Here is a 144,179-nt window from a genome sequence, read left to right on the forward strand (position 1 = left end):
TATTTCATGTGTATAGGAGCCCCCCCTCCTAAAACAGGGAGGGGTCCCAGTTCATCATAGAAAAAATTTTTGTCTCCAAAAACACCCACATGTCAAATTTGGTTCCATTTGCTTAATTACTTCTCGAGTTATGAGGAAAATTGTGTTTCTTTGGTACAGGAGCCCCCCCTCTTAAAGTGGGGAGGGGTCCTAATTTACTATAGAAAATATTCTTGCCCTCGAAAACCTTCACATGCCAAATTTGGTTCCATTTGCTTGATTAGTTCTCGAGTTATGAGGAAATTTGTATGGAAGCCCCCCTTTTAAAGAGGAGAGGAGTTATAATTCTCCTTATAAAGAGGGGAGGGGTCTCAATTTACCATAGAATAAATTCTTGTCACCGAAAACACCCACATGCCAAGTTTTGTTCTATTTGCTTGATTAGTTGTCGAGTTTTGCAGAAATTTGTGTTTCATTTGTATGGGAGCCCCCCCTCTTAGTGGGGGGAGGGGTTTCTAACCATCACTAAAACCTTTCCTGGCCCCAAAAAACCTCTACATGCATATTTTCATGCCGATTGGTTCAGTAGTTTTCGATTCTATAAGGAACATACGGACAGACAGACAGACAGACAGACAGACAGAAATCCTTCTTTATAGGTATAGATATATATCTAGAATCATATATATATATATATATCAACATGTATATAATTATAAGAACGGCATTTACTCGTTCATAAAAAAACAATTTTATTTTCACTTATCTTTAACCTGCCTTACGATGTACTCACACTTGCTATTCAAATCGAACTGCTCGCTCCTATCTAGAATTCTGATTGCCCTAACTTGTTATTAAATGTTAACGCTGCACAAAATCCGCTGACGGTGATCCGGTTACGGTGGCGTGACTGTTAGTATGGAGTGTGGAATGTGGGTCTCAGGTGCATAACTCCTCCGGGGGTAGAATAAAGGACGTCCTCGGACTTTTAATTAATTCCTATGGGATGGTTGTTCCTCGCAATTTCCGAATTTGATAACTACTCTCTTCCTAAAAAGACAGGTCATTGTTATGACAATTAAAATTACCGTGATTGTTGATAGTCCTCCGACTGTAGAAAGTAGAAGATTTCTGTGTTCGAATAACTTCAACTGCACGTGCTCCAGCTGAATTCTGTTGCTTATGGTCTCGTTGTGGATACGTGGAATGTCATGTTGCTTTGCGATATTCCATTCTATCGCTAGGCTTGGGAAGGCTCCTTGAAGTTCTTTCGCATTGTCAACTAATTCTTTTGACGTGAAAGTCTGTTCATCAATCTGTACGCTACAATTGTAGAATGATATGAAAAAATTTCCATTAAGCGTACGGTCATGTGGTCCACAAGTTGATTTCATGTGTAACCCTCTGGCATTATTTATCAAAATTTTGTTGTTTGATATTAATGCAATTCTTGTGCTATTATCAAAAATCGCACTGCAATTACTTCGTTTGCCTGAAATTATGTGAACTGAACAGTTATTCCTTAGCGGCTTCAGAAAGTTATCTCTTTGAATTTTATTATCGGGATTAGAAGTGCTGAAAAGTTCTTTTCCACTGCGAACGACGTATGGGGGCAGATTTATTATAACGGTGTTCTGTACCGTTAATGGTATAATCTGAATAATTTCGCATTTCTCTTTGACTTTTGGAATCTGCAAAATGTACATTAAAAGGTCGCCTTTGCTTACTATCTTAGGTTCGGCATAATTGAGGGCTTCTTCGGGGAATTGTGTTTCTATCCCTTGTTCGTTAAGTAGTGTTTCTATGGTAAGTATTTCGTTTAGCGAGAGTAACTTACTGTTTGCGAGTTTTATCCGGGTTCTCAGGATTGTATCTTCCAGGTTTTCTAAAATTTTATTCGTTGTGTCCATGTAAAGTAGAAGAGTTATTGCATCCATTTCCTCTAGTAAAATTTTGTTTTCCATGGTTTGCTGTTTAATGAGTTTATTGACGGTACTCGTCATCTCGTAGATCCTCTCGTTGATGATATTGTTGATTCTAGTTTGTTGATTGTTTTGAGTCACTAGCATGTTTAGTGTGGTGTTAATTATTCTCAGGTCGTCGGCGTCTGGAGATCCGGCGATCCACTTCCAGGTGGCTCCTAATGTGTCCCATCTTTTGGTTCTTCTAGATTTCATCGGCTTCAGCTGGTGCAGGTTGTTAACAAGTTCCCTACTCTTCTGTAAAATAAGATTTGAAGTTGGAATGCTCCTATCTATTTTCCTGGCTATGGTTGCAAAGAGGTAAACGTTGTTTTCTAAATTTGTAATGTTTATCGGGTGAATTATTTTGATATGACCTATCTGTAATTTGCAATCATTTGTTTTTAACAACAATATTGGGTCGTTCATTAAGTTGCGAATTTCTAATGATGTTGGCTCTATGAATGTAATCCTTGTTACCAGTACAAAAATCGCTATAAGTGAGTACATCTGCAATTAGAAGAAGAAAATGGTATAAGTATAACTCCTTATTAAGTATTTTTCCTTATTCTTTTAATTTTATTTTTGTCGTTTTATTCTTTTGTTATTTTTGAATGTTTTGTCTGTAATGTCATTCGCATTTGTTGGTTTAGCCCTTGGGTCTAATTTTTTCCTAATGTTAGGAATTAAAAATACTTCTTGTTTGTCGTCCAAATGGGGTGGTTCTTCTCTATTCTCATTACGTTTTTCTTGGTTGGATCTGGCTTTGTCAATGTTGGTCTTTACTTTGTCGTATAATTTTCGCGCATTTGCGTCGACTATGTTGGGGTTCAAAATATTGTTGTTGTTAAAAATAACTTCATTAGGTGAATATTTTGTAGCTGAATGAATTGATGTATTATAAAGAGATATGGCTAAGCAAACTAAGGCTGTAGTATCTAGATCTGGGAATTTGTGTTTGTTTGTATTTATAATTTCAATTATCGTTGAATGAGTTTTTTCTACTTGTCCATTTGATTCGGAGCAAGATGCATAGGCTAGTTCGACGTTTAAGTTATCTAAAAAGCCTTTTAGTTGTAATGACATAAATGTCGTTTCGTGATCTGTTACTATTTTCCTGGGCGTACCATACATACTGAAATACATGGCCAAAGCGTTTTTTACGTCGGTTAGATTTTTTGTCTCCATCAAGATCATTTGTGCGTGTTTCGAAAATGAGTCGACTAGTGACAAAAAATTATGTTTGTTGATTTGAAAAATGTCCATGTGTACTCGGTCAAACGGTTTCTCGGTTGTCGGTCTGGGTGATAACTTGATATTGTATGGTTTACGCTCGTATTTGTGCATATTGCATGTTTTACAGGTTTGATTTACCATTTTAATTTTAGCTACCATCTTAGGAAAAAAGTAGCATCGTTTTAATTGATTTTCGACTTCGGTAACACCACGGTGTGCCCTATTGTGTTCCTTGTTTATGATAGCGTCTTGTCGCTGTTCTGTCGTTACGTCTTCTACCTGTAGCTGGGTGATTACAAAATGTCCTCTTTGGTTAAAGTGTTTTCTGTAGACCTCTTGAATTATAGGGATAACTCTTTCTGGTGCCATTATTGCAGTCTGTTTGTTGTTATGGAATTTTCTTAGGGTGTCCGTTATTACGTCTTCGTCAAAACTATCTCTGCAAACTACTGTTCGTTAAAAGTTTGGAAAGGGTGTTTCTGAAACGTCTGTGTTGATCCGGGAAAGCCTGAAAATAATTTGATTGCGATAGTAATTAATGGGCCGCTCCCAGGGCTTGAAAAGGGATCGCAAGTTGAATGTGACTGCCGTGAATGCGAACTTTCCGCATTCAAACTCCGCTTTTTGAACAATCATTTGACTGTTTTTCTTATCCAGTCAATATGCCGCTTGCGCTGCTGCCGTCTTACAATTCATGCGGCATCTCAGCAAAAGCAAACAGTCAATCTCCCGTTTTGCTTTGCGCTTTGAGAATATAAACTGCAAACTGACTGGAAGCATACGGTGACGTATTTTTTCGTTTCTCTTTTTGTCTCCAAATCGGCTGCTCACAGTAATAGTTTGTCACCCGGACGTCGGTCCGACGCAAGCAAAATAGGGTGATTGATCGTGGTTCGGCCTATTCTCATTGTTTCACATAGCACCCTTGGACTAATGCACGTATATCTATCTAAATCACAATGTTTTTCGAAAAAAATTAGAATGTATGGCAAGTATAATTAAAGACGATTCTATTTCTTAATTTAGAAGAAACCTTAGAAGACCAGTTGATTTATAATTTGATTTTTAATGACAGTCAAATTATGATCCTGGTTCGGCCTACGTTGATCGTGGTTCGGCCCATCGATGATCTTGGTTCGGCCTATTCCGATATAAAGTTTCTAAAACGAATGTTTTTATATATTAAACAATCAGAAATGGTATAAGCTTATTTTTGGTGCCTAATATAGTATCTTACTTCAATTTATCTACCTAGCAGTGTTAAATGAGCTTGTACATGGTTAATATTCTAACTATTTCGAGTAATATAAATTCAGACAATTTTTTACTTTCTTCGGTCATATTCAATAGAATATTGAAGCATTACAAGTAGTACAGTTGTATTTTTGATGCTAAACTTAGTATCTTTTTTCACCTTATCTACCTAGTAGTGTTAAATAAACTTATACATAGACAATAATGTGGTTATTTCAAATAAGGTTAATTTAGATACAGTTATTAATTTTCTCCTCCCAGTTGGAGACGAGGTACAACGCTGATCTTACAAACCACACGTCAAGGAGTCAATAGGATCGAAGTACTAGCCTCGTAATTGTCCTGTATTCTAAAAGGTGCCTTCGAAGAAAGACAGAATTTACATTAAATTTCAGAATATTTTCCAGTGAATCAATGAAAATAGCTGCTATTGAAATAACAACTGTGTTAACTAATAACCCGTCATACACCAACGTTAGTCATTGGTTTTTGACCTAATTCAAGGACAAAAAATAATGCTAAATTTCTATCGTTAAATGAATAGAATTTGGCGAACCGAAAAACTTTTTTAAAAAAAATCAAAAGGTAACGCATACTTTTATAAAAAATTATTTACGAGCGTCTTAGTAGAACTCGCAAAATGTCGCGAACTAATTGAAAATGAATTCCTTTTAGTTCTACTATAATTTATGCAGAAATTTGCCACGCTGATGAAAATTGCCACGGTGATGAAATTTGCCTCGCTGAATAATCGAAAAACGCGTATAAGTGACGTAAGTCAAATTATAGTAGGACTGAAAGGAATTCATTTCCTTTCGTGATATTACTTTTATTGATTTTTCCTTGGAGTTCCCCCAATCATGAAATTTTATAGAAATTTTTTTCCAGATAGTATTTTTCTGGATCGGTGAGTAAATTTGCTTACATTACCATGAAAAAATATTTATTTTACAATACTTGGCAACAGCTATGAATTATTAAAATAGGGGAAATTGAAAATCGGAAAATTTCCATTTAAGTTTTCTAGGAAAACACGATACCATGATTTTTTTCAAATATCGTTTCATGCACAACCCCTGAAGCTGTGTACAAAGTTGCATAAAATTCTGACACATTACAACCCAGTTTGTACGCTACTTTGGGAAAAATATCCTCATATTTATTGTTAAAAGAAAAGCTCAATTTTAGGATGATAATAAATTTGTTTCTGAAGTGCATGAAATAATAAAATATGGAATAAAACCCAACATTTAGATTTAACACGAGTGGTACGTGCAGTCACAAATTGGTTAAAACGTGGGCGAAGCGCGGCGCCACTAGCGGCGATTCAGTGAAGCTGATAGGCCGAACCACGATCATTTGTAGGCCGAACTAAGATCAAAAAATTAAAATCTTATTTTCTCAATAAGTCGTAATCTCGCTTTTTGTTTGGAATAACTCTTTCCAATAATGGAAGAATATAGATGAAACTATGTTTTAAAATTGATTTTAACCTATAATTCACAGACTAAAACACTTTCTAGGTGTTTAAAAGGGCAGCTTTGATGACGACATTGGAAGCCGCTTTTACATGCGTTATAAATTTAATCATCTGAGCTAGTTACATTAATTTTTATGGCAAATAAATGAAGGCAATGCAAAGGAAAATAATATAAGCAGCTTATAAAGCTATTTTGCCTTTAAATCTTTAAATATTCAATAAATTATCGATGATTAAGCTGATGGGCCGAACCAGGATCAGTTTTTGCATAGGCCGAACCACGATCAATAACCCTATTCGTTTGTATTGGACGGAATCCGACCGACTTCTTCCATGCACATGTAGTGGTTGTTTTTTTGTAGTATTGAATCATACGATTGTGCGGTTGCTTTTCGTTAGCGTGGTGATTGCCAGTCATTTGACTGTTTTGCAGTCATTCGCTGCTCCAAACGGTAAAGGCAACTTGATCGAAACGAAAATGTCAAAAAGCATTAGAACGCATTCATACTGTTGCGTGCATTCGGCGTTTGACTGAGCAAACTGCCAGTTGTGTTATGCATAGCGTTCGTATTCCACCTCTAAACGGACGGTGTGAACTTGAATGCGCGTTGGTGTGACTGCGGTAGAAAAAAAGGATCGGTCGAAGCCCTGGCCGCTCCACGCAATGGATGTAGTAATCATCGGATGATTCGGCTGAATGTATTGTATCGACGTCCGATTCGTCTTCTTGGTTGGGTTCGTTTCCCATAGTTGGTCCATCCTCTTCCTCACCCGCTGATTCGTTTCCTGTATTACTTCCTGAAATGGATGATTCTGTATTATTCAGATTAATTTCATAGTTATCTTCAGTTTTCCTGCTTAGTGCGTCTGCAACTACATTTGTTTTGCCTTCTTTGTATACTATTGTATAGTCGTAATTTTCGAGTTCCATCCTCCAATTCAAAATCTTTTGGTTTTTATTGCAATTTTTTATGCACTGCAGTGGTTTATGATCAGTAAAAAGCATGAATTTATTACCGTATAGGTATGGTTTGAATTTATTTATACTCCACATTATAGCTAAAGCTTCTTTTTCTATGGTGCTATAATTTGTCTCACATTTAGTTAAGGTTCTGCTTGCAAATGCTATCGGTCTTTCAACTTTGTCTTGAATTTGGGATAGGACAGCGCCTAATGCGTAGTTGCTGGCATCTGTCGTGAGTATAAAAGGAAGATCGAAGTCGGGATAGGCGAGTATCTGGTCGGAAGCTATGATTTGTTTTAATTTCGAAAAAGCTGCTCTGTAACCTTCGTCATTTGTCTTTACCACTTCATCTTTTTTCAAAAACTTTGTCATTGGTTTCACGATTTTTGAATAATCTTTTATAAATCTTCGGTAGTATCCAGAAAGCCCGAGAAATTGTTTGATCTGTTTTTGGTTTTCTGGTAATTTCCAGTCTAAAATTTTCTGAATTTTTCCTGGGTCTGGTTTAACGCCTGTTTGCGTGATAATGTGTCCGAGAAATTCTGTTTCGCGTTTCATGAACTCGCATTTATCTAACTGAATTTTGAGGTTGAAGTCTACTAGTCTTTTGAGGATTTTTCCCAAATTTTGAATGTGCGTATTTAGGTCTTTTCCGATGATTATTATATCATCGAGATATACAAAACAAATTTTACCGATAAATTCGCTGAGTATATTATTCATGGCCCGCTGAAATGTTGCAGGTGCATTTTTTAAACCAAAAGGCATTCTGGTGAATTGAAAATGTCCCTGGGCTGTAGAAAAAGCTGTTTTGTGTTGGTGTTTGGGATCCATCTCTATTTGATGAAATCCTGATTTCAAGTCCAACGTGGTGAAGTAGAGTGATTTCCCTAAATTGTCTAAGATTTCTTCTATTTGGGGAATTGGAAATTTATCGCAAATCGTCTTCTCATTTATTTTCCGGTAATCGATAACGACTCTGACTTTGCGCTTCCCGGATGCATCGGGTTTTTTAGGAACTACCCAGATGGGAGATGAATATGGGCTAGTCGAATGGCGGATAATACCATTGTCTAGCAGTTCTTTAATTTGTTGCTCAACGTCGTTTTTAAACGCATGAGGATAACGGTACGATTTCGTGTAGACAGGTTGGTCATCTGTCGTAACAATTTTGTGTTTAATTGCTGATGTTGCCGTTAATTTTTCGTCAGGTTTCAGAAGTACAGCTTGGTTTTTTAAAATAGTTTGAAAGAGTTCTTTGACCTCGAACTTTGATAAATGGTCTGTTCTTATTATTTTGTTTAACGTTTCTTCAGAAATACTATTACTGTTTTCTATGGGGATGGGCGAAATTGTTTCGAAATTATTATTTTTAACAGAAAATTTCCTTTTATGGTGGGGGTATCTTTCTTGGTAGAAAGAACCTTAATAGATGATTTATTATCAAGTGAATTGTAGAGTCCTGGTTCTATGATTACTGATTTGCTGATTTTTTGGAAGGTCGGCACTAGCCAATCACCATTTTTGTTTGTTTTAATTTCTGTTACATGAGAAAAAAGTCGGCTGCCTGGGAAATATTTTTTGTACGGTATGTTTAAGTTATTGATGAATAATATTTCTTTTTCATAGTCAATTTTTGCTTTTGTTCTGGCGAGATATTCAGAGCCTTCAGTTCGTAGTAAACTTGTGTTGGCATTCCAGGACCAATAAGATTTCCTATTCCTTTTTTCTGTATTTCATGATTTCCGGAAATGTTTCTAATCTTAGTGTTTCGTGTATTTTTAATGTTTGTTAAGATACCTGGCTTGATAACATTTTTATTGGCGCCTGTATCTATTAGTAAGTTAATAATTTGTTTGGTTTTTGAATTTTCACTAGTTATATATGGCAGGTAGTTCAGGTATTCTTTGCTTGCGGTTGGACCCAGCAAAAATTTAAATCGATATTGTCCTCTTCTTCCTCGTTTCCGATTTCATTTTCCGAGTCCACTTCGTTGTTGTTTATTTGCCTTCTATTGAGTGTGAGTTTACTTTTTACGGAATCTATTTCCATTGGTTGTTCTTTAGTTTGAGGATTCTCTGTTGGTTTGGGGTTTTTGTAGTTTTCGTTAAATGGTTTTTTGAATTTGGTTTCTTGAAATTTCGATTCTTTGGGTAAATAGTTCTGTTTTTTCGAAGTTCCTTCCGGTTGTGCGTCTTTTGTTTTAAATTTGCACACGAAAGCGTACGCTGCCTCCATATCAACTGGTTTGGACGCTTGCGCATAACCGAAGTAGGGTGCGTTTAGTCCCTCTAGGAATGCGGCTAACGCATCCTCTTCTATGAAATCATTAATAGCATCCCAACTTTTATTATATTTTTCCTTTTGTTTCGATAACGTTTTGATGTTTTGTACGATTTCTTTTATTTTGTTGTAATATCTGTGTACCGACATGTTGTCGGTCATTTTTGTTTGCCATAATTGGCTTTTGTAGAATGTTAATTCCTGCCTATCTCCCAAGGCATTAATTAGAATTTGTTTAGCTTCATCGAATGTTTGAGGGTTTCCGGCGAGACATAAAATGTCTTTCGCCTTGCCTTCGATTTTGTTAAGTACTGCCGTGATAAAAATAGCATATTGGTTTTCGCTGACGAGCCCTTCGAAGACACTTAGTGTCTGCTCTGCTGTAGCGATCCATGCGCATAATTGTTTCCGATTGCCATCAAATTTTGGTATTGCTTTTATTGGGTCAGGAATTTTATAGAGACTTTCGACATTAGTCGTGTTCGGGGGACTTTGCGCACTCGCTTGACCTCGTGAGAGAGAATCTAGCGTTTGTTGCTGTAGTAGTTGTTGGGTTTGCATCAGTTCCAACATCTGTGAAAGACTGTTTATTTTGTCGACTAGCTGTTCCATATTGGACACTTCACTGTCGTCTAGGGAAAGATTTTCTATATTTGGGGTTTTTTCAATGGGGATATGGGAGTATTCCGCACTACCTTCGCTCGATGTCTCTGAATCCGAGCTATCGGCACTTTTTGTCTGTACTGATATAAGTAATTTCCTCGTTTCTCTCAGCGCATTCGCGATGCGTTTAACCTTTGGCATTAAGTATGCGCTAAGTTAATTGGAAATGAGGTAGTTGTTTTATATAGAATTTGTAGAAGCCCACAAAAATGTGTTGATTCGCTTCTTGGAAGCGCTTCTTGGGGACGGTGTTGATTCACTTCCCTACCTAATTCACTTAGGGACGTAAGCGGTTTTTAATCTCTCACTAGCGAGAAGCGAAAGGAGAAGTAAAACTACTTACGGTTTTTTTTTTGTTTGTTTGCTGTTGTCGTGTCGCGTAGGCCGGGCTGACGGTGCTGGTTCTCCAGGTGTTACTAGATGGGGGACCCTCAACTCTTTGACGACTTTTCAGTCTGCTTGTCTCCGATGCTCAGATTTGTAATGTTCCTCGCGGGGTCACTTTAGTTGCGGTTTTTAGTTCGCAACTGTTCCACTGTTTTTTCTTGTAACACTCAGCCGACTCCGGACGGCTGCGCCAATTATAAGAACGGCATTTACTCGTTCATAAAAAAACAATTTTATTTTCACTTATCTTTAACCTGCCTTACGATGTACTCACACTTGCTATTCAAATCGAACTGCTCGCTCCTATCTAGAATTCTGATTGCCCTAACTTGTTATTAAATGTTAACGCTGCACAAAATCCGCTGACGGTGATCCGGTTACGGTGGCGTGACTGTTAGTATGGAGTGTGGAATGTGGGTCTCAGGTGCATAACTATATATATATATACTAGCTGACCCGACAAACTTCGTATTGCCACAAATTAACCTGTGTTGTACATAAATCATGAATCTGGGATGATCTTTGTCACAATCTCGAGTTTTGCAAGCCCCCCAGTGGGCGGCGCTTCCGACGGCGGGTCACCGGCAACACTCGCGACCGTCTCGTCCTGAATGATCTAGTGTTACTATAGATAGTTTTTGTGGTCTTGTATTGACTAATGTTTTATGGAAGAGTCTCGAATTTCTCGAGTTCGAGTAGTTTTTGAGTTTCGCAAAAATTTCTGTTTTATTTGTATGAGAGTCCATATCCCCCTACCACAGGGGTGAGAGGTCTCTAACTATCGTAAAATAAATTCAAGACTCCAAAATCTCCCACATGCCAAATTTGGTTCCATTTGCTTGATTAGTTCTCAAGTTATAAGGAAATTTGAATTTCATTTGTAAGGGAGCTCCCTTCTTAAAAGGGGAAGGGGTCGTAATTCACCATAGAAAAAATTTCTGCCATCTAAAACTCCCACATGCCAAATTTGGTTCCATTTGATTGATTAGTTCTCGAGATAAGAGGAAATTTGCCTTTCATTTGTATGGAAGCCCACCCTCTTAAAGGGGAGATGGGCCATAACTCGCTTTCTAAAAAAGAGAGGGGTCTCAATTCACCATAGAAAAAAATCTTGCGTCCAAAACCACTTACATGTCAAATTTGGTTCCATTTGCTTGATTAGTTCTCGAGTTATGAGGAAATTTGTTTTTCATTTGTATAGGAGCCCCCCCCCCCCCTCTTAAAGTGGGGAAATCCATAGAAAATATACTATAGAAAATATTCTTGCCTACAAAAACACCCACATGATAAATTTGGTTCCATTTGCTTGATTAGTTCTAGAGTTATGAGGAAATTTGTATTTCGTTTGTATGAGAGCCCCCCCTCTTAAAAAGGTCCTAATTCATCATAGAAAAAATGGTTGCCTCCAAAAACACCCACATGCCAAATATGGTTCCACTTGCTTGATTAGTTCTCGAATTATGAGGAAATTTGTATTTCATGTGTGTAGAAGCACCCCCTCTTAAAGTTGGGAGGGGTCCTAATTCACCATAGAAAATATTTTTGCCTCCAGAAACCTCCACATGCCAAATTTGGTTCTATTTGCTTGATTAGTTCCCGAGTTATGAGGAAATTTGAATTTCATTTGTATAGGAGCCTCCCCTCCTAAAGTGGGTAGGGATCCCAATTCATAATAGAAAAAAATTATGTCTCCAGAAACACCCACGTGCCAAATTTGGTTCCATTTGCTTGATTAGTTTTCGAGTTATGAGGAAATTTGTATTTCGTTTGTATAGGAGCCCCCCCTCTTAAAGTGGGGAGGGGTTCTAATTCACCATAGAAAATATACATGCCCTAGTAAACTTTCACATGCCAAATTTGGTTCCATTTGCTTGATTATCTCTCGAGTTATGAGGAAATTTGCATTTCATTTGTATAGGAGCCCCCCTTCCTAAAGTGGGGAGGGGTCCCAATTCATCATAGAAAAAAATTTTGTCTCCTAAAACACCCACGTGCCAAATTTTGTTCCATTTGCTTGATTAGTTCTCGAGTTATGAGGAAATTTGTATTTCGTTTGTATAGGAGCCCCCCCTCTTAAAGTGGGGAGGGGTCCTCATTTACCATAGAAAATATTCTTGCCCTCGAAAACTTTCACATGCCAAATTTTGTTCCATTTGCTTGATTAGTTCTTCAGTTATGAGGAAATTTGTATTTCATGTGTATAGGATCCCCCCTCCTAAAACGGGGAGGGGTCCCAATTCATCATAGAAAAAAATTTTGTCTCCAAAAACATCCACATGCCAAATTTGGTTCCATTTGCTTAATTACTTCTCGAGTTATGAGGAAAATTGTGTTTCTTTGGTACAGGAGCCCCCCCTCTTAAAGTGGGGAGGGGTCCTAATTTACTATAGAAAATATTCTTGCCCTCGAAAACTTTCACATGCCAAATTTAGTTCCATTTGCTTGATTAGTTCTCGAGTTATGAGGAAATTTGTATGGAAGCCCCCCCTTTTAAAGAGGAGAGGAGTTATAATTCCCCTTATAAAGAGGGGAGGGGTCTCAATTTACCATAGAATAAATTCTTGTCACCGAAAACACCCACATGCCAAATTTTGTTCTATTTGCTTGATTAGTTGTCGAGTTATGCAGAAATTTGTGTTTCATTTGTATGGGAGCCCCCCCTCTTAGTGGGGGGAGGGGTTTCTAACCATCACTAAACCCTTTCCTGGCCCCAAAGGGGTTTCTAACCATCACTAAACCCTTTCCTGGCCCCAAAAAACCTCTACATGCATATTTTCATGCCGATTGGTTCAGTAGTTTTCGATTCTATAAGGAACATACGGACAGACAGACAGACAGACAGACAGACAGACAGACAGACAGACAGACAGACAGACAGACAGACAGACAGACAGACAGACAGACAGACAGACAGACAGACAGACAGACAGACAGACAGACAGACAGACAGACAGACAGACAGACAGACAGACAGACAGACAGACAGACAGACAGACAGACAGACAGACAGACAGACAGACAGACAGACAGACAGACAGACAGACAGACAGACAGACAGACAGACAGACAGACAGACAGACAGACAGACAGACAGACAGACAGACAGACAGACAGACAGACAGACAGACAGACAGACAGACAGACAGACAGACAGACAGACAGACAGACAGACAGACAGACAGACAGACAGACAGACAGACAGACAGACAGACAGACAGACAGACAGACAGACAGACAGACAGACAGACAGACAGACAGACAGACAGACAGACAGACAGACAGACAGACAGACAGACAGACAGACAGACAGACAGACAGACAGACAGACAGACAGACAGACAGACAGACAGACAGACAGACAGACAGACAGACAGACAGACAGACAGACAGACAGACAGACAGACAGACAGACAGACAGACAGACAGACAGACAGACAGACAGACAGACAGACAGACAGACAGACAGACAGACAGACAGACAGACAGACAGACAGACAGACAGACAGACAGACAGACAGACAGACAGACAGACAGACAGACAGACAGACAGACAGACAGACAGACAGACAGACAGACAGACAGACAGACAGACAGACAGACAGACAGACAGACAGACAGACAGACAGACAGACAGACAGACAGACAGACAGACAGACAGACAGACAGACAGACAGACAGACAGACAGACAGACAGACAGACAGACAGACAGACAGACAGACAGACAGACAGACAGACAGACAGACAGACAGACAGACAGACAGACAGACAGACAGACAGACAGACAGACAGACAGACAGACAGACAGACAGACAGACAGACAGACAGACAGACAGACAGACAGACAGACAGACAGACAGACAGACAGACAGACAGACAGACAGACAGACAGACAGACAGACAGACAGACAGACAGACAGACAGACAGACAGACAGACAGACAGACAGACAGACAGACAGACAGACAGACAGACAGACAGACAGACAGACAGACAGACAGACAGACAGACAGACAGACAGACAGACAGACAGACAGACAGACAGACAGACAGACAGACAGACAGACAGACAGACAGACAGACAGACAGACAGACAGACAGACAGACAGACAGACAGACAGACAGACAGACAGACAGACAGACAGACAGACAGACAGACAGACAGACAGACAGACAGACAGACAGACAGACAGACAGACAGACAGACAGACAGACAGACAGACAGACAGACAGACAGACAGACAGACAGACAGACAGACAGACAGACAGAAATCCTTCTTTATAGGTATAGATATATATATATATATATATATATATATATATATATATATATATATATATATATATATACTAGCTGACCCGACAAACTTCGTATTGCCACAAATTAACCTGTGTTGTACATAATCATGAATCTCGGATGATCTTTGTCACAATCTCGAGTTTTGCAAGCCCCCCAGTGGACGGCGCTTCCGACGGCGGGTCACCGGCAACACTCGCGACCGTCTCGTCCTGAATGATCTAGTGTTACTATAGATAGTTTTTGTGGTCTTGTATTGACTAATGTTTTATGGAAGAGTCTCGAATTTCTCGAGTTCGATTAGTTTTTGAGTTTCGCAAAAATTTCTGTTTTATTTGTATGAGAGTCCATATCCCTCTACCACAGGGGTGAGAGGTTTCTAACTATAGTAAAATGAATTCAAGACTCCAAAATCTCCCACATGCCAAATTTGGTTCCATTTGCTTGATTAGTTCTCAAGTTATGAGGAAATTTGAATTTCATTTGTATGGGAGCTCCCCTCTTAAAAGGGGAAGGGGTCGTAATTCACCATAGAAAAAAAATCTGCCATCTAAAACTCCCACATGCCAAATTTGGTTCCATTTGATTGATTAGTTCTCGAGATAAGAGGAATTTGCATTTCATTTGTATGGAAGCCCACCCTCTTAAAGGGGAGATGGGCCATAACTCGCTTTCTAAAGAAGAGAGGGGTCTCAATTCACCATAGAAAAAAATCTTGCGTCCAAAACCACTTACATGTCAAATTTGGTTCCATTTGCTTGATTAGTTCTCGAGTTATGAGGAAATTTGTTTTTCATTTGTATAGGAGCCCCCCCCTCTTAAAGTGGGGAAATCCATAGAAAATATACCATAGAAAATATTCTTGCCTACAAAAACACCCACATGATAAATTTGGTTCCATTTGCTTGATTAGTTCTAGAGTTATGAGGAAATTTGTATTTCGTTTGTATGAGAGCCCCCCCTCTTAAAAAGGTAAAGGGTCCTAATTCATCATAGAAAAAATGGTTGCCTCCATAAACACCCACATGCCAAATATGGTTCCATTTGCTTGATTAGTTCTCGAATTATGAGGAAATTTGTATTTCATTTGTGTAGAAGCACCCCCTCTTAAAGTTGGGAGGGGTCCTAATTCACCATAGAAAATATTTTTGCCTCCAGAATCCTCCACATGCCAAATTTGGTTCTATTTGCTTGATTAGTTCTCGAGTTATGAGGAAATTTGAATTTCATTTCAATAGGAGCCCCCCCTCCTAAAGTGGGTAGGGGTCCCAATTCATCATAGAAAAAATTTTTGTCTCCAAAAACACCCACGTGCCAAATTTGGTTCCATTTGTTTGATTAGTTCTCGAGTTATGAGGAAATTTGTATTTCGTTTGTATAGGAGCCCCCCCTCTTAAGGTTGGGAGGGGTCCTAATTCACCATAGAAAATATTCATGCCCTAGAAAACTTTCACATGCCAAATTTGGTTCCATTTGCTTGATTAATTCTCGAGTTATGAGGAAATTTGCATTTCATTTGTATAGGAGCCCCCCTTCCTAAAGTGGGGAGGGGTCCCAATTCATCATAGAAAAAAAATTTGTCTCCAAAAACACCCACGTGCCAAATTTTGTTCCATTTGCTTGATTAGTTCTCGAGTTATGAGGAAATTTGTATTGCGTTTGTATAGGAGCCCCCCCTCTTAAAGTGGGGAGGGGTCCTTATTTACCATAGAAAATATTCTTGCCCTCGAAAACTTTCACATGCCAAATTTTGTTCCATTTGCTTGAGTAGTTCTTCAGTTATGAGGAAATTTGTATTTCATGTGTATAGGATCCCCCCCTCCTAAAACGGGGAGGGGTCCCAATTCATCACAGAAAAAAATTTTGTCTCCAAAAACACCCACATGCCAAATTTGGTTCCATTTGCTTAATTACTTCTCGAGTTATGAGGAAAATTATGTTTCTTTGATACAGGAGCCCCCCCTCTTAAAGTGGGGAGGGGTCCTAATTTACTATAGAAAATATTCTTGCCCTCGAAAACCTTCACATGCCAAATTTGATTCCATTTGCTTGATTAGTTCTCGAGTTATGAGGAAATTTGTATGGAAGCCCCCCCTTTTAAAGAGGAGAGGAGTTATAATTTCCCTTATAAAGAGGGGACGGGTCTCAATTTACCATAGAATAAATTCTTGTCACCGAAAACACCCACATGCCAAATTGTGTTCTATTTGCTTGATTAGTTGTCGAGTTATGCAGAAATTTGTGTTTCATTTGTATGGGAGCCCCCCCTCTTAGTGGGGGGAGGGGTTTCTAACCATCACTAAAACCTTTCCTGGCCCCAAAAAACCTCTACATGCATATTTTCATGCCGATTGGTTCAGTAGTTTTCGATTCTATAAGGAACATACGGACAGACAGACAGACAGACAGACAGACAGACAGACAGACAGACAGACAGACAGACAGAAATCCTTCTTTATAGGTATAGATATATATATATATATATATATATATATATATATATATATATATATATATATATATATATATACCTATAAAGAAGGATTTCTGTCTGTCTGTCTGTCTGTCGGGATGTTCTTTATAGAATCAAAAACTACTGAACCAATCGGCGTGAAAATTTGCATGTAGAGGTTTTTGGGGCCAGGAAAGGTTTTAGTGATGGTTAGAGACCCCTCTCCCCACTAAGAGGGGGGGCTCCCATACAAATGAAACACAAATTTCTGCATAACTCGAGAACAAATCAAGCAAATAGAACAAAATTTGGCATGTGGGTGTGTTTGGTGACAAGAAATTATTCTATGGTAAATTGGGACCCCTCCCCTCTTTAGAAGGGGAATTAGGACTCCTCTCCCCTTTAAGAGGGGGGCTTCCATGCAAATGAAATACAAATTTCCTCATAACTCGAGAACTTATCAAGCAAATGGAACCAAATTTGGCATGTGGGTGTTTTTGGAGACAAAATTTTTTCTATGATGAATTGGGACTCCTCCCCAATTTAGGAGGGGGGGGGGGTCCTATACAAACGAAATACAAATTTTCTTATAACTCGAGATTTAATCAAGCAAATGGAACAAAATTTGGCATGTGGGTGTTTTCGAGGGCAAGAATATTTTTTATGGTGAATTAGGACCCCTCCCCACTTTAGGAGGGGGGGCTCCTGTACAAATGAAATCCAAATTTCCTCATAACTCGAAAACTAATCAAGCAAATAGAACCAAATTTGGCAAGCGGAGGTTTTTGGAGGCAAAAATATTTTCTATGATGAATTAGGACCCCTCCCCACTTTAGGAGGGGGGGCTCCTATGCAAATGAAAAACAAATTTCCTCATAACTCAAGAACTAATCAAGCAAATGAAACCATATTTGACATGTTTTGGAGGCAAGATTTTTTTCTATGGTGAATTACGACCCCTTCCCCTTTTAAGAGGGGGCTCCTATACAAATGAAATACAAATTTCTTTATAATTTGAGTACTAATCAAGCAAATGGAACCAAATTTGGCATGTGGGGCTTTTAGGGGCAGAAATTTTTTCTATGATGAATTAAGACCCCTCCCCTGTTTAGGAGAGGGGCGAAGGGGTCCCATACAAATGAAATTCAAATTTCCTTATAACTTGAGAACTAATCAAGCAAATAGAACCAAATTTGGCATGTGGGAGATTTTGGAGTCTTGAATTTATTTTATGATAGTTAGAGACCTCTCACCCCTGTGGTAGGGGGATATGGACTCTCATACAAATAAAACAGATTTTTTTGCGAAACTCAAAAACTAATCGAACTCTTGAAATTCGAGACTCTTCCATAAAACATTAGTCAATAACAAGACCACAAAAGCTATCTATAGTAACACTAGATCATTCAGGACGAGACGGCCGCGAGTGTTGCCGGTGACCCGTCGTCGGAAGCGCCGCCCACTGGGGGGAGGCAACTCCCCGCAGAAATATATATATATATATATATATATATATATATATATATATATATATATATATATATATATATATATATATATATATATATATATATATATATATATATATATATATATATATATATATAGTGGAATCTCGGAAAAGTTAATCGATTGGGGAATGGGTCGATTAACTTTTCCGAAAGATTAACTTTTCTGAGTAGTCCTACGAGCCATTCAAAGTGATAAATACAAAAGCGAAAAATATATTCTCGGTTACAGCATACACATTTTTAAGTATCTGGAAATTGTAATGTAAGGAAATATGTAGCAAGAGCTTTATGAAATAATACTTAGTTCCTTTCCGTAAAATTAAAATAATCGGTTATTCTAGTTTACTTTTGATTTTTCGTAGTCTACAACAACGTTTTCACAATGTTCGCACTTATTTTTTGTTCCCTACTGTTCCTTCTCTTGCATTTAAAATTCAATCTGAGTTTGCGTTTTCCCAGTATGTTATCAAAATCCTGAAGCAACTATGTGCCCGTATTGAACTATTGCTACAACCGTCCGGTACAAGAGTTTAATTTAATCCCAGTTAGGCTTATACAAATTTGAAAAAAAGTTTATGTCGCCCCCCCCCTTTCCAAAATTTTTGAAAATTGAAGGGGCAAAAAAATAAAGTGTAATACATATTATGTTGCATTCTTTAGTGATAAGCAAATTTTTTACAGTTCACCGAGTTTTCATCTCTAAATTACCCAATATGTGCAAAGTTAAAGTAATTATCCGCTTAGTCTCGATCAACTTTCCTTCAGCAACTAAGTTTTTTGATTCCTGCTACAGCTCGCAGGCGGTCTCAAAGTCGAAAATTGGATGTGCTTGAAATCACACTTTTGGCTCCATTTACTTTAAATCTTATTCCATTTTATTTTAACTTGTTTTAAAAGAACCGAATTAGATTGAGGCATCAATAAACTAAACAATATATTAGTGAAATTTGGTACCACTTTTGACGGATATATTCCGAATTGCAGGTGGGTTATTTTATGCTGTCATCGGTAGTAGATAGATTAAAATAGAAATACAACAAATTAGACACTCCGGAATATCAGCTTTCAGTGCTTTCGGGGCTCCAATTGGTCGTTTTATTCCGTAGTGTCCAAGAACTTACCCTAATTTGGGATGTTGGGGACATAAAGCTTACAATTTTACCTTACAAATACAATATTTTACCATGCATTGAATGCATGCAGAAAGGATGTTACTGAATTGTTCGAAACTTTTAGGACTATTGTCATGTTGTGATTATCATTGGGATTAATGGTGGCCCCGACATTAACATCAAATCAAGTCATGTTAAGTTATATTGCTTTTGTACTGTGCATCTTCTTTTGCTTTAAAAATGGAGTTTTAGTATGGATTTTGGCAATGTGCGAAACTGGAATTAAATTGGAATAACATTTTCATTGCTAGGCAGTCGTAACGGTTTCTCTCCAAATATTTCAATGATTGGTTCGGTTTGAACTAAAATTTAAGTACTGTACAACATTTTTGTATTAAATATGCATTAATATGGAAAAATAAACACTGGTTTCTACTCCTTTGTTTCGGTTTTGAAGGTTTGATGATTATTTCTTTCTTGCCCCCCCCCCCCCCCCCCTTGAACAATACTTCGAGACCAGGACATAAACTTTTTTCCAAATTTGTATAAGCCTTATGATGATGCTCTATATGAAGTTGTGAAAAGGCGATAATAAACCGAAAAATGAGAAATAAAGATAAGGTACGGGAGGGTATTCCCATCACGCTACTTATTTCGGCATACATTACCTTTTTAGGCTACACTTTCCCAAATAAAAACTTTGCCGCTATATAACAATACTGAAACGAATGTAGCACTCATAGGCTTTAATATGTTGTAACTATTTTCATAAAAATGTAAGTAGGTTGCTTAATTTTATTCAATAAACATCAAAACCAAAGAAGGAAAATACACGTGTGTGAATGAACGCTTTGGACAACCAATAAATTAAAACTCTCAGAAAAGTTAAGCCAAAAATTAACTTTTTAGAGTGTTGCATGAGAGCTAATATTCGCTTAACTTTTCTGAACAATTAACTTTTCAGAGAGTTAACTTTTCCAAGAGTCCACTGTATATATACTAGGTGAGCCCGAATCTTACGATCCGGAAAACATAAATGTGTATCAACAAACATAGCCTGAAACCGAAAATAAAGTTTTTTGCTCGCATTGGCTTTTATTCAATTAATAAAATAAAGACAACATAACATAAGAGATAACAATAAATTAAATAACATTTACAGCACGGCTTTAAGAACTATATTTCTGGTGAATACCCGCTCACTTCCTTCGATCAACTTGCCTTGACCTGGCGCATCTAAAACTTTAACTTTCACGTCACATTGACGCTTAGTACGTGAAAACGCAACGTACAATTGACCATGACCAAAAACAGGTTACGAAAAAGTCGGATGCCTAGCAGAAATCGAACAGAACCAGTCTTCATTTTTCGCTCGATTCTTTTTATGTCAGATGTGACACTTTGAGGCTGGAGAAAAGTGGTTCATCCTAGGGGCGTCTCACTTCGCAATTTTGCATTAGCTTTTCACATCATTTGCATTCACTGCAAAAATGCAAGCGAGATTTTTTTGCTGCAAGATTTTTTTATTATAGGATTCATCAGTTTTGCAGTTTCGGGCAAAAGGTAAATGAATAACATGGAACATGTTAAAGCAGGTATAATTTAATTGTTAACCTGTTTATTGCACGCTTCTTGCTGCTACAGTCCGCTGCTGCTACCCTCCAAAAAAGGAAGAAAAGCTTAATCGCGGTGCAAAACCGGTTTTTATTCGAAACCTCTGGCAGAAATCGAACAGAAATCCGGCAGAAAAACAGGGCGGAAATTTCTGCCCGAATCGGATGTTGCATTTCACCTAAGCGGGTATCAGGTTTTGCACGGGCGAGCATAACCTCACTTTTTTGACGTCTATCAGTGCAAGTATCAGTGGTTTGTTTTCATGGACTTGGAATATGGGTTAACATGTTGAAACTGAATATTGCTTAAGCCCTTAGATCAAAGAACTGGTCGCAGTGGTCCAAGGTCCCCAACAAGGAAAAAAAAGGCCTTAACGTAGTGACCAGATTTTTTTTGGATGAATGCAGGACATATTGAATGGAGTGGCTTATTTGCTAAATCGGTTCGGTAGTAAAGATGGGGTCATTTAAGAATTGGGCAATTCATTTTGGCGATAGCGGCGCTCCCAGTGGCCGCGAATGCTAGCTTTTGGTAGCGTTGTGTTATTTGTAAACAATTATGCTCGGTATCCAGCTTTTTACGCGCTATAATGGCGGACGCTATAAATTGTGTTCGTAATATTCGAACAATCTTTTTGACAACTCTGCATCCATCAAAACTGGGCACTCTTCTCATGTACGGCATGTTTTCGCCGCCAACATCTCGTGTGTGCGCAAATGAGATAGCATGTCAGCACTGCGTTTCACTCAACTGCCGCCAGTCTGATTTGAGCCCGCTGTCAAATTTTGAGCCCAGGACATGCTGTCGCTGACGTTCACTGCAGCTAGATCAGGGATACCAGATTTGCAGATTTGTCTGCAAATTGCAGATTTTTGGAACGGTCTTGCAGATCATTATAAATTTGCAGATATTTGCAGTTTTTTTTACTTTTATTGTTTTGTTGCAGATTTTTGTTCGAAGCTCTTTAAACTTTCACAGACTTCCGAGGGGCAAGACACTTCATAATATAATCATAATATTAATATATATATTAGGCTCTATTAAGACCCTATAAATGTATAAATAAATGTAACTTTATAGGGCTTTCGGTTATATTATGGGTGGGAAAGGTCAATATATTAAGGTTGGAAAAATATTTCCATAGGGAAAAGTAATATATTTTCGACAGTGTCTTGCCCCTCGCAGACTTCCTAAAAAAGTGTGCAGATTTTCGCAGATTATTTTCAAACCTGAAAATTCGAGTAGCCGGAAAACTGCTCGATTTTTCCGGTTTTCGAGCAGTTGCAGACATTTTTTTAGAAAATATGGCATCTCTGAGCTAGATATGCAGATATCGATGGGGTGATCGCATATTATGAACACAATTTATAGCGGCCATCATTATAGCGCGTAAAAAGCTGGATAGCGCGTAAAAAGCTGGATTGACAAATTTGAGTAAGAACTGCCGGCGTGTCGCTACCTGCTGCGATGGTGAGAAAAACGAAAACAAATGTCAGATGCGGTGTATTTCATAAAAAATTTTCAGTAAATTTAATTTTTAACTGGTTTTCGATTGAAAACTTTACTACATTTTTATCAGGTTCTGTAAGAAATTTGCTGTTTTACAAGTTACTTTAAAAACACTTTTAAAATAGTGAATTAAAAGAGCATAAATTTGAAGAATACTGCAAAAGTTAGTGTGGCGACTTAACTAATCGAACACAGCAGTTATCCTAAAGCGGTTTTTACATATTATTGGAATGTTTTTCTACTTTACAAGATCCTTATGCTTGTTTTGTATCGGTTCAAGTCAAAGTTCTGGAGATTCTAATATCTTTCAGTCTTATCGAACCATGTTGCTCCGGCACTACATGGAAATATAAATGTTCTCTTTAGTTATCCTGTATCTTGCTTGCAATAGCCTGGTTTATATCTGAGAGAGAGTCGCGGAGACGGTCTTCTTTTTCTTTTGCTTTGGCTGTTCTACTTCTTCCTATTACGTTTGCTTTCATTTTCGGGCAAATAAATGAAACTTGTGCGTGAACATCTCATTGGACGTGTGAAGTGTGCATTTTATAATAACATATTTTGGTGTTAATTGTCACACGGGCATTTCAGTTTTTGCAAAAATGTTAATTTACAATTGAGACAAACAAGACTAATTCAATTCCGAATGTGTTTTTCACAAAAACACCGGCAGAAAACTTATGAGAATTAACAATACTTTTCCATTTTGGGACAACGATAACGACTGGCTGCATTTGACAGATCGTACTGGCTGCATTTGACGTTAGAATTCTTCCTCTTCGCGAATCTCTCTCAGGTTTATATTAATTTCACAAAAAAACAAGTTTTTTACCACTCAAGCACGTGGATTTTTATAATTTAGCGTGATATGTAGACAATGTCAAAATTGGAATGATAATTATCTGTCAGTGTCATTCCAATCGAGCAGACGACCTATCCAACGCGTATGCAGGAAAGAGAAAGAAAAACTTTGGAAATACCGCATTGCATACATTTGGGATGACTTGTCGCCTCTCTGTATATAGTCACTCTAACTCTAGCATCCAGCTTTTTACGCGCTATAATGGCGGACGCTATAAATTGTGTTCGTAATATGCGAACAATCTTTTTGACAACTCTGCATCCATCAAAACTGGGCACTCTTCTCCTGTAGAGTGACTATATACAGAGTGGCGACAAGTCATCCCAAATGTATGCAATGCGGTTTTTCCAGGTTTTTCCAAGGGTTTTCTTTCTCTTTCCTGCATACGCGTTGGATAGGTCGTCTGCTCGATTGGAATGACACTGACAGATAATTCTAGACAGAATTAACAAAAGGGCGAATGTCGCAAATGTAAACAAACCGGGTGAGAGTTACTTTTTGCTGGACCAGCATAGGGAAATCGGTTTGTTTACGCTTGCGACATTCGCCCTTTTGTTAATTCCAGCCCATCGACATCTCTATATCGAGCTGCAGTGAACGTCAGCGACAGCATGTCCTGGGCTCAAAATTTGACAGCGGGCCCAAATCAGACTGCTGGCAGTTGAGTGAAACGCAATGCTGACATGCTATCTCATTTTCGCACACACGAGATGTTGGCGGCGAAAACATGGTTGCCTGCCGATGGGGTGGTTAATTCTATATCTTCAATTATTGTGCTTCCCGAGAAAATATTTCGTTTTTCAGCTTTATATAGTTGTGCGCAAAGGTAAATCATGTATTATTGACAGAGTAAGCACGTGTAAGTTTTCTATGTTTTGCTCTTATTCTTTACTTAGATAACATTTGTTTTGTTCAATTACGTACAGACTTACAAACAACACAGTTACAATGTCTTACGTTAACCGAAAATGATAAACTTTAAATGCTGATTGCGTTTGTAAAAAATTGGTCCATGTTTAAACGGACAAACACGAAGCAAGCTACCCTAGCATTCAGCTGATGAGCGAGAGAGAAATATTGTTGCTTTTCTCATCACTCTTGCGTTGACAGTTTCTTACGAGATTTCGTGTGAGTGTAAAAGAGATACTTTGACTGCGAGCAACCAGAACAAAGCTGCGCGCAACTGTTAGGCGCACAACTTAACCTACGAAAGAAAAATTTTAGATAATAATCGCAATATCATTCCAATTTTGACATTGTCGCCACTCTATATATAATCACTCTATTCTCCTGTACAGCAGTGTTGCTCCTTCTTTCGTTTACGCAAAAGAAGGAGGGCAATAATTTTGTTTACATTTCGCACATTTTTGCTTTCCTTCTTTGGCGTAAACGAAAGAAAGAGCACGGCAGTGTTGCAAGAGAAGAGTGCCAGATTTGATGTATGCAGAGTTGTCAAAAAGATTGATCGCATATTACGAACACAATTTATAGCGGCACCATTATAGCGCGTAAAAAGCTGGATAGAGTGGCGACAATGTCAAAATTGGAATGATACCCCATAAAAAGTTTGACAGATGGCATTTTACGCGTCTACCGACAAAATAGGGTGCCTACCCAAGCAACCAAAAGTTCGAATATTACTTGACACGCGAACTCGAAAGTTCATAATTAGTTCAAATTCAGTTCCGTGGAACTTTCACGCTGATTAGTAGTGTATATCAAGTATATGTGGAACTAAATGCTTTAAGAAGTGCTGCGAGTACTTCATAGATACTTCAAAGCTATTAGGATGCTATATGAAGTTCTGAAGTAACTTTAGTTGCTAACAAGTTCTGCGTGTTGCTTTTTTGTTTATATTTCTGGTGATCAAACCAGCAGAACCTGAAACTATTGGAGATTAATTTTTATTTCACTTGAATAAATTTAATCCTGGCACATTTCTAATTACAAATATAAATTAGAATGTAATGCTCTTCATTATTGTGTTGTGTAGCATATGCTGTCGGTATCTCACTACTACAGTTAATTGCCTGGTTCCAAACTTTATGTTCTATAATTAACTCGCGCTGCATAAAGCTGCTGCAAGTTCTAAATCGAACTTTTACTTAACAACTCATTGGCAAAATTCACATCGCTTGTATACGACAAAGGTGATGCAGTGGATCGGTATAGGTTTACAACGCGGAGCACCCGGGTTCAAACCCAACAGCAGGCAAATGCAACGAATATAGAAGTTAGGTAGAAGTATAAAAATAGAACATAGAAGTGCTGCTAAATTTGTTTTTTTCTTAGTTTTTGACAGTTTATTTCGAAGCTGCTTAGCGTTCTATGCAGTGAACCCAAGACAGCTTGAAAGTTCGGTTAATTACTTAAAAGTGACGCTGCTTAGCAAGTTATAGATTGATATACATAAAGCTGTTTAACCCTTGTTAGACACCATTATTCGAACTCTTGGTTACTTGGGGAGAGCCTTAGAGAGTCGCCATCTTAAACTGAAAATTCCAATCGAACAGAATCAGTTGTCAAAAGGTAGTCCAATCGAACAGGAGACTTGTCAAAACGCCGATTAGAGAGCCCTAAAAAAAATAACGACTAGAGAGCCTGTTAAAGATAGAGAGACGCCATCTCAAATCAAGAACATTTTTTGAGCAGATTTTTTGAATTTTTAGCAGCTTTTTATGTATTATTCAAAATAAAAGCTTCAGAGAATGATTCCTCTAGCATGTTGTTATTATATATAGCATCGAGAAACTCGAAATCTTTCATTTAAATCGCTGGTTCTCAAAAGAATTAGCAATTACAGACAACAGCAGCATTACTATTTACGGTACGACCAATAACTGTGGTAAAATTATCATGAAAAGGAATTACATATCCAGATTTTATAAAAGTAATTTATTTCAAATATCTGTTGATCACAGAATAATCTGTGCGTGCGGCAACACTGACAGATGCAGCTGCATTGTTGCTAGATAATTTGTTTCAGATGGCGACTCTCTAAGGCTCTCTAGAGTTGCAAATATCTAAACAATAGAAATTAATCTATTTGTATGGCAGCTCTGGACAAAAACACATCCTTCAATTAGAGTGACTATATACATATAGTCACTCTACCTTCAATATTTGGCGAGTCAGCATTGGACGATAATGTATAATGTATAGAGTGACTATATACATATAGTCACCAGGGATGCCACATATAATTCTGTGTTTTTTGTTGGAAAAATCTGGCTATTTGTACAGCGAGGAAAAATATCTGTGCAAAAATCTGTCCAATGTAAAACAATGAGAGTGAAAGAGACGGAGTCATTTTGCTGACTATTTCCGTCTCTTTCACTCTCATGTAAAAGCTCAGAAATCTGTTTAATCTGTGTAATTGGCGAAAATCTGTATTCTGTGCATACAGATTCTGTACAGGCGATTTCTTTCAAATATCTGTTAAACACAGAATAATCTATGCATGTGGCAACCCTGATAGTCACTCTACCTTCAATATTTGGCGAGTCAGCATTGGACGATAATGTATCGATATTCGTGGACGAAATCTCGATAGTTTTTTTCGAAATAGTTAATTTCGGCATGCATATAACAGCTTTATAAAATGTTAGCACATAGCACGTTGTACGGAGTCGGAGTGTTATAAAACAAATGTAAAATGCAGATCGTCACGTGATGCGAGCAATTTTGCTGATTATGCTTTCAGCTGATATTCTATACTTGTAACACAGACAAACAGACATAACTCTTGGAAGAAAAACCAACAAAAATTATCGTAACTCACATTTAGCCTGAACACTAGCGCCATCTATGATCGACATTCCCAAATATCAAATAGCAATATGGGTATCCCTTGAAGTAGCAAGTATTTTTTAAGGGAAATTCCCCTTCTCTCGTCAAAAAGCGCCACTTTGACCAAAACGGAGACATTCCCAACTAAGCCTAAATTTGAAATGACGGTTTAATCGGTACGATGAATGGAAAACGAGTGTTATGTCTGTTTGTCTGTGCTTGTAACGAATTGTACTTGTAACGAAATAATATAAGTGTACTGTAATATATATTTAACGGTTTATGGGGTTTTGTAAGCGAATTTCGGAATTTAAGCATCTTTTTACGCAAATTTTGGGGGTTGTCTGACTAAAACCCGTGCAATTTTTGTTATCAGTGTTTCGACAGCATATTAAAATTTAAATACTAAAAGTGACGCAAATAAAAATTGCACTTAAGTTTTCATTTAAAATTAATGGCTAAAATAAGTTTGTCTAAATTGTCTAAAGTTTTAGCCCAAATGTTTCTATGGGGTTCTAATTCTTTCCTATGAGAAGCAAGAAATTTTTCAACTGTTTCAAAAACTTAACGTTAATTTTTTTGGATATTGGTGGGAGTGCACACAACTAGAGATGGTCGGGTTTCATATTTTCCATGCCCGAACCCGACCCGAGCCCGAAAATTTTTTTGCTGTCAAACCCGAACCCGACCCGAACCCGAATTTTTATTTTCTGTCAAACCCGAGCCCGACCCGAACCCGAAATTTTATTTTCAGTCAAACCCGAACCCGACCCGAACCCGGATTTATTTTTTTCGCTAAGCCCGAACCCGACTTGAACCCGAATTTTTTTTTTCGGCTAAACCAAAACCCGATTCGAACCCGAATTTTTATATTATGTTAAATTTGATCCCGCCCTAAACTTGAAATTTATATTAATTTTTATAAAACTCACACCTCGATTTAAATCTCGGAAGTTTTCTTTTCGTATTTTATATAGCGTTCGAGCTCTAATATTCATTTGAAATTATAGGTTTTTATCACCCTTCTATTTCTTTTGGAACTGAATTGAAAATTCAAAAAAATTAAAGTATACACTAGAATCGTTTCTATTACTTTTCGCGGGAATATCTCTTAAGTTTTCTATGAAACCTGTAAAAAGCGAAAAGAAAAATTTACATGAAATATTATTTTGAAATACTTGGATCTTGTTTCATTATGTTACACCGGTATCTAATAGCCGAAAGCTAGTTCTTAGTCTAAAGCACTAGCACCTTAGTTTAAAGGTAGCAAACATAAAAGGGATTGATTTTAACACTAAACATATCGACTTCACTCTACAAATATTCGCGAGAAGACCGGAAATCCCGCAATCCCCCTTCCCGGCAGAGCTGCCATAAATACAGATATTTGTGCATGCATAAATTTGGGACTATCGTTTTCTCCGGAGTATTTTATTTTCTCGATCTAATTTTTAAAAAAACATAAATAGTTTCTAAAGTACTTTAAAATTCAGGAACATTAGTTAGAGCCAGAAATCACAGCTACTGAAATAATTGATGGGTCCCAAATTTATGCATGCACAAATATCTGTATTTGTGGCAGCTCTGCTTCATGATGGTATGTTCAGTGTTCCTGAACAGTTCAGACAACTAAACTTACAACTATTCCGCGGCACGAAACTTTTTTAAAATTGGAGTAGAAACCAATAATTTATGATAGCCGACAATTTTAGTCTTGTGTCAGTCCACCCTATCACTAGTTTGGGCGCAGTTATGACATGATCCAACTAACGAATTCTGGCGAATTCTGGAATATATAACTTTTGGTCTAAACTCGATCTAAAACCATTGGCGGAACTAGCGCTCATTCATAGGGGGGGGGCTATAGCCCTCGGAATTTTTTTCAACCATTTTATTTCGTCGGCATATTAAAATTTAATGCACATTAATGCCTGGAATCTTATAACAGTCATGCAAATAAACTTTACTCTGAAGTTTTTCGTACCTATAGTTATCTAACTATTGGTTTTTCAAAAATTAAAAAACTTAGTCAATTTTTCTAGGGGGGGCTAAATCTTTTCTAGGGAGGGCTTAGCCCCCCCCCTAGTTCCGCCAATGTCTAAAACTGAAAACACTAAACCGTCTAAAATGCAACCAGTCCAGTGTAGCTGATATCTGAGTCATGCTAAATATCATTAAAGTGGAGATGGTTCGGTTTCTCATTACCCAAACCCGAAACCCGGACTTATTTTTTCCGCTAAGCCCGAACCCGACCCGAACCCGAATATTTTTTTTTGGCCAAACCCGAACCCGACACCTGGTGAATGTGTCAAACCCGAACCCGACGGGTTTGGGTTTTTTTCGGGTTTCGGGTCTGAAAACCCGAGACCCGACCATCTCTACACACAACTGTCTAACTATGAATGGCAAATAATAACTGTAACAGAAGAATTTGCCTCAGAATTAATATTTATGTTAATAAAGCTGAAATATTTGGCAAAATCTGTAAAAAAATACGCTTCTTTTCAGTTTTATACAATTTTCAGCCTTATATAATATTCAGCCTATCATAGGAGACCCGCCGGGAACCACGCAGCATCGCACCTCCTAGCTTAGCTACTCAATAGAGGCGAATTACTGGCGAAAGATTGCAATATGTAAATTAATTGTTCTGAAAATAAATCCTCCATCCTTCGATTGCCTGATTATTTTTTCTGGTCATAACATGTTTTTGAAACGACAATGCCCGCCTTTTTTAGGTCTGGTACGCTAGTATTCATATCAGAAATTAATGATACGTGCTTAAAGTAGAATCAATATATATAGAATGCCAGTGTCGCTGTTTTTCTGCAGGACTCATTGTGGTAAACATGATGCTAACAATCTGAATCAAGTCTGTGAATCGGGAACTTCATAAAGCATTGCACGCAGATGTCAGTGCGTTTTTTTCCTCCCAGGTTTGACAGTGTTGTGGGGTTTGTTTTGATTACTTATTCGCAAGACCCAGAAGCAAAAAACTGCAAAAAGGACAAAAATATATGTTGTACAGAACTGTTATCATTTTCCTGCTTCGGAAAAGTCGGGTATATCCGGTTTCCGCAAACAAGCGGTACGAATTACAAGTAATAAACCCACTAGCAATAATATTAGGTTACAAAGGGAATCAAAACAAAACACACAAAAACGTCAAACCAGAGTTGAGGTTAGGCACCGTGCAAAGGTTTATTGTCAAAGTTGCTCATTGTTATTTATCTGTGCGCTGATTGGTGCTGTCATCAGTGCGCTCATCGCTGTGTTTTTATGCCAGTGAAATGTTTTTAAACGTTCTTTTTCTTTCCGTCCTAATAAATTGAATCTCACAACTGCGCCTTTTTGCACCGACTTTTTTTAGAAATTTGAAGCAAGCGAAGTTTCCAATCACATTACTTGGTAGCCATATTTGAAATTTTAAACTGGTTGTCAAAGTTTGACAATGAGATTCCCCTTTTGATGAATCTCAGGCACACACACATATGTATAGATATATAATGTAAATACATTATCTGAACATGTGTGATCTTTACCACGCGCACTGCAGCGACACTGGCATTCTATATATATTGATTATACTGTGCTTAACCCTTAAATCGAACAATTAGATTACAAAAAATTAGATCAAAAATTATGCTTTCAGCTGATATTCTATACTTGTAACACAGACAAACAGACATAACTCTTGGAAGAAAAACCAACAAAAATTATCGTAACTCACATTTAGCCTGAACACTAGCGCCATCTATGATCGACATTCCCAAATATCAAATAGCAATATGGGTATCCCTTGAAGTAGCAAGTATTTTTTATGGGAAATTCCCCTTCTCTCGTCAAAAAGCGCCACTTTGACCAAAACGGAGACATTCCCAACTAAGCCTAAATTTGAAATGACGGTTTAATCGGTACGATGAATGGAAAACGAGTGTTATGTCTGTTTGTCTGTGCTTGTAACGAATTGTACTTGTAACGAAATAATATAAGTGTACTGTAATATATATTTAACGGTTTATGGGGTTTTGTAAGCGAATTTCGGAATTTAAGCATCTTTTTACGCAAATTTTGGGGGTTGTCTGACTAAAACCCGTGCAATTTTTGTTATCAGTGTTTCGACAGCATATTAAAATTTAAATACTAAAAGTGACGCAAATAAAAATTGCACTTAAGTTTTCATTTAAAATTAATGGCTAAAATAAGTTTGTCTAAATTGTCTAAAGTTTTAGCCCAAATGTTTCTATGGGGTTCTAATTCTTTCCTATGAGAAGCAAGAAATTTTTCAACTGTTTCAAAAACTTAACGTTAATTTTTTTGGATATTGGTGGGAGTGCACACAACTAGAGATGGTCGGGTTTCATATTTTCCATGCCCGAACCCGACCCGAGCCCGAAAATTTTTTTGCTGTCAAACCCGAACCCGACCCGAACCCGAATTTTTATTTTCTGTCAAACCCGAGCCCGACCCGAACCCGAAATTTTATTTTCAGTCAAACCCGAACCCGACCCGAACCCGGATTTATTTTTTTCGCTAAGCCCGAACCCGACTTGAACCCGAATTTTTTTTTTCGGCTAAACCAAAACCCGATTCGAACCCGAATTTTTATATTATGTTAAATTTGATCCCGCCCTAAACTTGAAATTTATATTAATTTTTATAAAACTCACACCTCGATTTAAATCTCGGAAGTTTTCTTTTCGTATTTTATATAGCGTTCGAGCTCTAATATTCATTTGAAATTATAGGTTTTTATCACCCTTCTATTTCTTTTGGAACTGAATTGAAAATTCAAAAAAATTAAAGTATACACTAGAATCGTTTCTATTACTTTTCGCGGGAATATCTCTTAAGTTTTCTATGAAACCTGTAAAAAGCGAAAAGAAAAATTTACATGAAATATTATTTTGAAATACTTGGATCTTGTTTCATTATGTTACACCGGTATCTAATAGCCGAAAGCTAGTTCTTAGTCTAAAGCACTAGCACCTTAGTTTAAAGGTAGCAAACATAAAAGGGATTGATTTTAACACTAAACATATCGACTTCACTCTACAAATATTCGCGAGAAAACCGGAAATCCCGCAATCCCCCTTCCCGGCAGAGCTGCCATAAATACAGATATTTGTGCATGCATAAATTTGGGACTATCGTTTTCTCCGGAGTATTTTATTTTCTCGATCTAATTTTTAAAAAAACATAAATAGTTTCTAAAGTACTTTAAAATTCAGGAACATTAGTTAGAGCCAGAAATCACAGCTACTGAAATAATTGATGGGTCCCAAATTTATGCATGCACAAATATCTGTATTTGTGGCAGCTCTGCTTCATGATGGTATGTTCAGTGTTCCTGAACAGTTCAGACAACTAAACTTACAACTATTCCGCGGCACGAAACTTTTTTAAAATTGGAGTAGAAACCAATAATTTATGATAGCCGACAATTTTAGTCTTGTGTCAGTCCACCCTATCACTAGTTTGGGCGCAGTTATGACATGATCCAACTAACGAATTCTGGCGAATTCTGGAATATATAACTTTTGGTCTAAACTCGATCTAAAACCATTGGCGGAACTAGCGCTCATTCATAGGGGGGGGGCTATAGCCCTCGGAATTTTTTTCAACCATTTTATTTCGTCGGCATATTAAAATTTAATGCACATTAATGCCTGGAATCTTATAACAGTCATGCAAATAAACTTTACTCTGAAGTTTTTCGTACCTATAGTTATCTAACTATTGGTTTTTCAAAAATTAAAAAACTTAGTCAATTTTTCTAGGGGGGGCTAAATCTTTTCTAGGGAGGGCTTAGCCCCCCCCCCTAGTTCCGCCAATGTCTAAAACTGAAAACACTAAACCGTCTAAAATGCAACCAGTCCAGTGTAGCTGATATCTGAGTCATGCTAAATATCATTAAAGTGGAGATGGTTCGGTTTCTCATTACCCAAACCCGAAACCCGGACTTATTTTTTCCGCTAAGCCCGAACCCGACCCGAACCCGAATATTTTTTTTTGGCCAAACCCGAACCCGACACCTGGTGAATGTGTCAAACCCGAACCCGACGGGTTTGGGTTTTTTTCGGGTTTCGGGTCTGAAAACCCGAGACCCGACCATCTCTACACACAACTGTCTAACTATGAATGGCAAATAATAACTGTAACAGAAGAATTTGCCTCAGAATTAATATTTATGTTAATAAAGCTGAAATATTTGGCAAAATCTGTAAAAAAATACGCTTCTTTTCAGTTTTATACAATTTTCAGCCTTATATAATATTCAGCCTATCATAGGAGACCCGCCGGGAACCACGCAGCATCGCACCTCCTAGCTTAGCTACTCAATAGAGGCGAATTACTGGCGAAAGATTGCAATATGTAAATTAATTGTTCTGAAAATAAATCCTCCATCCTTCGATTGCCTGATTATTTTTTCTGGTCATAACATGTTTTTGAAACGACAATGCCCGCCTTTTTTAGGTCTGGTACGCTAGTATTCATATCAGAAATTAATGATACGTGCTTAAAGTAGAATCAATATATATAGAATGCCAGTGTCGCTGTTTTTCTGCAGGACTCATTGTGGTAAACATGATGCTAACAATCTGAATCAAGTCTGTGAATCGGGAACTTCATAAAGCATTGCACGCAGATGTCAGTGCGTTTTTTTCCTCCCAGGTTTGACAGTGTTGTGGGGTTTGTTTTGATTACTTATTCGCAAGACCCAGAAGCAAAAAACTGCAAAAAGGACAAAAATATATGTTGTACAGAACTGTTATCATTTTCCTGCTTCGGAAAAGTCGGGTATATCCGGTTTCCGCAAACAAGCGGTACGAATTACAAGTAATAAACCCACTAGCAATAATATTAGGTTACAAAGGGAATCAAAACAAAACACACAAAAACGTCAAACCAGAGTTGAGGTTAGGCACCGTGCAAAGGTTTATTGTCAAAGTTGCTCATTGTTATTTATCTGTGCGCTGATTGGTGCTGTCATCAGTGCGCTCATCGCTGTGTTTTTATGCCAGTGAAATGTTTTTAAACGTTCTTTTTCTTTCCGTCCTAATAAATTGAATCTCACAACTGCGCCTTTTTGCACCGACTTTTTTTAGAAATTTGAAGCAAGGGAAGTTTCCAATCACATTACTTGGTAGCCATATTTGAAATTTTAAACTGGTTGTCAAAGTTTGACAATGAGATTCCCCTTTTGATGAATCTCAGGCACACACACATATGTATAGATATATAATGTAAATACATTATCTGAACATGTGTGATCTTTACCACGCGCACTGCAGCGACACTGGCATTCTATATATATTGATTATACTGTGCTTAACCCTTAAATCGAACAATTAGATTACAAAAAATTAGATCAAAAATTTGTTTTTCGAAGGCATCTGGTTGCAAACAAAGAAACTGAAAAAAAAACATTTTCTTTCATCACATTTTTACTGAATTAAGATTGATTAAAAACAACAAGATGTTCAATTTTTTAGTTTTTATTCGTTTATACTTAGCCAATGAGTAGCTTGCCGTAAAAATAAAACATAGATGAAAATAACTCTACTCAGAATTTATACGGTTTTAGTATGCTACATGTCAGGTTCCTATATTTATTCCATAATGTGAATCCAATATATTCTTCGAGTAAGCGTCTTTATGTAGAGAGTGTTTAATAAATTATTTGCGTTTTATGTATTGTCGCGCCTAACAACTTTATAATAGCTGAGACCATTTGCGCAACCCTCTTATTAACATATATCTTCCTAATTATTCTGATATCTTGAGGACATTTGGTTTCACTTAATTTTTATTATGCTAGTTTTTTTGCAAACCCAAAGTTAGCCTGGCATTGTTTTTACTGGTAAAAGGACAGATCAAAATTTGTTGCTCTTTCACGGTTTGAATTATTATCAATATACGTACGATACGAAAACTAATATTTTGCCGTTTTTAGAAAACTGACTCGGCTGATCGTGATAACTGCACTGGATGAGATGGAGAACGAGCTAACCTTTTTTTTGGTAACCGCTCTAGCATTGCCAAAAGTTTAGCGAAGTCTGGTCTGTCATCAGCCTGATAAGTCCAGCAGACCATTAAAATGTCTTTTACATCTCTCGACGCTTGAAGGTTTGCTAAAGTCTGCTTCATTCCGCGACCAACTTGCCATATGACGGATTCTGGCGGCTGGTATTTGAACGGGAATTCTCCGCAAAGCAGTTCATACCAGACCGTTCCGAATGCATAAATGTCCGAAGCTCTTGAGAAAGGCAAATCACCATCAACCGGACGATACGAGGTAAGTTTACGCATCAACTCTGGTGCTAAATAGCATAACCAGCCGCTCGGAATTCCTAAGCCTAGATCACAATAAGAAAGTTTTGTGGCACTGAAAAGACCAAAATCTGTTATTATCACTTTTCCATTTTCTAAAAATATGTTCTTTGTTCGCAAGTCTTTATGAGCAATGCCACGCGCATGCAAGTACCCCATTCCTTGTGAAATCTGCTGGGCGACGATTGTAGTACGGTTTAGATTGAATTTATCTTTCCGAATATGAATATGTGTATACAAGGTATTGCCTTTACATAACGATGTTACGATTGCCAATCGTGGAGGTTTCATACATGCGCCCATGAACAATACTACATTTTCATGACGAGTCTTTTTGAATGTAGCCACTTCCAATTTAAATGCTTCCAGAGTTCGTTCGTCTGCTACGTAATCTTCTTTAAGTAACTTTACAGCTACATCACCATGCCAAAGAGCTCTATGGACTGTACCAAAACGACCGTTTCCAATTTTTTCTAGTAACTTAAGATCATCGTACGGAATATCCCATTCTTTGAGTGACAGACTATTTTGTCTGGGCCAATTATCGTTTTCACGTTCCTCTGTTGAATCAAGTCGAATAGGTGTACGTTCCGAAGAGGAATCAGTGCTGGCAGCGCTAGTAGAACCAGTTTTATCACTATCGTTACTTTTTTGCGATTCTGGAAGCTTCGAAAGGTAAACTTTGGGAATTTTATTGCCTTGACTGATTAGGTCAATGCCACTAGATTTAAGATTATTATTAATTGAATGAGTTTCGATCATTATCCCATCTTTTTCTGCAATATGATTTAAATTGTGTCCAGTTGAAACCTCTGGAAAATTAAATTGCAAGTGTTTTGATGCTGCGGGAGTTTGCGGAGGCAGAGATAACAAGGCTGGACTGGAAGGAGACGAACTATTGCAACTAGATCCTGCGGAGCTGCTATCGGGACCTGCATGTATTCCATGTACAGGAACGCGACTACGATCTCGTGTGTACATACTGCGACTGCCGAGATTTGGTGATATGTTCGGCATTAGCGTATCAGACTGTAAACTTTTCTTGAACTCCTCCACAAACTCTTGCGGCAGCCCACAAGATGGGGGAACGTTTGATTTGCAATCTTTGTGACATCGATATTTACATTCTGTACATTTTAAACCAAAGATCATTTGTTTGTTACATAGATTGCAGGTACTAACTTTTAACTTTTTAGTGAAACGGTGTTGAATCATGTGACCCATTCCTCGTGTAATGATTGGTGTACAGGGAGACTTCGGTGGAATAGAAAGATTATGAAATGAAGATATGGTGTTTTCCATAAGTTCGTGGGTTTGCTGTTGATCAAGAGTCGGTTCTGTATGTAAGCGTGTCCGTACTGCCGGCATCGTTGAAACGCTTCCATTACCAACCGTTGTAGTGATTGCCTGTGGTTGTAAACTTGGGGTAATATTATTAGAGTTGACCATATTTTGCTGATTGATGTTAACCGATGGCTCCGTCAGTTGTAGAGGCTGATTTGGCAAGAATTGCCATTCGTGTGATTTGGATTTCGTTAGCGTTGCAAACTGTTCAGTATGTACATTAACATTTGGATTGATCGCATTAATACAGTTATTATTATGTAACACTTGCTGCTGTTGCGTATTAGTTTGTTGAGAAGCAGTATGCCGGATGTGTGTTTGATGTTTTTTCTTCGGTGGTGGCGTGGTTGGAAACCCTTTCTTCGCTTGTTTTGTCAATGACACATTTGAAGGAGAATTTGGAGGAGACGGTGATGGAGTTAGTGTGTAGGTGGAACCTTCATCCGGTGAAATTATATTGTGGGGATGTAGTAATCGTTCTGGAATAATATCTGGCGAAGGTGTCACTGCAGGAATTACATCCATAGGATTTTGTATTACTCCGTTACAACGGTGAATGGGTTGTGAAAGTTTTACTCCGATTCGCGGTTGTGCACGATTAATTCTGGGAGATGCACGGTGATGAGAAGGATGACGATCCCATGAATCCCAGTATAAATCCAAAGGGTCCTTCAAATCACCTGAATGAAGCTGACCACGACATCGTTTAAGGTTATTCATTGCACGAACTAAACGACGAAGTTCCTCATCACGGGCATTAATGTTGTTGGCTAATATTTCACGCAGTTCATCATCATTTTTATCAAGGAGTAACTCCAACGAATTAACCTTTTGTATCACAGCGTTTACTGAAGCAGAGCTTAGCCCTAAAAAGAAAAATAGTATTTAGATTGTTACAACTTTTCAACATCTTTTCTAGCTTCTATCTATTTATTTATTCTATCTATTCTATCTATCTATATATATATAAAAGTGAGCGTGAGTATGTTTGTATGTTTGTTTGTTCCACCATAACTCCAGAACGCCCTGACCGATCTCCACCAAACTTGGCACACATGTTCCTTAACATAAGAGAATCAGCACTGGGAGATTAACAAAACCCAGGGAGGGAGGTTTTCTGATAGGGGGGGGGGGGAGGATGGTCCCTAATAGGGTGGGGTCGTTCTTTATCAAACTTGGCACACATGTTCCTTGACATCAGGGAATTAGCCCGGGGTTGACAAAGGGGGGAGGGGGGACCATAACTTCGAAATAAAAGTGGGAGGCGATTCGTAACAGGGGGAGGCCATAACTCCGAAATGCCTGGACAATTGTTCCTTGGCATAAGAGAATCAGCACTGGGGGTTAACAAAAACGAGGGAGGGAGATTCCCTGATAGGGGGGTGGCATAACTCCGAAACGCGTTTACCGTTCTTTATCAAACTTGGCACACATGTTTCTTGACATCAGGGAAGCAGCACCGGGTGTTGACAAAATGGGATGGGACTAAAATGGGGGGGGGGGGGGTGAGACGATAACTCCGAAACACCTTGACCGTTCTTTATCAACCTTTCATACCTGTTCTTTGATATAAGGGAATCAGAACTGAAGGGGTTGATAAAAGAGAGGGTAACAGGGGGAAGACTTCGAAATGTTTGGACGGTTATTCCTTAAGGTGAAATTAGTCGTCATCGATTCCGCCAATTTCAAAAGCAGTTTTTTTGTTTGAAACAAAAATTCAGTTTATGAAAATATATTCGCTGTTTTTGTTTTTTTTTTTTGTTAGATTATAGTCACTTTAACCACCTTGGGTCATTTGTGACTTCTGACTTTGTGACGTGAATGCTAACCACTACGCCGGGACTGACCCCTATTCGCTGTGTTCAGATTGGCAAGAAGAATGCAGTATTTACATTTTTATAGACAGAATCCCGCTTTTGGGCCGAAAAACTGCTTCCGAAATTGGGCTTTCCGACGAAAAGTTAATGACAAAACTATTCATTACCTATGGGTGGGGCCATTGTTAGCGGAAGGTGCAAATAGGAAAAATATCTTTGTTTCTCTTTCTTTATAGGGTTTTATAGAGATTTCCGTAAAGAAAACAGATGTATAAGTGGCCGGGTAGACAAAAGAGGGGGAAGTGACAAATGGGGAGGAACGTCCAAAAAAGGAACAAGCGTTATATTTTTGCATTATAGGCATTTCGGTTACAATAACAGATGTACAAGTGGCTGTGAGACAAAGCCGCCCCGAGTAAGATCGGGTACTCAGCTATCCTATATATAAAAAATTAGCGTGAGTGTGTTTGTATGTTTGTATGTTTCACCATAACTCTAGAACGCCTTGATTGACCGTTCTTCACCAAACTTGGTACACATGTTCTTTGATACGAGGCAATCAGCACTGGGAGGTTGACAAAAGTAGGGAATCGCTAACAAAGGGGGAGTAAATAAGTAAAAAATAAGTTCAAATAAGTAAAATGGGTTGCGTTTCTCTCGGATTTAAATTTAATTTCTGAAAGGTGAAATAGGATGGCTATTAACAAGGAGGAGGTTCCAAAACGTAAAAAAGGATTTGTGTTGATTTACAGGGATTACCGAGAAGAAGACATTGTAAAATTTTACGGAGCGAACATCCATGGATGGCGATAATTTTGAAGAAGCATATCGAAAATAACAGCTAATAACACGGTGTTGCACGGAAAAAATACTTCTCAAATGACCTAGTGTACGTTGTTAGTCACACCTAGTACATCATAAAAACACATTTGAAATCTTCCTACCACCCCCAAAATTTCAAGTTATTGTAAAAAACCTGATTTAATCCACCTAGTGGTGAAAGGAACCTTTGTTATACGGTCTTACTTGCTAATTGAGATAGAAATCTAAACTTCTTCGGAAAATAATTCATCTATTGGTTAAGGTTGCGTGGTGCGTTTGTTTACATAAAATTTTTGGAAACTGAATAAGTTTGCAAACTTTGAACGAAATAGAAGTACCGTAAAACGGGATAACATTGGTCAGTTCAGGAAAGTTGGCAGTAGTGCTTTATTTCACTTATTTATGCGAATGGTCCATTTGATCAATATTACCCCGGTGATCAATGTTAGCCCGTTTTACAGCACTTATAAATTTTGATAGTTCCTCTTCTTATGAAATTGCTGAGTAAGTTGTAAGTGTAAGTTGTAAGAAGAAATATTATTCTTTAACATATACATTGCGTAGTGAAGGTCTAGTTTATGGGTTTTTGAACTATGCATAATTTCCTGTCATGCCATTCTATCTGATTCTCATTAATAAAGTTTTCTTGAATAAATTTCATCAATTTTTATTAACCTTCGGTTACTCACGCTGTTGTATTTTGTACAACATGTGCAGGTTTCAAGCCATATTGTTATAAAGTTACAAATCGTTGTTTAACTAACTTACATTCTTCAATAAACTTGTTATGAGCGAAATGTCAGAATTATTCAATGCATTAATACTTTAAATTGTTAGGAAAACAGATCAGCATAAACCGACTTCACACGAAAGAAGCAAGCAGCATGTCAGGTGTACCGCAGTTGGCTTCAACTGGAATTTTCTCTCGTTTCTTCATATGGAAAAATGGTGTCTGTATGCAGCAAAACTATCAGCAAATGTAAAATGTTTAACATGTATCCATCTGTTGGTAGTCGAGTAATTCGGGGTCAAAAGCAGGGTATCTTTTATAATCAAAGTTCTACAGTTCCTAAACAAGCAAACATAGAGGTATACTATTTTCAGCAAAGTTGTGTATTTTTACTGTTTATACAACTTTGTAATAAACGAAAAAGTCATACAACAATTACAAATAGAGCTAAAATAGACAAACTGATTTTACAAATGCATATACAATAAATAAGATTTTTCTGTCTTCGCTGAAGAGATAGAAGGTTACTGTCTTCAGCAAAATTCCTTGTAATACTATGCTCTAAAACTTTGCAGAACATATCAATGTGTTATATTGAAACTGAAGAAAAACAATTTTTTTATTTCACTTTTAGGGGGATTAATCAAAATTTAAATTCTATCAGACGATAGAGCATTCAATTTCAAGAAACTCTCCCAAAGGTTTGATAAACTTTAAACCAAGTTTTCCTAGTCAAAACTCTAGTACGCACGTTTTCTTTGGTTTGGGCTATTGTGCGCGCGACTAACCGTGTTACAAAAGTTGGCGCGAGTGTTCGAGGGTTAATATCTTTTGACCAGTAAAACCAATTCTTATGAAATTTTGTATATATATTCATAGTGTCAAAACCTCTCGTTTGATATAAAAATAATTGAAATTAGGTAAATTATCTTGGTTAAAATCATTATAAATAATTGTTAATTTTGGTGTGGTGTATACGATTGCTCATAACTTTCAAATTAAACGTCCAATCAAAAAACCATTCAATAGTGATCTATCCGGCTATATTACCTGCCAAATGAAACTAATAGCGCATAAATCGGTTTGGCCATCTCTGAGAAACAGGCGATCATTTGAACCTTGTCAAAACTGGTTTTTTAAGGCTAACTTTTAAACCACTTGTTTGTTTTCAATAAAACGTGGCACAAAGTTTAGCAATAGTAAGAGCTTTCATTTGGTACTAAGATCGTTGAAATTGGTTGTTTGGTTCCGGAAAAAATCGTGTCACGTAGTTTTCACATTTTTGCTTATAACTTTTAATCGAATAGTCGGACCACGAAATCTAGCAAACAGCAATATTCTACACTATAATACCTTTCAAACAAAAGTAATAGCAGACAAATCGGTTCAGCCATCTCCGAGAAATAGGCGATAGAAAATAAGCAGCGCACACACACACATACACACACACACACACACAGACATTGCTCAATTCGTCGAACCCTATCGATTGGTATATGTGACTCGGCCCTCCGGGCCTTAGATCAACTTCGTGTTTTTCGACCAATTCCTAAACCTTTGTTATATAGTATAACAAAGGTAAAAACGTTTTACCTTTGTTATAGTATATAACAAAGGTTTAAAAATTGGTCGAAAAACACGAAACTGATCCGAGGCCCGGAAGGCCGAATCACATATACCAATCGATAGAGCTCGACGAACTGAGCAATGTCTGTGTGTGTGTATGTGTGTGTGTATGTGTGTGTGTGTGTGTGTATGTGTGTGTGTGCAGCTCATTTTCTATCGCCTGTTTCTCGGATATGGCTGAACCGATTTATGTGTTATTAGTCTCATTTGAAAGGTATTATTGCCTAGTATATCACTATTGAATTACTTCGTGGTCCGATGTTTCGTTTAAAAGTAATAAGCAAAAATGTGAAAACTACGTGACACGGTTTTCTCCGGAACCACACAACCGATTTCAATGATCTTAGTACCAAATGAAAGCTCTTGCTAAATTATAAAAATTTTCAGGAAGTTTTATTGAAAACAAATAAGTAGTTTAAAAGTTATGCTTAAAAACGTGTTTTGACAAGGTAATAATTATCGCCTGTTTCTCAGAGATGGCCAAGCCGATTTATGCGCTATTAGTCTCATTTGAAAGGTAATATAGCCGAATAGATCACTATTGAATGGTTTTTTGATTGGACTTTTAGTTTGAAAGTTAAGAGTAATTGAAATTACACGTTAAAATTTACAATACTTTATAGCGCTTTTAACCAAGATAATTTATCTAGTTTCAATTGTTTTAGTATTAAACGAGAGGTCTTAACACTGCAAATGTATTTACCAAATTTCATAAGGATTGGTTCTACTGGTCAAAAGATATTTAAAAATGATTGATGAAATTTATTCAAGAAAACCTTAATGACCAAACCTTTAATTGGACTAAACATTTAAAACAGAATAATATAGTAAAAATGTGTAATTTTTCAACGGATGTTTCTTTGCAGCAGTTAATTAATAAAATATAGCACATTTTCTTACACTTTTAGGGTGACCGTGAATCCACCTAATAGGGTGACACAAATTTTTGTTTTTTACATGCGTCCAAAAAAAATAGCGTCTTCACAAAAATTCTAGAACACTAAAATAAGCAACTTTGCTGCATATAGTAACTATCTGTCTCTTACTGGTTGCGAAATTTAATGATTTGTTTGAAGAAACCACTTTAAAATCAAGCAAAGCAAAGCCATGGGTGTAAACGTCCTTCAGAACTTGACCCTTCTTTATCGACAGACTTCGCAGCCGGTTATTAGAGTACAGGAAAATTACGGGGCTAGGGCAAAGATCCTATTAACTTTGTAGCGACACCGATCAGTCGAGATTCGAACATACAATGACTGGCTTGTTAGGCTAGCATTGTACCCCGAAGCTAACAGCCACTTTAAAATCAGATCTGCTCAAAAATTCGGTATACGATGTTTTCATTGCTTTCCTATATTCTATAAAGTAATTTATAGCTTAAAATACACTCTGAAAATTGTTTATCGCTAGGATGCATATGGATGATAACTAGCACAGCGTTAACAAACAGTTGAATTAAATTCCGAAGACGTGTCGATTTCTTAATGATCATTTCCAGCTCAAAACGCTAAGCGCAAAAAGCCAGTTTTTACTCGACTATTTTCGATTTGAATTGGAATTTGAATGTGAAAATAGTTTCTTTCTAAACCTAATATTTGACGAGCAGCATTCCAAAAGGTCTCTTTGCGACTCGTCCCTTACGGTTATTACGGCGGCATAAATGCACTTGAATGCGTCTATTTTGCATGAAACGGTTACTAGTGTTATTGGAAAGCTTATCCTTAGAATAATTGGGTTGAAATCTATTTATGCCGCCGTAATAAGCATAAGAGAAGAAACGCAAAGAGAATCTCTCATTTGCACATTGGACCTTTTTGGTCCGAGATTGGTCGGTCGAGATTTCCAGGTTTATCTGTAAGTAAAACATAAAAAGGTTTGACAAAACGGGTCTTTTTTTAAAAAGGAGGTACTACCACTAATCGTACCACTTATGGAGGTATCAATCGGCACCAAATCTAAGATTTTTGCTTTCTGACCTAAAATGAACAATCTGACAAAATTTGGTTCAAATCCGTGAAAGTCGATTACACGGTTATCGGATACTTTGTATGTGTTGACTCCAATAGATAATTTTGAGATTTCACAACTGAATAACTTGAGAACGGCTGGGCTTAAGAAACAGTTTATATAAGAATTTAGTTCAAAGTGATGCGTATATAATTTGACTCTGTCAGTTTTATGAAAATTACAAATTCAAATACAAATCAAACATAATATTTTAACTGAAAATGCCTATGTCAAATGACATATAAGATGGTATAACAAAGGTTCCTTTCACCACTAGGTGGATTAAATCGGGTTTTTTGGCTAGGTTTACACATACTATCATGAATAACTCAATATTTTTTCAAGCAATTTTATCTGTTTTATACATTTTTGGAAAGCTTAGAGGACAAGCTTTCAGAATATATACACATTCACTATGGTTCTACAAAAGTTAGACGAGATTTTTTCAATTAAATATGAAATTTAACTACAAAAATGAAATTTTTCTCACTTTAGGCGTCTATAAAGTGACCTTAAAAATGACCCACAATCCTGAGCTCCACATCACTTGTTTTATATTCAATCCTAAGACTTTGGTCAAAATTTCAGCCAAATCGGTCAACATTTGCAAATTTGAGAGCATTTTTAAGAGTTGTAGATTTGTTGCTTCTCATATATCACCCGCCTAAACTTATAACTGAGCACCTTGTACACGATGTAAGATTAGGCGGGTGATATATGAGAAGCAACGAATTCTACAACTCTTAAAAATGGTCTCAAATTTGCAAATGTTGACCGATTTGGCTGAAATTTTGACCAAAGTCTTAGGATTGAATATAAAACAAGTGATGTTGAGCTTAGGAATGTGGGTCATTTTTAAGGTCACTTTAAGGACCCCTAAAGTGAGAAAAAATTCATTTTTGTAGTTAAATTTCATATTTAATTGAAAAAATCTCGTCTAACTTTTGTAGAACCATAGTAAATAGGCAGCCCCCCCGCAGAGATCACATCTGTCTAGGTCTATTCGTTTTCCTAGGTCTACTGACCTCTAGTTAGTTTTCCCTAGTGCTCGCATCGATTTAACTTACGCTACCAAGCTGAATGAGCGGTGGTTCTCCGACAAATAGTACTTTCGGCGAAAATTTTTTCCGCGAAATAGTACTTTCCGCAAAAATGTTTTCCGCGAAATGATACTTTCCGCGAAAATGTTTTCTGCGAAATGGTTTTCCGCGAAACAGTATATTCCGCGTTATGGTCATTCGCGAATTGGTTTTCCGCGAAATGGTATTCGGCGAAATGTTATACAATCTGGGCAATGTATGTAGTTTGACAGGCACACCATCCATCTGCTGATTTCAGCATCGGACTAAATTGTGTTGGTGATAGCTGGCAACTTGCGAACGATAAGTTGTTTTTGGTCTTTTTTCTATTTTGAAAACGTAATAAGATAGAACGAGATGATGGTTGCATACCCAAGAAACAGTGAGAGTTTTATTGTACTCTTATGGCGGTTTCCATGACCAATTTTGGTCTCAAATTCCACCATAAGAGTGTAATAAAACCCAAATTGTTACTTGGGTAGTCTTCTTTACCCTCCAGTTTCATAGAGTATTTTGAGATTTTAAAATTAATCCTACGTTATTATTGCGGCGCTTATCTAAACTCCCCCTGCTGCAACGGTGGTAACGCGCTGCAATAGAATTAGTTTACCGATAGAATTTTGTATACCCACACATAGATTACGTAACCTGAAGCTCCTATAAAAACTGTAAAATTGCTTTGGCTAATTTAGTTCGAAAACAGACACTGAGGAAGCCTGCAAGTCGTAGGCGAAATACGTATCTGTCAAGAATGAAATATACATAGTAGAATTAAATTGGATACGTTTTCTTTTATTTACATTTAATTTCCGTTTAAATATCACCTAATGATTGTTCAAATTATTAATGCTACTTATGAGTAATAATTTCATCAATCTATTAGTATAATATTCACACATTAATCGATAGAAAAAGCTAAAATGACCCATAACTGTGTGTAGTTAACCTTACTGAACCTAACAAATTCAATTCTAACTAACTAGCAAGTTCAATTCAAACAACGGTTCAATATTTCGCTTTAACTATTTAGCCCAATTCCTTCTTACCAGCCAACCAAGACCATCAAGATGGAACCTTTTTTTATATGCCAGAAGGGCATTGGGTTAAAAGGCCACTGCCTTGGAACCTTTTCTGGGAATCAATCTCTTTTATAGCAATTGGAAGTTGGTTTCACAGGATTGTGGCTCGTACAATGAAAGCATTGCATTAATGAGAAGTATTGAAATGAGGAACTTAAAAGCTCCTAGTTCTAACGTTTCTAAACGGTTCAAGTTTTCTGACAGATACCGAGACCCTTGATGGATTATTCTAAACATAATCAAACAATAATGTAGTTTCAAAAAATCACGAAACGAACAACCAAAAAAACACCCATCGAACACTACCTGAGGATGGCATAGATGTATTTGTGGTCAACTCCAAACCGTAAGTTAAGTGGGGGAGACACTTAAATTAAACACTTAAAGAACCTGATTTTAACTGGATTCCTGCAGTCAATCAAGCAAACGTAAGCTTGCAACAGGTCCGCCTGCTCGCTACCCGATCAATAAACGGGTGGCTTAAGCGCCACTCTTCGAAGGAGAGACCACCCACCGAGATTCACGGTTGCCCAGCCTGAGACTCTCGCAGGGAGAGATTCCTTTTTTTCCCTAAGTTCGGGAAGGGAAGCGGGTTGGCAGACTTAAAACGTTGCGCTATACTCCGTATACTAGATACGTTAGAACACTTTACCTACAGAGACCTAGCACTTAAAAACGCAGCTTAGGAACTTACGAGGGCAGAAAACTGAACGGGGGATTTTCATCACTGGCCGAGTCCAGTTTTCCACTTCAAAATAACGGCAAACGATTCGAGTGTCCGGGGCTTATTTCGGAGTCAGCCGCCCCAGTAGAAAATAATCACAAAAAAGAACCTAAAAACCAACGCAACCCGAACACATGAAATTTTCTTTAAGCCAGCTACATGGAAATTCGTTTCATAAGTGAATGCTCTTTTCTTCCGTACTACTGCAGTTTTATATTAACGACATCGTTTATCTAATCATTCACATTCGGTGTTTCCATTGTACGTTACACGGTGCGACAAAATTTTTTTTTTTTAATATACTTTGCAAGTGACCTAGTGTACGCTATTAGTCGCACTTAGTACATCATTAAAACACATATGACATCATCCTAACACCCCCAAAATTTCAAGTTATTGCAAAAAAACGTTTTTTGGCTAGGTGTGCACATACTATCATGAATAACTCAATAATTTTTCAAGCAATTTTAAGTGTTTTATACATTTTTGGAAAGCTTAGAGGACAAGCTTTCAGATATATACACATTCACTATGGTTCTACAAAAGTTAGATGAGATTTTTTTAATTAAATATGAAATTTAACTACAAAAATGAATTTTTTCTCACTTTAGGGGTCCTCAAAGTGACCTTAAAAATGACCCATATTTTTGAGCTCAACATCACTTGTTTTAAATTCAATCCTAAGACTTTGGTCAAAATTTCAGCCAAATCGGTCAACATTTGCAAATTTGAGACCATTTTTAAGAGTTGTAGAGTTTGTTGTTTCTCATGTTTTGTTTTGTTCGCGAAGAGTAGACGTGTGTGTGTGTGTGTAACGCTTTTAACCTTTACGTCCCCGACATCAAAAATGAAGGTACTTTCAGTTACACTTTTGGCTCTATCTCCACTAATTTTCAATCGATTTTTATGAAACTAGTCTTAAAAGAACCACATTAGATTGGCCTTTAATGAAAAAATATGCAAGTAAATTATGGTTCCATTTTCCCGGAGATATTCCAGATCGCGGTGGGATTTTTTTTGACGTCATAAGTAACAGATGAAATAAAATTAGAAATCTGTTTAATTGACAGCGCAAAAGTTATCCATTTTATTTGTAGTCACTAATAATGACTTGTACACTATCCTGTAGAGCGCTGGCTTACGCCTCACTCTCCGGAACATCCGTTGTCGGTTCTACCGGAACTGAAAAGTGGTCCTTCAGTATTCTTTTCGAAAATATGGCAAATGGGGTATCAAATCACAGGGTTTTTCAACACGAGCTAGTTAGTGGACATTTGGATGTATTTTGAGTCGATCTGGGCATTCCGGAACATCCGGCATCGGTTCTACCGGAACTCAAAAGTGGCTATTTGGAATTCTCTTCGAAAACATAGCAAATGGGGTATCAAATCAGAGAATTTTTCAACGCGAGCTCTTTAGTGGACATTTGGATGTTTTTTGAGTAGATCTGGACATTTCGGACATCCGGCATCGGTTCTACCGGACCTCAAAAGTGGCCATTTGAAATTCTCTTCGAAAATATGGCAAATGGGGTATCAGATAACAGGATTTTTCAACACGAGCTTTTTATTGCAAATTTTGATGTGTTTTGAGTCGATCTGGACATTCCGGAATATCCAGCATCGGTTCTACCGGAACTCAAAAGTGGTCATTTGGAATTTTTGTCGAAAATATGGCAAATGGGGTGTGAAAATGTCCAAATCGGCTCAAAATACATCCAAATGCCCACTAAAGTGGTCGAGTTGAAAAATCCCGTGATTTGATACCCCATTTGCCATATTTTCGAAAAGAATTTCAAATGACCACTTTTGAGTTCCGGTAGAACCGATTCCGAATGTTCCGGAATGTCCAAATCGACTCAAAATAGATCCAAATATGCACTAAAGAGCTCGTGTTGAAAAATCCTGTCATTTGATACCCCATTTGCCATGTTTTCGAAGAGAATTCCAAATGGCCACTTTTGAGGTCCGGTAGAACCGATGCCGGATGTTCCGAAATGTCCAGATCGACTCAAAATACATCCAAATGTCCACTAAAGCGCTCGAGTTGAAAAATCCTGTCATTTGATACCCCATTTGCCATGTTTTCGAAGAGAATTACAAATGGCCATTTTTGAGGCCCGGTAGAACCGATGCCGGATGTTCCGGAGAGTGAGGCGTAAGCCAGCGCTCTACAGGATAGTGTACAAGTCATTATTAGTGACTACAAATAAAATGGATAACTTTTGCGATGTCAATTAAACAGATTTCTAATTTTATTTCATCTGTTACTTATGACGTCAAAAAAAATCCCACCGCGATCTGGAATATCTCCGGGAAAATGGAACCATAATTTACCTGCATATATTTTCATTAAAGGCCAATCTAATGTGGTTCTTTTAAGACTAGTTTCATAAAAATCGATTGAAAATTAGTGGAGATAGAGCCAAAAGTGTAACTGAAAGTACCTTCATTTTTGATGTCGGGGACGTAAAGGTTAATCTCACTCACTTTTCTCAGAGATGGCTGAACTGGTTTTGTTGGTCTTAATGTGAAATGAATGGTCTAGTTGTCCCATAGGTCGCTATTGAATTTCATATTGATCGGACTTTTAGTTTAAAAATACGAATATGAGACTTCATTTTCTCACAGGTCCCTTAACCGATTTGAACAAAATTGATTGCACATGAAAGAAGAGTCTTTCAAGCCCTTAACTTTCAAATTTCATGATGATCGAGCTTGTGGTTTAAAAGTTACATAAACAAATGTGAAAAAAGCATTTAACATATTTTTGTAACATGTAAGCAATAATTCAATGAGAAACAGCCTGCAATTTATTATTATTTGAAAATTTGAAATCTATTAAACGAGACTGAGTTATTGAAAATCGCATGATTCATTCAAAAGTTATTGAAACTTTAAGACTTAAGCACCTTATATTAAACCGTTAAAACGAATAAAATCAAAATATATTCATCAAGAGTCGACTATATTCAATGTATGGGTGAAGCATGTATGTATTTATTTATTTATTTATTTATTTATTATTATTACTTCATCTGACTAGAGTCTACATGAATGGTTTCTATAAAACATTGGTGCTTCTTAACCTTTGTACAAATTTATACGATGGCTCGTCGAAATTAAACAATTCTTCCACTTTAGAAAATGTTCTAACACATGCAGTGACGGGTTCATTACATCCAAAGACGGTACGGTGGAATGGAGTTTGCAGTAAGCCGGTGGAACGTAGAGTCCGTTGCGAAGCACGAAAGTCCAATAGAGATAAAAGTCTGGGGGAATCAATTTCACCGTTGATGACTTTGGCCACGAATACTGCCTGGTGCGTTTTTCGTCGATAATCTAGCGAGTCTAGATCAAGTAGCCGGCAGCGATCAGAATACGGTGGGAGAATCTCGGGATGACGCCATGGTAGATGTCGCAGGGCAAGCCGAATGAATTTCCTTTGTACTCGTTCGATGCGCAGGTTCCATGTTAACTGCTGAGGACACCATACAATACTACAGTTTTCAAGCAGTGGCCGAACCAGAGCACAATACAAGGATTTCAGGCAATGCGGATCATTGAAATTTCGTCCAATTTTAGAAATGAATCCCAGTTGACGCATTGCCTTCGAAATAGTCGATTCACGGTGTAGGTCGAATGTTAGCTTAGTATCAAGTAGCACGCCAAGGTCGCTAACGTGGTCTACTCTGCGCAGCTCAGACCCCTCAATCTGATAGTTAAATAGAATCGGACTTTTAATACGGTAAAAACTTATCACTTCACATTTTGCCACACTTAGTGTGAGCCAGTTTCGTTTACACCAATCAACAAATGTATCGAGTAATTCTTGCAGGCGGCGACAATCATCAGTTTTTCCAATAGGTAGAAATAATTTCAAGTCATCAGCGTACACAAGTCTGCATCCGATGTCCAATAGCAATGTGACGTCGTTGAAAAACAGTGAAAAAAGTAGTGGTCCCATATTACTACCTTGCGGAACACCCGAGGTATTAGTAAATTGCGCAGAAATACACGTGCCAAGCTTCACGCGCAATACCCTGTCACGCAAGTACGAGCTGAGCCATTGCACTAGTTGTTGGGATGCACCGAGTCGAAAAAGTTTCCGCAATAATATTGAATGGTCGATCCGATCAAAAGCTGCCTTCAAGTCCGTGTAGATTGCGTCCACTTGCTTCTTATTTTCTATTTGCGAGATACAGGTAGAGGTGAACTCCATTAAATTCGTACAAACGGAGCGACCAGGCATGAAGCCGTGTTGAGCTGAAGATATGTAGTTTTTTGACGAGACAACATCATACTGCTAACAATTATTTCGAACAATTTTGACGCGGCAGATAAATTAGTAATTCCGCGATAGTTTCTAACGTTCCGGCGGTCGCCTGTTTTATACACTGGAAACATAAACGACTCCTTCCAAATATTCGGGAATTTAGCTTGTTCGAAGGATTTGTTAAAAATAATGCGTAAGGGAACGACTAACGGTACAATACAGCGATTCAAAACTACAGCTGGGATGCCATCAGGCCCCGCAGAGAAGGAACGCTTCAGTTTTTTTGCAGCGGTTATTATCATGTTAGCAGTAATCTCAAACACATTCAAGTTGACCAAATCAGCTGGAACGTATGAGGCAGCGGTTTGTGCATCCTGGTCAGACGATGTATGTATGCATGTATACGTTATGTATAAAGATGTGCATGTATGTATGTATGTATGTATGTATGTATGTATTTGTTTATTTGTTTATTTTTAATAATTCCATCCGACTCAAGGTCTTAATGAAATATATGAAATATATGGCTGGGAAAAGCCATCTTGAGTTGCACAATAAACGCATTCTCAAAATGGCATAAAAACCCAGCATCTTTTTATAAGTTTACATTAAATCATCTTAGCAGCTAAAAATACATACATAAAATACATAACAATCACCACAAATTAAACATAATTAAAAACATTGGTCCATAAGTTAAAAATCAAAGGTTTGTCTTCGACGGTTATATTCATTTGCCAAGTGTCGAACTGGTTCATGTAAGCCGTAGTTAGTGCGGTGAGTTCCTACACGTAGCAATTGTTGATGTCGTTGAGGACGTAGTGGACAGTGCAGCAGGAGCGAAGATAGTATGGCGGGGCTGTCGTATGTTCCCATCAAAATCTTTTGTGCCGTATTAGCGACGATATCTTTCCGCCGTTCCTTAAGCGAAGTTATGCCAATTAACAAACACAGGTTCTCATACGATGGCAAGTTATCAGGATTCCTCCATGGTAGCATGTGGCATATTCTTCGAACGAAACGTTTCTGTATCTTTTCGATACGAAGAGACCAACTGTCAAATTGGGGATCCCAGACTGCGCAGCTGGTTTCTAAAATTGAGCGTACCAGCGAGCAGTACAAAGAGCGTAAAGTGCCGGGCTCATGAAACTCTTTACCAATCTTGAATATCATTCCCAGTTGTCGATTAGCTTTGTTGATAATCATGTTGTAGTGTTGTCTAAACGTTAGTTGCTCGTCTAATACTACTCCGAGATCAGTAACCCTATCGCTTTGTTGCAGTGTTTGATCATCAATGCAGTAATTATACACCAACGTGTGCTTCTTTCGGGAGAAACTAATGATGGTACATTTTGGAATACTCACAGCCATACAATTGCATTTGCACCATTCAACAAACAGATTTATTAGTCCCTGAAGCCTCATACAATCATCAGTATTACGAATAACCGAGTAAATTTTGGCATCATCTGCATACAGTAATCTTGTGCCAGGCGGTAATAGTCGGGATACGTCGTTAATGAACAAAGAGAACAATAGAGGTCCTAGAGTGCACCTTGAGGTACACCAGAATTGTTTCGAAACCAGCATGATAGAGATGCTCCCAATTTTACAGCCATTCTACGGTCTCGTAAATAAGAACTAAGCCACGCAGTCAGGTCTGCTGAGATACCCAGCTTATCAAGCTTAGCTAGCAAAATTCCGTGATCGACGCGATAGAATGCGGCCTTTAAATCAGTATAAATAGTATCCACCTGATCACGCTGGTCCATTGACCGCAAACATAAAGAAGTAAACTCCAGCAAATTAGTCGAAACAGATCTTCCAGGAAAGAATCCATGTTGCGATGTAGAAATGTAATTCTTAACATGAAACCAGAGATGGTTGTAAACAATTGCCTCTAGGACTTTCGAGTAAGCGCATAGAGAAGTAATTCCACGGTAGTGCTCGATATTCCGTTTGTCACCTTTTTTAAATACAGGGAACATGTAGGACGACTTCCAACTCCGCGGAAATTGATGGCAGTGCATGGATAAATTAAATAAGGAAGCCATTGGTGATTTCAAACTCGCACAGCATTTCTTTAACAGTACAGGGCAATAACACTGTTTCATTTTCCCAACGGTATCAGCAACTTCAGCTTCAGTAATTGTAAATGTCCAAGTTGCAATCTCATTACATGGAACAAAACGTAGAGCTGCTGCAATATTTTCAAATGAAGCATACTCATCGTCGCTCATGAAAACACTTGAGAAATGTTCAGCAAACAAATCGCATTTATGGTTTACGGTTGACGCTTCTTCGTTTTTCAGGAACACACTCGAAGGTAATCCATCTTCCTTACGTTTCGAATTTACAAACTTCCAAAAACTCTTCGGATTAGACCGAAGATTACGTTCTGTATTCTGTACATAACTCAAATAGAGCCGCTTGTTTAGAGTTTTGTATCTTCGACTTGCTGATGTGAAACGTGCACGATTAAAAGCGTTCCTGTTTTTATTATAAGCACGAAGAGCAGACTTTCGCCTGCGATTCAGGCGGGAGAGTGCAATATTTCCCCAGATGGGCTTACGACGTGGACGAACTAGAGGAATATGTCGAGCAATGACCTCATGAATTTTCATGGTGAATTTATCAACAGCTTCATTTAAATCATTACAACTACAAATCGACGTCCAATTAATTGTGGCTAAATCGGCGTTCATAGCATCATAATCACCGCGTCGAAAGTCAAATTCAGAAGGATCAAATTCGTCGATAAATGTCTGTTGGAAATTCCGGTGAAAACTAACCGTTACGGGCGGATGGTGAGCGTCAATGACACTCAAAATATCCGGTGCAGGACAAACATCACAAGCAGGCAAAGCATGTTGATTGACGAAAATGAGGTCGAGAAGTCGGTTATTCTGGTTGTGAATTCCGTTAATTTGATACAAATCATTCAAAGCAACTCCGTCAAGTAAGCAGGAACTAGTACTATTGATTGTAAAATGCAACACGTCAACGATAAAATAGTTGCTACGTGGATGGTTCGACCAGGCGAGACCAGCACGATTATAATCACCAACTAATAACACGTCGTCATTGGGTCCTACCAAATCGGTAGCCTTTTCGATTGATAAAACGTGGCGTTCTACTACGTCAAGTTCATTGCGCAAATTTGGGGGAATATATATAACACCAATTACGACTACTGAATTCACTGCTTTGATTTTTATCCATAATTGTTCGAGTGAATCATCCATAGCGTCCATTAGTAGAGCAGATTGCAATGAACGTCGGACTGCAACAACAACCCCGCCACCGGTCGACTTATTACTGTTTGATGCAGAACGATCGGTACGAAAGACGGTGTACTCGGATCCAAACAGTTGAGCTGAACATATTTGAGGGTCCAGCCAAGACTCAGTCAGAACAATACAGTCATATGGAGAGTTAGATACGGCCAATGAAAATTCCGCGATTTTACTACGCAGACCACGGGTATTTTGATAGTACACCAGCATAGACGCTTGTGTTGTAGCAAAGGATCGGTGACTTACGTTAGCACAGGTAACATTCACATCGTCAGCAGGAACATCATCATTGCGCAATACATTTCCTTCCTCGACGTGTTGCTCAGTCGGCTGCAGTTCACTATGAAATACGCACATTCTCTCAGTTTTTTGATTGTTATTAAAATACATATACTTAACTGGAACGGGGGGCCGTTGCCCCCCCGAATCCACCGGTGGAAGAGCGGCATTGAGCGGATACTGTCCAACTGCATAGTGAGCCGAACTTATTCCAATAGTATCGGGGTGTCCGGGGGAACCGTTCGTCGATTCATGTTTTTGGGTTGGTTAATAAACTCGCGAAACAATAAACCTACCGGCCACGTAGACGAATCCAGTGCTTTCGGTTTAAAAGCAAAGTCTATTCCCACTTTGTATGACACAAAGGTCATTCCGCTCATATCCTTTCCCTTCGGAACAAGTCGCACCACATCAGTAGGCTCCGGTGCATTCAGGTAGCGAGTTATAATTTTTTGCACATCAGCATCAGTTATCAGCGGGTTTAATCCGGATAGATAAAGCCAAAATTTATCTACATTTGAAGCGATGGGAACAGTAAGATCGCTCATATCTATATTTTTGGTACCACGATCGGATGCAATTTGAGGTGCTGGGACTAAGATTTCATCAATGCGACGGCGTTTCATTCCTAGCTTTGGCCAAGTAGGTTTGCTTGATTCGTTGCTTTGGCTTGGTGTGCAGGCAAAATTATCAAATTTCCTGCTTAACGTTTCAACCACAGTGGACAGCTGCTGAACTTGCAGCGACAAATCAATAGGAGCTGCTGCTGCAGGCAGTGTTTGTTTACTGTCGGCAATGTAGGCACGAATGCTGCGGGCGTTCAGTTCTTCTCTGCAAGCAGTATAAATTAGAACGAGCTTGCCCTGGTTGAACGCTTCTTTCAAGCCACGGGAATTGATTCCACAACACGCTTGGTTAATGTGTAAATAAGCTTCACAAAAACCACAGCGCATCGGTTCAATATCGTTGATATCGGTTATGCATTCACCACACATTGGCTTCTCCATAGCTATCTAAGCGAGATTCGTTCGCAGTAGAGCACAAAAGCAATAGCAAGACAAAGAGACGCAAGCGATGATATCCGTAGCGACGGTGGTAAATCAGAGTAAACGTCCGTTTGCACAAGAAGTTTTGAAGATTATCCAAATAGTAAATCACTTTTGGCGTATTTTACACGAATTTACGTAAGAAAAACAGTAACGAAGAACAGTTATCAAAATTTGAAGCACGAATATTTAGTTTTACAGGTAAAAAAATCGAAAAAAATATAGCGACACAGAACACAACTGCACTAGTCACACAACGATGACGTATGTATGAATGTATGTATGTATGTGTATGTGTATGTGTATGTGTACAATGTGTTTGCATCTTGCAGTTTTGAAATTTGTATTGAAATACAAGAAAAGTGAGAAACATTTCAATCGTCATTTTCTTCACTTATTGTTGCTCGCAATTGGACAAGAAAAGCAACAAACGAAGAAAAGCAGGCAGGTAATTTAGGTAATAAACCTGGTTTAATCCACCTAGTGGGGAAAGGAACCTTTGTTATACCGTCTTACTTGCAATTTGAGATAGAAATCGACACGTTTGGTTTACATGAAATTTTTGGAAATTGAATAAGTTTACAAAATTTGAAACAAATAGAAGCACTTATAAATTTTGATAGTTTCTTTTCTCATGAAATTGCTGAGTAAGTTGCTACTAATGAAGGTAAGTGTAAGTAAAAGTAAGTTGTAAGATGAAATATTATTCTTTAACATATACATTGCGTAGTAAAGGTCTAGTTAATAGGTTTTTGAACAATGCATAATTTCCTGTAACGCCATTCTATTTGATTCACAACAATAAAGTTTTCTTGAATAAATTTCATCAATTTTTATGAACCTTCGGTTACTCACGTTGTTGTATTTTGTACACCATATGTAGGTTTTTGAATGCCATATTGTTATATAGTTACAAATCGTATATTACGTATATACTAACGTATTTTCTTCAATAAACTTGTTATGAGCAAAATGTCAGAATTACTCAATGCATTATTACTTTAAATTGTTAGGAAAATAGATTAGCATAAACCGACATCACAGAAACGAAGCAAGTAGCATGTGAGGTGTACCGCAATTGGCCCCAACTGGAATTTTCTTTCGTTTCTTATATGGAAAAATGGTGTGCAGCAAAACTACCAGCAAATGTAAAATGTTTAAAATGTATCCGTCTGTTGGTAGTCGAGTAATTCGGGGTCAAAATCAGGGTATTTTTTATAATCAAAGTTCTACAGTTCGTAAACAAGGAAACATAGAGGTATACTATGTTCAGCAAAGTTGTGTATTTTTATTATTTATACAACTTTGTAATACATGAAAAAGTCATACAACAATTACAAAAAGAGCTAAAATAGAAAAACTGATTTTTCAAATTCATATACAATAAATAAGATCTCTTCGTTGAAGAGATAGAAGGGGGCCATCCAGATACCACGTGGACAGAAAAATACCAATTTTCAACCCCCCCGTCCCCCTCCGTGGACAAGCGTGGACATTCCCTCAACCCCCACCCCCCTCCCCTGTTTGTCCACGTGGACATTTTTTTTCTTATGTCAAATTTAACAAAACAGAAATGCATTGTTCTAAATATTGTTTTCAACTTGATTTATGCAGTATTTATCAAAAAGCTGACGTGAAAGGAAGCGCCAGTCTAAAGGCCGTGACACAATGCATACGGCTTTTTAGGCGTTGCGGAAATTTGAATTTTTCCATGGATTTTCCGTCAACTTTCCGCAGCGTATTAAAATCCGTATGCAAGGTGTTAGGACCTTAATTCTTATGATCTTGTCTACTGCAAATTATTATCGACTGCAAGAAAGCTGATAGCTTGACTTTCGCTTGACGATTCTTCTCTGTCCAGAGTATCTTTGTCTAGAGTATCTGTATCCAGAACATCTCAGCTTGGCCGTCTACTTCAACGCAACACAAGACCTTTTCGACGCAATGTGATTCGTAAAATTTTTTGAAGGCGAAGCCTTTTGGAAATAGGTTGTCGATGGAAGCCCTTTTTTGGCGAGCTGGATTTGATTTTGAGGCAAAATGCATTTTGGCGCAAGTGCGACCTTTGTGATAAATGAGTCACGTAAGTGGTGAATATTCGTGGATTCTTCCGTTACATTTATCATTTCACAAAGAAGGCAAGAGTTGTAAAAAAATTTCTATTGCAGTTCTATTGAGTTATTTCTAATTTCTATTGCATGAAAAAAAAAACTTGTCCACGTGGACATTTTCCGTACCCCCTCCCCCCCCTTCCGTGGACAAGCGTGGACACTTTCATACCCCCCACCCCCTCTAAGCTGTCCACGTGGTATGTGGATGGCCCCAAGGTTACTGTCTTCAGCAAAATTTCTTATAATAATATGCTCTAAAACTTTGCAGAACACATCAATGTGTTATATTGAAACTGAAGGAAAATAATTTTGTTATTTCACTTTTAGGGGGATTAATCAAAATTCAAATTCTACCAGACGATAGAGCTTTCAATTTCAAGAAACTCTTCCAAAGGTTCGATAAACTTAAAACCAAGTTTTCCTAGTCAAAACTCTAGTGCGCACGTTTTCTTTGGTTTTGGGCTATTGTGCGCGCGAGTAACTGTGTTATAAAAGTTGGCGCGAGTGTTCGAGGGTTAATATCTTTTGACCGGTAAAACCAATTCTTATGAAATTTTGCATATATATTCGTAGTGTGAAAACCTCTCGCTTGATGTTAAAATAATTGAAATTAGGTTATTTTTCTTGGTTAAAATCTTTATAAATTATTGTTAATTTTGGTGTGGTGTATTGAATTACTCATAACTTTCAAATTAAACATCCAATCAAAAAACCATTCAATAGTGATCTATCCGGCTATATTACCTGCCAAATGAAACTAATAGCACGTAAAAATTGACGTGAAGTTTAGCAATAGTAAGAGCTTTTATTTGGTACTAAGATCGATGAAATCGGTTATGTGGTTCCGGAGAAAATCGTGTCACGTAATTTTCACATTTTTGCTTATAACATTCAAACTAAAAGTCAGACCACGAAACCATTCAATAGTGATATACTAGGTAAAAATACCTTTCAAATAAAAGTTATAGCAGACGAATCGGTTCAGCCATCTCCGAGAAATAGGCGATTGAAAATTGAAGCGCACACACATACACACATACACACACACACACACACACAGACATTGCTCATTCGTCGTACCTGATCGATTGGTATATGTGACACGGCCCTCCGGGCCTTAGATCGACTTCGTGTTTTTCGACCAATTCCTAAACCTTTGTTATATTGTATAACAAAGGTAAAAATGCTAATGAGTTGATTTTCTCAAATAAGGCTTATACCAAAGCAAAGCCTAAGTGCTACATTCCGTTATCGAAGCTTGACCTTCTGTTTTTACCTTTGTTATACTATATAACAAAGGTTTAGGAATTGTTCGAAAAACACGAAGTTGATCCGAGGCCCGGAGGGCCAAGTCACATATACCAATCGATAGAGCACGACAAATTGAGCAATGTCTGTGTGTGTGTGTATGTGTGTATATGTGTGTGTGTGTGCAGCTCATTTTCTATCGCCTGTTTCTCGAAGGTGGCTGAACCGATTTGACCGCTTTTACTTTTGTTTGAAAGGTATTATTGCCTAGTACAGCCCGGACTCGATTATCCGGGTGACAATTTTTATTTTCAGCCCGGATAATCGAATCATCCGGATAATCGAATCTTCATTTTTGGTACAAAAATTTTTTAGGCATGTCAAATTTTTTGACTTTTAGGTATCAGAAATGTTTTATTTATTATTGATCTATCTTCCCAAAAGGCAGAAAATTCCTTTCTTACGATTTTTCCCACTGATAATTTGTTTGGTACCATATTATTTTTTGTATGTTATGTTTTTCAATATTTAGGTATTATAAACGTTTTTTTATTATTGATCAATCTCCCCTAAAGTCATAAAATTCCTTTTTGCAATTTTTTTATTGATGATTACGATGATGATGATGATGATGATTTTTAAGTTAAAAAATTGATTCCATCATCGCAGGACTTATTTCTGTTTTGTACGCCGATAAAAGGAATATAAGAAAGGAATTTTGTAGCTTTAGGGAGGTGTCGTGTATCAATATTTGTCAAGTTGGAATCATCATGTAGCATGAAAACTATAACCTTAAGGTTTAAAATAAATCATTGAAAAAAATAATTTGTTTTTCACCCGGATAATCGAGTCTAAAAACCAGGATAATCGAATCCCCGGTTAATCGAATCCCCGGATAATCGAGTCCAGCCTGTATATCACTATTGAATTGCTTTGCGGTCCGACGTTTCGTTTAAAAGTTATAAGTAATAATGTGAAAACTACGTGACACGCGTTTCTCCGGAACTACGCAACCAATTTTAACGATCTTACTACCAAACGAAAGCTCTTGCTATCACTAAACTTTTTACCAAGTTTTATTGAAAACGAACAAGCAGTTTAAAAGTTAGCCTTAAAAAACCATTTTTAATAAGGTTCAAATGATCGCCTGTTTCTCAGAGATGGCCAAACCGATTTATGCGCTATTAGTTTTATTTGGCAGGTAATATAGCCGGAGAGATCATTATTGAATGGTTTTTTGATTGGACGTTTAATTTTAAAGTTATGAGCAATCGTATATACCACACCAAAATTAACAATAATTTATAATGATTCTAACCAAGATAATTTATCTAATTTCAATTATTTTAATATCAAACGAGAGGTTTTAACACTACGAATATATATGCAAAATTTCATAAGAATTGGTTTTACAGGTAAAAATATATTAATCCTCGAACGCTCGCGCCAACTTTTGCAACACAGTTACTCGCGCGCGCAATGGCCCAAAACCAAAGAAAACGTGCGCACTAGAGTTTTGACTCGGAAGACTTGGTTTTAAGTTTATCGAACCCTTGAAAGAGTTTCTTGAAATTGAATGCTCTATCATTTGATAGAATTTAAATTTTGATTAATCCCCCTAAAAGTGAAATAAAAAAATTATTTTTCTTCAGTTTCAATATAACACATTGATGTGTCTGCAAAGTTTTAGAGCATATTATTACAAGAAATTTTGCTGAAGACTGTATCCTTCTATCTCTTCAGCGAAGACAGAGGAATCTTATTTATCGTTTCTGAATTTGTAAAATCAGTTTTTCTAGTTTAGCTCTTTTTGTAATTGTTGTATGACTTTTTCATGTATTATAAAGTTATACAAATAGTAAAAATACACAACTTTGCTGAAAATAGTATACCTCTATGTTTGCTTGTTTAGGAACTGTAGAACTTTGATTATAAAAATACCCTGATTTTAATCCCGAATTACTCGACTACCAACTGACGGATACATTTTAAACATTTTACATTTGCTTATAGCTTTGCTACATACAGACGGCATTTTTCCATATGAAGTAACGTGAAAAAATTCCAGTTGGGGCCAATAGCGATACACCTCACACCTTCGTTTCTGTGCTGTCGGTTTATGCTGATCTATTTTCCTAACAAATTTAAAGTATTATTACATTGAATAATTCAGACATTTTGCTCATAACAAGTTTATTGAAGAATATACGTTAGTTAAACAACGATTGGTAAATATGGCATTCAAAAACCCACACATGTTGTTCAGAATACAACAGCGTGAGTAACCGAAGGTTAATAAAAATTGATGAATTTTTTTCAAGAAAACTTTATTGATGTGAATCGAATAGAATGGCATTACAGGAAATTATGCATAGTTCAAAAACCTATAAACTAGACCTTTACTACGCAATGTATATGTTAAAGAATAATATTTCTTCTTACAACTTACTTTTACTTGCACTTACCCACATTAGTAACAACTTACTCAGCAATTTCATGAGAAAAAGAATTATCAAAATTTGTAAGTGCTTCTATTTTGTTCAAATTTTGTAAGCTTATTCAATTTCCAAAATTTTTATGTAAACCAACGCACAATGCAACGTTAACTAATAGATGAATTATGTTCCGAAGACGTGTCGATTTCTATCTCAAATAGCAAGTAAGACCGTATAACAAAGGTTCCTTTCACCACTAGGTGGATTAAATCAGGTTTTATATGACAGACTTCGCAGCCAGCTGTTAGAGTGCAGGACAATTGCAAGGCCAGTTGCTACGATCCCTATGGACTCTTAACTCCTACTCCCAGTCGAGATTCGAACATATTTACTCAAACCTCCAATAATTGAACAAAGAAGAAGAAAATAGTGTTTATTTTTCAATATTAGGCCATTACAAATATTTAAAAAAGTTTTTGTCCCTCCGGTGTTGGGCCACTGGCGAAAAAAAACAAAGAGAATTTTTTAATCGAGCAAAAAAAATATGGGTTTTAGGAATTTTTACTTAAAGTTTAAACATGAAATCCAAATCTATTCTTGCTTTTAATAAATACGTTGTTATTTTTCATGCAAAAATCTACGAACAAAAAGATAAAAACGAAAGAAAATTTTCTTGGCCGAGTTTCGGAAATTCTACTGTTTGAACTTCCATTTCTATTTCGTGCTAGAAGCGTTAACTCAACACGTACACTCATTTTTCGAGTTTTTCAGGCTGTAGAGCCCACAGACAATTGATTTTATAAAAAAAATTTAACTCATATCATGCAAATTATTTTGTTGCTCCCCGATTTTTCAAGCCAATTTCCAGGGGGGGGGGGGGGCGGTTGACAAAAACTTTGAAAATGATTTGCAATGGCCTTATTAAAAATATAATACAAAGCTTTTGTTCAGTACTTAAATTTTAGATCAAACCGAACCAACTATCAAAATTTTTCGACCAAAGCACATAAAGTAGGCATTCGGTTAGAAATGAACCAGTTTGATAATAATAGTGTGCCACAGATCACCTGAAAGAGCCACAAACGTATAACTTGACCTTCATACAAATTTAGCTTTAAACATGCGTGTCACTCGGTTAGTTACCTTGTATTTTAAAATAATCCAAATCCGTGTCACTTCCTAGTTCAGAACCCGGTTATCACGAAATAGTATGAATATCAGGGCATTCCACACTGAGGAATCCTCAGTTGATGTTGGTTCTCCAACAATACCGTGTTTACCCGTATAGTAAGAATGCACAGTTTCGATAATAACTCTTTAATCATCGAAAATGCTCGCAACTCTTTGACATTCAATAATTTAATTTTTGATTCATTTGGCAGAGAGTTGTGTATGGGACATTTGTAGAACTATTGTATAAAAGTTATTGTCTGCGGTTTTGCAGCATGGAACCGGGCCAAATCTTTTGCGTTTATAGTATTACTAGTTGAGCCCGAATCTTACGATCCGGAAAATATAAATGTCTGTTCAGAATTCCGAAGACTGCGGATACATTCCATTGCACAGTGGTCCAGAAACTAAAGTTAAGTGGAAAGTTACTTTTGCGGCTAAGCGATTTATAATAGCTCCCCACAATGTTCAGCAAAGTTGTACAACTCTAAAAGACAAATAATGTGAAATCAATGATTGAGTTCCAGTTTGGCTTGTAAACACATAATCAATAATAACTTTTGACGTAGGACTACGTCTTACGGCAAGTTTTGAGATAGGGTGTCATTCCAAAAAATCGAAAAATGCGAGCGTCACGAAAAATGAAAGGTTTTGAGCGCTAATAGCTCAGCGGTTTTCCAATCGATTTTCAATATTTTTACACCAATCAATTGGAAAATCTTCTAAGAATTGACCCAAATAAAGAAAAGTGTGGATTCTTGATGTTGAACTATTGAAAAATTGAAAATAATGAACCTATGTTTTACCAGAATTCTCGCTTCGTGATTGGTTGGAAGATTCTTTACGATGATCTATACCTATACTAATTTGATATCTGTGCTTGGGAAGTAAGCCAAAACAAGTGACAAAGTTTCCTCATTTCAACAAGATTTCTTAACATTGCGGTTCAACCTAGACCATTTTGATGTCCTTGCTTGGGAAGTACGCCAGAGATTTCTTACGAACGCGATTGAACCTAGTCCAATTTGATGTCTGTGTTAGGGAAGTGTGCCAGAAAAATGACACAAGTTCGTTGTCCCAACAGATCGCAAATTCTTTACTGCGAGACGATTAAACCTCGGCGAATTTGATATCTGTGTTGGAAAAATGTGCTACAGCTGTAGTGTTCGGTTATAATACGACTCTGTATGAATACGCATGCTTGTCGTTTCATTAGAAGTGTAGTGAAAAGATGTTGATAAAATAGGATTGAATTGGTAAAATCCCCTCAACGTGGGAAACCATGGATAATAAAAACAATCTTCAGTTCAGTAAGGTAGCAGGAAAGCAATAGTTTGTGTTCTTGATTTTGTTGAATTGTTTTCAAATGCACAATCTTTTGAGAATTGGACGTATGCAATGTTAGTACTTTGATAAATGTTACATACAACGCATGTAGCATGTATATATGTTGCATATAGCATGTATACATGAAGAATCGAATGATTACAAGCATGAATACATACTACTATCACTACAAAGAGACTTACGTAGTCCTGCGTCACCTATATATGCGGTCGTGTCTTGTACACAACCCCTCTGATTTTTATAAGAAAGAGATAGAAGGATAATTTCTTCGACAAAGTTGTAGTTAAAGATTATATAAGTAACTTTGCCAAGTAACTTTGCGTTTCTAACTTACAGGGTATTTTACAACAAGACCTCTCAAAAATCACATTTTGCTGATTTCTTCAAATGCAGTGGTTTTATTGCATTATAATGTTTTACAAAGTTGGTTATCTTATCAATAGACATATTTTTGTAGAACATTGTATGTTGAAAACTCATACGTATAACGAGTTCTAACGTTTTGCCTTTCTACTATATAAATATATAGTATAAAGGTATAGAAATCACTTGGAAAACCGGAAATGGAAAGAAGGTCCTGCGGGCCGAATGTCATATACCATTCGACTTAGTTTCGAAAACTGAGCATTTTCTGTGTGTGTGTATGTATGTGTGTGTGTGTGTGTGTGTGTGTGTGTGTGTGTGTATGTGTGTGTGTGTGTATGTGACGCTTTTAATCTCACTCACTTTTCTCGGAGATGGCTGGACCGATTTTAATGTTCTTAGTGTCAAATGAAAGGTCTAGGTGTCCCATTGGTCGCTATTGAATTTCATACTGATCGGACTTTTAGTTCAAAAGTTATGTATAAAAATACGAAAAATATGGGACTTCATTATCTCATAGGTCCCTTAACCGATTTGAACAAAGTTGATTGCATATGAAAGAGGAGCCTTGCAAACCCTTAACTTCCAAATTTCATGATGATTGGACTTGTAGTTTGAAAGTTACATAAAGAAATGTGGAAAAATAGTATTTAAAACATATTTTTGTAACATATAAGCATTAATTCAATGAAAAACATCACACATTTTATTATTATTTGAAAATTACTGCTGAGATCTATCAAACAAAACCGAGTTATTGAAAATCGGACGGTTCATTCAAAAGTTATTTAAACTTTAACATTTAAGCACCGTATATTAAACCGTTAAAACGTGTGAAATCAAAACAAATGTTGATAGTATTCAATGTGTGTGATATATGAGTGTATGTATGTATGTGTGTATGTATGTATGTATGTATGTATGTATGTATGTGTGTATGTATGTATGTATGTATGTATGTATGTATGTATGTATGTCTGTATGTATGTATGTATGTATGTATGTATGTATGTATGTATGTATGTATGTATGTATGTATGTATGTATGTATGTATGTATGTATGTATGTATGTATGTATGTATGTATGTATGTATGTATGTATGTATGTATGTATGTATGTGTGTGTATGTGGTGACAATTCGCAATTTTTAAATTTGCATTTAAATTCAAGAAAAGTAAGAAACATGTCAATTGTCTGAAGTTTTTGAAGCCTCTTTTTGGAATACGAACTTTGAAATTAAAGAAAAGAAAAAACTTTTACCGACTAAATTCCACTATTTAATATTTATTCGCGACAGATACGTATACGCTTTGAAATAAGACACTGATGAAGCCTGCACGTCGTAGGCGAACTACGTATCTGTTGCAAATAAATATTAAATAGTGGGATTCAATTGAAAAGTTTTTTCTTTTCTTTGATTTCAGATTTCAATTGTCATTTTGTTCACTTGCTGTTACACACAATAGTACAAGAAAAGCAAAAAGCGAAGAAAAGAAGTTAAATTAAGCATGTAGGTATAGTGGTATATAGGATTAAAAATACTAGTGAGTTGATTTGTCCAAATAAATTTATACAAATTTCAAACAAACTTTGCGCATTAATAGATGCTCTTTTCAATCCATAGATACTAGAGCTTAGAAATGTTATATGAAAAATAGGAAGTAAACGTTGCACGGTAGTAATTTTGTAAGATTTGTTTCCGTTAGTGACATTTTAAAGGACAGATGTCTTATGTCATGTATCATGTTTTATCATGTTTAAATAAATCAAAAATGACAAGCACTGGAAATCATATCGATCATATTTCCCATTCTCAAGCATGTTTGTGACGCAGCTTTTGCACTATTTTTCGACCTCATCTTGTTTTCCCAACCCTCTAACATTGTAAAAACGATGCGATCAAGCTAATGATTATCTTTGCATGAAAGTACATTCAAAAGAAGCTTAAGTTTTGATTTTCATGCAATAATAATTATCTGAATGAGCGCCAGCTAAGAAAAAGTTCAATTTCTCTTTTTCATATCTAATGCATTTCTAATCTAATGCTCAGTTATTCAGTTATTTTTTCTAATTCAGATATATTGCAAAATTGAAGCGAAGCAAACTAATAGTAACATTTTTAGATTAATCATTTTGTTGTCGATATCCTTTTTCTTCAAAAGCGAAGTATAATAATAATTTTTCTGAACTCTTGTTTTTCAAAGATGCTAGCTTTTGAACGCATGGTATTAATATCAAAATATCAAAAAATCTGCTGTGAACACATATTTTATATAGTCAATTCAAAACAAGTTTCATATGTGGCTCTGAAGCCCGAAAGTTAACGCCGACCGATTATAAAACTAAATAAGGTGTTACAAGTATTTACGCACCCAAGGAAAGAAAATTTAATTATTCTACGCAATACGTTGGGAATTTTACTGGCAAATAAGGATTTTGAGGAATACGGAACGGATATTTAAAAATATAGTCAAGTTAATTATAAATAGATGTTCCTGAGAAATTAAATAATGATTATTGTGGCAGTAGAAAGGCTAGGTCACGCCGCTAGGTGGATTAATTCGGGTTTTTCCTGTGTTTTTTAGTCTTTTTGGGAATAGAATATCTCAAAAAGGGGCAAACGAAAAAAATCAAACTTGGCCGTTTCTGAAAGCTTGGAGTTTTATCTCAAGCATATGTGAAAATAAAAAACTGGTTTTTCCTCTAACTCGAGTAATTTCAGTTTAATTATTTCATGTTTGACCATTTTCTACTATGCAGTATTTTCCAATATCTTCTTGAAGACGATTAAAGTCAACATGTCAATAGTAAAACAGAAATTTGTCGTACTTTAACACAATTTCTTCTGATTGTCACGTTAAATAGTGTTCGAACTCCAGATATGACATCAGTTATCTATCAGCACCAGCTGTTTTTGATAAATATCTATCTTTCAATTTTCATTACTTTGCAAATATGCTCAATTTACCATCAATAATGTTTTAAAAATAATTTTCAATAAAAAAGCAAAAAAAATATTAGTTATTTCATACGTAATATTGTTAACTGTTATTTAAGTTTTATGTCAATTTTTAATCGCAGATAAGTATATCAAAACAGGCAAAGAGGTAAAAGAGAAAAAACCTTTAGATCCTTTTCGAACTTCAACCACCTTATATCAGTATATCGTTGATTTGGAAAACATAAAGGGTAGTCATTTATTTGAGAGATTCAATAAATGTTTTGTTTTCGAAATATTTTATTATTGTTAGCAATACAATAATTTATTATATTAATAATTGGTTTGCGCTTGGTGGAAGCTCCAGAGTTCGTGTACAATACGAACGATTTTGTATTGCAATGACTGGGTCGGACGACAGCAGGAGGCGTTTGAACACATACTCCAAATTGGCAATCCGGTTAAATTTTCTGGCGTGAAATTCCCTGAACTTACAAATACATTTATTTCGCGTTTCCTGTACCTCTTCGCTTAATAACCCTATGGGTTGTGCCGTGGCCTGAAGAATATCTGCGCCGTGTACTAGCATTTTATTAACGGTTGGCGATATAGCTAATATGGAATTGAATGGGAAATAATCTCCTATCTACCATTTTAGATACTAATTTAAAATAACAGTAACGGTACCCTCAAATCTTTTGACAAAAAACTCCAGGACTCTAATAGGATTTGCTTGAAAGCGTTCCTCTTTTTTTACTACGATCATAGTCATGTTCCTGTTCCTGAATACGTATAAGACATCAATTTTGAAGACTTCTCAGCTTTCTGACACTAAAGTAATTAAAAAATTACTTTAGACTAGAATCAGAAATATCAATATAAAATTTAATTTCATGTGCATATATCCAAGTGAAGATTTCCATGACTATTTGTAAAATAATGAAAATTGTAAGATAGATATTTATCAAAAACCGCTGGTGCTGAGCTCCATTTGTAGAGAGGACGATACGACAGTGATTATTTGAAATCCAGGATAACTGCTAACCAGAGTACAGTAGTTCTGTGGAGACCAAGGCCCTTCACTCTAAACCACCGTCGAACTAACTACGCGTGCAATGAACCAGTCTGCCGCTGTATGCAGCTAATGAACAATTTTAGAAACATACTAAGCTTGAACATGTCGACTGATACTATTAAGAAAAAACTTTCTGACTATTTCTGAAAGATCAATTACATGTACACACTGCACACTGCATTTTATATTATTTTGTATTTGGTATTATAATTTATATTTATATGTATGGATTGGATGACGGGCGAAGTCCATATATCTTGACAATAAACAATTGTAAAAACTACCGTTATAAAAACTTATTTGATGAATATTTCAGCAGTGGTTCGAAAACTAGCACAAGGTCGAAAAACTAGATCTCTTAACTTATCCGGAGTTCGAAGACTATTTTACGTGACAATCAGAAGAAATTGTGTCATGGTATTGCTGATTGCAATGAAAATTGTACCATCCAAAGTGCGATATCGCTCCTAAAAGTGCTATTTTGCATTAAATCGTTTCGGTATCTTCGGCGCACTTTTTTGTTATATTCCAAGCAATAAGTGCGCCGAAGAAACCGAAACGATTTAATGCAGAATAGCACTTTTATGGGGGATATCGCACTTTGGATGGTACAATTTTCCTTGCAATTGACAATACAAATTTCTTTTTTACTATTGACATGTTGACTTTAATCGTCTTCAAGAAGATATTGGAAAATACTGCATAGTAGAAAATGGTCAAACATGAAATAATTAAACTGAAATTACTCGAGTTAGAGGAAAAACCAGTTTTTTATTTTCACATATGTTTGAGATAAAACTCCAAGCTTTCAGAAACGGCCAAGTTTGATTTTTTTCGTTTGTCCCTTTTTGAGATATTCTATTCCAAAAAAGACTAAAAAAACACAGGAAAAACGTTAGAACTCGTTATACGTATGAGTTTTCAACATACAATGTTCTACAAAAATATGTCTTTTGATAAGATAACCAACTTTGTAAGACATTATGATGCAATAAAACCATTGCATTTGAAGTAATCAGCGAAAAAGTGATTTTTGAGAGGTCTTTTTATAAAACACCCTGCAAGTTAGAAACGCCTAAAAATATGCCTACTATGTCTTTGGCAAAGTTACTCATATAATCTTTAGCTACAACTTTGTCGAAGAAATTATCCTTCTATCTCTTTCTTATAAAAAGTTATGTGTTTACAAGCCAAACTGGAACTTAGCTGTTGATTTCGCATTAATTGTCTTTTAGAGTTGTACAACTTTGCTGAACATTGTAGGGAGCTATTTTGAACCACAAAAAACTTTCCACTTAATTTTCGCTGCTGGACCACTGTGCACTGGCCTGTGTTTGCGAAGATGTTTAATCTTTGTATTAGTTCTTTGAGTTCTTATATTGCATAATATAGCTCTAAGAAGTTGTACCTAAAAGAGTCATTGCCGGAAACTGAAACAAATAGTTTTTATGGTCGTATTGGATTTTATTTAACCGTTATGTGTTCGACAAAAAAACACCTTTAAGTGCTCGACAAGGGTACCCGGGTACCCACAAATTGAAACGTTTGTAACTTTGGCAATTTTTGACCGATTCGGACACTTTTACCACCAAAAGATTCAGGAACTTATCCACTTCCAGTGTGGTTATAACAGAGCCGGAAGTGGTTCATCTGGTTCCCGGAAATCCAGCAGTCCAAGGATGTGTTCCGGAATTAAAGCACTTTTTATATTTTTGGATGTAATTATAGTAATATGGGTGTCCAAAGTTCTTCCAATTACTCCGAAAGGCCATTCTTCATTGTTTTAAAACAATACAATGATATATCCTCGGAATGGCCATTCTGCGACAAGTTCCCGTGGGACCTCCTGTGGCCATAAAACTGTTTGGTTTGCAACACTGGCAATATGGGTGTCTAAATTCATGAAATTACTCCAGAAGGTCATTTTTCATTATTTTGATTTCATCTGATGATTTTGCCACGGCATGGTCATTCCGCAACATATTCCCGCGGGGCTTCACAGTTGTCCAAAACCAAAAATATGTGCGCATTAGAGTTTTGAGTGGAAAAACTTGATTTTAGGTTTATGGAACCTTTGGGAGAGTTTCTTGAAATTAAAAGTTCTATCGTATGGTGAAATTCAAATTTTGAATAATCTCCCTAAAAGTGAAATAGAAAAATTTATTTTTCTGCAGCTTCAATATAACACATTGATGAGTTCTGCAAAGTTTTAGAGCATATTATTACAAGAAATTTTGCTAAAGACCGTAACCTTCTATCTCTTCAGCGAAGCTAGAAAAATCTTATTTCTTAGATGTGAATCGGCAAAATCCGTTTTTCTATTTTAGCTTTTTTTGTAGTTGTTGTGTGACTTTTTCAGGTTTTATAAAGTTGTACAAATAGCAATGATACACAACTTTGCCAAATGTAGTATACCTCTATCTTTGCTTGTTTAGGAACTGTAAAGCTTTTGATATAAAAAATACCCTAATTTTGATCCCCAATTACGCGACTATGCGCAGACGGATACAAATGAAACTTCCTGACTTTTTGTAGTTTTTTATTACTTTCAGATTCATGTAATGTAATTTGTATCTGTTTGCGCATAGTTGAGTAATTCGGGGTCAGGTATTTATTATAACAAAAGTTTTACAGCTTCTAAACAAGCAAAGATAGAGGTATACTACTTTCGGCAAAGTTGTGTATTTTTACTATTTGTACAACTTTATAAAATCTGAAAAAGTCATACAACAACTACAAAAAAAGCTAAAATAGAAAAACTGATTTTGAGGATTCACATCTAAGAAATAGGATTTTTCTATCTTCGCTGAAGAGATAGAAGGTTACGGTCTTCAGCAAAATTTCTTGTAATAATATGCTCTAAAACTTTGCAGAACTCATCAATGTGTTATATTGAAGCTGCAGAAAAATAAATTTTTTATTTCACTTTTAGGGAGATTATTCAAAATTTGAATTTCACCAGACGATAGAACTTTTAATTTCAAGAAACTCTCCCAAAGGTTCCATAAACCTAAAATCAAGTTTTCCCACTCAAAACTCTAATGCGCACATATTTTTGGTTTTGGACAACTGTGAAGCCCCGCGGGAATATGTTGCGGAATGGCCATGCCGTGGCAAAATCATCAGATAGAATCAAAATAATGAAAAATTACCTTCTGGAGTAATTTCATGAATTTAGACACCCATATTGCCAGTGTTGCAAACCAAACAGTTTTATGGCCACAGGAGGTCCCACGGGAACTTGTCGCAGAATGGCCATTCCGAGGATATATCATTGTATTGTTTTAAAACAATGAAGAATGGCCTTTCGGAGTAATTGGAAGAACTTTGGACACCCATATTACTATAATTACATCCAAAAATATAAAAAGTGCTTTAATTCCGGAACACATCCTCGGACTGCTGAATTTCCGGGAACCAGATGAACCACTTCCGGCTCTGTTATAACCACACTGGAAGTGGATAAGTTTCTGAATCTTTTGGTGGTAAAAGTGTCCGAATCGGTCAAAAATTGCCAAAGTTACAAGCGTTTCAATTTGTGGGTACCCGGGTACCCTTGTCGAGCACTTGAGGGGTAAAAAAATTCGAAGCCCCCCCATTCCACCCCCTTAAGTGCTACATGAAAACTTATTTTATAAAAAGTTGCAATTCAACTAGTTCTTAGATGTCACAGAGTTTCACTACCCTTGATCAAAGAAAACTTAAGAATTTCGTACTTTGAAAGCTGAAAAGGTACCCGGGTACCCTGTCGAACACATAACGGTTAACTGAATAAAAACTTCTGGCTGTTTGCAACCTTTATGTAGTCTGATTAGAGTAAAATGCTGCTTAGAAAATTCTTGATCGTTTGCTATCATTAACTCATTTTTTAAAATTTTGCGACTTGGTTCGGTCTGATTTAACACCGACCATATGATATCGCGACAAACAATCGAGTTGAGCAGGCGTGTCTAGCAATCGAATCAAGCAACCGAGTCAAGCAGTCCGGACGAGCAGTTGTGTCGAGCAGTTGAATCGAGTGGTCAAGTCGAGCAGTTAAATCGAGCAGTTCAGTCGAGCAGTTTAATCGAGCAATTAAGTCGAGTAGTCCAGTCGAGCAGTTAAAACGAGTAGTCTAATCGAGCAGTCGAATCGAATGGTTTAGTTAAGCAGTCGGGTCAAGGGGTTAAGTTGAACAGTTGAGTCGAGCAATTCAGTCGAGCGGTTCATTCGAGTAGTCGAGTCGAGCAGTTCCTTCGAGCAGTCGAGTCGAGTAGTCCAGTCGAGCAGTTGAGTCGAGTAGTCCAGTCGAGCAGTTGTATCGAGCATTTGAATCGAGCGGTTAAGACGAGCTGTCGAATCAAACAGAAGTCAAGCGGTTGAGTCGAGCAGTCAAATCAAGCTGTTCAGTCATGCAGTTCACCCGAGCAGTTGAATCGAGCAGTCGAGATGGCCAGTTGAACCGAGCAGTCCAGTCAAGCAGTTTAATCGAGCAGTTAAGTCGAGTAGTCCCGTCGAGCAGTTGAATCGAGTAGTCCCATCGAGCAGTTGAATCGAGTAGTCTAGTCGAGCAGTTGAGTTGAACAGTCTAGTCGAGCAGTTGGGTCAAGCGGTTCAGTCGAGCAGTTAAGTCGAACAGTTGAGTCGAGCAGTTCAGTTGAGTAGTCCAGTCAAGCAGTTGAATCGAGCAGTTAAGTCGAGCTGTCGAATCAAACAGTTAAGTCAAGCAGTCGGGTTGAGTGGCTAAGTCGAGCAGTAGAATCAAGCTGTCAGTTGAGTCGAGCAATCAAATCGTGTAGTCTAGTCGATCAGTTGAATCAAGCAATCAGGTTGAGCAGTTGAGTCGAGCAGTCGATTCGAATAGTCCAATCGAGTAGTTGAGTCAGGCGGTTCATTCGAGCAGTTGAGTCGAGTGGTCCAGTCGAGCAGTGGAATCAAGCAGTTGAGTCGAGCGTCGAATCGAACAGTTGAATCGAGCAGTCAGTCGAGCAGATAAATCATGCTGTCCAGTCAAGCAGTCCAGCCGAGCAGTGGAATCGAACAGTCCAGTCGAGCAGTTCAATCGTGCAGTTAAGTAGAGCAGTCAAGTCGAGTAGTAAGTCAAGCATATGTGTCAAGCAGTCGAATCGAGTAGTTAAATCGAGCAGTCCACTCGAGCAGGTAAATCGAGCTGTTCAGTCAAGCAGTCAAGTCGAACTGTCCAATCAAGCAGTTGAGTCGAGAAGTCGAATCGAACAGTTCTGTCGAGCAGTTCAGTTGAGCAGTCCAGTCGAGCAATCAAATCGAGCAGTCTAATCGACCATTCCAGTAGAGCAGTCTAGTCAACCAATTGAGCAATCGAGCAGTCCAACAGTCGACCAGAGAGGTGACTGAGAAATGAGAATACAACCCATTACTACAAAAGCATGACGTCCTGTTAGGGACCTGGTTTTAGTTACCGATAAGCCTCTTATGACGTCCTGTCAGAGAACCTGGTATCAGATACAAGGGATACAGCGGGACTTTGTTTGGCAGTATTGTAGATAGTAGCTTGTTCTGCAGGTGTTCCATATATAACTTTTTCGAGTGAGGCGTGGGTGAGGCGGTGCTGCCAGGTGGATCACAATTGAGTCGGGGTGGTCAAACCATCTTGCCTTTTGGTAATCAGTATTAGGATGACTTTGTTCATGTGTCATGTCTCTCCACTGCTTCTTACTTGGAAAATTACGTATCTTTTTCCCAAGATACTTTCGAGCAAGTAAAACACACATAAGTGCTAAATTGGCACCACTCTTAAAATGTTTAGCAAGATTGATAACTAAACGATGAACGTAACAGAAAGGTTTGAAAGAGTGCTGACTGCGCATAGAAAATCATTGCCTAGCTCAATAAAAAAGCAACATAACTTAACATGACTTGATTTGACAGGGTGGCAACTCAATAGGTGATTTCAAATTCCTGGTTTTTTCCCGGTTTTCCTGGACGACTTTGGAAAAATTCCTGGGTGGTGAATATAGCTTAAGCTACAAGTATAAGTTTTTTTTTGTTTGGAATATTATCTTGGAAAGTTTAAGCATAAGCATAAGCATAGGATACCGCCCGTGTGCTGCTACTCCGTTATTGATCAGGACCGATGAAAATTGCGAAATGATGGCTAGAAAAAACGTACTTGGGATAGCATGCTATTCCTCATTGTGCATTCTTATCAGGTTCATGCGTGCTGATCAATACCGACGCCGGCCACGCCACGTCCGAATGCGGGTCCTGGTGGGATGGGAAGGAGTGTTAGTTCAATACTTGTTACTACTAAAGACCAGGGAATCCTCTGCATCTTCACAAGCATTTCGAGAAAGGAATTGTTGTTAGTAGATGGGGGGAGCTAGATGGATGATGTAAGTATGTAAGCACAAGTTATATGAAACTAACTTGGATATTCGAAAAACTTCTTGCCTAGCCGGTAATTACGAAAATTAAGATATAAAATTACCTCTTCATTATAAATCTATACCTATAAAAATGGATTTCTGTCTGTCTATCCGTATGTGTTCCTTATAGAATCGAAAACTACTGAACCGATCGGAGAGAAAATTTGCATGTAGGGGTTTTTGGGGCCAGGGAAGGTTCTTATGATGGTTAGAGATCCCTCACCCCACTAAGAGGGGGGCTCCCATACAAATGAAACACAAATTCCTGCATAACTCGAGAACTAATCAAGCAAATGGAACAAAATTTGTCATGTGGGTGTTTTTTGAGACAAGAATTTTTTCTATGGTGAATTGAGACCCCTCCCCACTTTAGAAGGGGGGCTCCTATACAAATGAAATACAAATTTCCTCATAACTCGAAAACTGATTAATCAAATACCCCAATATTTGGCATGTGGGTGTTTTTGAAGACATGATTTTTTTCTATGATGAATTGAGACCCGTTACCTTTTTAGGAGGGGGGGGGGCTCCCATACAAATGAAACACAAATTTCTGCATAACTCGAGAGCTAATCAAGCAAATGGAACCAAATTTAGCATGTGGATGTTTTTGTACGCAATTTTTTTGCTATGGTGAATTGAGACCCCTCCCCTCTTTAGGAGGGGGAAAATGACCCCTCTCCCTTTTAAGAGAGGGAGGCTTCCATACATATGAAATACAAATTTCCTCACAACTTGAGAACTAATCAAGCAAATGGAACAAAATTTGACATGTGGGTGTTTTTGGAGACAAGAATTTTTTCTATGGTGAATTGAAACCTCTCCCCACTTTAGGAGGGGGGGCTCCTATACAAATGAAATACAAATTTCCTCATAACTCGAGAACTAATTAATCAAATGGAATCATATTTGGCATGTTGGTGTTTTTGGAGGCATGAATTTTTTTTATGATGAATTGAGACTCCTTACCTTTTTAGGAGGGGGGGGGGGCTCCTATGCAAATGAAATACAAATTTCCTCATAACTCCAAAACTAATCAAGCAAGCGGAACCAAATTTAGTATGTGGGTGTTTTTGCAGGCAATTTTTTTCTATGGTGAATTGAGACCCCTCCACTCTTTAGGAGGGGAATAATGACCCCTCTCCCTTTTAAGAGGGGGGCTTCCATACAAATGAAATAAAAATTTCCTCATAATTCGAGAACTAATCAAGCAAATGGAACCATATTTGGCATGTAAGTGTTTTTGGAGACATGAATTTTTTCTATGATGAATTAGGACCCCTCTCCCTTTTTAGGAGGAGGGCCTCCCATACAAATGAAATACGAATTTCCTCATAACTCGAAAAGTAATCAAGCAAATGGAACCAAATTTGGCATGTGGGGGATTTTGGAGGCAGGAATTTTTTTAATAATAGTTTGAGACCCCTCACCCCTGTGGTAGGGGGATAAGGACTATCATACCAATAAAACAGACATTTTTGCGTAACTCAAAAACTAATCGAACTCGAGAAATTTTAGACTCTTTCATAAAACATTAATCAATAACAAGACCACCAAAAACTACCAATAGTAACATTAGATAATTCAGCGCGAGACGGCCACAGGCCGCGAGTGTTGCCGGCGACCTGCCGTCGGAAGCGCCGGCCACTGCGGGGGGCAGCCCCCCGTAGAGATCACCTCTATCTAGGTTTATTTATTTTCCTAGATCTACTGACCTCTATTACTTTCCTTCAGTTGGGTCACCTCTGCGAAAAGATACTTTCTACGAAAAGATTTTCCGAGAAATGGTACATCCCGCGTAAGGTTTTTCGCGAAATGGTATTCTGCGAAATTCTATATTCCGCGTTATGGTCAACCGAGAATTGGTGTTCCGCAAAATGGTATTCGGCGAAATGGTTTGTAATGATGGCGAATATTTAAATGCTTCTTCTTCTTCAGCAGCATAGAGCCGGGGTGGCTCGTGCTGTTTCAAGCACTCGTCTCCATTCAACTCGGTCTTGGGCCACTCGTCGCCAATTTCCTAGTCGTCTCAGAAGTCGCAAATCGCTTTCGACCTGGTCGAGCCATCGTGCACGTTGGGCCCCCCTGTTCCTGGTGCCGGTGGGGTTGTTGAAGAGGACCGTTTTCGTCGCACTGTCGTCCGGCATCCTTACGACGTGTCCGGCCCACCGTAGCCTGCTAACTTTCGCTAGATGTACGATGGGAATCTCCCCAAGCAGTGCCTGTAGCTCGTGATTCATACGCCTCCGCCACTCTCCGCTTTCAGTTTGTACTCCGCCAAATATCGTCCGCAGCACTTTCCGCTCAAACACGGCAAGGGCGCGTATGTCCTCCGTAAGCAGCGTCACGGCTTCAAGTCCATAAAGAACTACCGGTCTAATAATGGTTTTGTACATTGTTAGCTTCGTGCGGCGGCGTATGCTTCCTGATCGTAGCGTTTTACGAAGGGCAAAGTAGGCCCGATTTCCCGCTTGGATGCGCCGCTGGATCTCCTTACTAGTGTTGTTGTCCGCGGTCACCAGCGATCCCAAATACACGAACTCTTCTACCACTTCTAGTTCGTCGCCGTCAACGGTTACCGTCCGTGGGAGGCGCGCATTTGTTTCCTTTGAGCCTCTTCCTTTCATGTATTTGGTCTTCGACGCATTTATTTTTAGCCCAATTCTCCTAGACTCCGCTTTTAGTCTGGCGTAGATTGCCTCCGCCGTCGCAAAGTTCCTGGCTATGATATCGAAGTCATCTGCAAAGCCTAGAAGTTGGCTACTCTTGGTAAAAATCGTGCCTCTCGTTTCAATGCCCGCTCGTCGGATCACCCCCTCAAGAGCGATGTTGAACAGCATGCAGGATAGACCGTCACCTTGTCTCAACCCTCGTCGCGTCTCGAAGGGACTCGAGAGTGTCCCAGAGATGCGTACGAAACACATCACTCGATCCAATGTAGCTCTGATCAGTCGCGTCAGTTTGTCCGGAAAACCGTATTCGTGCATTATCTGCCATAGCTTGTCTCGATCGACTGTATCGTATGCTGCTTTGAAATCGATAAAGATGTGATGCGTGGGCACGTTGTACTCCCGACATTTCTGCAAGATCTGTCGGATAGTAAACATTTGGTCCGTAGTTGCGCGAGCCCCCATGAAACCCGCCTGATAATTCCCTACGAAACCTTGTGCTATCGGTGACAGCCGGCGTAACAGGATCTGGGAGAGTACCTTGTAGGCGGCGTTTACCAACGTAATACCACGATAGTTGCAGCAGTCTAGCCGATCACCCTTTTTGTAGATGGGACAAACCACTCCTTCCATCCATTCCTCCGGTAGCTTTTCCTCCTCCCAAATCCTCGAAATAACCCAGTGTAGAGCCTTTGCTAGCGTTTCCCCGCCATGTTTATAAAGCTCTGCCGGTAGGCGGTCCTTCCCAGCGGCTTTATTGGTCTTCAGCAACCTGATTTCTCGTTTGACTTCTTGGAGATCAGGTGCTAGGACATCACTATCTTCCATAGGCGCTCCTAGGTTAATTTCCGTTCCGCCTCCTTCTGCGACTTCGCCATTGAGGTGTTCATCGAAGAACTGCTTCCACCTGTCGACCACCTCGCGCTCGTTTGTAATTAGATTCCCTCCCTCGTCCCTACACATGTCAGGTTTCGGTGTGTAGCCCTTCCGAGTTTGGTTCACCTTCTCATAAAACTTGCGCGTGTCATTAGCTCGGAATAGTTGTTCTAATTCTTCACGATCTCTGTCCTCCTTTTGGCGCTTTTTTCTCCTCAGGATCGTGGTCAACTGGTTCCTAGCTCGTCGGTACTTGGCCAGGTTCTCTCTAGTGGCAATACTTAGATAATTTTTCCAAGCGTTTTTTTTCTCCTCCACCGCTTGTTGGCATTCCCCATCAAACCAATCATTTTGTGTACTCCGAGGCTCAATACCTAATGCCGCGGTAGCGGCCTCTCCGATGGCCGAGCGTATTCTGCCCCAACCGTCTTCGAGGTTTGAAGCACCTAACTCCTCGGAAGAAGGCAGTGCCTCATTCAATACTCGCGCGTAGTTCTCGGCAGCTTGTGGGTTATCTAGCTGCCTGATGTTCAGCCGAGGAGGGCGGCTTTGACGTGTCCGGTATACGGTGGACAGCTTTGAGCGCACATGTACTGCTACTAGGTAATGGTCAGAATCAATATCCGCACCCCGACGGGAGCGTACGTTCGTGATGTTAGAGAAGAACCGGCCCTCTATGAGAACGTGGTCAATTTGGTTCATTGTACGTTGGTCAGGTGATATTTAAATGCTATCCGCTTTATTTTATCAGGCTAAGCAATGGGGGGAGTTGTTTTCTACTTTGCTGAGAGGAAAATTTGTATATTAAAACACCCGTGAATTCCCCAGACACTTGCAAAACTCAAGATTGTGGCAAAGGTCATCCGAGATTCACGATTTATGTACAACACAGTTTAATTTGTGGCAATACGAAGTTTGTCGGGTCAGCTAGTATAATATAATGGTAATGGTACTCATAAACAACCATAATTTGTTAATTTATATCGAAAAATATAAATAATATGCAGATGCTAATATGCAGAGATATAGCGCCCTACAAGCTTTTGGAATATTATGCTGGAAAGTTTACCGATTTAGCTGTTCCCTTTTCACTAAATACGAAAGAGTAAAAATAGAAATTTATATTTAATACACTGAAAAGGCTTGGAATCATCCGTTTCATTTATAAGTTACCTTAATCTAGTACGATTAACTCATTTAAAAAGAAATTTCGCACTTCGATTTAAAACTACTCAGATCGTTCTGTAGCTCGAACTGAAAGCTTTCTATTCAATTTGGTAAAATTCAAAATTGTGGAATGTGGCCACAGATTATTTTACATAGCCTTGCCTAACGAAGTAAGTTGCCTCTTTTGGCCACTTGACTCAATTAGCATAGCCACCTGTAGCTCCAAATACTGTAACTATTCGAGGTCCAAGAAGCTCACCCGGCCTTGATGAGATGAGAGCGGATACACAATGAAAACAACCGTTGCCTGATTCCAAACACGGCGAAATCCAGGATTGACCGTGCATGAACCAAGGCGACTAAGTCAGCAACCTATCAACGATATGCTATGCTGGAGAGGGCTGTTAAGAAGTCTTGTTAACGGGACAAAACAGTCAGGGTCGACAATCTAGTTAAGGAGGAAGAAAGGGCCACCGCCAATAGACATATTCACTTAATAAAAGTGGACATGTAAAAAGTTTCCCGGCCTTAGTGGTGTGCACCAATACGACAATATCGCTCACGGGAAGAGCTGGCCATAACTAATCGACCGTACAGGCAAGCTTAACCGTTGAACTGTACATTTAAATAACTATTCGGAGTCTCAAATATCGCAGGTTAATAAAATCAGCAGCGCATGACCGCAAGGGTTTGCCGGTCTAAACGCCGGCTCTGATGGAACCTATCTGAATGAGGAAACTAGGGCGGTATCATGGTGCTCTGTATCACTCATAAAGTACTCTGAAAGGTGATCCTCAATCGAATCTAGAAAAAAACGATACTACTCTTCGATAGTGCACTCTAAAATGATACTACCTGTAAATACGTCGGATTTAGCTAAAACTTAGTTGAAACTACTCAAAAGTGACAAACTCAAATTTTGGGTTAAAATTTAACCAATTTTGGCTGCTTGCTACCAATAATTGAATTATTTTCTGTGATAAATAACGCACTTTTAAGTTCCTACTATCAATTTTCTGGTTGAAGAACTACTCAAAATCTGAGTTTGTACACTTTAAGGACATTTTAAGTAGTTTTAACCAAGTTTTAGCTACTAACCCATTTACGGGAAAACTCATTTAAGCAAGTCGGATTCTGTACCGGTCGATCATGTGTGGATCGGATCACGACGATCAATATAATTTCCGAGTAAATCATCGAAATCCAAGGCTGTCTTCTTCTAGTGCTTATTGATTTCAAAAAAAGCATTCGACTGACTAAATCACGAAAATATCTGGGGCGCACTAAGGCGTAGAGGAGTTTCTGGTAAGCTAGTCTATCTTATCGTCGCTCATTATGAGGCCTCCTGCCAGGTTGCTGCAGGAGTGAGACAGGGTTACATACTTTCACCGCAACTGATACTCGTCATTATTGACGAAATTTTAATTGGAGCCATTGACAGTAAACTTAACCGAGGATTGCCCTGGAACCCTTTGACAAATGAGCAATTAATTGACCCCGATTTGGCCGACAACATTATCTTGCTCTGCAATATGATCTGCAGGGAAAACTTGATGGTTTCTGCGACAACTCTAAGACTGGTCTCATAATCAATGTCGCAAACATTAACTCAGTGGGAGTGAACATCAACAATCCCTCCAATTTCACAGTAAAGGTTGAGGTGGCAAATTTTTTATATCCTGGTAACAAATAACGCTAGGCGGTGGTACCAAGACTGATATAGAAACATGAACCAGGCCAGCGGTGATTTTTGGATCTTATAAATGTTTGACGCTCAAATCAGACCATTTTACCGACCCTAACACGAATTTTCAATTCAAACGTCAAATCCGTTCTATTGCCTGCGAAATGTGATGTATTTCAGCGAACACAACCGCAGGTCTTCGTCAATCGTTGCCTGGATCTGACATGTTTTGAGGAGAGTAGAGAACGAAATCTACAGAAAGGCAGTCAACTGGCAGGGTGTCGATTTCCTGGAAAAACCTGGAAAATCAGGAAATATCAGGGAATTCATTTTTGGATCAGGGAAATCAGGGAATATCAGGGAATTTCGAAATTCAATCAGGGAAATTTTGTTTACCCGGCCAACTTTCGAATCAAATCAATTTTCGTGTAAAATATACGCAGATTGATCGGTTGAATTAAAACTTGTTACATGTCTAGTGGCGATTCGATTATCTTTCAGTTTGCCGTAAATTTTTTATTTGTTTTGCGCCGTACAATTGTCAGACTTCACTCGCTGTAGTGCTCGAAATCGGCAATGGCAGGTCTCACGCACTTCACGGTGCAGACATCAAGAGCACAAAGCGGGATACATACTGTTATTTACACGCGATCTACAGCGTTTTCACCAATTGCAGAATTTTACACTCAGAAGTCACAAGCATTGATCATCTTCCTTCAGTGTCCATGATTCATGTCCGTTAACGGTTACCGGGAGCATTAACGTTCTGTAAAATTTGCGTTTATGCGAGTTGGCAACCTTCGGGACTGGTTCAGCTGGTTACGTAATACGCAGAAAGCTTACATGTTTCTCTGTTCTGACGTGATCCGCAGTGAGCATGCGACTCTTGGCCTAGTTCTTCTCATTTGTCATTTTCTGGCATTCGACATCAAACAAGCTGTTACACTCACCCTTATTCTGCGAGGCGAGTGACGTAACTAATTTGGAGTCATCGCGAATGAGGTGACAATTGTCGCCTAGGTGACACGGTTTGTCACTTAGGTGACACGGGGTTGTTACCTAGGTGACACGGTTGTCACCTAGGTGACAGCACTCAATTCGACTCGCCGGGGCGAGTCACGGCGAGTGACAATTGTCGTATTGAGTCACGTGACTCGCGGAATAAGGGTGATTGTCTTCCCCACGTCGTGCCTATCACTTTCCTCGTAGTTGTTGGCGCTATGGCGGATCCTCCACAGCCTACTTACGTCTTATTCCCTTTCGTCCTGCTGTTCTGCGATTCGTTGATCAAGCTTTCTGGTGTACTCCACTGCAACGTCATATGCCGTAAACCGCTAGATGTTGAAATGCAACATCCTCTCAGTGCGAGCCTTCGCCGATTTCGATAACCTTGCATGGATCTTACGTCGAGATAGTGGTCAAAGTCACTAAGAAAAGACTGTATATTGTGACTTCCAAAAAGTTTTGACCGTTAAACACGATCGATCTGGGAGCTAGAGTCTTGAATTTTCAAGTCTTGCGCACCCCATAAATCATTTCGAACCTGTCATAGAATTCGTCCCTAGCAAAGCAAAGCAAAGTCTTGAGCATTGACCGTTACTAGACATTATCCTTCTTTATCGACAGACTTCGCAGCCTACTGTTAGAGTACAGGAAAATTACGGGGTCAGTGCAACGATCCTACTGATTCCGTCTAACAAAAACCAGCTAGCCGAGATTCGAACACAACTGGCTTGTTAGAACAGCATCGTACCTCGAAGCTAACTGGGCGGTTCAATTCATCCCCAGTACCATCGAATTTATGATTTGTTGGTGACTATACGTTGATTAAGCTGTAGTTGAAGAATTTGCCTTAATACTCAACACCCATATACGGTCATCGAACCGAACGGCCGGCCACCGAACTACCTTCGAGTCAATGTTGCTTTCAAGCCTCGATAGTTGCAATCCGAAATCATGACACACAGCTTTAGTCTTAACTGTCCACCATTGAGGGTTAAAATATTTGCCATTTGGACATTTTCCAATAATATATCTAGCTAAAGTTTTACCGTATCTCGAAGCCAGCAAAACGCACATTTTTGTACCAAAAATCTTTGGGGAATCATCTCCTTAACCCCATGGTTTTTGCAGCAAAGATAACAAGCTGGAACTTCCAGGAAAGTTTTGTTTTAGTTTAACTGAAAACTCGCAGACATGTGTCCACCTTCCAGCGGTAAAGTTACTAGTTTGAGCTGACTGAAAATTAGCAAGATTTGTTATATTTACACGGCTGTAATTTTTTTGTATGTAACATCTAAGCTTTGTGCAAAAACAGGTCGATTAGATTATTTCTCAATCTTTGTTTCTTTGGATTCAAGTTGATACCTCAAACATAACTGTCCCTCGATACTCGATAGAAGAGGGCGTTTTCGAAACGTTGGTAAGAAATAGGTTAAGAATCTTTGATATGTGTTCGTAAAGCATGAAGAAATCTAGCTTTAGTTTTCACACTTAATTCCAAAATAAAGTCTCGGTAAAGTAAAATGCCGAACTACACAAAAATAGGTCTGTTTTCCCGTGATATCGGTAAACATTTCTCGTTTTACCGTAACTTGGAATATTATTTTACTGAGATATCGGAAATGAAGCTTATTTACCGAGATATTGCAATCTTCTTTGCCGAGAAGATCAGTAAAACAGCAAATCCCTGAGCTCAGTAAAATAAAGTGCCGAATCTAGGTACTTCAATATCGTTTTAACGAAATTTCGTTAAATGCTACTGAAAAAAAGCCACAAACTGTTTTACCGCGATTTCAGAAAGCAATGTCAAAAATTAACTGTGCGCGATCGATAGCAGTTTCGTTACCGGTGAAGTTGAAATTGTGAAAATCTGAATCTCTTCAAAGAAATTTCGGATGGTAAATGGAATGTTTATAAATGTGTGAATGTTTTAACTTAACGCATAAATTCTTGCTGATTTTTTTCGATCCCTGGCAAGTTCGGTTTAAGTAAGCGCACGCGTGGTGCAGCCGCAATACAGGAAAATCCTTTGAACAGGTTGGTGCAATGGATTGGAGTAAGCTTTTTTAATTACTGTACTGAATTTTGGAAGATAAAATATGAAAAACATTTCACTAGGTTGCCGATTCCCTCCCAACCCATAACGTGAATCCAGTGCTCATAATTCGAGGTGAGATGTTGCAGTGTGGAGGCCAATACGTCATCTCATGGAAAGAATACAACATCCCCGTTGGCTGCCATGCAGTAGTAGGCTTTCTTAGACTATGCGAATGCTACGATGTATTTGCCACCAACTGCATGCCCAACGACAAGCAATTCTTTGTGTTTATCAGAGCAACAATTTTTTCAGTAGGTAAATCAACCACTACTATACTATTACACTGTTAAACTGTTAAACAATAATTCTTTAAAATAAAAAAATGCGCATATTGGTTAATTATGATAGTTTTATGGTTTTATTCAAAATTTTGATTTTCATAAACTTATTAAAAATACCGAGTTTTCAGCATATTAATACCGTAGTTCGGCATTTTCAGCTAGTGTTTTACAAAAAATCTCGTTAAAATTTGACAGTTTGGGTCGCTTACGCTTTACGAATATTCGGCAATTTTAGCCGAGTTTCAGTATTGATTACCGGATATCTTGGAAAAATAATACCAAGATTGTCGGTAAAGTTTGACAGTTGTTTGATGTTTTGGATTTCCAAGATCTCGGTGTTTCAATGTTTTACCGAGATTTTCACCGAGATCTCAGCTGTTGGGATCTCGGCAATTTATTTTACCGTGCTCGGTGAAAAAATCTAAGTGTGTTCAGCAGCTCGCATAAGCCATGCTAAAGGATTAAAAACTTAAGCCAGAAATCACCCAAATAAGCTTGATATTCGAGTTTTGAGGGTCAGGGAAAAATATTTGAAGCATCAGGGAAAATCAGGGAAAGTCAGGGAATTTTATTTTTGGATTTGAGTCGACACCCTGACTGGAACCCGCAGGGACAACACAGAATAGGCAGGTCTAGAGGCTATTGGCGATGTACCGATAGCTGATATTCCGGAATGTCTAATTTGGCGTGTTTCTTCGGTTCAAATTCGGTTCTTTTAAAACAAGTTCAATTAAAACAAAATTTAAAGCAAATGGATTCCAAAGTCTGATTACAACACCCCAATTTTCGACGTCCAGAACTTAAAGGTTAAGTAAAATAGTCGCCTATGTCAACCGCCTACAGCAGGAATCAGAAAGCTCAGTTGGTGGAAGAAAGTTGATCGAGCCTAACGGGATAATTATTTTAACTTTGCACTTATCAAGTATTTAGAGATGTTAACTCGTGAACTGTAAAAATCACATCACATTTTGAAAATTTTTGAAGGTCGACATAAACTTTTTTTCCAAATATGTATAAGCCTAAATTGATATAACTTTTTTCTTGTTTCTGTGCCAACGTAAATTTTGTAAGAGTGATACGTGTTGTGTCTTGTAGCTGCTTTTTCCAATTAATATATGCTAGAGCTTAGAAAATTTATATGAAAAGTAGGAAGAAAAGGTTATTGCTAGTACAGTCAGTCCACAATCATGGGTCATACACAATTGTGGATCATTTTACCATTATCGGTCGATTAATGGGTGAATATTATACTACCGTGGACGCACCATACTTGACGCGGGTCCAAAGTTGACGCACTTTTCAGAAATTTTCTATAATAACTTATCTTGACTATTAATATTTCGCAAAAGTGTACCTTTGACACTTTGTTTACACTTATGAAACGCATTCATGCCATAAAAAGCTTTTGATTGGTCATTTATAATTGTAAATAAAAAATAAACAGAAAGGGTGTTTGTCAAATGCGCCATTTTTTTCCTACCTTAGCACAAACGCTAAAGAAACACTCAACTATGTTTTATATTTTTTAACGCGTAAAAGTGCTTTTTTGTTCTAATATCTTCGGAAACTGTTAAAACTTAAGTATTATTAATATATTGTACACGTTATTCGAACTGTAAAAGCTTTTTAGCTTATTTCTGGACAAAAATGTTTTGCGTCAAATTAGGCTCTTAGTGTTCCTTATTATTTACAGAGTAAGATATAAAAAGTATGTCATCTATTCCGGCACTAAATATCTCGTAAGTCACCAAGAAAGATATTGGTTCAACAGTTTACCGTCTCATTAGGTGTTTCAGAGGCCACAGTTCGTCGGAAAAAGCTGCAGAAAACACTTTCCCAGGGCAAACATATGGTTTTAGCGTTGGAGAGGAGGTCCTGTAAACTGTAAATGACTTGTTTTGCTTATGAGTAAAATCAAGCTCCCCAAACGGGTAGGGCAATCAAAAATATTGGTTTAGGTTAAATTAGGACACTTTTTTCGTTTGTCTGACCGATCCAACCCCGCAGTTACTGCAGTTTCCGGTGAGTGGCTAATTTAGTTTTTCCTGCGACACCCTGAATTTTGATACTTTCCTAGCTGTCATTCAAAACAATGTACAACTGTTTTAGGAAAGTCATTTCCAGAATTTTCATTGTTAAACACAAATTATGCCAGATTTTTGAATAGCCTGGTTGTGTTTGCAATATAAACATATCGGCTGTGGGCTGTCCCAATTCTCCCAACGTTTTCGCAAAAACTGGGGTGAAATATATCCACACAAATAACGAAAACTTTGTGTAACTATTTAAAATAATGCGCAGTTATCTAAAATACAAAATACATCGTCGTTTTTGTTAAATTATACTAATTTTTCAAGTGCGTCAAATAAGGAACATTTCGCGTCAAATAAGGCACGTTGCAAAATTCATGCGTCAATTTAGGAACCCCGAGCGTCTCACAAAAACTTGACAAAATATAAAGAATTCAATGCATATTTACTGTTTGTTTATTTTTTACATATTCTTTGCTAGTCTAACTATTACTGTGCAAAACCTTGACTTTATTGACCAAACCGTCATTTTGTAATTAATGTTTAAAATTGAAAATTTCTTAACCGCGTCAAATTTGGTGCTTCCACGGTAATTAATTGATAAAATTGTTACTCATAAAGTAGTATAAATAATTTGATCAATCATTAGGTGATATTTAATCGGAGCTAAAATGATCCACAATTGTGTGTGACCCACGATTGTGAACTCAGTGGCGACTCGTCCGCATGTTCAACCTGTTCATAGGACAGGTAACAAAATTCAGCCTGACAAAAATTGTTTTCATCACTAGTTTATGATTTCGTTTGCACCGACGCATATGCAATACGAATAATTCGGTAAATTATTAGTTTAGTTTACGAAGCTGATGAGCAAACCGTTCAACACGACGTTTGAACGTTGCTTTAGACTTTAGAGATCTCAATGCACAAGTATACCAATGCATTATTCCTGGTGTTGATTCTGGATACTGAATTAGCACCAGGAACAATGTGTTGGTACGAAGGAGATAGAAAGAGAAGGTAAAACAGCTTTTACTCGAAAGCGCGGGCGCATTATTGTCTCATTAACTCGTTCATCTTCAGCATTGAACAACTTACTACCACATATCCCTATGGCCTGCGCTTTGATTCCATTTTATTTAGTTGCGAAGCTAATGAGCAAAACGTTCAACCCGACGTTTGAACGTTGCTTTAGAGATTAACACCAGGAACAATGTGTTGGTACGAAGGGGATTTGAAAATAGAGCGCGGTTGGCAATTTGGCATGCGTTATTCGCAAAATTTTCTCATTAACTCGTTCATCTTTAGCATTGAACAACTTACGCATATTGCTTGTGGTACGTGTGATGCGTGCATAGCAGTAAGGTGGTTATTCTTGAATTTGGTTCAATAGGTAAATTGAACGAAAAGTTTTCGGTTCGTAGTTAAAATTCAGAGACAAGTTTGCTGGTAAAGTAATCCTCATCCTTTCACATTCTCATGCATATCTATAGCACTGCTTTTGCACTTTTTCTTTGATCTCATCTTGTATCTTTAACCCGCTAAGAGCAACATCGTAAAAACAATAAGATCAAGCTAATGACAATTTTTTCATGAAAGTATACTCAAAGGAAACTCAAGTTTTGATTTTTATGAAAAAATAATTATCTGAAGGAGCGCCAACTAAGAAAAAGTCTTATTTATTGCAAACTATTTGTAACGTTTTTGTCAGCCCCCTCCTACAAAATTGGCTCTAAAAATCTGGGGGCAAAAAAATTTTTGCACTTGAGTAAAAAGTTTTTGTTAAAAATTAATTGTCTGTGTGCTTTACAACTTAAAGAACTCGAAAATGTACGGAATGTTTACGCTGGTACTACGAAACAGAATTGGAAGTTCTGAAAATGTAATTTCCGAAAATCGGCGAAAAAATTTCTCTAATTATTTTTTCTTATTTGGCAGATTTTCGCATGGAAAATAATAACGTTTATTTGAAAAGTAGGAATAGATTTGGTTTTCACGATTAAACTTTAAGTAAAAATTGCATAGAACGCTTAATTTTGTAAAATATTGGTAGTGTCTTATTTAACTCAGTAAAATTTTGAGGTCAATCATTTTCTTCTAGATATCCTTTATCTTCAAAAGTAAAAAAGAAAATATTTGCACAAATTTTTTTTCGTAATTTTTCTGAATATTTGTTTTTGAAAGATGATAAGTCTTGAACGCATGGTTAGAAAGCTGTGATATTAATATCAAAAATATCTAGAAATCTGCGATGAACATATTTTTCATGTTGTCAATTCAAAACTGGCTTCTTATGTAGCTCTGAAGCTCAAAAGTTAACCCTCCGTTACTCGCACTGTTGTATTTTGTACAACTCCTGTGAACCGTTAACTTTATCTCGGTACATCTCGAGATTCCAGCAATAAAGAAACCAACGCAGCCCAAGATCTTTCAAACTGTGGAAAAAGTTTCATAAGTTTTTCGCCAAGTGGCATTAATATTCGAGCGCATTCTGTTAGCTGTTAGCATGCCTATAAATCGAAGTTGGCGCAAGTAATGAAAGGTTAAGACCGTCAGTAGGCTCGTTAGAGGGTTAATTTCTAATTTTCTATGTATATTCATTCAGGTCAAGCAAAAATTATCTTTTGGGTTTACATTTATGGTTCTATAAATTACGTAAATATTATAAAACTAAATAAGGTGTTGATAAAGGACATCAAATGACGCTTACAAATATTTACGTACCCTTAGAAAGAAAATAAAATTATTGCACGCGGTACGAACTTGTGAATTTTACAGTTAAATAAGGATTTTGAAGAATAAGGAACTGATATTTGAAAACATATTATAGGTGTTCCTGAGAAATTAAAAAATAACTATTGTTGCTATAGAAAGGCTAGGTCACACCGCTAGGTGGATTAATTCGGGGTTTTACTATAAAATGTAATGTACATTTTTTCAGGTTGGTTCACTTAAATGAAGGAAATCAGGTGAGTTCAAGGTTTTGTAAGTAAGACGCTGGCGCTGGTCTAATAAGCCAGTCGTCGCATGTTCGAATCTCGGCTGGGAGAGGCTGTTAGAGTCAATAGGATCGTAGCACTGACTCCGCACTGTCCTGTATTCTAACAGCTGGTTGCGAGGTCTGTCATATAAAAACGGAAGGTCAAATTTCGATAACAGAATTAGCACCCAGGCTTTTCTTTTTGTAAATAGGCGATTGAGAAGAAATAAAACATTAGTCATAACAAGCTGGTTATGTTAAATATGATAAAACAAGGGAACTAGAACTCTTCGAAGAAAAGAGAGATGTTCGATGTAGTGCATAAAAAACTGTTGATTTGTATTCCAGGCAATTTTTAAAACATCAAGAATTTAATTTTAATTTTCAATAGAAATTAAACTATTTTACAAGTATTTTTCAAATATATAAACCTTGAATTGGTCAATGAATTGGTTTTATACGTCAAAATACTTAGGTTTTCGGAACTGGACGACTTACCTACTGAAACCGTTTTTTTTACTTGAACATAATAAACATTTAATCTGCTGATTTGAGTATTGACACAATCTAAAAGAATGGTATACACCCCAAATTCTTAGCTTGCATACGTTTGGTTTCGCTCTATGTTTATAATGAACGTTAAGAAAATGTAATAAATGTCTTACCTACAACTCGTAGCCATTGTCTTAGCTCGTTTCCAGCAGTAGGAAGTCCACGACTAGGCAATCTTTCTGGTAACTTTGCTTTTGTAAGAAGCAACTCCGAAAACATTTTTACGAGTTTTGTTTCTAAAGTACGAATTTCTTGTTGAGTGAGTTCGGCGCTTGTAGCACATTGTGTCCTTAGCCCTTCGAGGCGATCTGCAGAAATATCTATCATACTTTGTATGACATCCAGGCCTCGGCGTATGTTTATTTCATGATCATTTTTTACACATGGATTACCATCTATCTCGGCCATTGTAAAATCGATTGCCACAAACAATAAATCTTTGCAATACCTATTTCAAAATACCGAGAAAAAGAATAACGAAAAAGTCAACTAGAATATATTGCAACTTAAAAGCTAAATCAACTTCTGGTAATCCTTTTTGTTAAAATATTGAAATCGATTTTTAACTTTTTTCGTTATTATTCACATAAAGCATTTTCACTATGTTTGCAATTTTCACAGCGCTCAGTGAATCTTAGAGCAAAAATCAATATTTTCTTCGTTGACAGATTTAAAAATAATTCTATAGATAGAATTAACAAAAGGGCGAATGTCTTAAATGTAAACAAAACACGTGAGAGTTATTTTTTGCTGGACCAGCATCAAAGAGGTTGATCAAGGGGTTTCCAGCAAAGCGTATCAGTGCGTAGTAATCAGAGATTACTTTTGTAATCATTTATGAATTAATTAGGTAATCAAAGGTAATCAGTATAGTAATCAATGATAATCTTAAGTAATCATTGGTAATCATGACTAATTTTTAGTAATCATAAGAGATTGATTACAGGTAATCAGAGGTAATCAGCAAAGTAATCAAAAGTAACTTTTTTCGAAGGTGCGTAGTAATCACTGCTGTTGGAAACCCCTTGAGGTTGATAGAAAGGTGTAGCTAGAGAGCCTTAGAGAGTCGCCATCTTAAACCACCCCATTGACATCTCTATCGAGCTGCAGTAAACGTCAGCGACAGCATGTCCGGGGCTCAAAATTTGACAGCGGGCCCAAATCAGACTGCTGGCAGTTGAGTGAAACACAGTGCTGACATGCTATCTCATTTTCGCACACACGAGATGTTGGCGGCGAAAACATGGTTGCCTGCCGATGGGGTGTCTTAAACCGAAAACATCTCTGTGCCGAAAATTCCAATCGAACAGAATCAGTTGTCAAAAGTATTGTCAATTGCAAGGAAAATTGTCCAATCAATAAGTGCTCAATCGCTCATAAAAGTGCTATTTTAGCTTAAATCGTTTCGGTCTCTTCGGCGCACTTATTGCTTGGAAGATAACGAAAAAGTGCGCCGAAGATCCGAAACGATTTAAGCTAAAATAGCACTTTTATGAGCGATATCGCATTTTGGATGGTACAATTTTCCTTGCAATTGACAATATATTGTGCATTTACTTGATCGATGAATTCCGAGGGGAGTTCAGGTACTGTTTCAAACAGCTAACTGGCACCTTTATCTCATTTGCTTTGCGTTGACGAGAGCTAACGGGCTCAGGAGTCGTGGGCCCCACTGACAGCTGAAGAGCTAACTTGTGTGAAGAGTGGCGAATATGATTTCTCGTTTACGCTAATGCTATTATGTTGGCATCGAAAACATGGCTGCCTGCCAGCTACTTGGTTTCAAACGTTCCAAAGGTAAAAAAATGGCTAAATTGGCAACACAGTTCGTAATGTTTTATCACCATAACTGGCAACACAGGCTCATTGCGTTTCTGTCGCAACCTTGATCGTGACTTCGTGTTAATCATACAAACGCATTAAACAAATTGTTTTCGAATACGAACGTTATTGCTTTGTTATTGCTTGTTTGGATAATGATGTGGGAGTACAACGGTTACGCCCTATTACAATGTTCTGCTGCTTTTCCATAAGCGGACCCCTCGATATCAAACCGTCTTTAGTGTCAAACACAAACTGTTCAATTTACGATTTCTTCAACTCTTAGGTAACCAATAAACATTTCCAATGCAATTTAAAAGCAAGCCAATAAGCATTTAAGTTGCCTTAAATGCTACTTAAATGTTATTTTGGCAAAATATGCGGCTACTTTACTGCTAGCCCTCTTATAGTGCTGACAATGCTTATTTGCAGCTAGTTACCAACAAGAATTTAAATAGAATTTTGGATGCCAATTTGCAACAGTTATGCAGTCAAAAAGCTGATAAACAACAACCTGCAGTATAAAACGCCAGGGATGCTAATAAACGACTGATTTACTGCTTATTTTAATGCTTAATGGTGCTTAATAGTGCATATTGTTTTTCCCACCGAAGATTTCCCTACCGTGTGTGCGCTGGTTTTGTCCACTTCGCGTTGGATGCTCTGCTGCTTATCTCATCAGGTTTTGGGCACAGCTAAATCGGTACAGTGATCGGTGGAGGTGTTCCGACCTGCTTGCTGACGCGATTAGTTCAGTGAAGTGTGTTGAAGTTACGTTCGTTTGCTCTCGCGAAACATGTGTGAATAAAGAACGCGAAAATGGTCGATGCAAAGTTTTCGATCCCGAAATTAAACGGGCGGAATTGGCAAACGTGGAAAGTGCGTGTTTAAATGCTGCTTTGCCGGGAAGATTTGCGGCATGTCGTTGCAGATGACTTGCCACAGGAAGATGCTCGTGACGCTAACTGGAAAAAGGACGATCGTAAGGCCAAAGAAACGATTATTTTGCTGTTGGAAGATAGCCAGTTCCCGCAGGTAAAAAACTGTGTTCTTGCCCGTGATGTGTTCGCTGCCTTGAAGGCCTACCATCAGAAAACAAGTCGTTCCGTTCGCGTATCACTTTTGAAAATTCCCCGGAGCGTGGTGATTTAGAAAAGCACCTCAGTGTAGTGGACGAGTTATTTGATCGCCTTGATGCGGCTGGTATGGCACTCGATAAGGACACGAAAATTTGTATGGTGCTCAGAAGTTTGCCTCCGTCATATGATGGTGTAGTGTTTGCGTTAGATAATCGTTCGGATGATGATATTTCTTTGGACGTGATTAAGTCCAAGCTGATGGAAGAGTATAATCGGCGTTTGGAAAGAGAAGGATCTTCCGCGAAGGTTGAAGCGATGCGTGTTTCCGATGGTAAATCGATGAGAGAAACCAGAGTTTATCATTTTTGTAAAATGCAAGGGCACCTGAAACGAAATTGCAGGAAGTTTATAGCGTCTCAGAAAGCGGATGGTTTCAAACAAGAAAATGCAAAAGCGAAGACCGCTCGGAGCAACGACGAAGCGATAGCTTTTATAGTCGGGGAAAAAGTAGCAGCTGTATGGGTTATTGATAGCGGTGCAAGTGTACACATGACTGGCGACAAATCCTTCTTTAGTAAACTGGATGAATTCCCTGGCGGATGGATAACATTAGTAAATGGCGAGAAAACGCAGATTTTCGGGGAAGGATGCGGCGTTTTGCACGGTGTCAATGAAAACGAAGAAAGCGTTAAAATAGGAATGAATGAGGTGAAATTTGTGCCGGGCCTCGCTACGAACTTGATATCTGTCGGGCGCTTAGCGCAGAAGAACCTAAAAGTAATTTTTGAGGATGAGCAAGCAGCATTTGGAAAACTGCCAGCATCAGTGACATCGGCGCTTGGGCCACCGCGATTGGTCGGCTGCAGAGCGTTTGTCAAAGGAGGAAAATTGTTTGCGAATGTTGCATGGAGGGGAAATTAGCCCCTTCGAGCCTGTTCTTGATAGAAAGTCGAACCAAATTCTAGACATTGTTCATACAGATCTCTGTGGCCCCATGAAAAATGTGACCCCAAGTGGTAAACGGTATGTCATGCACATTGTTGATGATTATAGCCGGTTTACCGTTACATATTTGTTAAAAGCTACCCAAGTAACAACGGTAGCTGAATTACAAGAGCAATGGCTGTTTACGGGTTGGTTTAAGGTGATCAAAGCTGGATGAAGTAAGCACTCAAATGGTGTTTACATAAGCGATGTTTAAGCTACTTCATGTTTTTCAAACCAGTTCTCTCCCAAAAGCTGATAAACAAGCTTAATAGCGGATTTTTCTGCTAAACAATCTGCTTCTAAACAGCTATAAACATCAAACCGTTTTACGGTTGCTTAACCGTTATGTGTTATGTGGAATGTTGTTTACCGCCTTAGCAACGCTTGCAATGAGCATGGCAGCATGTGGATAACAACTTAGGCTTGTTAAAATGCTATGGATTGTTACGAATTTCTTAAGCAATTGCACTCTATAGGGATGTGCGATATTTTATCGATACCGGAGGTATCGATTTTTTCATTCAATATATCGAGTATTCGGCATCGATATTTTACCATGCGATATTATCGGATATCGATACCTTTTCATCCGATATTATAGGTATCGAAAGCTACAAAAAGGCCAGTTCTTCACGCATAACTTTTTGCCAAATTATCGAACTCGCGTTTTTCAGTTTTCAAGCTTCCAAACAGACATGTCTAAAAGCTTAACCATACTGCATGCCGCATTTGAAACATACAAAGTTTACAAAGTTACAAAGTTTATTTGAGGCGGTACGCTGCTGCCGTGCCTGATAAAATGAACTGCACGCTCAAAAAAGCAACCGCAACCCGTTTCGGTGTTGTCTTTCAGACGCCGGTTTTTAGTACTTTAGTAACACCCGGGATTGCGTGTGGTAGCTTCGTAAAAGATCCTCGGATATATGCTGGATGTGTGTCTTTTTGCTAGCGTTAGGTTTTCGTATTCCCTTATCTATTTCATTGACTCACACGGCCAACTGAAATAAATATGAAGCACATTCATGTGTGTTTTTGCAAACTTGAGAATACTTTTCTACGGTGGATGCCGATATCAACGGACTGTTAGGTTAATTATTTCCTGAAGCCAGCACCGAACATCGTATCGCTGCAAGCGCAGATTGATTTGCAAGAACCATTTATAAAGTGAACTGTGAAGCGAGCTACGTATGATAATTTGCTTTAAACCAATCGTGCTCCTGATCAGTTATTTATTGTCAATTGCAAGGAAAATTGTCCAATCAATAAGTGCGCAATCGCTTATAAAAGTGCTATCTTAGCTTAAACCGTTTCGGTCTGTTCGGCGCACTTATTGCTGGGAAGATAACGAAAAAGTGCGCCGAAGATACCGAAACGATTTAATGCAAAATAGCACTTTTATGAGCGATATCGCACTTTGGATGGTACAATTTTCCTTGCAATTGACAATATATTCTCTGCCTAAAAATGCGAATCTCATAATCCAGCCATGCCTTGTGTCACTCAAAATATTTCAGAAAATCGAAAAACATTTTTATTACTTAACATTAGTTTATAATATGTTTTCGGACTTATAGGGCTTTACCGAAATTAGCTGAAAGGAGAGCTTTCAACTTGGACCCCAGTACCAAACATTTCGGCTTCACTCAAATTATATGCAGATGACAGTCTTGCCAGCGCGTTGGCCGATATCAGTTAACTCGGAAATCTGTTAACCGGGTGCATTGAAAACTGGTGCTAAAAGTATGACAAATTTAACACCACCGATAAATTCCTATTCCTTTTCTGATTATAGGAGTTAATGTAATCATTTATGAAGCTACTTCTGTTGGAATATAACAAACTATGCAGCAAATCAGCGGGGTTTTCATAACAAAATCTTGCCCGGATATTTTGTTGCAGTTTAGACCAATCTATTAAAAAATACTGATCACTTCTAGTCCTGGTGTTTCTAGTTAAAAAGCGCCCGCCTGACCAATAAATCTGCAGCGAATATTGTCGAGTGGAACGTACACGGTATCTTGGAGGTGCGGAGATGCCGGCGACATAAACGAAGCAGGTGGCCGCAGCGCAAGCCCGTGACGGATCGTATCTGAAAACTTTCTGGATATTTCGGGTTTCGATATCGGTGAATATCGAAGTATCGATATTTTGGTTGCGATATACTCATTACTCAGTATCGGATCGGTTCGATATATTGCGATACCTGATATCGATACTTTGGCTTTCGATTCCCATCCACTCTATTGGACTGCTGAAAAGAAATTTGTAATTTTTGCACCAGGCTCTTGAATTTTAACTGTGTATCTTAGATAAAACTGTTAACAAATAAATATTTAACAATAGAAAACTGGAATTATCTCGAAATCCGCCAAAATTATGATATATTTCGAGTTTCCACCACTACTGGTACTACCACAACTACTGGAGCATCTACCCTATGTGAATCGTCCAAATCAGTTTTTCAATTTAGCTCTTTTGGTAGTTGTTGTATGACTTTTTCATGTTTCATAAAGTTGTACAAATAGTAAAAATACACAACTTTGGCGAATGTAGTATAATTTTTTTGAAGTAGGACTACTTCTTTGATTTCTATATTGGGGTGCACTTTAGAAAAACGAAAAGTGAACATGTAACGAAAAGTGGTTATGGTTTGCACGCTTATAACTCAGTAATCCGTCAACAGATTCTAGAGATATTGGTATCAATCGATTGGAAATTTTTCAAAAAATCCATAACAATACAATAGATTCCATGTTTCCCAAACAGACGTTTAATAATTGAGAAAATATTAGACGGATATTCATTATTTCATTATTTTCATGTTTTTGCCTTCCCACGCCAATGCTTCCCTAGCACAGATGACAGAAATATATACGAGATGAGCTATGGGTTAAGCTGACCTTTGATTGTATTTAATTTACGCTCTATAGAATCCGCTCGAAAATTGTTGAACTTCAGCGGTTGCTGCTTGCTCGGAATAAGGCATCGAAGACATTCAAATTCACCAAGCAAGACGCCAGCAAACCGAAGAAGCCACCGACTCGTCCGCCAGCGAACGATATGGTTTTTGCTGCTATCAATACCCAGTAAAATCAATTGGTCCTCGCTGCAAGCCGTTAGAAGTAAATCGCTAGCCACAATTGTGACGTTCCAAGGTTGGACACATTCGTGAAAAAGGTTTTGAAATTAGCTGTCGAAAAGCTGGTCCAAACAAAAAGAACAGCCGCTTCCGATTCGTTCAAGGTTGATAAAACGGACGAAAACAATTTATCTTTGCTAACTGCTGCAAAGGCGGCTCCGATTAAAGCTGTACTACTGGAGTAAATATGCGGGTGCCCCCGAACAAAAATCTACTAAGCCAATGAAAACCGTAGCAAAGGCACCGAAAGCCCCAGTCAAAGGAAGTCATTCCAGCGGAGAAGGTGCCCGAAAAAAACTGCTGCCTAGATGTAAATTACAATCGATCGGCAAATAAAGTGCAACAGATTCAACAGTTGTGTTATTCTGAAAAACCAACCACTGTGTATCGTGCAATATACATTTTTACGCTTGATAGTTATTTATAATTGCCATCGAATACAATAGCGAATCGCTTGTGTAGTGGAACACGTTCTTATCTATCGTATCCCGCCTACGTTGTTTACCGTACCCAATTATGTCGAATGACGAGATGGCACCCAAGCGGCTCCGGAGCAACTCATTTGCAAAATCCTCCAGTAGCGACATGAGTGTCGCCGAACTCGCTAGGCTGATGGAATCTCAACTCTCTTCTTTTCAACGCAGTACACGAGACGACATTAAAAAACTAGGCGACTCTCTCTCTAACCAAATGAGTCAGCTTAGATCTGATATCAGCCTTGATCTCGAAAAACTAAGAGATGAAAACATAAGGAGTCACAACGAACTGGCGACTACTATCGATCAAGTCAAAACTGAACACGCTCTGGCGATAGACAGATCGATGCGCTGCAATGATCTGATAGTAACTGGAATACCTTACGTTCGCGGTGAAGATCTAATAAACTATTTCCATGCATGGTGCCATTCTCTTGGATATGATGGCAAATCGGTCCCCCTAGTGGATATTCGACGTATGGTGAAGGGAGCGCTTGTTGATGGTAAAGTGTATGTGATTCTAATGCAGTTCGCAATTACTGTCCAACGGAACGTATTTTTCTCTCGATACCTACGCTCTCGCTGTCTTTCTCTGGCTAACATTGGATTCTCTCTCAACAAACGCATTTTCATCAATGAAAGTCTTGGGATTGCTGCCAGGAAAATAAGGTCAAAAGCACAACAACTGAAAAAGGATGGAAAACTGCACAGTATCTTCTCGCGTGATGGAATTGTTTATGTCAGGAAAGCTGCTAATGATCCTGGTACCGCTGTGTACACCGAGAGTGACTTTGATATGATGCTGAGTCGTATATAACCTTTCCACAAACGTTATCTCACTCCTTCCTGTCCTCTCCATCGAATCCCCTTGTATCCTCTCCTAAAAGTTTGTTCGAGGAATGCTGTTGTTGCTGTTTGGATACCGATGCTGCTTGCTGGTGCTGTTGCTGCCCGTGACGATGAATGCTATAATTTAACAAATCACTGAAGGAAGGGCAGAAGACTGTTGCATTTTTGAATTAACAATCTGAGTGAATATTTTCAAGACGAATTCATAATTGCGTCACATTTTATGTTTTTATTTTGTGTTTTGGAAAATGGAACAATATGTTAGTTTGATGAAGATTGTATTATATAAGTGCTCAATACGTTTTTTCTCTTACTTGTGCGTTACACATTCCTATGGCTAGTTACAATGGTAATCACACCTCTGCGAGATGGTGTACACCAGGTACGGTTATGAAATCGGCACTTATTCCTGGAAAGTTATCGCTATGCTGTGTCAATAGCCAAAGTATTTGTGCTAGGAATTTCTGTAAGCTTGAAGAACTTAAGGAGATCATTGCTGTTTCTAAAATAGATATTGTTTGCGTAAGTGAGACGTGGCTGAATGAGAAGACTTGTGATAGTTCGATAATTATCAATGGTTATAACATAGCTAGACACGACCGAGTTGGGAAATTAGGAGGCGGAATATTGATTTATATCAGAAATGAAATTAACTTCAAAATTATTAGTAAATCTGATCGCCAACAAACTATTAATACCGAATTTATTGCGCTCGAGGTTTCACTTCATTCCTCCAAAATATTAATAGTTGCTATTTATAACCCTCCGGAGTATGATTGCTCATCGATTCTAGATAATCTATTATGTCAGTTTGGCTCTAGTTACAATAATATCTATATTCTTGGTGACTTCAACACGAATTTACAAGAACCCAGGGCTACAAAAACTAAGCATTTCAACGATTTTCTAGCAGCTTACTCTTTATACAGTATAGGCTGCGAGCCAACTTTTTTTCACCGGTTCGGTTCTTCTCAAATCGACTTAATGATCACCAACAACAAGAGGAACGTATTGCGCTTCAATCAAGTGGATGTCCCAGTATTATCAAAACATGATCTAATTTTTGCCTCGTTAGATTTCGATTTTCATCCTTGTCCCAAAATTACACAATACTACGATTATGAACGTATGAACGTCGAAGGAATTGTTAATATTTTTAATACTCTTGACTGGCCTGTTTTTTACAGGACGAATAACACTGATGACTTGCTAGACTTTTTCACTTTTAACATGAAAGCCCTCCATGATTCATTTGTTCCCGTACGATTACACTCGACGAAACATTATTCTAATCCCTGGTACAATAATACAATTCGAAAAGCTATGGTTGATCGAGATTTGGCATATCGAACATGGAAAATTTCTCGAGACGATAGCGACCACGTTCTTTTCAAAAGGCTCCGCAATAGAGAAACCTTTTTAAAACGCAAGGCCAAAGAGCAATACTTAGACTCACACCTCCATTCGCGTTTGCCGCCTAAAGAGTTATGGAAAAGGTTAAAAAATGCAGGCATCCAAGATTACAAAGCGCATACTACCATTCCATTTTCCGCTGATGAAATTAATGACAGCTTTGGTAGTCATTTTTCCAATTCGTCTGATATTTACTGCCCAACTGAAACATCTCAGAATTCATTTAATTTTCAGCGTATCAGTGAAATAGATGTGTTGAGTGCAATGTACCATATGAAATCCAATGCTGTCGGCCCCGATGAATTGCCTTCCAAATTCTTAAAATCCATTTGCCCCTTGGTAACTAAGCCTATTACACACATTTTTAACAGCATCATCAACACAGGAAATTTCCCACGCCAGTGGAAAAATTCTAAAGTAATTCCCATTAAAAAGAAAACTAACTCGAGTTCCTTACAAGATCTCCGACCAATCAGCATTCTGTGTGCACTATCAAAAATTCTTGAAAAGATCTTGAAGATTCAAATCAACGACCACGTTCAACGTTACAATTTCTTATCGCAATTCCAATCAGGTTATCGGGCCAAACACAGTACAAAGACTGTTATGCTTAAGGTCCTAGATGATGTTGCTATTGCTATTGATGGCGGCAGGCCAGTTGTATTGATTTTGCTAGATTTCTCCAAGGCTTTTGACACGATCTCTCACAATATTTTATGCACGAAGCTCCAAGCTAATTTCAATTTCTCAAACCATGCATCAAGTCTTATTCATTCATACCTTACCGGAAGAAGTCAAAGGGTTTTTAACGACGGTTCGTATTCTAGAGATATCTGTATAACATCGGGAGTGCCTCAAGGATCTATATTAGGACCACTATTATTTTCAATGTACATTAATGACCTTCCTGATACACTAAAGTTCTGCACAGTACACCTTTTTGCTGATGATGTGCAGCTATACTTCAGTTGTGAGTGCATGTCTTCTTGCGACGTGGCGGCTAAAGTAAACTTCGACCTTACCAGGGTTAAAGAGTGGTGCGCTACCAACAGACTATCTCTGAATATATCCAAAACTAACGCTTTATTCATTACTAGAAATACGTGTCATATTAGTCAAAAACCTATATTGAAACTTAACGATGTAAAAATTAATTTTGTCGATAGTGCTAATAGTCTTGGATTTACCATCCAGAGTAATTTGGAATGGGATAAATACCTATTTAAACAATGTGGCAAAATACATGCTGCTTTACGATCCCTGCATAAAACCGCTATGAATTGCAGCTCCATTATAAAATTGAAACTTTTTAAAAGCTTAATCCTTCCGTACTTTGTTGCTTGTGACTTTCTACTCTCGGAGGCATCTGCGTCAATTTTATCTAAATTGAGAGTAGCTTTAAATATGTGCGCTCGTTTTGTTTTTGGCCTCAGTCGACTCTCTAGTGTGTCTCACTTACATAAACTGTTAATTGGATGTCCTTTCGAAAACTATGGGCGTATGAGATGCTGTTTATTTTTACACAAGCTAATTGATAACAAGGAACCAGGCTATTTACTCAACAAACTTCAGCCTTTCAGGAGTACTCGATGCCGCAAATTCGTTCTACGTCGCCATAACACCTCAAAATACAGTGATACCTTTTTCGTCAGAGGTGTATCCTATTGGAACTGTTTGCCAAATGACTTAACTTTGGAAATATCTCATACCGCATTTAAGAGGAAATGTATTGAGCACTTCAATCAATGAGCTTTATGATTAATGTTAAAAAACGTACAGTAGAATTTTTTTTTAATAGTTTACGTGACACTCATTCTACCTTTTACACGATGTGACATTACAAGACACTGTCTTAAGTTACGAATAATAAAGACCAATAATAATAATAATAATAATAATAAATTTCCTTGATTTGCATTACTAATATCTGGTAGAAAAAATCAGTTCTTTTAAGAACTACTGAATAAAAGTATACGAAGCAGTTAAATTGATTTTTCTCACATTTTAAAGTGATGTTGGCAGTTTAGTATGAGCATTCGAAGAACGAGCCCGTCAGAAATTACTTAAACTGTATCAAGACAAACCTTCCGAACAATATTTCTGAACACAATTGTTCATATACCTACACATGCAAAATAATACGAATTTAAGATTCTTTCTAAAAACATTAAACGAGTAAGCCACATTATCTGGCAAAAGAAAACTACGCCACTTCGTAATTCGAGACTAAGCGTTTACTAAAGTTTAGTCAGAAAATCGAATTGCATCTTCATTTATATATTAGGCCCTAAAAAGGGCTGATTGTTGTATAGTTACAGAAGCCTGACCAGATTTTACTATAGGCCGGTATACTTTGGTACCTTCCGAGACGGCGCGCTTGGCAAACTCACCCGGCACAACCACAAACTGAGAGTGCACGTCTGCCATGCCCGTGGCCGTGCCATCCCTGTCGGCATCAAATGAAAGAAAATAGCGTTGCACTCCTAGTGGCGTGGCTTCTTCTTTTTCCTATCGCGCTTTGCGGCCTTTCCACTGGTTTTCGGTGGCATGAAGACGATGTCGATGCTTCATATTAGGTTGCTCTGCAGAAACTGGTAGCTCTTCATTAAGGAAGCACCGGACACCGGTTTTGTTCAAACAATGTACGGTTTCGTTGTACCGCCTTTCTTTCGTGTCTATGATTCTCTTCCCTACGTTGATCCGCCTTTGTTACAACTTGCTGTTGTTTGCTCTGGTATATAATCAGAAGTAAGCCGGCGAACGGCATCATTTTCGCATTGGCATCGGTACTGTACGGAACACGGAACAGACAGCAGAGAGTTGCGATTATATCTCCCTCACTGGACTCGGCAAACTGGTAAAACGCAGCGGCAGCAGCAGCAGCCGATCATTGTTTGGCGTAGAGTGCGCCGAACGCGTTGGTACCGGAGCATCGATCTATTATCTGCTATATTAGAATATTTGGTTGCGGGAGCGGAAGAGCTTGAATTAATGGAAAATGCTCTGTGCGGTAACCATTGTCTCCATTTCCCTGGGAGGTGTTGTTTCAAACATTCAAGCCATTCTGCTGGCCGGATTTTCAACCACATAAATTACCACAACCCGTCCTTTTTAGGACGAACGAATTTGTTTATGAAGAGATGAAAATTTTCTGTATACTAAATTTCTTTAATTAAATTTTCAAATGTCGCTGATTCTTTAAATCATGAAGAATTTCTTCTGATTTGATTTATAAAACGTTAAATATGTGGTGACTCACCATGCGGTCTTCTAACTCATGACGTTGCTTTAATTTTATTTTTGCTAAAAAAAATTTGCCTTCTCACGCCAATGCTTCCCTAACACGGATGACAGAAATATATAGGAGAAGAGCTATGGATTAAATTCCCTTTGAATCAAAGTTTGATTGTATTTAATTTACGCTCTATAGAATCCGCTCGAAAATCGTTGAGCTTCAGCTGTTGCTACTTCCCCGGAATAAGGCAACGAAGACATCCAAATTCACTAAGCGAGACGCGAATAAACTGAAGAGTCAACGGATCCTCGTTACAAGCCGTCTAGAAGTATATCGCCGCCAGCTACAATTGTGACGTTTCAAGGTTGGACACATTCGTGAAAAAGGCTTTGAAGTTAGTTTTCAACAAGAGAAAGCTGGTCCAAACAAAGAACTGGCGCTTCCGGTTCCTTCGCCTACCAAACTTGCTAGCGAGCAGCAAGATTACCAAGTCAAAGAAGACCGAAAACTCCAAAGCCAAAAGAAGTTGTATTAACGGAGAATGTGGTTCGAAAAAAGCTGCTGCCTAGCAGTAAATTTCTTCGATTTGTATTATTAACAGCTGGTAGAAAACAATCAGTTCTTTTAAGACACAATACCTGTTGGTGTTGTGGGTTCAAATCCGGTTATAATCTCTGATTACAGCTTGGTTCGACCCATGCACCTTCCAGCATTAGACAAAAGATAGGAGTCACAACGACAACTTGTTAACCATAGCTACCTATTACCCCCCCTTCCTTTCCACCCTTCCCCTTCATTCCCGAAAAAATCCTTCTTCATTACTTTCCCTTACCGTCCCTTCATCAATTGTAGAATCATCGTTTCAAAAAAAAAAAAAAAATATTAATATATGCCTGACCGCATTTCAAGGTCATGACTAAAGTCACGAGTTTGGTCAAGCGAATGTAGTATACCTCTATCTTGGCTTGTTTAGGAGCTGTAAAACTTTTGATATAAAAAATACCCTAATTTTTTTTTTTTTTTTTGTATTTAATAATAAAAATAAAAATAGTACATGTTATTCAATCTTATCCTCTATGTCTAACCTAGTATCCTATGTCTAAATCTTTCTACCCTATTAGCGTATCAGTCTTCTTTAATTTTAATTTTTTTTCCCTTCAACAGATATTTAGATAACTACCGAATTCTTTCACGAAAACTTTCCGATTGTTCCACCGTGTTTCCCTCAACTGTTTTTTAAAAACAAACAAGGACGGGTTCTCGTATCTTAAATTGAAGGAAATAGCCCGTATTGTTAACCACAACGCTGCTTTCTGTTGTTTTGATTTTAGGCTTATTTTCTGCGGGATAATATCTTCAATGTCACTGATTATAATGCCTATTCGTGATCGAATGACCTGAGAACACCAATCCCAAATTTGTTTCGCACTATGACATCTTTTAATTCTGTGGGATATACTGTCCACACTTCCGCATTTGCTACACATCTGGGAAAATTACCCTAATTTTGACCCCGAATTGCTCAATTATTTGCAAACAGATGCGAATTACATTACATGAATCAGAAATTAAATAAAAAAAACTACAAAATTCAGGAAGTTTCATTTGTATCCGTCTGCGCATAATCGAGTAATTTGGGGTCAAAATTAGGGTAATTTTTCTATCAAAAGTTTTACAGTTCCTAAACAAGCCAAAATAGAGGTATACTACGCTCGGCAAAACTGTGTATTTTTACTATTTGTACAACTTTATAAAACATGAAAAAGTCATACAACAACTACCAAAAGAGCTAAAATAGAAAAACTGATTTGGACGATTCACATATAAGAAATAGGATTTTTCTATCTTCGCTGAAGAGATAGAAGGTTACTGTTTTCAGCAAAATTTCTTGTAATAATATGCTCTAAAACTTTGCAGAATTCATCAGTGTGTTATATTGAAGCCGAAGAAAAATAAATTTTTTATTTCACTTTTAGGGGGATTATTCAAAATTCAAATTTCACCAGACGATAGAACTTTTAATTTCAAGAAACTCTCTCAAAGGTTCCATAAACCTAAAATCAAGTTTTCCCACTCAAAACTCTAATGCGCACATATTTTTGGTTTTGGACAACTGTGAAGCCCCACGGGAATATGTTCCGGAATGGCCATGCCGTGGCAAAATCATCAGACAGAATCAAAACAATGAAAAATGACCTTCTGGAGTATTTTCATGAATTTAGACACCCATATTGCCAGTGTTGCAAACCAAACAGTTTTATGGCCACAGGAGGTCCCAGGGGAACTTGTCGTAGAATGGCCATTCCTAGGATATATCATTATATTGTTTTAAAACAATGAAGAATGACTTTTCGGAGTAATTTGAAGAACTTTGGACACCCATATTACTATAATTACATCCAAAAATATAAAAAGTGCTTTAATTCCGGAACACATCCTCGGAATACCGGATTTCCGGGAACCAGATGAACCATTTCCGGCTGTGATGTAACCCCACTGGAAGTAGATAAGTTCCTGAATCTTTAGGTGGTAAGTGTCCAAATCGGGCAAAAATTGCCAAAGTTACCCCAACCCAAGCAACCAAAAGTTCGAATTTCACTTAAGGAACAAACTTGAAAGTTCATATTTGGTTCAAATTTAGTTCCGTAGAACTTTCTTGCTGAACAACCAGACACTACATTTGTAAACCGAACTTCATTCTCATTAAAGTACCGTTAATAGCTGTAGCAACTTGAAAGTCCGACATGCAGCTTGAAAGTTCAACACACAACTTGAAAGTAACTTAAAGTTCGGATAATGGTGTCTAAGGAAGGTTAACAAGCTTTATGTCTATGGAGGTATAGCTTGCTAAGCAGCTTTACTTGTAATTAACCGAACTTTAAAGTTGCTCAGAGTTCGCTGCATAGAGCGCTAAGCAGCTTCTGAAGAAACTTTGGCAAAAGTTTATAAAACAGCACTTGTAGTTCTATTTTTATACTTTTCCATTTTCTACCTCCGCCTCCTCCTAACTTTTGTAAAGTCGGTTCATGCGATTAAGATAGACCATTTAAAAAAAAGCCTAACTAACACCGACCGCTACTGGATTTGAACCCGAGCGTTCCTCGTTGCATGCCTATCCTGATGCATTGCGCCATCTCTGACGCCGCTAGTGACATGAATTTTGCCGATGAGTTGTTCTTAAGTGTAAGTTCGTTTCGGGGCTGTGATAAATGAGAAATTAGCACATCGAGTAAAAACGATGCAAATGGCATATTCCAGCAACGGAGCAGTGGTATGCGTCTAAGTTACCGAAAAGAAGTACTCGAGTTCAAATCCCCGAGGTTTTTATGTTTGTGGTGTGTGGTAGGTTACAATAAATTAATATTTATAAAGAGACAAGCGAATATTAACCAAAATTAAACACCTTAGTTAATGAGAAATGTCATGAATCTGCAAAACAGGAAGAAGTGGGAAAATATTCCCCCAATATTTTTTATTTTGAAAATTATTGGAGTTTCTTTTTGGGCTGAAGAGTGTTCTATATAGCGACTTAAGCGAACTTTTTGCGAACTTTCTAGTTCTGTTAGAAGTTACTTTGTATTCCCTTCGAAGTTTAAACATCAAATACGAACTTGAAAGTACGGTTAATTACTTAAAAATGAAGTTGAATAGAGTTCTATTCATGATCATTTCGTTGGTTGATTAAGCCAAAAATCCCCTTTTATCGGAACTTTTGGTTACTTCCCAAGTCAACCAACGAAATGATCATGAATAGAACTCTATTCAACTTCATTTTTAAGTAATTAACCGTACTTTCAAGTTCGTATTTGATGATTAAACTTCGAAGGGAATACAAAGTAACTTCTAACAGAACTAGAAAGTTCGCAAAAAGTATACTTAAGTCGCTATATAGAACACTCTTCAGCCCAAAAAGAAACTCCAATAATTTTAGAAATAAAAAATATTGGGGGAATATTTTCCCACTTCTTCCTGTTTTGCAGATTCATGAAATTTCTCATTAACTAAGGCATTTAATTTCGGTTAATAACCGACTGTTTTTTTTTAATATTAATTTATTGTAACTTACCACACACCACCAACCAAAATCTCGGGGATTTGAACTCGAGTACTTCTTTTCGGTGACTCAGACGCATACCACTGCTCCATTGCTGGAATATGCGATATGCGTCGGTTTTACTCGATGTGCTAACTTCTCATTTATCACAGCCCCGAAACTAACTTACACTTAATAACAACTCATCGGCAAAATTCATGTCACTAGCGGCGTCAGAGATGGTGCACTGCATTAGGATAGGCTTGCAACGCGGAACGCTCGGGTTCAAATCCAGCAGCGGTCGGTGTTAGTTAGGCTTTTTTTTATATGGTCTATCTTAATCGCATGACCGACGCAGTGTCGGGAAACTTGAACACATGCCCGGGTTCAACTGTATGCTGTGTGAGACCGGTCATTGATGATTTGGTTCGAGTTGAATTTTGATGCTGTTGCAGACGCTTTTCTAGAGTTTGCGAGGTTTGTCCAACGTAAACTCTATCAGCACATGCGCCACATGGTACACTATATACAACGTTAGTTTGTTGCATTTTTGATATTCTGTCCTTTAGCTTTGAGAAAACTGTGTCTTTTAATTTGTTATTCGGTTTATGGGACACTAAGTTTCTCCAACACATACGACGGCGCCCTGTGCAAGCTCAGAAGGTTTGAACAGAGCAAAAGGGAACGACGCGGACGGACTTAGCGTCGTAGATGAAACTACAGTGGACGACAAAAGTTTTGTTTTAGTTAGCGATAAGATTATTTCCTTGTAAGTTTTGTCATTTTGTTTGTTAAAATAAGTAAATTAAAATTTGTTTTATTTCTGTTGACAATAGTATCTGATGATGGCTGAATAAAAGAATAAAAGCCGAAACGTAATCAAATGAGTTTTGATATTTCACCGATCGTGATCAATTTGAATACATTCACATAAGTGCACGGATTAAAACCAAATCATATATACTGTTAGATTATAGAATTTCGCAATTCGGCTGACAGCAAAAGTTTGTCAGTTATCGACATTATCGACTGCTTCACGCTAGGTGGGCTAGGCTTCAGGTGTAAAGATATTCGGGGCCATCCATATAGATCATTTTGCGATGACGTCATTTTGCCGTAAAATGACACCACTTGGTGGTTTGTTTACATGTTTTTTGTCACATCCAGCAGTTTCGATTTGAAATTTCGTGAAGGATTACTGCATCAATTTCTGTAAAACGCATGTAAGGCACTTTCTCTTCAATAAAAACTATAAATTACTAGAGGACCCGGCGCGCGTTGCTACGCCATTCTAAAAGGGGGTACATGCATAATGCTTAGATTTGCTTAATTGTAATCTTGCAACCAAGAGCTTTCTTTTGGCAAACCAAGATATTCCTCATTCATTCTGCAAATTTCTAATCCTACGCATCAGTATTTGTGACTCGAGCAGCCCAACGTAACAATTTGGGTTTTATTACCAACCCTTAAAATGGTAATGTTGGCAAAATCGTAATAAAACATCAGTGCAGTTCGATTAAAATCAGTTGAAAATTTATCAGAAACCATAAACTTAGTGTAACCTCAACATTATTTTCTTCATATTTTCATTTCAACAATTTTTCTCTTCAATTTTCTTTTTAAAATAAGTATATTATCTTAGGCCATTGCAAATCATTTTAAAAGTTTTTGTCACCCCTCCCTTGGAGATTGGCTTGAAAAATCGGGGGGCAAAAAAATAATTTGTAGGATATGAGTTAATTTTTTGCATAAAATCCATTCTCTGTCGGTTCTACAGCCTGAAAAACTCGAAAAATGAGTGTACGAGTTGAGTGTACGAGTTGAGTTAACGCTTCTAGCATGAAATAGAAATGGAAATTCGAACAATGGAATTTGCGAAAAATGGCCGAAAATTTTTTCTTTCGTTTTTGTCTTTTTTCGTAGATTTTTGCATGGAAAATAATAACGTATATATTAAAAGCAACATTAGATTTGATTTTCACGTTTAAACTTAAAGTAAAAATGCCTAAAACCAATATTTTGTTTTGCTCGATTAAAAAATTCTCTGTTTTTTTTCTTCCCCCCCCCCCCTTCAGTGGCCCAACACCGGAAGGACAAAAACTTTTTAAAATATTTGTAATGGCCTTACTTTTATTTAATTTGACCCATTATCTAGGCTTCACCGATTTATTCTTAACAATTTTGTTCCAAATTTATCTTATATTTTACTATGGACGGCAACACTCGCGAGTTCGATTACTTTTTGAATATTGCAAAAAATTCTGTTTAATTTGTATGAGAGCCCTGCCCTCTTCCAGAGGGGAGAGGAATCTCAATACGCCATAGAAAAAAATGCTGCCTCCAGTAACCCCCAAATTCATGTGCTTGATTAATAGTCGAGTTATGGAAAATTTGTGTTTTATGTGTATGGGAATGTGTAACAAAAAAAAATCTATCTCCAAAAACCTTCACATGCCAAATTTGGTTCCATTTCCTTGATTAATAGCCGAGTTATGGGGAAATTTGTGTTTTATTTGCATGGGAGCCCCCCTCTTAGAAGAAGGAGGCTTATCAATCTACCATAGAGAAAAAAATCTACCTCCAAAAACATTCACATGCCAAATTTGGTACCATTTGCTTGATTAGTTCCCGAGTTATAAAGAAATTTGTGTTTCATTTGTATGGGAGCCCCCCCCCCCCCTTCTAGAGGGGGAGGGGTTTCAAACAACCATAGAAAAACAATCCTGTCTCTAGAAACCCCACATGTCAAATTTGGTTCCATTTGCTTGATTAATAGTCGAGTTATGGGGAAATTTGTATTTTATTTGTAAGGGAGCCCCCTCTCTTAGAGGAGGAAGGGTTCTCAATCTACCATAGAAAAAATTTCTGCCTCCAAAAACTTTCACACGCCAAATTTGGTTCCATTTGCTTGATTAGTTCCCGAGTTATGAAGAAATTTGTGTTCCATTTGTATGGGAGCCCCCCCTTTTAGAGGGGGGAGGGGTCTCAAACCATGCTAGCAACATTCCTCACATCAAACGCAATGTGTGTGCCAAGTGTCATCAAAATCCGTCGAGCGGTTTGCGAGTCTATACCGGACACACGAACAGCATTTCATTTTTATATATATAGATTATCATTATCTGCCGGACAAAGATAGAAAACTCAATTCAAAATTTAACACCACGTAAACAAACCACCAAGTGCTGTCAAAAAAGTGTGGTTAGGAGCTCCCGTGTAATGATCCATACCACGTGGACAGCTTAGAGGGGGGTGGGGGGTATAAAAATGTCCACGCTTGTCCACAGAAGGGGAGGAGGGGGTATGGAAAATGTCCACGTGGACAAGTTTTTTTTCCTACAAAAAATAGAAATTAAAAACATTGACCATTGATCAGTGATTGTTTTTGAGCTTAACGGGAAATTAGCAGTCATTAGCTTTTCGTCGGAGAGCCCAATTTTGGAAACAGTTTTTGGGCCCAAAAGCGGGATTCTGTTTATAAAAACGTATAGGTATACTGCATTCTTCTTGCCAATCTGAACACAGCGAATTAATTTTCATGGACAGAATTTTTGTTTCAAACAAAAAAACTTCTTTTGAAATTGGCAGAATCGATGACGACTAATTACACCTTAAATAAAATTTTATCTTCTGAGGCATATGTTGACCTATGAACCGAGCATTACGAGAGCACATATCTGGCATAATTCTTGTTGAAAAGATTAAGCCTGCGTTAGTAGGGGATTGTCCCCTGTTGTGAAACGGCACCGGTTATGAAACACCTGTAATTTTTAATGTTTTGCCTTTCTACTATATAAGTATATAGTATAAAGGTATAGAAATCACTTGGAAAACCGGAAATGGAAAGAAGGTCCTGCGGGCCGAATGTTATATACCATTCGACTCAGTTTCGAAAACTGAGCATTTTCTGTGTGTGTGTGTATGTATGTGTGTGTGTGTGTGTGTATGTAACGCTTTTCAATCTCACTCACTTTTCTCGGAGATGGCTGGATCGATTTTAATGTTCTTAGTGTCAAATGAAAGGTCTAGGTGTCCCATTGGTCGCTATTGAATTTCATACTGATCGGACTTTTAGTTCAAAAGTTATGTATAAAAATACGAAAAATATGGGACTTCATTATCTTATAGGTCTCTTAACCGAATTGAACAAAATTGATTGCATATGAAAGAGGAGCCTTGCAAACCCTTAACTTCCAAATTTCATGACGATTGGACTTGTAGTTTGAAAGTTACATAAAGAAATGTGAAAAAATAGTATTTAAAACATGTTTATGTAACATATAAGCATTAATTTAATGAAAAACATCACACATTTTATGATTATTTGAAAATTACTGCTGAGATCTATCAAATGAAACCGAGTTATTTAAAATCGGATGCTTCATTCAAAAGTTATTCAAACTTTAACACTTAAGCACCGTATATTAAACCGTTAAAACGTGTGAAATCAAAACATATCAATCAAATGTTGATTGTATTCAATGTATGAGATATGTGTGATGTATGTGTGTATGTATGTATGTATGTATGTATGTATGTATGTATGTATGTATGTATGTATGTATGTATGTATGTATGTATGTATGTGTATGTATGTGTGTATGTATGTATGTATGTATGTATGTATGTGTATGTATGTGTGTATGTATGTGATGACAATTTGCAATTTTAAAATTTGCAATGAAATTCAAGAAAAGTGAGAATCATGTCAATTGTCTGAAGTTTTTGAAGCCTCTTAGTGGAATACGAACTCTAAAATTAAAGAAAAGAAAAAACTTTTACCGACTAAATTCCACTATTTAATATTTATTCGCGACAGATACGTATACGCTTTGAAATAAGACACTGATGAAGCCTGCACGTCGTAGGTGAACTACGTATCTGTTGTAAATAAATATTATATTCAATCGAAAAGTTTTTTCTTCTCTTTGATTTCAGATTTCAATTGTCATTTTCTTCACTTGCTGTTACTCACAATTGTACAAGAAAAGCAAAAAGCGAAGAAAAGCAGTTTATTTAAGCATGTAGGTATAGTGGTGTATAGAATCAAAAATACTAGTGAGTTGATTTTTCCAAATAAATTTGTACAAATTCCAAACAAATTCTGCGCATCAATAGATGCTCTTTTCAACCAATAGATACTAGAGCTTAGAAATGTTATATGAAAAATAGGAAGTAAACGTTGCACGGTAGTAACTTTGTAAGATTTATTTTCGTTAGTGACATTTTAAAGGACAGATGTCTTATGTCATGTATCATGTTTTAATAAATAAATCAAAAATGACAAGCACTGGAAATCATATCGATCATATTTCCCATTCTCAAGCATGTTAATGGAGCAGCTTTTGCACTATTTTTCGACCTCATTTTGTTTTCCTAACCATCTAACATTGTAAAAACGATGCGGTCATGCTAATGACTATCTTTTCATGAAGGTGCATTCAAAAGAAGCTTAAGTTTTGATTTTCATGCAAAAATAATTATGTGAAAGAGCGCCAGCTAAGAAAAAGTTCAATTTCTCTTTTTTATATCTAATGCTCTATTTAGTTATTTTTTCTAATTCAGATATATTGCAAAATTGAGGCCAAGCAAACTTATAGTAAAATTTTGAGATTAATCATTTTGTTGTCGATATCCTTTTTCTTCAAAAGCGAAGTATAATAATAATTTTTCTGAACACTTGTTTTTCAAAGATGCTAACTTTTGAACGCATGGTGTTAATATCAAAATATCAAAAAATTTGCTATGAACACATGTTTCATATTGTCAATTCAAAAAAATTCAAGTTTCGTATATGGCTCTGAAGCCCGAAAGTTAAGGCCGTCCGTAGACCCGTTAGAAGGTTAATTTCTAATTTTCTATATATATTCATTCAAGTCTGTAAAAATTATCTTTTGTGTTTACATTATTTCTCGACAAATCACGTAAATATTATATAACTAAATAAGGTGTTCATCAAGTAACATAAATGACGCTTACAAGTATTTACGCACCCAAGGAAAGAAATATAATTATTCTACGCAATACGTTGTGAATTTTACTGGCAAATAAGGATTTTGAGGAATACGGAACGCATATTTAAAAATATAGTCAAGTTAATTATAGATGTTCCTGAGAAATTAAATAGTGGCAGTAGAAAGGCTAGGTCACGCCGCTAGGTGGATTAATTCGGGTTTTTATTATCCTAGTGCAGTCAAGTTACTACCAGCGTCTAGTCTTATAGTAATATAACTTTTGAGCAAACAACGGTTAAACTTCAACATTTACAATGCTTTGTAGGAAAAGTGCTTGAAAAAACACCCAAAAAAGTTTTTTCGCATGTTTTGCAATTGATTATTTTGTGTACCAAACGGAATACAAAAGCTCAGGTAAAGGCATATAAGCTAGGTTTTGGACCTCTATTTCATCACACAGACAAATTTTAGGTGAAACACAATTGACTCAAAAATTATTATATTTTTTTTTTTGCAATATGGCCACCGCCCCGGTTATGAAACAGTCGAGCTCCCCGGTTGAGAAACATCTAGGAAATCAATTATTTTATACTTCAATGATCGTACATTACTTCAATTCCGGCATTATGAGTTTTTATGGCAGCAGGATTCATTTAGGTTTAGCAAAAACTCAATTCCTTGTAACACATGTAACAGGTCAGTGCATTTGAAATGCGCCAATATGATTGCTTGCTTTTTTACATGCATTCATTGAGATTCAGATTTAGATGATTAAACGCAGAAATTGATTAATGATTTTGTATTTTTAGTATTTTCCATGAATATATGATTTTAATTTTAGATTTTCCTTCGATATTTCTATATTTCCTTTTCTTTTCTAAAGATTTCCCGAGGTGTTTCACAACCGGGGACACTTTTTTTTAGCCACAAAAAACCATGTTTTGAATTTTTGCTATAATTTTTGTGTTTTAAAGAAAAACCATATACTTCCTTTGGCAAAAAGATAGGTATAGGTTTAAACTTTTTAATGCTTCAAAAAGATTTAAAATTGGATGATCCGATTAAAAGCTATGGCCAAAAAACAAAACCTGTTTCATAACCGGGGACATTCCCCTACACTTGGATGTTGACTGCCTAGCCTGGATGAATCCACGAATATTACATCGCTTGCACCAAATGTGGATGGCATTATGCCTCAACATCAAATGCAGCTCACCACAAAAAAGGTATCCATAGGCAACGTATTTCCTAAAGGATTCGCCTTCAGAAAATTTACGAAAAATCGTGTGGAAGATTTGTACCTTGCCCGTGTCATCATTTACCTGATGAGGACGGGAAGGAAAACAGAAGGAATAGGAAGGGGTGGATAGAGGATTTTACAAACACAAAAACACATAGATACCTAGTGATTACTGTACCCCCGAGGGGGTGCTGTAATCCTTGGTAGTTATATTATCAATAGTACACCCCCTGGAGGGTATACACATGATAAATAAGAGCACATTAGCTCAATACCGGTTTCGGTAAGAAACATCAAAATGTCTCGCAATGTCAGTTTCCTGAAATTTGATGCATTTAAGATGTAAGATCCGAAGATCTTCTGACGTAATTGTACTACTGCAAGACAGTTGCAAATTACGTGATACGGTGATATAACTACGTGTACCGTAGCTGGATTCACATAAAACACAATAAAAGATTCAGCAAGCTGAATCATAGCCGTGTGATTAAGGTTCAAACACGCATCATGAACACCAGGAAATTTCAAAAGCAGTTTCCTGTTTCTGTTTCTGTTTGCAGCACAAGGTGGGGCAGTTAGAGCCAAGTCTGTCCAGGGCTGAGATAAGGTGGTTGTGATAATGTTAAAAGAATCCGTGCGGATTACGCTAGCTCCATAATGTATTGGTGATTATGGATTAATGGGCGGAAGAAGAGTGACAGAACTTGGCTTGATATAATTGTGTGCTTGGTCAATATAGCATAAGATGGCTTGTACTTATCTTGTTTTCTCCTTCCTTTGTTTGTTTCCTCATCTTGTTCGTAGTCAATCTTAATTAAACCTGAAGCAGGCGCCACGCCGGCCGTCCTCTCCATCGTTGTCACCCTCCATCGTTGTCATGACCACACTCATCTGTGGCTGGTCTCTTGCCTCCCCTCACGGCAACATTATTGTTGCCGTGAGAAGAAGCGATAGAGATCAGGCAGAAAAGAAAAGAAAAGAAAAGAAAAGAGGAATTTTTTAGTCAACATGTTGATTGCAATTTTCAAGTTAGTAATATCACGAGAATTCTATGTCTGTCCATCACCTATGCTACTACCGACTAACTACTCGCTAGGCTGGACGCTACTCATCTCCCAAATACCCATGTCATCACGATTGACCCAGCGCTGTTCCACAACCTATGCTCATTAAAAGCCACAGCCGCCTCTTTATCTACCATCTTTGCAGTATTGTAGCTGATGGCGTAAATTTTCGAATATTTTGTGCGGAATATTATTCAAGAGCAATATTATCGCTCAGAACTATCGAAAAACTACTTGAACTTCCGAAAAATAGAGCAGATGCGATGTAATGGGGACTGGTACTCGCTCGTATTATTCCCGGTGGCATTAATTGCATATTTGTAGCGGTAGTCAACCGATTTGTCGGTATGCTCTTCAGACCGTGGTCAATTGAAATGATTCTGTAACTAAGAAGGGATGAGGTGGATCAAAAAGAACTTCACTTGGAGATATGTATATATGCCGTTTTAGGTCTTGTGCAAGCTGTCACTAAAGCAAGACTTAATAAGATGTTAACGACGTTGATAATTCTGTGAGGAAGGTATTGAATCGAAAAATAAATCCTCATACCACGGCCATATATTATGTACTATGACCCCATTTTAGGAAGTGGAAATGATTGAGGACAGCCCTTCGCTATCGCTTGAATCAGCCAGAGAATCGAATACCTGTTTTTACTTGAAGAAGTTTTAACTCTAAAAAGATTTAGTTAGAAATGGAATTTCAGTTGAAGTCTGCCAGCATTGGGCAATGGACAGAACAAGATATATATCGAGGCTATAAATCTTTTCGAGTGATCCACTAAGTCCGACCGCGACGACAGCCGCAAGAATGGAGAGGAGCAGGCCGCCGGTGAGTTGCCACCGTTCGACTTGATGGACTCTCCGACAGAGGCTCATCAGCATTAGGAAGGCCCTTGGGAGACAAACAGCGTCATTCATGATCATTTTATGTTGTTAGTTGAATACCGTTAACGCGGTTAGTCACAAGACATGCAAATCATTCTAATAAAGGAGGGAAATAAGAAAAAAAAAAATTATAATTACATCCAAAACAATACAATAGAGGTGACAGTAACAGCAACGATAGCAATATTAGTAATAATAGTAATAGCATAGGAAACTGATACAGGAAACACAGCTATTGACTATAACTTCCTGCCCATTAATAATTGTAATTTGGCAGCATAGGTATAAGAAGAATTTCCGACTCATCATAGAACACTCAAACATATATTCATTCGTACCTATACACCCATGCACACTCATACATGCATACACATGTATACATGTACGTGTGTGTATATTTTTCAGTGCTGTGCTGTCCATAATCGCATAACAGCCACAAATTCTATGGCAATCTCATAGAAAATGTCTCGATTACGCAAATAAAGACTCGTTCGTTCTAACTAGCGATACATTTTAATTTTCATGAGTAAGTCAAAATCTCATGAATGGTGGGTAGGATTTGTTTCAATTTTCTAGAGAAATTTCTGTGCATACCAGCAATTCATCTAGGGAACCGAGTAAGTCCTCCCGGTGCTTCGGCCCAAACGGATTGAATTTAAAATCAAATCCGTTCGATTTCGCTCCATTCCGCTTTACGAGACACATGCTACACATAAAGCTAAATTATGCAATACTACATACTACACATATATCCAACTTAAACTATAAACATTCTACATGCGGAACTAAGAATTTTTAGGTCGTTTGGCCGAAGTACGCGTCAAACCACCTACCCATGGGAGGGAGGAAATTTCAAAAGCAGTTTCCGCGCTCAAAAACCAAAGATATGTTCACGAAAATTTATCATGGTGTTCCGACAGATGCAAAGAACAAAATGATAACTTTCCCCGGACACCCCCCATATTCCGAGCATGAGAACCGCCCTCGAAATCCCACAAATCAATTATGCATGTTTGAACCATAAGTATGCAGCGACTGGTCAGTGATCTGACAAGTACACTGCAATTTAACTTAAGGTGTTGCAAAAGAAATTTTGCCACCTTGTTACAAGGTTAATATCCACCGCCGAGCAGCATTTACACTTCTTCCCCCAAAATCACTGAAAGACATAGCAAACAGAATAGGGGTGTTCACGTAGCGCCCGCTACGCTGCGTATACATGTATATACTGCCGCTACTCGCATAACAGCTCCAACTCCATAGAAACTGGGACTGTAATGCGAATAGCGGCAGCGCACACACGGAATACACCGTTTACGCAACACAGCAAGCGCTACGCGAACACCCCTAATATGTCTGTTGATATAGTCAATCAGCTGATAAGATGAAAGAGCACTGTCATTGCTGCGCGTGAATATGGCATTTACCTGTACGGTAAATGCCATATTCACGCATTTTTCATTTGCGGACGAATTGAACCATATCGAACTAGAACATCCACGTTCTTTGTTCTCTGTTCAGTTCGAACACAATATTGTTTCACTGCCGCGCGCCGTGGAGAAATGGGCAGTAGTAACAATTGAAGCACTTCCCCCCACTAACAAAGCTGCCAGCAAACGCCGCTTCGTCAGGCACCGTCCGATACAAGCGAACCGTTCGCTTGCATTCGTCCGATGTCGTTCGCACAGCTGGACTGGACTGATCACGTTGTCATATGGAGCAAGAAAGAGCGATAGATAAATGGATACTAATCCGGAGGGGTTCCAGCAGAGTTGAGTCTGCAGGTCGCCCCGGGAGAATCACACATTTATCTTGTGTGTACAGCGTGCCGCACTACTAAGAAGTGGCACGGTAGTAGGTGTAGAGTTGCCGAAGAAACCGTTTTTCTTTACTAGCCCTAATGAGACTGTGTGCGCATGCGCTTGTGTGACTCAAGTGGGGGTGTTCAGAAAACAATGCTAATGAGCAATTACAATTCATATTTTTATTTATGACGAGTACCCGTCGGAATATGAAAAGGTTATAATTTACCTGAATTGGTGAATTGGAGGGGTAGACATACTTACTATCCTGGGATAATTTATAATCCTTACCCCTATTTAGGAAATCTTACCATTCAGAGCAACCATCTCTATGTGAACGGACAATTTGCACTGGTGCGTAAGTAAAACAACATGCCATCTACTTACTACTGTTATGACGCGTCGTTCCATACTACATCATTGCGATTTCCGTCACGCAAAATTTGTTACTCTTTTTGATTTAATTTCGACTACCAGAAAAACACTGCAAAAATGTATTTGATTTGGTATCCTGTAATTAGTATTCAATAATTTGCCCTTTGAATACACTTTATCGGCACTCTTGGTGCTTTTGACCACATAAGATCACTTGATTGAGAGATGTGCGAGAGGCACTAACACAACAGAATTTGCCTTTAGCGGCAATATGGAGCACACTGAGAACACAATAAAAAGCCCCGCACTGATGGCGGTAGCTTTCGTTTGATAGAAATCAGAACATTCTGATTCTATTTTGGGGCGCGTTACGAAAACACTTTAACGCGCGAAATTTTAGATTACTTTAATTCCCCGTCTTCGCGACTAACGACACATCTAAACACGACGATGCAGACAGCACGTCCACCTCCAACGAGCTCTCGGCTCGAATCGTCACTGTAGTTTCCCAACTAATTTGACTTAAGTTTTATCCAAGTGGGGACCTTTCGCTTGGATGTCTATTCTCTGTAACTATAGTCACAGACAAACAGACATAACACTCGTTTTCCATTCATCGTACCGATTAAACCGTCATTTCAAATTTAGGCTTAGTTGGGAATGTCTCCGTTTTGGTCAAAGTGGCGCTTTTTGACGAGAGAAGGGGAATTCCCCATAAAAAATACTTGCTACTTCGAGGGATACCCATATTGCTATTTGATATTTGGGAATGTCGATCATAGATGGCGCTAGTGTTCAGGCTAAATGTGAGTTACGATAATTTTTGTTGGTTTTTCTTCCAAGAGTTATGTCTGTTTGTCTGTGCTATAGTGTTGATGTCGACCCTCCGGCACGTCGCCATTTTTCTGTGACTGAAACTGAAACGTCCAAAACACTGGGCGGGACATCACTTCATAGAAAATCAATGCGACGGCCATTGTTGTTTGGGGTACAATAGTGAGGGGTCTAACTTAATGGGGGTACTGTCAAACTCTGTAGACCAAGATAGTGATGTCGAGGAGGTGGTTGATGTCGCTAAAGGCGCATAAAATTCTACACTAAGCCTTACACACTCAACTTCAATATTCGCTCTCGGTAAAATTTGATACCGAAGTTTACGGTAAATACTTTATTTAACGAGATTTCGTCAAAAAAAAGCATTTTACGTACTCTCGGCAATGAAGTTTAACGAGGTTCAGTAGTTATGTTCAAAATACCGATAATCGTCAATAAAATGTAACGAATATACCTGTTTTATTTGTTTTACCGACGTCCGCTATAAAAAGAACGCTTTATCGGCAAAAACGCAACATGTTTTGCCGAAAATCGGTGAAACGTCTGTCAACACTGTTATAGTGACGTTCTCAAATAGGCGGAAAAGGCAACCATTTTTATAATTCAAATAGCTTGCTTGTGCTTTAGTGGTGCGCGAACTTGGAGTTAAAAATCAAGTGAAATTTGCAAGAACACAAGTGAAAAATGGAAAAAGTGTATGAACTAATCGACGCCGAAGAGACGGCGGTAGGTAGCCGTATTAAAACAGTGCTATGTAAGTAAAAAAATCTACATTTTTATTTCTAGGAGTTACAAAATTCGCGAATTATTTGCTTCATTTGTCGAAAAATAATTGAAGGGTAAATAGATGGCTACCAGAGTCATTTACATTATCATTCGAAAGATTTAGATTCCCGCATTTTAACTTACGATTGTACATATCCTGGCTGTAAACTCAGTTATACACATTTCTCCTCCTTAAAACGCCATATCTTGCAAAATCATCCTTTGTCGCAGCCTTACCTAAAGCCTTATAGCATTTCGGACCAGTCTGTTCCCAAAAGGTTAAGGCTAGAAATTGAAGATCCTTTAATCGAGCAGTCAGAATATTTTCTTGAGCTCCCCGCCGATACGGAAGACATGCAGTCGGTTTTCGACCCGATAAAATCTATGGCTGAAATGAAAAAGGCTGCGTCGCTTGGTATTTGCAGACTTGCAGCTGACGTTGCACTTCCGCAGACAAAAATAAAGGAAGCAATAAACTTATGCGATAGTTTAATACAAATGGTATCACAGCATCTGAAATTAGAAACCGAACAGTTCTTGAAATCGCATAAAATTGACGATTCTTGTAATGAAACAATTAATTTCATAAACAAATTTCATGTTACTGAAATATTTTCCAACGTATCTACACATCAGAAACAGTTGAAATATCTTCAGGAACTGGCTGGCTCCACTCCTGAGCCTGTAGAAAAGATGCTTTCATTCCGAGATGATGTTAGACATATTAACGGTCGTCACAAAAATGTACAAGTCAATGAAACATTTTCTTATATTTCGGTTATCGATACTTTAAAACTTGTTTTGAGGAATCCAGAAACACGTAAACTACTCGAAGACAATAAAGACTCTTCTAGGGACATTCTAGAATACGGCTCTTTTCGGACTGGAGAAACATACAAGAGAAGTAAATATTTCCGAGAGCATCCCAATGCAGTTCGGATCAGCTTGTATCAAGATGATATCGAGCTGGGTAATGCGCTAAGCTCCAGAGCCGGAATCAACAAAATATCATGCGTCAATTTTAAAATTCAGAATTTTCCGGATAAATACAACAGCTCACCGAAAACAAGATTTCCAATTATTTATTGTACCTCTTTAGATGTCAAAAAGCATGGCTACAATAATATTCTACAACCCCTGGTATCGGATCTCAAAAAATTGGAAACAGGTGTTACAGTATTTTACGAAGAGGAACAATTCGTCATACGCGCAGTAGTTTCGATTTTCTGTGGAGACACACTGGCGGCCCATGAAATTTTTAATTTACTTGGCCCCGGTGCGAATATGTTTTGTAGACTGTGCACGATTTCACGACCAATATACAAGGAAAATCCGCAATCAGTCTTTCCTTTGAGGACCCAAAAATGGTACAACACCCAACTAGAACTTTTAAACAACGGTACCATTAATGCTTCAGACTGCGGTTTGCATGGCGACTGCATTTTAAACGAGCTAAAATACTTCCACGTTACCGAAAACTTTGCATTAGATGTGATGCATGACCTTGCCGAAGGTCTGGTTCCTTTAACTATTCAATTAGTTTTAAGCTGATATGTTAGGAGTAAAGAAATTAGCTTTGACGCACAATATATCAATTATCGCATAAAAACATTCGAGTATGGTTACATGGACAAAAAGAACAAACCTTGTTCCAATTTCACAGCTGAGATGTTTTCGAAACCAAGCAAGCATAAAATGCGACAAACAGCTTCACAGAACTTGCTATTATTACGAGCATTTCCTTTTCTTTTTGGTCATAAAATTTCTAGTGATTGTCAATATATGCTGATGATAAATCACTTGATCAATATTAGTCGCATATTGATGTCACCCGTTATTCCGGATTACCTCTTAGCGGATCTTGAAGAACACATCAGACTTTTTCAAACTTTATTCTACAACCATTTCAACAACAAGATTAATAAAAGTCATCATGTAGAGCACTACCTACATTGTATTAAACAGAGCGGCAACATGAAGCAGTTTAACTGCTTGGTGTCCGAGCAAAAAAACAAGTTTTGCAAAAATCAGTCAGCCACGTGCCGTAACTTTAAGAATCTTTGTAAAAGTTTGGCCCAAAGGCAATGTCTAAGAATGATTATTGATATCTTAGATAACCCTTTATCGGAAAAGATTGTGTATAAAGGTGGACAAATTACAAGTAGAATTGAATGTAAAAGCAATGCTTTTCTTAACGAAAATGACAAATCCGTATTTATTCCCAAAAGTGTGGAAATAAATGGGATTGAATTCCGATCAAACCTAGTGATTTCAAAAAAGCATCACCAGAACACAATGTATCCATCATACGCTATAATTCTGGAAATCGTGGTAGTTAGAAACCAGCTGTATTTTTTAATAGAAAATTGCAAGACCATAGATTATAATTATACTCTTGGAGCCTACGAGATTGAAAATGAAATTAGTCACCAGCTCTTGAAAATGGAAGATATCCATCTGTACACTACATTTTCTTTTTGGAATACATACAACAATTCAACCAAATTTGTTTCGAGACGTTGGTATTGTGGCGATTATTAACTGTATTACCTAAATCATAACTATTTGATCTTGTAGAATTAATCAAAAGTACTTTTTAGGTGATGAAGAGATCTTCGAAATAGAAATGTTTCTTTCGTTGGACGACACCGACTTCTCTCGTATAAAACTGCCAACCAGATTGATCAAAATAATCAAGAAAATCCAAAATGAAGTAAACAACATTGATACAACGGCTAATCACATTGATTTACCTGACGAAGAGTATATTGTAGAGGAGTTGGAAACTAGCGTGGATTCTCCAACTCGTTCACTTGAACGACCGTTTGAATCTTCAGGAGAGTCAAGTTTAAATCTAAAAGAAGTAAGTACTTTTGTTTGTTTTCGTTTTTGATGCAAGCCATAGGTGAGTTACTTTTAAAATTGCAAATCAAATTTAGTTGCGAAAACCGAAAAGTATAGCACTGCTAATTACTTCAGGTATAATATGTACGTATTTCTTCTATATATAGTAAATCTCTTAACTTATTACTTAAAGAGCACTTTTTTCACTTCTGTAAATGTTCAAAAATTACGAATATTTTCTACCGGTAAATTAGTAGTCGCTGACGATGCCTGGCGAAAATTGCAGAGCAAAACAATCGATGAAAAATTAAATCGACTCAGTTTAATCGTTTATTTAGAGTGACTATATATAGAGTGGCGACAATAAGGTTTTGCACGGGCGAGCATAACCTCACTTCTTTGACGTCTATCAGTGGTTTGTTTACATGGACTTGGAACATGGGTTAACAAGTTGAAACTGAATATTGCTTAAGGCCTTAACGGCAAGTCAGAAAAGCACAAAAACTGCCATTCCGAGTAGTTTGGAGGGCGACACTGCTGGATAATACGCTTTTAAAACGTTTAACTCCATTTTATGCATATCGCGTTCGCCTAACAAATAGTAAACAAACCACGAGTGGATGTCAAATGGGTGAATTGCGTTCATTCCGGTTTATTCGTGACGTCACCTTGCAAAACCTTATATCAAAATTGGAATGATAATTATCTGTCAGTGTCATTCCAATCGAACAGGCGACCTAGAGTGACTATATATAGAGTGGCGACAATGTCAAAATTGGAATGATAATTATCTGTCAGTGTCATTCCAATCGAACAGGCGACCTATCCAATGCGTATGCAGGAAAGAGAAAGAAAAACCTTGGAAAAACCGCATTGCATACATTTGGGATGACTTGTCGCCACTCTGTATATAGTCACTCTAAGGCGACCTACCCAATGCGTATGCAGGAAAGAGAAAGAAAAACCTTGGAAAAACCGCATTGCATACATTTGGGATGACTTCTCGCCACTCTGTATATAGTCACTCTACGTTTATTGAATTTAGAGAATCTTAGGGCATCTTCTACGGTGATCCAAATCCTGGTTTTGGTCCAAATATTTAGACCAAACCGAAAAACGTTTCTGCACCGGTATTGTAAATCTAATTTTAGGTTGCGTGCGCTACGCAGACACAATACATGCGGAGGGATTAATAGTGTACCTTGCAGCAATTTTACGAGTCCTAAATTGCAAACATGTGTGGTAAACGCAGAAAATAACCACGCTAATAATTTTCGCTTGGGATGGGACTCTAAATACTCTAAATAGGTCTAAATAGGTGGAAACTCCGCAATATACCGTGCAAGCACCATATTCAAAACAGTGCCTAATTCTGAACAGCTGCAAAATTATTTAAATATTGACAAAACTCTAGCTATTTAAACCATTTTAGTAATATAAAATCATCAGATGTAGTGATTAATTTGTTTAAATAGCTAGAATTTTGTCAATATTTACGAAAAATTAGCAACTGTTCAGAATTAGGCACTGTTTTGAATATGGTGCTTGCACGGTACGTATCGGAAATCTGACGGTTGTTCAATGCAGCAGAAGCATTGCAAATCACGCTTCCGATTCGCGGAATGTACGCCGAACCGCCGACCTTTGGAAGTAGCGTTGTCAGTTGGGTGTTGAGTGATGCCGCTCTGCGAGCCGAATGGATGGAATGCATGAAAACGATGAGTTCCCGTATCATTGCCATGCGGAAAGCTGTACGATGGTTAATAGTGCTGAAGAAACCCGAAACTTACGAGCATTACACCAAACAGTTTGGCATGTTCTCTATGGGTCTCAATGGTGAGGGGTTTTTTATCTGTTAAAAATTGATTAATATTGTTTTTCGTTTTGCAGAACCAGTAGAAATCCAGATTAAAGGATACAGCATCTGCTTGCTATAGACTGACTGAATCAGTATGTGCAATTTTCATAAAAAAAACAATGTGAAATACGTCGCCAAAGCGATCCACGATACTGTCACTAGGACTAGCAAGAAGTAAGGAGCATTTTAAAGCATGAAGCTAAAGCATTTTAAAGCTGAAATCAAATCAAACGTAACTTTAATGTAAAACGAGTAAAAATCCCCCACTGTTGTAACATACAGTAATGTACCTTCATACGCAATTGGAATAACACAGATCAATATAACTGTGAATAAATTGGAAGTATTGTGTCGCCAGCACTAAATTAGACTTCCGAAAAAACGACAAACGATTTTTTTCCGTACCGTACATTAAACCTAGTGTCGAAATTAGTGAGTTGTATAGCATATGAGACATGGTGAGCGGGGTCACCTATAGGTGACTGTGAGAATCGCAAATTGTCACCTCACCTGAAAAATTTAGGTGAGGTGACTGTGAGAATAGGGCCCGCTATACAGCGCACAGGTTTAATGTACGGCACGGTAGAAAAATCGTTTGCCGTTTTTTCGGAAGTCCAAATTTGTGCTGGATACAAAGTGTTTAATGTGACAAATTTTTCAATAGCAAAAAAAAAACAAAAAGGATGAGGATATTTGTATTTTATTTATATAGGAGCCCCCACTATTGAAGGGGGAGGGGATATAATTCTCCTCCTAAAGAGGGGAGGGGTCTCAATGCACCATAGAAAAAAATTGCTTATAAAAACACCCACATACTTAATTTGGTCCATTTGATTGATAGTTCTGGAGTTATGAAGAAATTTGTATTTCATTTGTATGGGAGCTCCCTCCTAAAAAGGTAAGGGGTCCTCATTCATCATAGAAAAAATTCATGCTTCGAAAACACCCACATGCCAAATATGGTTCCATTTGATTAATTAGTTCTCGAGTTATAAGGAAATTTGTATTTCATTTGTGGGGAGGTTTCCTAATACACCATATAAATCAGTGAAGGCCAAACTGCGGCCCACGGGCCGCATATGGCCCTTCAAGATGATTCGTGCGGCCCGCGGACTGATGTGAAAGATGGTGGAATTATGAGAAAATTGTTTGATGACATAAGAGTCACTCAGTTTAGTCGTAATACCTCGTGCATTTGTGCAACTGAATGCTTTGCGGTTTAAATCTTGTGGGGATTCCTAGTAAATGGTTTTACATTTTGTTATATACAGGAATGGCCAGAGAATAATGCGGCCCGCGGCAATCAATAGCGATCTGATTTGGCCCGCACCATGCCTATGCTTGGGCACCACTGATATAAATAATTCTTGCCTCCAAAAACCTTCACATGCCAAATTTGGTTGATTAGTTCTCGAGTTATGCAGAAATTTGTGTTGCATTTGTATGGGAGCCCCCCTCTAACTATCATAAGAACCTTCACTGGCCCCACTGCAAATTTTAACGCCGATCGATTTAGTAGTTTTCGATTCTATAAGGAACATACGGACAGACAGACAGAAATCCATTTGTATAGGTATACCGTGACCGCACCTAATTCTGCGCAGCTCCTAATTCTGCGCATTTTTCTTTATATAAGTATTTTTAACAGTGTGCATAACCATGATCATTGCGTTATTTTGACGTAGGACTACGTCTTTGTTTACTATCTGGGACTGGGTAGCACTTTGTGAAAACGAAAATAGAAGTATAACGTTTGAATGAAAGATTTCAAATGCTAATAACTACTGAACTACTGGATGAAACTGAACAATTTATATGTCGTTGGATAGATTAAATGACCAGCAATTTTATGGGGGGGGGGGAAGAAAGCAATTTTAAGGAGGGCGTAAGAGGGGGGCTCCTATACAAATGAAACACTAATAACCTCAAAACTCGAGAACTAATCAAGCAAATCGTACAAAATTTGGCATGTGGGGGTTTCAAAAGGCAGAATTTTTTTCTGTGGTGTACTGAGACCCCTACCCCTTCTAAGAGAGGGGCGCCCATACAAATGAAAAACAAATTTCCTCATAACTCTAGAACTTATCAAGCAAATGGAACCAAATTTGGCATGTGGAGGTTTTAGAAGGCAAGAATATTTTCTATTGTGGATTATGACCCCTCCCCTATATAGGAGGGGGGGGGGGGGCTCCAATACAAATAATATACAAATTTCCTCATAACTCGAGAACTAATGAAGCAAAAGGAACCAAATTTGGCATGTGAGGGTTTTTGGAGGTAAGAATTTTTTCTATGGTGTACTGAGACCCCTTCCCCTTTTAAGAGGGAGGAGGGCTCTCATACAAATGAAATACAAATTTCCTCATAACTCTAGAACTAATCAAGCAAATGAAACCAAATTTGGCATGTGGAGGTTTCAGAAGGCAAGAATTTTTTCTATGATGAATTATGACCCCTCCCCTGTTTAGGAGGGGGGGGGTTCCATACAAATGAAATGCAAATTTTCTCATAACTCGAGAACTAATCAAGCATATAGAACCAAATTTGGGATGCGGGGGTTTTTGGAGGTATTATTTTACGATGGTTTAAGACCCCTCACCCCTGTGGTAGGAGGATAAGGACTCTTACAAATAAAACAGAAATTTTTGCGTATGTGCAATATTTTCTGCTATGTAACAAGCGGTAAGGTGTGAAAGTCTAGTAAAACCTTCTCGGAGCAAAAGACAGAGAATCGACGCCGCTAACTTATGTGCCTCTTGCCATTCATGTCAAAGAGAAGGACATTCGAATGGTATATCATATTTGCGATGAACGTGCTTTAGCTTTAATGTTATCTGTAACCAATGGCCCTTTTAAAGGTCACAAGGGGGTTAAAGTAAGATTATTGAAACGTGTCAAGCTATACATAATCATATTTAATACAATAATCTGTGGGCTAGTCATTCATTACTATTTCAATCTTTATGATGCACACAAATGATTATTAAAAGAAATCTCTATATCTCAATGGTTGCAGGCGTTGTATTTATGAACCCTCGTCCACGTATTTTCAAAGCCACCATTGCATTCAACGAAGAATTGAATCTGAATATTTCACTTTTTCTCCTAATGGCACTCACAGATTCTTATAAACATACACACTTAAAGAAAGTGCCGAAGTCAGCAAAATTTTGCCGAGATTTGGACAGCCGAGCGTTTGGTAAAATTTTTTATGATGCCAAACGTTAGGAAAGATCCGTGAACGTCGATTTGCAAAACTGAAATTTTCACCGAACACTCGGCTGTCCAAATCTCGGTTAATTTTGCTGAGTTTTTCAAGTGTGTACATATGCCAGAAATGCAGTTTACATTAGTCGTTGATCTAATGATCTGATATAGTCCTACGTTACCCTTTCATACAACCCTTAGGGCTGTATACCTTGTAGTTTTTTTTATAAATGTCTGTTGAATATTACGCCATTATTCACAAACGGGTCATAATATTTGAGAGCGAAATAATTGAACGTGAAACTGAAAGTATTTTATATGGCAGCAAACATCATCGTTAGCACCAACGCTAAGATTGTCCTAGAAAATTAACAAATTTATGATCGAAATTCTTTGCAATGTTCAAATTACCCAACATAATTAGAAAGAATAATTAGTTTTAGTCATGTTTTAGACAAAAAAAGTGATTGCATGCATTACTTTCCTTAGAAAAATGCGATGCAATATACGCAGATTTAGGCACAAATTTTTTGTTCATGTTCCAAATTCTGCGCAGTAATATATCCTACGAAGAAATCGCGAAGGAATACGCAGCCTCACCTAAATGGCTGAGGTATAGAGGCATGAAAATTCAAGTAGATTATTTAACTTGTATTGATTGAAATCCTGTGCTGTGTATCTGGGTCCAAACCTACGAGCGCCAATTCATGAAGCCATGTCTTCTATTTTTTTTAATGTCCTACCTCATGGAGCTGTCAGAGAGTGGGGAAGTGGTTTCTATATGAAAACACAATTTTAGTATTAGTCTGAAGTGCAATGTTCAGTATGCAGAAAACCTTACGTTATCGAGAATAAAATATTTAAAATGAGGCAATCAAAATGATAACTTTTTTTTCTGGCAACATTGCGCTCGTATTGTTTTCTTTCACATCGTCGCTTCGTTTTTTAGTGATTTTTGGCATTGCTAACCCACATAAAACCGCTTACCCGCTCGGAAACCCGATATTAAGACGCATCTGCACTGATTGAAGCTGTATAATAATTTCTGGATCCCAGGTAGGTTGAACAAATACGGAAGAATACTGCATTCGGCTAGAGTTGTGGTAGATAAAAGGCGTATAGCTCCTCCGCCACCATCCCACCTCGTCGATCATTCCGGCTCCCGCTTGGTTTGCATCCCAGCTAAATCTGCTTCCAATCAGAATTTGTGTCATCCTGCACCAGTCGCCGCTACTCATCAAATCAATCAATTTAATTCAAATTGTCGCATATTTTTTGTACCGTACTTTGGCTATTGGCTTCAATAAAGGAGGATTTACTGCTGTTGTTTTTATTCCAACATTGGACAAACCTGATCACCTACCACCGCATCTATACTTTTCGCTCACACATTATAACATCGCATCGATTATTTTCTTCGTTTGTCGTCATACCGCCATTCACTCGCACATCGCTCATCGCTACGCACAGCAGCCGATCATCTGCACACGCTAAATGTTCACAGCTTTACATCCAGACGGTTAATCATCTATCAGCAAGGCTTAAAAAGGTACCATTTTAAGCTTTCCTTCAGCAATCAACATCTCCGGACACAAAAAGGTATAGTCGCAAGTTTCGCCCAATAGTTAGAGATAGATAACAAATTAGTCTCAGTGCTAAAGCAGTATAGTCCACTCGCACTCTTTCAATTTGTAAGCATCAGTAGCGCCATCTGTTTTCGAGCACCATAAGCTAACTGATAGTGACCCTTTGCTTGCCACGTCAGTTTTTTTATTAATCATGTCAGGTGTTTGCGAGAGCTGCGCGAATAATATTGAGGCGGGGAAAAATTCTATGAAGTGTGGAGGTTTTTGTTCTGCCGTATTTTGCGCTAAATGCTGTGGGCTTAATGACGAAATTTTTGCAGCTGTTGTCAAAAAATCGAATCTTTTCTGGATGTGCAACACTTGTAAAAATATTATGGATAAAGCTCGCTTCCGCAATGCATTAGTCTCAGTAGAAAAAGCTAATTCAGAGTTGATTGCTGAGATTAAGGATCAAATTCGCAAAAATATTTTGCAGGATATCAAACATGAAATTCGAACAAATTTCAAAACTCTCGTCGATTCCGTCCCAAAAACTCCGCTTGCGCTATCTCCGTGTCCACTTTCTTTTAATTCCGCTAAAAGAAAAAGGGATAGAGATGACATTGACATTTCGACCAACAGACCATCGAAACTCCTACGTGGTACAGGTATCTGCACTTCTTCAACACTGTCGGAGCCGGCGAATCAGGTTGATGAAAACTTTTGGCTGTATTTGTCGGGTATTTCACCCGAGGCTCCAGACGCTAGTGTAACTAATCTGGTGGTTGAAAAACTCGGAACAAATGATGTCAAAGTAGTAAAATTGATTCCTCGTGGCAAAGATCCTAGATCGCTCAACTTTATCTCATATAAGATTGGATTACCGTTGACGTTGAAAGACAGAGCCATGGACTCTGGCACATGGCCAGTTGGCATTGTTTTTCGCGAGTTTGAAGACAAGACTATTAATAAGAGGGTTTTTTGGAAACCAACATCAGCTCCAGTCAACATGGTGATAACGGATTTGGTCCCACCGGCGAATTCTTAGACCAATTTCCCGAACAATTCGCGTGTCGCAATGACCAGGTGTCGTGTGATAGTTTTGCGGCAACAACAAAAACAATCTGTTTTAATACACCTCAGATTAAACCTCTTTCTATTTACTACCAGAACGTCCGAGGATTGCGAACGAAAACAAACGATCTCTTTCTTGCACTTTCATCATCTGATTATGACGTCATAGCTTTCACTGAAACATGGCTCCGCAGCGACGTATCGTCATCCGAATTATCTTCAGAGTACAACTTCTACAGACGTGATCGAAATAGCTCGACCAGTAGCTCCTCACGTGGAGGAGGTGTTCTAATTGCAGTTAAAAAAGGCCTCAAAAGTAGTCTGGTATCTCTCCCTGGCGATAATCGATTGGAACAAGTTGCAGTTTGTCTAGAATTGCCGAAACAGTCAGTTTATATTTGTTGCGTGTATATTAAGCCTAACTCCGATCCTTCTATTTACAATGAACATTGCGCATGCTCTACTGATCTCACAAAAACTACTGACTCCGTAGTCCTGCTCGGCGATTTCAATTTGCCGAATCTTATATGGAACTTTGACTCCGACATAAATAGCTATCTGCCGACGAACGTATCCTCCGAGCAGGAAACCACTCTAACGGAATCGTTGTTAGGAAATGGACTTATGCAAATTTTCAACTTGACCAACCAAAATGGTAGACTACTTGACTTGGCGTTCGTGAGCAACGTGAATTCCTGTGAAATCATCGAGCCACCATCTCCTATTCTTAGAATTGACGCACACCACAGACCATTCATTCTACTACTCGACGTTCAAAACTCCGTTTACGAAAAATCACTTGACGCGTGGCAACATGATTTCTCCCGATGTGACTTCGACATAATTAATGAAGCTATAGCAAGTATTAATTGGCGCAGTCTTCTAGCGCAATGTTCCACTGATGAGGCAGTTCAACGTTTTTACAGAACAATCAATCTCTTGATTGATGAGCACGTTCCGGTTAAAAAACAACGCAAAATGTCCACCAATCATCAACCGTGGTGGAATTCAGAATTGAACCATTCTCGCAACCGTCTACGGAAAGCTCGCAAACGCTTTTTTAAAGATAAATCAGACCGTAATAAACAGTCTCTTCGTCAAATTAAGCAACAGTACGAAGTACAACGGAATGCCAGTTACCGAGAATACATAAATAGAATTGAGTCTCAGGTGAAACGAGATCCATCGTCCTTCTGGAATTTTGCTCAAAGTCGTAGGCAATCAAGTGGAATCCCGTCAAGTGTCTTCTATAAGGATAGTAAAGTATCTGAAGCTGAAGATTCTGCGAATTTGTTTGCTGATTTCTTTAAAACTGTATACTGCAACGACCCCCCGGCTATTCAAAGCGAAGCAATTAGCAATATACAAATGCTTAACTTGTTTCTTCCTTCGTTAACACTATCGTCAAACGAAGTGTCTATCGCACTTGCCGCAGTGGACTCTTCTAAAGGTCCGGGACCTGATGGACTACCTCCATTATTCTTGAAACATTCTGCCAAAGCGTTAGCATTGCCATTAACGATGATTTTTAATAACTCTCTCAGTAGCGGAGTCTTTCCACAGGCATGGAAACACGCTTCTATTAAACCAATTCATAAATGCGGCAGCACGAACAACGTTGAAAATTACAGAGGTATCTCAATTCTAAACAGCATCTCAAAAGTCTTTGAGAAGATTGTGCACCATTCGTTATACTCAGCGATCCGCCATGTAATAACTGACTATCAACATGGATTTGTAAGGAACCGATCAACCGTCTCAAACCTGATGAGTTTTGTAACCAATATGTTAAAACGCATAGAGAAACGTCAACAGATAGATGCAATATATGTAGACTTCTCCAAGGCATTCGACAAGGTACCGCACTTATTAGCAATTGAAAAGTTGAAGCGCATTGGCTTACCGGAATGGATAACCAACTGGCTGTTATCTTATTTAATCGGTCGCACTGCTTTCGTGAACATGAATGGAACTAAATCATACTGTTTTGATATACCCTCTGGAGTACCACAAGGCAGTATTCTGGGCCCATTGATTTTTGTACTTTTCATAAATGATATCTGTGATAGCCTAGAGTCCGAAACGTTACTATATGCCGATGATCTTAAAATTTTCCGTACTGTCACAACTGCTCTCGATCGCGACGCTTTACAACGTGATGTGAATAGCCTTTTGCACTGGTGCCTCATAAACGGGATGGAGGTAAATGCATCAAAATGTTCCGTCATAACTTTCTCCCGCCTTCGTAACCCTCAACATTTCGAATATCTAATGAACGCACGCGAAATGAAACGTTGTAGCTCTGTCAAAGATCTGGGAGTCATGCTTGACTGCAAGCTAAAGTTCGACGAGCACATTAGCATAATATCGTCAAAAGCGTATGCTGTACTCGGCTTCCACTTCGGAACCACTTCGGATTTTAACCGTTATGTGTGCAACAGGGTACCCGGGTACCTTTTCAGTTTTAAAATAATTATAACTCATTCAATTTAAAACATACGTCATTGAAATTTTGCGACATCGTAAAACTCGTTGATCTTAACTAATTGAGGTTTTTTTGGTGCATATCCATAAAGGGGATTAGCAATGAGAGGCACTTGAATTTTTTTATTACGTAGGAGGGCGACAAGGGTACCCGGGTACCCATGATTTGCTATGTTCATAACTTTGGCTATCTTGAACCGATTTGGATGAAACCAGTGGGATTTGATTCGTATATTTATCTAGTTTCGATTAGATAAAGCGTTTGGCCATCAAATGACATGTAGTTCCCGGGAATCGGTAATTCCGGAGCAACGTCCGGTAAAACGTGGGAAGCCGCTTGTTTTGAAAGAATATCAGCTTTCAGACAAGCTATTAGCTTTGAACTTGACATTATGGACCCTTTTTTCATCTTTTTATATAAATTGGTGACTTTAGATCGCATTGGCCAAGAAGAATTGGGTTCCTGTAGGGTTAGAGATGGCCAGTTGGGTGCCTAATCCAATATTATAATTGGTTTAGCGGATCTCTTAGATGTTTTGAACTAATATTGCCAGTTTAGTACTGATTGATAATTTCGGAACTGGTTCCAAATGTATAACGGATGGTTCTACGTTTTGAACTGTTCTGATAATGCAAGGCATTATCTTGAATCCCGCGGTATCATCTGTGACCCCGTAGAAACCATTTTCGAAATAACCAATCAAAATACATCGAACTGTAAAAAATATCACCTACCGAACTAATTCCAAGAACTTTGATACCCATATTGCTAGGTTTTACCTCCAATCCTAAATTGGCCACCCATGACCCCACAGGTACCTACTCCGGAATGGCCAACCTGATTCATCTCATTATATGAAATAGTTCATTGTATGAATTTTTAGAGTTTTTATATCCGCATGACTGATTTTCCTGCAATACAATCAGTTCTCTACCTCACAGCGGACACTCTGTCGGAATTCCGGATTTTCGGGCCCCGTATGTCTTTTAATGGCCAAATGACCAAATAATTCATAACTAGGTAAATTAACGAATCAAATGACACCTATTTCATCGAAATCGGTCTAAAATTGTTGATGTTATATCAATATCAATTTTGGGTACCCGGGTACCCTTGTCGCCCTGCTAAAGGTGTTTTTTTGTCGCACACATAACGGTTAATGATATCTACGCTTTAAAAACGCTTTACTGCACCTTAGTTCGAAGTATTTTGGAATACGCAGCACCGGTGTGGGCACCGTATCACACAGGCAAAATTAATAAAATTGAAAGAGTACAACGTTGTTTCATACGTTTTGCCCTGCGTCGTTTGCCTTGGCAGGACCCTATACGCCTTCCGGCTTACGAAAATCGTTGTCAGTTGATAAAACTTAGTCCGCTTGCCCAAAGAAGACGAACGTCACAGAGATTGCTTGTTTACGATCTGCTAATGGGAATTATCGATAACAGTTATCTCTTAGAAGAAATAAATCTGCACGTGCCTCGTCGAATTCTGCGGAATCGAACGTTTCTCTGGACTCCAGCTCATCGAACCCAATATGGCCAGAAAAATCCTCTACATTATTGCTGTACATTATTTAACGAGGTAAATCATGTGTTCGATTTTAATGTTAGCAAAACTAGATTTAAAAGTTTGATTGTAAATGTAAATTAGTTTTAAGATACAATTAGTCTGTACTGCCTTGTGCCGAAGACTGTAGAACAATAAACAATATTCCTTTGCCCGGGTGGCACAAGAAGGCCGGATCCTGGATTTAATTATGGTAATGACTAATGCCGGATTTTTTTATGTGCTTTCAGCGTATAAAGACATAAACAGCATGGCAGGAGTATTTATTTTCACTTTTTGGGTGCGCAGAATTAGGAGCAAACATGCGCAGAATTAGGAACATGGGCAAGAAAGTGCGCAGAATTAGGCACCGTGGATAAGTTTACAAAACGAAAAATATACTCAATTGTTGGTCGACTTATAATTCCTATATTTTTTACCAGATATTATAAACAGTAGCACTACACGTTGCTGCTATCCACGTTGTTAATTTACATCTAGAATACTCAGAATAGCGAAAGAATCATAAAAATGTCTTAACTGCGCAGAATATGATATACGTTCACGGTAGATTGCAGTCCACGTGTTGAATGCACGATGTCAACCATACCTTCTGGGGTCACAAGACGATTGATTAAATTAAATAGAAGTATGTTAAAATAAGAATATATCAATTTTTAACGGTACGTTCATTGTTGTGATTTGTTTTAGGGTCGGGTAGCTCTTATCTATAAAGTGACCAGATTTTTTTTTGGAAGAATGCGGGATATATTGAATGGCTTATTTGCTAAATCGGTTGGACAGTAAAGATGGGATCATTTAGAAATTGGGCACTTTATTTTGGCGAAAGCGGCGCTCCCAGTGGCCATGGATGCTAGGTTTTGGTATAGTGTTGTGTTATTTGTAAACAGTTCTGCTCGATATACTTTTTCCGCAGTTTAAAGGTAACATGCTTTTGAAATATTCATCATGCAGGAGTAGAAATGAAAGTAATTATGTGCGGTCACCTGCAGAATCCATCAACGTCGGCTCGGGAGGTGGCGGGACTGACGGACTATTCTAAAAGAGCAGTGGTGTAAATAATTGAGGGGTGCAAGGATACTCTCAGGGCTCCGCAAGGCGCAGGTCAAACGTTGGAGTTGAACTCTTGATCGTCAACTGCGGTTGAGTGTCATTCGGAAAGTCAAGGCTGTTCTCAACATCACGGAATGTGCTTTGACGAAAGAACTGAATACAGACTGCTACGGCGAATCCGTTTCGGAAGTACTGCAAGTGATCCCGAGCAAGTGGGGAGCCCAACAGAAGCCTCAAACAATAAACAAAGGCTTTGCAGCCGGTGTGACGAAACGCGATGCATGTGTCTGATTTGACGATGAATAAGCTTCAGAGAAGGCCGATTTCAGCCAAACCCAGGGATTAAATTCTTCATGTTCTGACTCGCTGTAGGGTTTGTAACAGATTCGAGATTGGTTTTGGGGAGGGATTCGTTATAAAAGGTCATGACTTGGCAAGGGATCTGTTTCATTGGCATCCGTGTGAAAACCAGTGTTTTTGATGGATAAGAATTCGGAGATATACAAGGTGCCTCACCTTTACCCTTCATTAAGCCCCATGATAGCCTAACACAGTTTCAGCTTGTATGCTACAATGGACAATGGACTTCAGTTTATCTCAAAAGAGCTGAGTGCACCAAATTGTCCCCGGGTTCGTCTAGTATTGAATTACTGACAGATAATGAAGAGAAAGCTAAAGATGAAGAAAACAGTCACCAACGACATTGATCAGATGAGGAGTTCGAGGTGACGGCTGGCCGGGGTCGTAACTGGGGAGGGTGTGCACCGGCGGACGAGCTGCCAGCAGTAGGTTTTTTCATGCTATGTTACATAATTTCCTATATCTCATCCTCAGAAACTGTTTCGATTCAAAAATTAATCAATGCGGGACACTTTCCGGGACGGTTAGTAATCCGGAACAAGCCATCCAGTTTCGGGACTGTCCCGCATAAGCCGGGACGTCTGGTCAGCCTTAGCATAACGCGTGCCTTGCTTTCGCTTCTGCAATCTCTACTCGAGATGGATTATACGCCGTGCACGATCCTGATTTTTCCTTGCCCGGACGAAAAATAGATTCCGGTGTGTTTTGAATAAGTATCACCTGCACCTCTCGCGTAGCGTTTGCTATGAGCTAAAGGCTACACCGGGTTTGCTTGTTGCGGTTGCTGACTACCAGTTAATCTACGCTGAAACGCCCGTTCGAAAAACTAGAAAAGAATTATATAAATTTATGCAAATCAAAAATGAATAACAAATCTACCAAAAACCAACTTTTCCTCACTAGCCATACCGATCGAATAAAAACGTCACAGCACAGTATTCTCAGCACAAACACACACAAAATAAGGTGGCGGCTTCGAAATTTTTAAAACATGCGTTGCGTAGCACATGATGCAGTTCTATTTTTGACAGTTGCAAATTATAAATTTGTCGAGCAGTTTAAAACATATTTAAAACTTTGCGTTGGGAACGGCCTAAGCGTGAGTTTTTGAAAATTGAGTTTTAAACATGAAACTAAACACTGAAAAAGATTCACTATGTTCTAAAGTCAGGAAAAAATGTAAAATTAAAATATACAGGAAATGGTACCTTCGAACTTTTTTTTTGAAAAAATGGTGGTGATTTGATGCATTTTGAGACTTTTTCTGAAATGGTGCAACATTTATCAAAGGATTTTGTAGAACAACGACTTTTATGAATATTTTGTAACCTAAGATTATTATTATATTTCTTATATTTCTCGTTATACATATATGTAATTGGAATTTGAAGAGCAACTTCGTATGTGCTTGACAACACGTGTTCAAAATAATAATTAGCTTTTAAATGCAGCCGTATTTAAAATATTTGAAAAAAAAGTTTAATATGTTTTATTTTTTTATTTCAAACGTGCCCTTTTTATATGTTATCCGTGTTATATTACCATGTTAGCAACTAGAATAAATATTACCTTTCAATTTGTCTGAATACACCCTGCTGATATTCTACCATCTACTGATAGTACGAAAAGGGTAAAAAAAATTCAGTGTTTATTTTTTCAGGTTTCAAAATCAATTTTCTACAACTCACGCTTAGGCATAATTTTGGAGCAACCCTAGTTTCGGAAGATACGATTTTTCAAACATAGTACCTATTAAAATAAATACACCATTTTTTAAAGTGATTCTTAAGCCTAAATGCCCAAGTAACATTTTTGCTGTATAATAGCTTATTTAGCACTTGTTCCACGGAAATCAGCTGTACAATAGTTTAATAAGTTATTATACAACAAAAATGTTACTTGGGTGGTGCTAAATTCTGTGGAAGGTGCATATTTCTTCCTATCAAACAAGTAGGTAACGTTTAGAATAAATACTTCAAGTTTTATCATTTACCTTTTTCACGTGGAATTACTAAAATTTGAAAATTGCGAAAATATGTTTGGTCCCGCCTTCAGAAAAACGTGAATACCCCAGCGAGATTTGAACATACGTCAATACTTTCTTCGGCAAAGTTGTTCGTCATAAAATTTCCCATCTATACAGTATACGTACGTTACTCTAAGATACTAAGATCTAAGAAATTTTTGTAACCATATATGACTCCAGACATGCCACCATAACTTTTTTATGAATGTATCAGATTCCAATGATTGTGAAAAAAATAGTTAAGTCCTTTTTTCACCTACTTTAACATTTCTAAAAACATTTTTCTGAATTTACTCCTGAAAAATGCCATTTTTTGATAAAACTCAAATGTGCGACCCCTAAATCGCGGCAACCAATGTTGACGTCATATAAAAGTTTTGTAGAGACACCCTAAGCTATCATTTGAAGGGTGAGCCCCCGGGTTTTCTGACATAGTGCTATTTTGGGACACTCTATTAAACACACTTGAAGATTCTTTTTGCAAAAAATGTTGCGGAAATACTGCGTAGTCAGCTACAGATGTAGCTGGTGATTATCTGAACGGCAAGCGGATCCGGCGGTATCGTTTCACAAATCCGTTCGAAACTGATTGAGTTCCGAATCGATGCTGACAAACTGCAAGGTTGCGGGTGCTTACAACTGTCGATAACGAGCTGTACCACAATTTGCAGCAGATTTTTACCGGTTAGCTGATACATAATTTCAAACACATGACGAATAATGCGTCTCCAACTTCATGTCGCTATTTTTTATTTCATCATTAGACACACTGGTAGGGTATGCGGCAACTTCTCAAAAAATAATCTAACACGAACATATCCGAAATGATAACTTCGCTACTGGCGACCTATTTCGGAATGATAGCCGGTAACTCTGCGGGTCGTAGAGTGCACTTATTTCAATACCTGCAGCTGCAGCTGCAAAATGAATATGAATTATTTGTTCCACAAGCACCGACACCGAATAGTTGTTTTGACGTAGAACTACGTCTTACCGCAGGGTGTCAATCCAAAATTTGGATTCAACCCAGCGTCACGAAAGAATGAAAGATTTTGAACGCCAATAGCTCTGCCAATTCTGAATGGATTTTCATGGTTTAGATATCGATCGACTCATAAAAGATGTAGCAATTATGTGATTTCTATTGAAACATTCTTTTTCAATCACTAATTAGTAAAAATTACCGAACAGTTTCAAGGTCAAATTATCCCATACATTTTCTTTGTGATCGCCTTGCTCCACAGGCAGGGACGACAGTTAAATACACCATCTGTTTACTATGATTTCGATTACTTTATGTTTAGAAAAAAAAAAAACAACAAAACCCTCTGGTCCCAATAGGTCGAAGATTCTTTACGACGTTTAGACTTATACTAATTTGATATCTGTGCTTGGGAAGTATGCCAGAAAGAATGATAAAGTCTTCTCGTACTAACAAGATTTCTTAGGACTGCGAGACTGTGACAAACCTAGTCCAGTTTGATGTCCTCCCAAGCAACCAAAAGTTCGAATTTCACTTAAGGAACAAACTTGAAAGTTCATATTTGGTTCAAATTTAGTTCCGTAGAACTTTCTTGCTGAACAACCAGACACTACATTTGTAAACCGAACTTCATTCTCATTAAAGTACCGTTAATAGCTGCAGCAACTTGAAAGTCCGACATGCAGCTTGAAAGTTCAACATACAACTTGAAAGTAACTTAGAGTTCGGATAATGGTGTCTAAGGAAGGTTAACAAGCTTTATGTCTATGGAGGTATAGCTTGCTAAGCAGCTTTACTTGTTATTAACCGAACTTTAAAGCTGCCCAGGGTTCGCTGCATAGAGCGCTAAGCAGCTTCTGAAGAAACTTTGGCAAAAGTTTATAAAACAGCACTTGTAGTTCTATTTTTATACTTTTCCATTTTCTACCTCCGCCTCCTCCTAACTTTTGTAAAGTCGGTTCATGCGATTAAGATAGACCATTTAAAAAAAGCCTAACTAACACCGACCGCTACTGGATTTGAACCCGAGCGTTCCTCGTTGCATGCCTATCCTGATGCATTGCGCCATCTCTGACGCCGCTAGTGACATGAATTTTGCCGATGAGTTGTTCTTAAGTGTAAGTTCGTTTCGGGGCTGTGATAAATGAGAAATTAGCACATCGAGTAAAAACGATGCAAATGGCATATTCCAGCAACGGAGCAGTGGTATGCGTCTAAGTTGCCGAAAAGAAGTACTCGAGTTCAAATCCCCGAGGTTTTTATGTTGGTGGTGTGTGGTAGGTTACAATAAATTAATATTTATAAAAGACAAGCGAATATTAACCGAATTTTTTTTTTTTTTTTTTTTTTAGTTCTATATTAGAGAGGTTTTTAGCCTGCGGCTGGTTCGCCTCTTTTAACCGAAATTAAACACCTTAGTTAATGAGAAATGTCATGAATCTGCAAAACAGGAAGAAGTGGGAAAATATTCCCCCAATCTTTTTTATTTTGAAAATTATTGGAGTTTCTTTTTGGGTTGAAGAGTGTTCTATATAGCGACTTAAGCGAACTTTTTGCGAACTTTCTAGTTCTGTTAGAAGTTACTTTGTATTCCCTTCGAAGTTTAAACATCAAATACGAACTTGAAAGTACGGTTAATTACTTAAAAATGAAGTTGAATAGAGTTCTATTCATGATCATTTCGTTGGTTGATTAAGCCAAAAATCCCCTTTTATCGGAACTTTTGGTTACTTGGGCTGAAAGTAAACAATTTTGTTAAAGCATAAAACTACCCCTTCCTTTCAACCTAGTTTATTTTTAAACATTGAATCTAGTCAAAATTGTTGTCCAGAAGGTGAAATGTCACAGAAAAGTGAGCAGCAATCCATTCCTTTTGCCAGATTGCGACTACGAAGTTGCTAATATTTTTTTGGTTTTTGCGTGAGAAAAAAGTGAAGAAAGTATTTTTGCTTTTGTTTTCACGCAAGTTTTGACAATGGGTTTTCGTGTAAGTGTGAACAGGATTAAAAATATCTAGCTTTCGCAGTCGCGAATAGGTACTGCAAAATTTTTTTCGGAACTGTTATCTTACAAGGAAACACGGCTGAAGGGATATTTGTGCATGTGAAGTAACGCAGCAATTCTCAAAGTGAGAAAAATCAGCGACTATTTTATCCGAGAATAGTTTTGAATATTTCAATGGCTGCTTTACGTCAGTTAGTTGCCTGCAATTCTTTAATATTCAATAGTCAAGCATTAATTTCTTTCGAAAATGATGGAGAAGACAAAGCCGAAGGGATCCATAGTGGTGCTAATGTTAATTTGACCGTCAACTCAGTATAAGGGACGAGTCAAATATTACGTCCACCAAATTTCTGCTTTTTTAGACCCCCCCCCCCCTCCCCCCTCTGTCCGATTGTGTCACAAAACTCAACCTCCACCCACCCTTTGGACGTCACACAAACTCAAAATAAAAATGAAAAGCGTTTTGAAAGTAAAAAGTGGTTTATAATAATAGCTTAACCTTTTAAGAGTCAGTGTATGATTAAAAAAATATAGAAAATAACAATTAACAACAAATAATAACTTCGAACAAAGGCTCTAACAACATTCAATTGCAAATTGTTACAAATCAAGGATGAATGAAGCTTTGGTTTCAATTGAAGTAGCACGGCTCCGCTTCAAAACAAGCTTCAATCTGCGTCGGCGAAGCAGGTTTCACTGCATCGTGACGATAGCTTTTAGAGTTCATTGAACTTTTCTATCCAATATTTAGTAAAAAGATTTTGATTAGATTAGAAGATTAGATAAATTTTGATTGCAAATGAACTGAAATTGATTTTCATATATCCTTCAATGTAACGCGTGGTCTATCTAGTTATTGCTGATTGCTAGAAAATTGTACCATCCAAAGTGCGATATCGCTCCTAAAAGTGCTATTTTGCATTGTCTTCTTATTTTGCGGTATCTTCGGCGCACTTTTTTGTTATATTCCAAACAATAAGTGCGCCGAAGAAACCGAAACGATTTAATGCAAAATAGCACTTTTATGAGCGATTTGGATGGTACAATTTTCCTTGCAATTGACAAGACCATTGACAAATTGTGCCTGACTTTCAAGCGCCGTCAACTGGAACAATAAGTTCGAAAATCGAAATAAATCGATGAGTGATGAATGACTAAGAAACATATTTTTGCTTGCCTTTTGATGAAAATGCAATTTTTTTCGACGGATGTAACATTTGCTTAAACCCCCTCCCCCCCTATGTCACAACCTGTCACAAAATTGACACCCCCCTCCCCCCCATAAGCAATGGACGTCATTATTGAATGATCCCTAAGGCTACTACAAAACTACTACAAAACTTTTTGCAAATAACTTTAACTTACTTAGTAGCCTTCAATCTTTAAAATGAATAAAACGATCTAAAAAACCATCGATTTGCAAAAATTTGAATTTCTCTACCTGTAGCACAGTCAAGCCATTTTAACAAACAATTTTTTGATATCATCAAAATACATATATATGTGAATAGTGTTTGTTATTAATGAGAGAATTTTGTTAATAGCTGGGTGCGTGAAGGAGATACGGTTCGTTAATTGGGTGTTTGTTAGTTGGGCGATTCTCCAACTTGAATGTCAAAACTCTATTGAACTTTTGAGTTTAAAAATTTCAAACAACTGTCAGTCGGCCCAATTTGCGAATCAGCTGAAGTTCAGTCGTGACCCAATTAACGGATTCAGGCTGTACTCCGATTCTGGCACTGGTTAAAATATTTGTTTTTGGCATCACAAATTACACAAAATACATACTAAAAATACGATACAATTATTTGGCACTATTATTTACTTAACGCTATTTTACGCCACACACATGTCAATATGGTGTGAAAGACAACCCAAGGAACAATTTTTGCTTATTAAACGTTTCACCGACAGCTTTTATTCAGCACATGCTGTATAGCTGCTTTTAAAGTATATCTAAACACCTCTGTTCAATGCTTAAACAGTTGGTTTTGGAGAATTTAAATAGCACAGTGCTGAATATGGGCGTGGAAGATGCGTTTGTATGACTGTTATGCAACGTATAGTAAAACGTTTATTCAGTACGCATAGAGATGTTTATTAAACTGCTGCTAATGATACTGAAGTTACGTTTATTCCACAGCAGTTCAACATTTAGACAAGCAAAAAGAATAAAATATGCAGGAAGTATTTTTATTTTATTTTGTGGGTTTCGTTATTTTTATGTTCACTTTTGTATTCGTATTTTTATAATTTAATGAGAGACTTAGTAGGAAATCGTTGGTTGACTCAAAATTTATCAAGCCTGCCATTATACTTTTGACGTAGGATTACGTCTTACGGCAAGTTTTGAGATAGGGTGTCATTCCAAAAAATCGAAAAATGCGAGCGTCACGAAAAATGAAAGGTTTTGAGCGCTAATAGCTCAGCGGTTTTCCTATCGATTTTCAATATTCTTTCACCAATCGATCGGAAAATCTTCTAAGAATTGACCCAAACGAAGAAAAGTATGGATTCTTGATGTTGAACTATTGAAAAATTGAAAATAGTGAACCTATGTTTTACCAGAATTCTCGCTTTGTGATTGGTTGGAAGATTCTTTACGATGATCTAAACCTATACCAATTTGATATCTGTGCTTGGGAAATAAGCCAAAACAAGTGACAAAGTTTCCTCATTTCAACAAGATTTCTTAACACCGCGGTTAAACTTAAACCATTTTGATGTCCTTGCTTGGGAAGTATGCCAGAAAGAGTGACAAAGCCCCCTCGTACCAACAAATTTCTTACGAACGCGATTAAACCTAGTCCAATTTGATGTCTGTGTTAGGGAAGTGTGCCAGAAAAAATGACACAAGTTCGTTGTAAAAGCCCTACATGCAAATTTTCACGCCAATCGGCTCAGTAGTTTTCGATTCTATAAGAAACATACAGACTGTTGTTGCGAGCAACATTTATTTGGCTAGAGATGGTCTTAGCCGGTG

At 37.9% G+C, this 144,179-nt stretch overlaps 2 protein-coding genes across 2 annotated transcripts; one reads left to right on the top strand and one right to left on the bottom strand.

Moving 5' to 3' along the window:
• Nucleotides 1-34,869: 34,869 nt before the first annotated feature.
• On the bottom strand, nt 34,870-90,674 carry LOC128742389 (kinase suppressor of Ras 2). Its single transcript, XM_053838735.1, has 2 exons — nt 90,330-90,674; nt 34,870-37,891 (listed from the first exon to the last, which is right to left on the bottom strand). Exons 1-2 carry the CDS (start codon nt 90,622-90,624, stop codon nt 35,301-35,303), a joined length of 2,886 nt encoding a protein of 961 aa, XP_053694710.1. The 5' UTR covers nt 90,625-90,674; the 3' UTR covers nt 34,870-35,300.
• Nucleotides 90,675-92,928: 2,254 nt separating this feature from the next.
• LOC128739988 (uncharacterized) lies at nt 92,929-94,037 on the top strand. The gene is made up of 2 exons (XM_053835497.1): nt 92,929-93,072; nt 93,177-94,037. The coding sequence occupies exons 1-2, from the start codon at nt 92,929-92,931 to the stop codon at nt 94,035-94,037; spliced, it is 1,005 nt and encodes a 334-aa protein (XP_053691472.1).
• Nucleotides 94,038-144,179: the final 50,142 nt, after the last annotated feature.

Source organism: Sabethes cyaneus, chromosome 3, assembly GCF_943734655.1.
Source record: "Sabethes cyaneus chromosome 3, idSabCyanKW18_F2, whole genome shotgun sequence".
Lineage (NCBI taxonomy): Eukaryota > Metazoa > Arthropoda > Insecta > Diptera > Culicidae > Sabethes > Sabethes cyaneus.

Excerpts from the sequence above, each read along its gene's own strand:
- LOC128742389 (XM_053838735.1), bottom strand. The coding sequence starts at position 90,624 with ATGGCCGAGATAGATGGTAATCCATGTGTAAAAAATGATCATGAAATA. Across the intron at positions 37,892-90,329 it reads ACAATGGCTACGAGTTGTAG|GGCTAAGCTCTGCTTCAGTA; the intron begins GTAAGACATTTA and ends TTTTCTTTTTAG.
- LOC128739988 (XM_053835497.1), top strand. The coding sequence starts at position 92,929 with ATGCTGCTTTGCCGGGAAGATTTGCGGCATGTCGTTGCAGATGACTTG. Across the intron at positions 93,073-93,176 it reads AAGATAGCCAGTTCCCGCAG|CGTGGTGATTTAGAAAAGCA; the intron begins GTAAAAAACTGT and ends AATTCCCCGGAG.